Below are 144,179 nucleotides of genomic sequence, written 5' to 3'. Positions count from 1 at the left end.
GCCTGCTCGCAAAGCGAGCTTTACGGTAACGCGAGTACCTGCTAAGTGATGGTTTTGAAAACTTTCGTCCAAAGTACCGAATTGGACACATCGCAACCTTTCGAATTTAAAGATAACGATAGAAACTGAGGAATTCTGACTGAAAACGGATGTGTCGACTGGTCACCCGCGTACGCCTATGGAAACCATAATTGGACAGGGAACCAGAATAACGGAAGCTGTGTATAAAAAATGAAAATCGAAGACGCCATTTTGTTTGAAATCTGATAAATAAAAACAATTTTTTTGTTGAATTTTGTGGTGAAAACTATCTAGAATGAAAGAAAATGGTCTAACTAAGAAAATGAATCCGAACACCAATATCTTTTATTCAGTCGTTAACGCTGTACAGACGTTTAAAGTATGGATTTAGCTCAATACAGGATTGGAGCAGTACCTCTAGACGCTTGCAGAAATCATGATCACAAAATAGACAAATATCGTTTTTTTCGCCGATTTTTACATTTTTCCTTGATTATCGTACTTGATTCGGTGTGAAAAGATGAATTAGACCTGTTAAAGTTCATTCCGTTGGGTAAAAAGACAAGATTTTAGCATTTTATCATTCAAGCGCCTTGTCCGGTATATACCGGAATACGGTATTTAGTGTGGTGCTCCAATCCTTTTTTTAGTCACAGCCTTAAAGTATTGTTTACGTGACGTCACAATGTAGCGCCAAACAGCACGTGCAAAACAATCAAATCAAGTACGCTATTTTAATGTCGCAAACGTTTTAAGTTTAACATTTATTTCACTTTTATTAATCTTTATTTCGCTTGAAAAATTATAGAGTGAAATAAAATAAACAAAGTTTTATCAACGTTTTCAAAACTCGATATTCATATAACGACAGGGGCGGAGCCATATTTAACACAGTACGTGTTACGTCACACGCACTCTTCACTGCATTTGAGATTATTTCATACTATTTCACGTTCAAAGTGCATCGTGCTCGCTTTGAGGCTTTGCCTTTTTCATATTAACAGTTTAATGAAGCACGATTTCCCTAGTTGTAAACAATTTATTATACGGGGAAGTCAAAGTCCGGGCCCGCAAAGCGGGCCCGGGCTTTGGCTTGCCCGGCTATAGACTACACGTGTATATTTTAAAGAAAATTCAAATAAAAAACAATTAAAAAATATATAGAATTCTATACCTATCAATGAAATTTTCAGTGTCAGTTCTAGATAGGCGCCGCCATTTACAATGTAAGTCAATGATAAAAGGCGGTGTATTCCGATAACGTTACATATCTCTACTTTTCGGATTAATAATAATCGTCGAGTGTTCCGAGTGAAAACGGAAGTGGGTACATAATATAAAATTAGGCAAAGCCTATGCACGGGGAAGTCGTTAAAAATTCCTTTCATTCTTTCCGTTTTAAAGGTGTCATTCGGTATTACATGCACCGCTTCAAACTCCTCACACTGATTACCTCCCTTGGCAGAATTGTAATAGTATCTCTGTACTGATAAGGGGAGATCACTGCGTAGGAGATTGGCACCGCTTCCGTTTTCACTCGGAACACTCGACGTTTATTATTTATCCGAAAAGTTGAGATTTGTTCCGTTATCGGAATACCCCGCCTATTATCATTGAGTTACATTGTAAATGGCGGCGCCCGACTAGAACTGACACTGAAAATTTCACTAATAGGTATAGAATTTTATATATTTTTAATTGTTTTTTATTTGATTTTCTTTTAAATATACACGTGTAGTCTATAGCCGGGCAAGCCAAAGCCCGGACCCGCTTCGCGGGCCCGGTCTTTGACTTCCCCGTATAATACCGAATGACACCTTTAAAACGGAAAAATGAAAGGATTTTTTACCGACTTCCCCGTTCATAGGCTTTGCCTAATTTCATATTAAATTAATATGCACAATAAAAAAAAGTTGAAAATACAGAATAAAGCAAGCTAATGCTTAAGGAAAATAATAAAAAAGTAAACTTTTAAAAGGGTTGTTTTCCTTCTGATCTAATAATTTTTGATGTTGATTATTTATTGTTTTTAAAACAAGTTACAAAATGTTAAGTAAAATGAACAAATTAATTCTTCCATTAGCAATAAAATACATGTAGAAAGCAATGTTCGATTAAATGCAATTCTTTCCGCGGAACAAGTGCTTTTCCGTTGTTTAATCGATATAAATTTCGGAACAGTTCCTGCTTTTGATTAAAAGTTTCTAGGTAGATAAGATAGCGGCTTTTTGTGATTTCAGAAAAAGCAAAGAGGTTTAACATTTTTTTTTCCAAGGGCCCCGAAAAATTTTTTAAATTAAAAACAATTGAAAATTCTTTTTAGCGCATGTATTCATTTTTTTGGCTTTGTTTTTTTCAAAATTACTTTGGGAAAACTGTATTTTAAAATTTTTTCTTTTAAAGAATCTGAAAGCTTTGTTTTTGGGATTAACTTTTGTAATGTCACAGGGAAAGAACTTTGCAGTGGCCCTGGATCGAATCCGGGCTCGGCCAAAATTTCGGGGAGATAATCCCAATGTGAATGTTTTATGGTCAAAGAGAGATTCTGACCCAGAACAAACATATACATGTATCTCTGAATCTAGCTTTGGCACGTCAGTAAATTTTGACTACTCGCACCTGGGACCCTTGGAACATCATACTGCAGCTATACGGCCGCTTTCACACTGTTTCCGCTGTCACAGGGTGAGATAAAATGGGCAGCCTGACTGGGACTCAAACCCTGGACCCTCAGCATATTGTTCCGTGGTGCTTACACAACTTTTCCCATAATTATGAACAGTTCTGAACCATGACATCCCTAATTAGTAAACAGTTCAATACTGTGACATACATATGCATGTACTCCCCCACTTTTTAAACATGTATGACTATATTGAAATTTGTCCTCAAATTTCTAATTGGTAAAGAGAACAATGAGGAAATTTGACTCAGAGCTTAGTATACCATCACGGCCCCGTGTTTGGTGTCAAATGTCACAGGGTGAGAAAAATGTGCAGCCTGACCAGGACTGAAACCTGGGACTAGGAAACCATTCCTGTGGCTCTAAATGACAGAGGTACCCAAACCGTTTCCCACTCTGCCCTCTCCAAATTAAAGTGAACATAAGTGTTTTCACCAGTTTTAGTGCATGATCACATGATGAAATGCCCAAAAAGAAATTAACCCCATGGTTTTGATTAAATTAGGGCCCCCCCAATGAAAGGGCCCCGGGGCAATAGTTTTTCCCCTTTCCTTTCATTCCGTCTTCTGTCTTCCGTCATAAATAAATTTTCCGTTCAAAATTTTAGAACGGTTGAAAACACTTTTAAAACTAAAATTTGAAATTGGGATTTTGCATAGAAAAAACGGGTCATTTAAAATTTGGTCTGGTTCGATGTTTTTTGGCAGAGTTATCCCCCCTTTTACTTTGAAAAAATATAAAATTTTTTCAGTTTTTTTTCATTATCCCCCCCAAAGGAAAACCCACATTAACTCAAATTTAATTTGGGGGATATGTCCCCAAGAAAAAAACCGGCAAGTTCGAATTTGGTCCAGGTTCGATAAATTTTTGGGCAGACAAATTCCCCCTTTCATTTTAAATTTAAAAATTAAAATTTTCATTTTCCCATTCTTTCCCCCAACAGTAAAACACTTTAAACCAAAACTTGCCCATATGGATCCCAATAAAAGGGGAATGCGCGGGTAAATTTTCAAATTTTGGTTTGGGGTTAAATGTTTTTGGCGATTACCCCCTTTCATTTTGAAAAAAATATAAAATTTTAGTTTTGTTTTTTATCCCCCCAACGTAAAAAAATTTTAAACTAAAATTAGACTATGATATTTTTTTAAAAACCCCCAGGCCAATTTCGTTTGGGTTTCTGGTTCTGATTTTTTGGCAGGAAAAATCCCCTTTTAAAATTTAAAAAATAAATATGAAAAAAAACAGTTTCGTTCATTATCAACCAAAGGGTTTACATTTTAACCTAAAAATTTAAAATAGGGATAGGGTAAAAAGGAAGGGGGGTAAATTTGGGAAATTTGGTTTTTGGTTGGGATGTTTTTTTGGCAGAGTTATGCCTTTTCCCATTTTTGAAAAAAAATTAGTTTAATTTAGGAAAAAGCATTTTTAATTTTTAAAAATTTGGGTTCGGGGTTTTTAAATGATTTTGGAAAAATTATCTTTCTTAAAATTTTTAAAAAAATTTTAAATTTTTCAGTTTCGCACTCAAAATTTTTTGGGGAAAATTTGTACCCTTTTATTTTGGCAAACAAATATAAAAAATATGCTTTTTTTAAAAAAGGACTGAAAAATTTTCGTGCTTTAAAATTGTATAAAAATGGTTTGTAAAAATTTGAAAATTTTTAAGGGTTTTGGGAATGCAATAAAAAAAAATTTGGTGCAAAAAAATTTGGACAAAATTTTATAAACATCTGAAATTTTGGCTGCATGCGGGGGCATCCGTGGCATGATGACACATTTCTAGTTTTCTACATAAACTCCCGAGATTTTTCTGTTTATATCCACTCAAAATTTGCAACGTTCAAGAATTAAATCCTTTCCATATTTCATATCTAGTCATTATTGTGATCTTTTAAATACTTAGTTTTAAAATTGTTTCTTCACTTCATCACTTGAAAGAAATAGAAAAATTAACTACATCAAATTATGACGTCTGTATTATAAAAGTGCTAGAATAAACGGTATCTATATCAACATATTGGATTTCAGGATGTTTTAGGGTTATTTTCTATAGTTAGTGCATCAAAGTGCCACTTTTCACACTTTTATATATATTTTAAATGATGTGTTTTCAAAGATTTGCATGATAGACTGGAGCACCAATTGATGCACCATCAGATACATCAATTGGTGCAGCATACATATATCATATGTCACAGTATTGTTGCACCATGCAGTTATGCACTAATCTGGCGATATCAGAGACCTTATTTAGATTTAAGTTCTGACAAATTTTATCAATTATGAACCCAAAAGTTCAAATATGGCCACATATTTTTGTATGGAGTCATTATTTTTGGTCAAGCCAATGAAAATGTCTCAATACAAGTGGGAGCAATTTGCTTTATGAATGGCTCCTATAATGATTGAGAATTTTGACAATTTAGTAAAAAAGGATTCTTTATAATTTGATATGATGATTTGAACACCTTTGATAACGATCACACAACCCATATATAATTGATAACCATTCGCCCCACTGACGATTCACACCATAACAACTTGCCCCACTTTAGTAACGATACGCCCCAGATAAGAGATGAATCTCCCCTTTTCAAAATACTCATTTAAAACATTCTTGAAGTTATTAAATAATAAAATGATTAGTTTAAATGTGTATTTTTGTTATATAAGTAAAAAATATCATATTTTTATCAATCTTTCTTTGATTACATCCATAGAGGATCATATTAATAATTCTTTGATTAGAAATAATTGATGTCATTTTTTGTCAATTTTAGGAAACATTTGAAAATGGAGCTATCACCACCAGATGGAATGATGCAATCTGAACTTGCCAAGTACCGTACTCCTCTAGTATCTAGGTATGCAAGCCCAGAAATGGCGTATAACTTTAGTGATATGAAGAAATTCACTACATGGAGGAAATTATGGACATGGCTGGCTAAAGCTGAAAAGGTTAGTGAAAAATAACTGTTAAAATGTAGTTTTATTAGAATTAGTTCATAACTTACAAATAGCTAAAAATGAGGTTGCTGACCCCAAATCTATTTATTTTTGCGTTAAGCAAACAAACTAAAACCAAGTAAATATTTTGATTAACAAAAATAATAAGCATTTCTTTTAGATAAACTGACATTCAAAATGCAAGTTGTGTTGAATGTTTAAGTAACAATTGTTGATCTGTTTTAGACACTAGGGTTGAACATAACAGATGAACAGATAAACGAAATGGAGAAAAACTTGACAAATATAGATTTTGAGAGAGCAGCGATAGAAGAGAAGAGGCGTCGTCATGATGTCATGGCACATGTACATACATTTGGTGTTTGTTGTCCGTCTGCTGCACCAATCATTCATCTCGGAGCCACGTCAGCTTTTGTTGGTGATAACACTGTAAGTTACTTATAATATTACAGATTCCTCAGCTACATTTTTAATGGCCCGGGTGCAGCATAGCCTATTAGCTTAGTTATATTTGATTCTTCAGGGAATTAACTGTCAATAATAGTCAATCACATAGGATTGTATTTCCAGCAATAAACAGCAAAATTAGCAATTACAAAAAATGCATAAAAATACAACCAGATATAGTTAGTAATGGTTCACTAGGTGAAGCTATTGCTAATTTAACTTACTATGCTAATAATTATGTAAATTCAAAACAGTTTAAATATTTTTATAACATTGAAAAGCTTTTGTTTTATTTATATTTAAACTGTGTTTAATTTTTAATGACTGTAGAAAGGATTTCAGGATCAATCACAAGGAAAGTGATCTGCACTGTCGGAGAATTTAACCTGGGTAGCCCGATTCACAGTCCAACTCTACCTGTTGAGCTAACTGGATGACCGCCTCTGCGGTGGAGGGGTTAGAGTTGATGACTTCTAATCCAGTTACCTCTCTGGCGTTGGTTCGATCCCCGGGAGATGCTTTGGTAGTTCAGCACGGAGGAAGGTAGTCTAGCACTGGTGTAACTCTTCAGGAACGAAGGTTTGGAAACTACCGGCCTATATGACTGAAATAATGTTGGAAAAAGGCGTAAAATGAAACAAACAAACAAGCTAACTGGACAGCTTCATTTGACCTTTTACAGTGTTCATGTGACTTTAAACCCAACCTACTATAATTATTATCATGTGATTGAATTTGTTTTCAGGATCTGATTGTGATGAGGGATGCATTTGACATCATTCTTCCAAAGGTTTGTTAAGTCTTAATTTTTACAAAGAATTATAAGATTTAAAGATGCAAGTACATTGTCTGTACTTAAAATAGTATTTTGTTAAAATATTATTGTGATAATATATGAATTGAATCAGATTCCTTTTATGAAATTAAGGTGTCATTGGTAAGTTGATTTTGCCTTGACAGAGAAGGTACCAGTTAATCAATTATTATTTATAACATCAATTTTCATTGGACAATGGTGATGCTAATTTTATTCATATTCACAGCTGCATTAATTTCCATTTTAATAATGTATAAAAACAACAGGTTTGCAGTATTACAAATTTGACACGAGTTAGATAAGCCATTGATGCTGGGCCATATACACATTATATAAACAATTCTACTTCCTGTAATTGCAAGAAAGATACCTACAAGTTAAAATATAGGGGCTCCCAAGAAGGGTATACAGTGATTGGAAGTAACATGTGCTTGTACTGGAAAGCCAGGGTACATATTGAATTGAATAGACTCCCATTACAGGGAACAGTGATTTCATTTATGAATGTCAGACATAATCCCCTTCGGACAAAATCCCCTTCACCTACCCGGACAAAATCCCCTTGTTTCATAGGTTTCTAATGTATTATGTCACAGGGTGAGAAAAATGTGCAGCCTGACCAGGACTCGAACTTGGGACCCTCGGAATACCGTTCCGCGGCTCTACCGTCTGAGCTATCCGGCCGCTTACACATCTTCTCCCCGAAATAGTGAACAGTTCTGAACCGTGACATACTTCACCACAATATTGAAATTCGTCCTCGAATTTCACAAAGCTACAGAGCAATGCTAATTGAACTCTGAGCTATAAGCAGTCACGGTCCCCCGTTGGGCGCCAAATGTCACAGGGTGAGAAAAATGTGCAGCCTGACCAGGACTCGAACCCGGGACCCTCGGAATACCGTTCCGCGGCTCTACCGACTGAGCTATCCGGCCGCTTACACATCTTTTCCCCGAAATAGTGAACAGTTCTGAACCGTGACATATTTATTATGCTCCATAAAAAAATTGATGAATAATGTATTATTATACTCCCTAAAAATTGATGAATAATGAACTTTTGTTCTTTTATTTATCATTATGTATCAATAGTTAACATTTATTTAGTTTTGAAGTTTTCATTAAAATTATGGTAAATTATCAACTGCATAACACATATTTGATTAGGCAATTTCTTTAATTGTTTTGAATTGATTAGTATGAAAAACATTTTTATTAGCCAATAATTGTTTCATTGATTGTATAAGTTGATGATTCTACTGATACCGGTATATACTGTCCATTGTTACAATTTCTATTGATGAAAGAGTGATAATTTAATCAAACCAAGATCACTGCCCTACTTGATTGATTGTTATGAATGCTTTAACAAAGCAATTTTAATGTGATTTAAATGTTGCTGATTGAATGTTCTTTTCTGCTGAAATATTTTCTACTTATTTATACATTAAGATATTTACCATACAGCATAATGCAGTATGTCACTCTTATACCCACTTTATAAACCGAAAATTCCTCTGAGGGGGATTTTGTCCAAGGTAATAATTTTATGAAGGGGATTTTGTCCACTTCAAAATTTCACACATGAAGGGGATTATGTCCACCCATGAAGGGCTTTATGTCTGGATATACAAAAATACATGAAGGGGATTTGTCCAAAGGGGATTATGTCCGTACACCTTCATTTATATACTGACTGTGATATAACATGTCAGTCTTTAAGACTAATTTTTACTGTTTCAGTTAGCAAGATGTGTGCAAAGGTTATCCCTGTTTGCTGAAAATAACAAAGCCTTGCCATGTTTAGCTTATACACATTTACAGTAAGTTTTTTACAGGAGCCATTTCATATTAAACTTTAGATTGAATTTCTTGAAAACTGCCTGATTGTCAAGTATCCAAATTTACACTATATTAGGGCTGGGAACGAATAAGGTATTTCATGTTTGAATATTCGTTTTCCATATTCAAATTTATTTGAATATTCCTTTTTACAACATTTGTTCCAATATTGCTCTTTGACGTACACGTATCCGAAATTGATTGCGTCGAATACTATACTACTTTAATATGCTTGGAATAATCGACGATTAAAAATACCTTTATTACTACGTTAAAGTTTTTTATTTTATATATTGTAAATCGACAAATAAGTTTATTTTTGAAATAAATTCATAATTTGATTGCCTTTGGTTCAGTTAATCCGACTTCTGATCATTTGTCTTATTAACGGGAGGTAACTCACGTGATTTAGTTGACAGTAATATGAATCACCGTAGCCTCTTAGCCCCGATAACACATAATTATATTGAAACTTAACTTGTATTAAATATTTTTTTTATTTATTTATAATTTTAGATAAGGTTTAATATATTCTGCAGTTAAATTTAGCTATAACGCATAAATATCACACGGAGTCTAATTTCTACGGAATAAATATATTCTGACGGAATATAGACACTTACAGGTCGGAGACCATCAACCGGACACTTTTGGAACATTTTTCTGTAAAGATCTCATATTTTTTAACCTAGAGACCAAAAAAATTTGACACAGTTCAGCTAGGTTCTTCTCCTAACTAACAAACTAGTTTGTTTATTTCTGATTGTATTGACACTTATATCTGATGCTCGACAAGGAGGGTATCAAAATTACCTAAATTGTCTACACTACAGTACCATGTGGCCGGACAGATATGTCGTGATGTAATTTAATTCAGATAAAAGCTTGGGTGTTTTGATTTTTGATTTTTAACATAATATACAATATGTCAGCAACAAATGCTGAAGTTTTGGATATTCTATTATTCACTCTGCAAATGATTATAGCTGGTATATGAGGTCAGGCATTGCTTTCTTGACCCCCAAATTTCAACATCAACATTCTTGAAATAGATATTAAAATATTACCATTTACGGAGATTGAAATAAATTTATTTATTTAATTTTAAAAGAAACATGCACTTATTGTTGATAAAAAAGTGACTGACAACCACTGAATAAAGAAAATACTAAATTAAGCATTTTCTGGGCCGTCCGGGTTTGGTGGTTGTCCGGTTTTGGTTGTCCCCAACCAGTACCATGCTTTCATAAGCACCGATTAATGCGTGTCGATTTTTTCGTCTTCACAAATTTTAAGACAATTATTGATTATTCGCAAAGATTATAGCACAGAAAACAATAAATAAGATTAATAAAATCGGAAAGAATTACATTATAAACTGTTTAACAGGTAAATTGCAAACTGTGAAACGGGTGCCCTTTTGATCAACTAGACCCCAAAGTTTTCACAGTTAATTGGCGATAATCGTTGACACACGTCATACAAACGTGTAAACACCTGGTCAAGTAAAGGTCAATGGTTTAATTTACGATCTTAATTGAAATTTGAAAGTAATAACAAAAAAAAATTCTTTTCTTTCGAATATTCATATTCGTTTTTCAATGTTCGAATATTCGGTAGTGTTTCGAATATTCGAAAAAAATTCCCGGCCCTACACTATATAAATGTGTATGAATATAGCCCACATAAGAGAATGTCAATCTGTATAATTCTTGCATACTATTTAGTTAAATATATTTTAAATCCTCCCTGCCCCACCCCCATATATTTTAAAACCTTCTTGCCCAACCCCCATGCATTTGCTGCCCCACCTACCCCCTCCCCTTTCATTTCAGTGTTCTCATTTTCCATCAGGGCTGAGACTGGAAAATATACTTATCCATTTAGCCATTTATTTACTATAGTTACAGCTTTTTACAAATTATTTTATAAAATTTTTCAATTCCAATCGAGTCTCAAGTGTTATAAAGTTTATGAAATTTATTCAGTTTGTTAGTTGTTTGGTTGTATGGTGCACCAACACAGTAAAGGTAATATGGCGCCGAACCAGGTAAGATGATTTTGGCTTACCTCAGGTGTTACAAAATCAAAGCAACTCCAGGAGTGAAAAACACCTCACCTGCTTCTAGATGCTTATACAGAACTGCAGTGAAGTTAAAACATTTAGGAACTTTACCATAATTTAAGTTTAAAGTCCAAAGCTGATAAAGTGATTTGTTTTAAAGATCGAGAATTATAATATAGAAATGTGTGTTATTTATACTTCAGGCCAGCCCAGTTGACCACAGTTGGTAAGAGAGCTTGTATTTGGATCCAAGATTTACTGATGGACATTAGAAATATAGAGAGAGCTAGAGATGACCTCAAGTTTCGAGGTGTTAAAGGAACAACAGGAACCCAAGCCAGCTTTCTTGCCCTGTTTGAAGGAGAAGAAGATAAGGTATGTCTTTCATTATAGGATGATTTATCATTTATTAAGGAAAATTCTAACACGACTGGCATTTTTTCCTATTGAACATAGAAGTGGCATTTTTCCCTATTGAACATAGAAGATCCAAAAGCGTGTGTTATTATGCAATAACATCACTGTTGACATTCTATATTTAGACATGTGACATAATCATTAAATATATGCGACGTAACCACTAAAAATGCGACTTGCTGAAATAAGTACAGAAACAAATTAGATGCAATTTAGCTAAATATCAGGTATGGCAGCATTCATTCAGGATGCTTTTTGATACAGGATGATTTATCTTATTTGATGATCCATCTTATAGGATGATTTATCACATAAACCATGGCACAGAAGTGTAATAAAGCCATTTAATAAGAATGATATTACACAAGTGTAATAACTTTGACGTGACATCATTTGTGTTGTATACAAACATATCACACTGTAGGCTCATCAAAGAAAAATTATTCTTTAACAGTTTATCGTTCTTATTTTAAATATGTGATAAACAGAATATTATATTTGTGTAGATTCAATACTAAATTTATTGAACTGGTTGAATAAAACAATATTATACTTGCCAGAGGCTTGTATAATATTTATTCAACTCATTCACTAAATTTAGTATTAACCCTAAACTCATTCAATATTCTCTATTTATTATAATAAAAACAATGATCATACCATATAAGTTGGGATTGTTCTGCAAACTCCAAATTCTACGATTTTGTTAAATTTCATTGGTGTTTGTAATTTTGCATACATCAAATCCTTTTGATAAGTAGAAAGTTGAAGAAAGAACAAGAAGTTAAAAGCAAAAATGCCCAGTTTGAATGGTAATAGATTGCCTTATATCATTGTTTTGGCCACATGCAGATGGCAATAGAGTTTGATACCATCAGTAAACTATAAATTTTAATGATCATATCACAATGTATAATGAATTTAACATTTTGAAAATTTAGTGATTTACAATTTGTTCAATGATTTTGTTAATGAATGATAAGATATATTATATTGACTTTTACAGGTTGAAATCCTGGACAAACTAGTTACAGATATGGCAGGATTTAAACAGTAAGATAATTTCAACATTTTATCAATTAAGTAAATTTACAATCATAGAAAATGTTTCTGTGAAACAACATGTGAGATGATATGAAAGTTTCATTAAAAACTTGGGCATTAGTTTGATATATGTTCAGGTCAGTAAGGAGCAATGTAATTTTGCTTTGTGTAAGACATTTTAAATTCATCAAATTTTTGTGGGTTTACATTAGGGTGGACTTAAAATACAAACAAAAATTCATCTTACACAAATCACTTAAATTAGCTGAAGTTATTAAATAAGTTTGCCCCAATTTAAGTTTGGAACAGTGCATTAAAAGTTTAAGGGGATTTCAATATGGATGTACAAAGAAGAGCTACACTCCAGCAGTTAAGCACCATAAGTCTCTATTCTAGTGGCAAAGGTTAATCACTTTTAGTTCTTGCATGTGCAATAGTAAATCTAAAGACGGTTAATTGTGAATGTGTTGGACTAACATCATGAACACTTGCCAAACTTAACTGGGGCATAATTGTTAATATTTTGTGTTTTTGCTAATTGTATGAGGAACTACAAATGAAATATGCTTCTTCATTTCAGACATTTTCTGATATGTGGACAGACTTACTCTAGGAAAGTTGACATAGACTGTTTAAGTACATTGTCTAGTCTAGGAGCATCTGTACATAAGGTAATTAAGATGTTAGTAGAGTCTCTCATATTAGTTATTTATTTGTGGTTATTTAAACCATCTCATTATACAGTTTTATCTGTATCCAATTTGACTTAAACCACATGCCTGGATTTATGAGTATATTATGCAGTGCACATCTTTGAATTATTAGCTAAGTAAAGGAATTAATATGAAAGAAAGTGGGGCTGTTCATGTCGAGCGGTTACGGTGGTTGACTTCAAATCAGTTGTCTCTCACTGCTGTTGGTTTGAATCCTGCTAGGGACTTTGGATTCTTTCATGTGACAAAGCTCGATTACAAAACGTCAGTGGTTCTACTCGGGTGCCTGTTCATGCCTGAAATAATGCAAGGATTGGTACCTGGGGTCTTTCTCCAGCAGTAAAGCTGGTAAATTGCCAAATGACATGTACAGTGTTGGTGCGATGTAAAACTCAACCAAAAAAAAGAATTTAAAAGATAATGAAATACAAAGACAGCAAGAAGATTGCTTAGCTTGCTTAATTTGTGAAATTGATTTGAGCCGCGTCACAACAAAACCAACATAGTGCGTTTGCGACCAGCATGGATCCAGACCAGCCTGCGCATCCGCGCAGTCTGATCAGGATCCATGCTGTTCGCTTACAAACCCTATAACAAGTAGAGAAACTGATAGCGAACAGCATGGATCCTGATCAGACTGCGCGGATGCAGTAACAGCCATGAGCTTAGTCGACCATGAACAGCACTACTTTCTTTCATATTAATTCCTTTACTAAGCTCATTTGTCCAGCTTTCAATATGGAAAAGTCCATTCAAAGTTAAGGGATTTCAATATCATTATACAAAAGTTGAGTTTCCAACAGTATAGAGCCTGGTTAGTCTGCATGTTTGTGCTGACTGTCCTGGCTCTATACTTGGGGCAAAGAATGATCCCTTTCGGTTCCAGCAGGTTAAGGGTCAAAAGAATTTTATATCATTTAAAGAATTGTTTAAGCTATTTATTTTTCCCAATTTTAATTTCTACCAATATTGATACTTATATATACATGGGTGACTTTTTTTATCAGATTTGCACAGATATCCGTCTTCTTGCAAGTTTCAAAGAATTAGAAGAACCTTTTGAAAAAGAACAAATTGGTAAGTATAAGTTTTACTTAGACCCAAAAATGGTTCTCAACAAAAAAAAGAGTTATTGTTCAGGAAACAGTAAATTTATTCACATTTTCTCGTAGAAATGTATTAGAATTATTTGTTTGTATAACTAATTGTTTTTGTCATAACTCTCAATAACTGCACATTATTTCTTTTCGTTGATACATTGAAAGATTTTATCTTTATAATTCTATTGATATAGATAAATAATGCAAGTTAATAAAAGATTGTATTTGTGATACTTCTCTTAGCTCATTGTAGACATTATTATGCTAATTTCCAGTGTATTTCTCAAAACAACATCATATTTATCTAACATTGTACTTTGCACGTTTCCCTATGCCATACAAGAGATATTCTATGTAACATTGTCCTTTTTGCAGGTTCAAGTGAAATGCCGTACATGAAATATCCTATGTAATATTGTACTTTTTGCAGGTTCAAGTGCTATGCCATACAAGAGAAATCCTATGAGAAGTGAACGCTGCTGTGCCCTGGCTCGTCACCTTATGTGTCTGATACAGAACCCATTAATGACAGCATCTACACAATGGATGGAGAGAACATTAGATGATAGTGCTAATAGGTACCTTGTCTTTTTGTAGTGGGGATGTGGGAAGGGGGGTGGGGGGGGGGGGGAAAGTATATGCTGTACTCATAGTTGACTGTTAGTCCTTCCTCCTCTCTATGTCACAATTTCATTTTCTTATAGCTGCTGCTTCATTCAGTGACAGACTTATTTCAGGTTTAGTAGTAAGATATCTTTCATGTACCTTTACTTTTTGGTAGTATTGAATTGTTGATAGGGTCCTACATTAAGAAAAGATTTGTAAGTGATAAGCTATTGTTTGTTATGTCATTGTCAGATATGCAGATTATTATAAAATTTCGCAGAAATTTGCATTCTGTTACTTTTATATATAACTGCAAGATTTCATGGTTCATATGTTGGTTTTAAGACTGGAGAAGGAAATAAAAATGACACAAAGACAAAGTGTGTGTCAGAAACCAGCTTGTGCAATTGTGGGAGAATACTGATGCTAATAAATAACCTCAATTTTGAATATTTTTTGCCACATGATATGCATGTTTTTGTTGGAATTGTTTGCAAACCATTGGAAACATTGCTCTAACTTAAACCATATAAAGTAAAAAAGAAAAGATTATAGTGCATACCATGTACATTTTCATATTTATATCTTGCTTACATGTATTTTATACGGTTCGTAATTAGAAACATAGTAAATCACGTTTTAGAAGTTATCCCTATAGCCCTTTATCATAGACTTGTTTTCAAATATGCTTTCTATGGAATATGTTTTATTTCAGGAGAATAAGTCTAGCAGAGGCATTTCTTACAGCTGATATAATACTTAGTACATTACAGAACATTTCAGAGGGACTTGTTGTTTATCCTAAGGTAGGTTATATAGCACTTTACTGAACATTTCAGAGGGACTTGTTGTTTATCCTAAGGTATGTCATATTTAGGAAATAGAAATTAATTTTGAGCTTATGCACGGTCGATGCCTCCAAATTAAATAATTAAGGTTGGTAGGTCTGAGTTTCTGCAAGGTAAATCTTTAACGCAAGACAAAATACTTTTTCCAATAAGCTCTGTAATTAGAATATCAGAAAGTGATTTGATAAAAATATATCAAGCTACAATGAGTGGATATTCATGACAATATTTCATTTGTCAACGTCAGATCTGATGTCATAGGACAATAATGGTAATGCTCTTGACAACTCATGATATGAATCAACATATTCATTCTTTATCTCATGTTCAAAATGAATTATACAGATACAAATATATATTGACTCAGAGATGTTTGACATTTCAGCCTTTTTAACAATAATATTCATAAATCTGAATTGATTTTTGCAGGTGATAGAGAGAAGGCTAAAATTAGAACTTCCTTTCATGGCCTCGGAGAATATCATCATGGCTATGGTGAAAGCTGGTGCTGACAGACAGGTAACCTTTATTGTAGATGTCTCAGATTACTTGATGCTCATTGTTGATGGGTTGTATCCCACTAATGGGGATATTAATTATATCTCATTGGACAGTGTTATCCAGCTTATTCATTGTGGTGAAGGTAGTTTTCACTCCGAATCATGGCAGTAAGCCACATTGAATTTACTAGAGCACAGTTCAACCACTGCATCATTTCTAGTTTCCTTCGCTTTCACAAAGAACTGATAACTTCTGTACATGCCAGAACGGAGGTACAGTGTGAATGACCTATTTTGATCACTTGTTAATTTATACTGAAATCTTTACTGTTATTATTTATAACCAATAACCAAAATATACCATACTGTGCTCTTCTTTATAAAGTACTATCAATAAAATCTTTTTTATTTCAAGAATGTCAGAATATGTAACATTATATATTCTAGAATTGTAAAGAACAAGTAAATTGCATCATTATGGATAACAAACCCTAATGGAAATTAAGGCAAAAATGCAAAGAAGGGATGTGGCACTAAAAAAGTAATAATAATAGAATTGGACTGTGAATTTTTATGTCATATACTGTATAGAAAAGAATAAAAGTTATGAAAAGCTGATTCCTATTTGTGACTTAGGGTCTGTAATCCTTAATGTCATGAACAAAATAAACATGTTACATCAAATCATATACATGCTATATTTTTTCAGGAGTGTCATGAGCAGATCCGTGTATTATCTCAGGAAGCTGGAAATGTTGTAAAACAAGAGGGAGGAGACAATGATCTCGTAGAGAGGATAAAACGGTCATCTTACTTTATACCCATACACAGCCAGCTCAATAAAATACTGGACCCTTCTACATTTACTGGTCGGGCACCAGACCAGGTATGTTACATTTTATATTATTCTGTATCAGTTCTGGTATTAATTGGTATATTTAATTAATAATCTGTATTGATTGTCATACTTATCCTTGGTTACCACCTTAAAATACAAAATAAAAATCTAAATCATGACTGTTTATACAATACCATAGAAACCACAGATGCCTCATTATTCTGAACATGTGCAAATTGCATACACAGAAGCACTTATAAAGATGGCAAATTGACCTACATGTTATTATCAATATCAATGACTTAAACTTTGATAGCTATGTGTACTTTAAATTAAAGAATAACAGTTAATACCAGTAAAATACAGTAATAAAACTTGATTTTTTTCTTTAAAAGAAAGTAACACAGTACCTGCTAGGACTATGCTTGTAGAGTTATTTAAAAATTCTGGTGAATTTTGCAGTGTACATTGGCGCATATATGAAGCTTTTACAATTGAACCTTTATAACTGTTTTCTTGCATTTTTGCAAAAGTTATTCAAACCATTTCAATGTATGATAAATGTCAGACAATTTGTTATTATATAAATTATGCAAGTCATTGTTTAGAATCAAATAGGTATAATAAAATGCACATTTTAATGTTTCAGGTAAAGAGGTTCTTAGAGGTTGAGGTGAAACCAGCTATTAAACCATATTCCAATAAACTAGATGAAATATCAGAATTGAACTTGTAACAAGACGTTATCATATTAGCTCATACAGAGATTTCTCCTCTTACTATTACCTCTATATGATAACTCCCTACTGGTGTTTGGACAATTGAGTTACAATATATGTTAAGAGTGCAATCAAGACATTTGAGTTACAATATATGTTAAGAGTGCCATCAAGACATCATTTACGAGAAATGCTAGATTGAACTTATTGGATGTGCTATAAATGCTAGTTTGAAATTCAAGGACATGTGTAAAGAAATACTAGTTTAAAACTCTTGGATGTGTAATAGGAAATGCTAGTTTGAAATTCAAGAAAATATAAGAAGATATGCGTGTTTGAAATCTAAGGATATGTATGAAGAATTGCTAGTTTCAGTAATAGTTTGAGATTAAGGGACATGTAAACGTTTGATATACACAAAAGTGTAAAAAAAATCAAGCTGTTTTTAAAAATGCTATAATGAACTTTGATCAAAAGCAATTCCTTATTATTTTTTGTTCAAGACTGTTGAAGTGGCACAGTATAACTTGGCAGCTTTTTGAACAGTTCTACAGTGTCAAATTTGACCAATTGTCTCTGATATATTGTTAAGTTTATATAGATCTGACAGAAACTGATGTGTTCAATTTATGCTAGAAATGTATATACAATGTACTTGCTATACAATGAAGCAAAAATATAATTATTACCTCTCTAAAGAGTCCTGTTTCATTTCGAATTTTTTTACAGCTCACCTGAGCATAAAATGAGTTTTTTAACTCACCTGAGCACACAATAGTTGTTAATGGGTTCTGGATCAACTTTGTTAAAAAAATTTGCTCCTTAGTGAAGTGAGATGTGGTGGGGGGGGGGGGGGGTTTATCTACATGCATGTACATGTAGTATCATATAAATATCTTCTTGTTTTTTATGCTTCTCTTTATATATGATTATAGTAAAGTATTTTGCATAGCCACAAAGTTTTTATATGGTATTGTCTTTCGGTTCTCTGTCAAAATTTTTCTAATAATTCCCAAAGGATCTATAATAGGGGTCACCAGTTTTGTCTCATATCGCAAAAGTCATAAAATATCTTCTTGACAGAAACTGTAAGATATAGAGGCTATTTCTGTTAAGAAGCAATGCCAAGTGGTCTTTTAATTTGTTCAAATTATGCCCTTTAGTGGAACGTTGTCCCACGAGAGGGATTATAAATCTTCTATATATGTGAAATTGTACATGTAGTCTTTAATCATGATACCAAGGTCTAGACTATGCAGGTTGTTCGAGTGTAGCTATACTTTTTAGCTCGACTATTTGAAAAGAATAAGGAGAGCTATCCTAGTTTGCCTGTGTGTTGGTGTAACCACTTGTATTAAAGTTTTTGTAACACCTCAAATATTTTCAAGTTCCATTCACATATGGCTTTGAATGTGCACACATTTTCACCATCATGACCCCAACCTGTAGACAGGAAGTTACTCTACCACCCCAGATATTTTCACATTTCATTGACATCTTGCTTTGAAACAAGTTGAAATTTTCTACATTTCTTTGAGAGCATAATGTGACTCTCTCCAAGGCTTATAAATGTAACATGGATTTGAAAATAAAAAATTGGCCCTTTTGTGAACTTAAAAAATTTACATTATCATGGCTCTTTTACTATCAAGCACTAAGAACAGTCGAGTGTGCCATCATACTGACAGATCTTGCTTGTCAACTTGTTCCCCACTGCTGTTTCAACAATGTAGTTACTTGCAGAAAAATAAAAAAGAATGTAGTTCCTGGAACATATGTTAGGCAACTGCCAGTTGGCATATCATTGAAGTATGTATACAGTGACACAAACTATATGCAACAAAAAAAAAACAAGATAAAACACTGTAGTTAACTTCTGTAGTTAAACATAGCCTTAATTTCTTATTATACCCCCGCACAACAAAGTTGTAAGGGGGGTATACTGGAATCAGCTCGTCCGTCCAGCTGTCTGGCCGTCCGTCGGTTTTTTCTTGTCCGCCCAATAACTTAAGATATCTTTGACCCTTAGTCTTCATATTTGGCATGGAGGTTAGTCATGATTAGTAGATGACCCCTATTGATTTTGAGGTCATCAGGTCAAAGGTCAAGGTCACAGGGGCCTTGACTTCAAAAAGCTTGTCCGCCCAATAACTTAAGATTCCTTTGACCTACAGTCGTCATATTTGGCATGGAGGTTAGTCATGATTAGTAGATGACCCCTATTGATTTTGAGGTCACCAGGTCAAAGGTCAAGGTCACAGGGGCCTTGACTTCAAAAAGCTTGTCCGCCCAATAACTTAAGATTCCTTTGACCTACAGTCGTCATATTTGGCATGGAGGTTAGTCATGATTAGTAGATGACCCCTATTGATTTTGAGGTCATCAGGTGAAAGGTCAAGGTCACAGGGGCCTTGACTTCAAAAAGCTTGTCCGCCCAATAACTTAAGATTCCTTTGACCCATAGTCTTCATATTTGGCATGGAGGTTAGTCATGATTTGTAGATGACCCCTATTAATTTTGAGGTCAAAGGTCAAGGTCACAGGGGCCTTGACTTCAAAAAGTTTGTCCGCCCAATAACTGAAGATTCCTTTGACCCATAGTCTTCATATTTGGCATGGAGGTTAGTCATGATTAGGAGATGACCCCTATTGACTTTGAGGTCACCAGGTCAAAGGTCACAGGGGCCTTGATCATGATTTGTAGATGACCCCTATTAATTTTGAGGTCAAAGGTCAAGGTCACAGGGGCCTTGACTTCAAAAAGTTTGTCCGCCCAATAACTTAAGATTCCTTTGACCCATAGTCTTCATATTTGGCATGGAGGTTAGTCATGATTAGTAGATGACCCCTATTGACTTTGAGGTCACCAGGTCAAAGGTCACAGGGGCCTTGACTTCAAAAAGCTTGTCCGCCAAATAACTTAAGATTCCTTTGACCCACAGTCTTCATATTTGGCATGGAGGTTAGTCATGATTAGTAGATGACCCCTATTGATTTTGAGGTCACCAGGTCAAAGGTCAAGGTCACAGGGGCCTTGATTTCGAAAAGCTTGTCCGCCCAATCACTTAAGATTCCTTTGACCTACAGTCGTCATATTTGGCATGGAGGTTAGTCATGATTAGTAGATGACCCCTATTGATTTTGAGGTCATCAGGTGAAAGGTCAAGGTCACAGGGGCCTTGACTTCAAAAAGCTTGTCCGCCCAATAACTTAAGATTCCTTTGACCCATAGTCTTCATATTTGGCATGGAGGTTAGTCATGATTTGTAGATGACCCCTATTAATTTTGAGGTCAAAGGTCAAGGTCACAGGGGCCTTGACTTCAAAAAGTTTGTCCGCCCAATAACTTAAGATTCCTTTGACCCATAGTCTTCATATTTGGCATGGAGGTTAGTCATGATTATTAGATGACCCCTATTGACTTTGAGGTCACCAGGTCAAAGGTCACAGGGGCCTTGACTTCAAAAAGCTTGTCCGCCAAATAACTTAAGATTCCTTTGACCCACAGTCTTCATATTTGGCATGGAGGTTAGTCATGATTAGTAGATGACCCCTATTGATTTTGAGGTCACCAGGTCAAAGGTCAAGGTCACAGGGGCCTTGACTTCAAAAAGCTTGTCCGCCCTATAACTTAAGATTCCTTTGACCCACAGTCTTCATGTTTGGCATGGAGGTTAGTCATGATTAGTAGATGACCCCTATTGATTTTGTGGTCACCAGGTCAAAGGTCAAGGTCACAGGGACTTTGACTTCAAAAAGTTTGTCTGCCCAATAACTTTTGATTCCTTTGACCCACAGTCTTCATATTTGGCATGGATGTTGATCATGATAAGTAGATGACCCCTTGTGATTTTGAGGTCACTGGATCAAAGGTCAAGGTCATAGGGACTTTGACTTCAAAAAGTTTGTCCACCCATTTACTTAAGATTCCTTTGACCCACAGTCTTCATATTTGGCATGGATGTTGATCATCACTATAAGGTGACCCCTATTGACTTTGAGGTCACTGGGTCAAAGGTCAAGGTCACAGGGACCTTGACAAAAAAAACTTTTCTTCTCAATTGCTAAAGAATGTCCTGTCCGCAATGTATTGATTTTGACATTTTCACATTTGAAGCTTGTAGAATACATAACTTAGCAATGCACTGGCTTAGTAACCTCAGATTTGGCAGGGAGGTTGTCCTTGAGCCTAAATGGCCACTGTTGATTCTGACAAAGTGGTATGCGGGGGTATTCACGCCAAGATAGTGGCAGTTCTAGTTTTATCAAAGCTAAAATATTTTTTTTATAAAATAACCTGCCACATGTTATGAGTTTTTATCTATCAAATTCAAGCGATACCGTAAATATATCTGTGTAAAGAGAAAGCAAAACCCAAAAACTTCCAAGCTTCACTTTACTGATTCTTTATTTTTGATTTCATGAAATTATAAGGAAAAAATACTTCTAAGAAGTTACTAACAATTCCTTTTGAAAATGGTCTATATTTTGAACTGACATTTTTTGAAATGGTATCGACTTTAGAAGCCTTTTTCTTGCTATGTGAACTATTTATGTCATCAGTGACGGTGTCATCAGTGACGGTGTCATCAGTGACGGTGTCGTCTGCATGTTGCAGCAGAAGATCCTGTAGTTTATATCTCTCATTTGTAGTCTGGTTTGTGAAGATAAGGTACAGATGATGTGACAGGAAAATACCTACTAATACTGACAATACAACACAGGCAATGATGAGGAAGACTAGACGAGGCAGGGCCATGAATAAATGCTGAAAGAAATTACAATATAAATGAATATGTATGTTTATAAAAAGTCAAATTATTCGAACAAGCTTCACACTATTAGCCCTTGATGTTTATATTCTTACACTAAACTAGAACTGTGCATTATTCTACAACAACGCACTCAAAACTGACATCTATTTCCTTCTAATATCATTTAAGTCAGTAAGAGTCTAAAAAAAAAAAGAAGAAATTATAAAAATTAATCATAATAAGAGATCAAATGATCTAGGATATATTTTACTATTATACATGTGGATTGTATGGTGACTGATTGGTATCAAAATACCAAAGTTAAGAAGAAGCCATAAGTGAAGACTGATATAGTCTGACTGCATAGATGTACTTACATACACAAGTCACTGTTGTAGCTAATATTTAAAGAGTTAAAAGAAAAGAAGAAGACATCAATTATGGATCCACGAAGAAAAATTATTAATATTCACCTGAAATGCTACATAAACTGTCATGGATTTAACGGTGCCGTCATCATCTACATACGAAGCTTTGTACAGTTTAATGTCGTCTGCATATTGTAGTACACACCCAGTACCTACATATATACCTTGTAGAAACATGGCCAGTAACGTGACCATGAACATAATAAAGTAACGCTGATTCAGACCACCTACACAATTATTGGTCCAGATACAATGGTGGTCAAATCTATGTACACATCTGTTACATATGGCTGTAAGAAATAATAATGCAACTGTTAAATGGTGTAAAATGTTATAATAGGCCTTGGCTGTTTGATGGCAAAATATTTGTATCTTTATTAAACTTATACAAAAGTATGCAATTGAAAGAATAATGTCTGTTAATTTCTGCTGAAGCTGTAAGTGCATAAGTAAAATCATTCCTTTACCTACTGCAATCATTTGAACATATGAATTTGTTTAGGAAAATTATATTCAGTTTGGATCTTTAATTTGTGCGCCAAACTTTTTTGCTTAAACTCAATGTATGACCACAAGAAAATTAAAACAACAGTACGTTATGACAGTACAGTCCTTCATTTTTTCAAAGAAAATTTTTCAGTTTTAGCTTTTAGCTACAATTTTGTCATAATGTTCTTGATGTAGACAAAATATTAATTTTATCATACAACTGCTATGGTAACTGACCGATAACACTTGCCTGATAATTATTTTTGATATCAGGTCAGTAACCTGATATCAAAAATAGGCCCCGCCCATTTTAACGGACTTTTTCAATTGCTTATACACGTATTCTCATTTTCATCAGCATGTGAATTCTATAATGTAATCTCATACCCTTACAAGTCTTGCATCAATATGCGATTTTTATACATTTATTATTTCGATTTCAATTTCAATTACGAATAAATTAGATAGCGAATAGTTAAGCACCAACTCAATGAAGTGACGTCATAATTTATATTGCAAATGACATCATCGATGTCCACGTCACACTATACATGTAAACAAGACGATTTTTTTTGAGAACTTGTATATGTTAACTTTATTTCTCCGGATTATTCTTTAATAAGTGAATAAATTGTTTCGTTCAAAACATAAGAGGCATGTTTGTGTAGCTTGTGTTTGGTTGTCGATTTGACTTTTGTTTGATTGAAATTATCGTGAACTTTTGAATTTGACAATTCAAGGCAGAAACTGAGAAAGTGCAGTAAAGATTATGTAATTCTTAAGGATTTTTTGGATCGATGTTTAAAGGTAAGAATCTTATCGTCTTACATTATTTTGTATCTTTTATCACAGGAAATAATCTCGAGTCGAAAGAAAAAATGGCCGCCATGTACAAATTCTAAGTTTCAGGGGCGGAGGAATTTGTTTTCAAAAATTATTTCTTTGAACAAAAATGCCCCTTTCTAAGAAATTCGCTATTTAAAAGTAGATTATTTTGAAATTTTGACAGTTTTTATGTGTTACATGATAAATAGAAAAACATGCTACTGTCTTTTGATATCAATTTTATCAGACTCGGCTGATATGGGCAGAAAGGGCTCGGCAAGCCTCGCCCTTTCTAGCCCATATCAGCCTCGCCTGATAAAATTGATATCAAAAGACAGTAGCATGTTATTCTCTATACATTTGTAGTATCATATAACAGTGATATTTGGTCCATGCATGTATATTTCAAGGCCATATAAAACTAGATATGTAACACTGACTTTTTACAGTGTTAAAATGTTTTACTTTTCTTGGACAGAATACTTGGCAAACAAGTGCTTCTAAATACAGTGAATGTGTAATGAACTAAATCTTGTCCTTTAGGTTTTGCCCTTTCATTATCAAAATTCAGCATTCAACAGCCAATGACACGGCTGTGCAGACTGGTCACCTGTATATACTGGCAGTATAGTTCTCTCATTGAAGAAAGTGTATACAAAGTTTGATACACAGATATTACTTACCACAGTGTTTGGATCTGACTGGTTTCTTAAAATTGCAGGTGGAGCAAACTTTGTTGCCTTCATATAACATACCATCGGGTTTATATATCTGCATATACTCATTAACATTATTTGGTTTGATCTCCCCTGGATCACCTGTGAAATATCATGGAATTCAAAAATATGACAATTGTATGAAATACAATAAATGTAAAGAAAATCTTAATAGTATACAACAACGTGCATCTGCTACTTAATATGAACTTGTAAATTAAACAAAGAATTATAATTTGATTAAGTCATTATATTTACTAAAATTAATGTTCTTTTCAAGGTTTCCCATTTTTGAACTAATTCACAATTTATTTACAAGGTCTTTGTGCTGAGAGCATGCATTTCTGATTTTAAATGTTGCATATCAACTAAATATCCGATCTGGGCAGGACCTTACAAAAAGTTTCATAACTCAAATCCCATAGTCCCTTGAAAAAACAGACAACTGGTACATGAATGTTAAAACATAAATAAAGAAATAAAAGACCTGTTACCTGTCCATGCCATATGCCAGCAGAAATAATTGCTGAACAGAGCCACAAACGGCCAAAGGGTATGGTTGTAATTCGGGTAATGATGATACAGTATTGGAATCATGTCCACCAGCCATACTAGATGGGCTAATACACATAACACAAGAAATATCAACTGAAATGCACAGTTCCTGAAAAATAAAGAAAACCAATACTAACAAAATCATCTCAAGAATCCCCAACATGTATTTGTCCAGGAAAAATAATGATGCAACAATTACAAGTGTAGTAGAAATCAATTATTTATGATAATTAATACAATGTAAACAGACATTATAGCTAATTCAAAAGTCTTTTGATACTCATTTAACAAGTTAATATCCTGGACTGATGTATCTATTAACTGAAACTTTGTTTGTATTGAGTGAGGTAAAAAAAAAACGCTCAATCTCAATTCTTATCCAATTGTTTATACATTTTCATGATGATTTCAGCAATTTTTTTTTTAAATGTTAAAAATGTAAGAATCTGCATTCATGGAAATTGTGTTACCTTGTATACAACAGGTAAGTGCAAAGTCTGTGAAGTAAATTCTGAATACTTCTAGGAACTAGTCTCTCCACACTCTGAAAGTACCGGTAAACTAGCAATTATCAAAGTATTGCAAGCAATACAAAAGTCCCCTACTGGTTAGAACCCCAGCAGCATTCTGAAGGGCAATGAACTTAAATCTTTTCAGTTCTTAGTTTTGTCTGTATCATAGTAATGTTTAAAGTTTCCCTGCCTAATAAGGAAACTATATTTATACAACAGATAATCAAAATATCCAATTTTCTCAAAGTGAAAATGTAAAAACTTTTAGATAATCAAAAAATCCAATTTTCTCAAAGTGAATATGTAAAAACTTTTCTCTATTTTAAGTAAATTTGTTGGAAAATTCCAAGTTCTTTAAAAGTCATCTTAGGAAATGGACAGATATGATGTAAGTGTTGATAATAAATGTATATTTTAAATTTGAAGTAAATCCATGAAGAAATAAGAAAGTTAAGAATAGATAAGAAAAATTTAAAGTTTAAGGAGGAGAAAATTCTGAAAATATATGAACGCTAGATTTTTAAACCTTGCCATATTAATGATATTATTATAGTGTTGAGTTTGAAGTAAATCCTATAAAAAATGAAGAAGTTTGAGTAAAAAATAATAATTCTAGGAAAAAAGCAAAGTTCAAGGAGGACATAATTCTGGAAATAATCAAGTTAGAGTATTGAATCTTCTCAGATATGTTTTGAGTAATAATAAGAAACATATATATGAAGTTTGAAGTAGATACATTAAGAATTAAAGAAGTTATAAAGAAATCCAACTCTTATTTCATGAAAATTCTATATCATCATGCAACACTGTTCTTTGTATCTTAAATGATTATCTTACCTCTGTTAAACTTTGTCTCAGAACACCAATAGGTCCTGAAGATAAGACTGCCGAATCTCTGTACAGTAAACACAATGAGCCCACAATAAATAGAGCACAGTATACCACCAGAAGAGATAACAGTTCCATCTTCCTTCAACTATTTAACTTCTAGTTTAACTTCTAGTTTCCACTTTTTAACTTCTGTATTGTCAAACTATCATTCTGCAAAGTTTATAACAATATAACAAAATACAACTGTTTTTGCCTGGTAAAAATTAGTTATACAGTCTTCTTTTGAAGGTATACAATTTATAAATCAAATTGAAATTTCAATGCCAAAATTAACTCAGTGGGAAACGCCACCACAACTACAGTTCAATCATGAATTTGTCAATTCTACATTCTCTTGAATCTTTAATCAACTCTACAAGGTATAGAATTTTCAATTGTCGAGATTTGTAATTTGATGCAGAACTTACAGAAAATATACTAATATAATACAGGGAAGTCAGAGGCCGGGACTGCGAAGTGGGCCTAGGCTTTGACTTGCCCGGCTATAGACTACATGTGTATATTTAAAAGAAAATCAAATAAAAACAATTAAAAAATATATAGAATTCTATACCTATCAATGAATGTCAGTTCTAGTCGGGCGCTGCCATTTTCAATGTTACTCAATGATAATTGGCGGGGTATTCCAATAATGAACAAACCCAACTTTTTGGATTAATTACAATCGTCAAGTATTTCGAGTTAAAATTGATCCGGAAGCAGTGCATGAAATGAATGATACCTTTAAAACGGAAACATGAATGATTTTTTAACCGACTTCCCTGTTCATAGGCTTTGCCTTATTTCATATTAAAACAACACTATACCTTAATTGACACTAAAAATCAGCAACATTCACGAGGTTGGAAGTATTGATAAAATCATTTTACAATATACCTCCTAAAGAGATAGCTCAAGATATGTTGTTTACAAGACATGATAAAATAACTTTGCTTAAATGTGTTGTTACATTTTCAGAAAATGTGGAGAATTTGGTTCCAGCTCAATGGTCAAGATCACACTTATAATTTTGACATTTATATGTGACCTTGACCTTAGAGCTACGTGATTCCTGTGTGTGACATGTTTTTCTTATTTCAAACACATATATCATTATTTTAAAATTCATTCTGGAATGACAGAATATTGACTGGACATGAATGATGAACATCATACGTGCCATAACGTCCCGGATGTCCGGGAAAGTCCCGGAAATAAGGTGCCTGTCCCGGAGGTGTCCCGGAGATGATTTATGTCCCGGTAAAAAAAAAAATCTAAAATAATCTACTTTGTAGCCAGAAATTTTACATTTTTATATAATCTTATTGACAAGTTTTTATAAACTATTCTAGAACACTAATATCGAACGATTATCCCCTTAGAGCATTACAATAGTGACACTTATCCTTTGATTGGTATATCTATGTGCCCCTTCCAACAATTATCGGCAATAATTTTGATCAATTAAAAGATTAATTGTTTACCCCCTGTGGCTTCCTGAGCGAAGGTGTCATACACTGTAATTAACAACTGGGCAGTATAAATTTAATTCGCCTGCAAGCAGCTATTAGTGGTCAAACACCGTGAAATTTACCGCTAAATGAGGTTATGAAATCTACAGGATTCAGTGATTGTTTCAGGTAAACAACATGGCTTAGTGTCCTTACTTAACAAAGCTTTATTCTATTCTGTGACTGATTGAATTGACAATGCCTAAATACTTAAAAAAAGATAGAATAACTGTTAATAATTATAAACATTTTGTTTTATTTATGGTGTCATTAATTTTGCAAGTTGTAAATACCGGTAATAGAGGTTGTATGCCACTAAGTTAATTAAAAAAAAATCATTTGCTGATCAATGCCCCACCTCCAAATGAAAAGTGTCCCGGAAATTAATCTAAAAATTATGGCATGTATGTGAACATCAATACAATTTTATGAACATTTCAATTTGAAATCATTGTGTGACATTGACCTCTGAGCCAAGGACCTGTCTCTTGCACCTCGTCTCAATGTGCTTCTCATTTATGAAAAATTATTTCAAAATTCATCCATAAATGACAGTAATAATGTATTGGACAGAAGGACTGACAGGCAAATTGACGCACAAACGGATGGACGCTGCAAAAATTTAATGTCAAAATGTACTAAATGATACCAAAGATTACAAAGATTATGCAAATAACTAACCCAACTCGATGCACGGATTTTATCACATCAAAACCGTGCTGGATGTAACCAAAATTGATTATCCGCGTTCCATTACACTTACACAAAAATAACCGGGACCTATATTTACTAAAAATGTAAATTTAAATTCACATGTAAAGATATATCACAAAGATGTTTTGAGTCATAAAGGAATTAAAATTAGATTGTGACAACAAACCTGGTAAAAATTAGGATGAAAAATTTAAAGAACATATTTGCTCTTGTTGTTGTTGTTGTTGTAACTATAAGTGTGTTACGATACTGATGTTGTATCGCTGTCATCATTTTTTTTTTTTAATTAGATGATCTATATTCTACCCGACCAACTTCATTTAACAGACGAGCAGCTTTACAACTACAAAAAGATAAGTCTCCTGATGATGATTCCAAATCATTTAAATAATATTAATGATATTTCAACCATCAAATTATCAAGTACTACTAAAGCTACAGTAGCTGGTGCTAATGAGTTCTGTGCAATATATGTGGAAGTCCTGTGGATTGCGCATTAAAAACAGCCGTCCGTGAAAAGACTTAGATACTAGTACCATATATAATTTTACTTGTGTTGGGCGACTTTGAAATTCAGTTTGTTCTTCTGAAATGTATATTTACGTACGTGTACAGCATATTGATCAATATTAGACATGCCAATTAACTTTATTATATAAAAATTCATGTAGCTTCGTCGGAGAATAATTGCCCAGATATGTTGTAAATTTAGCACTTAACTTTTGTCTAATTAAATCATATTAAGCATTAATTAAGTTCCACACGTCACAAGTCCTCAAGGCGGGAAAATTAAAAAAAACATGTGTATTTTAAAAGTAAGACGTACATATGGTGCCAGAAATTTTTATTAAAGTAATATCAAGATCCTTGATGGTGTGATACAGGGTCTATTTGAAAGACCCTGTGTGATACGATATTTAAAGTGTTAATTTAAAAATATACTATGCTCATCCTTGAGTAAAATATTTTAATCACGAAAATTCATTGAAATCTACGAAATTCTTACTGAATATGTCTAATGTGAATAAAAGAATAAATAAACTATGTTTTGGAAGCAACTGTTATATTGAGATATTATTTTATACGTTGAAAAAGATGCTAGATGCAGTACAGTATGGTCAAAGTTGGCATATTTGAGTACACATTATTTAATTTTAAGTCCGCGTAGCGGAAAGGGGATTATAGGAATGGCCTCTGTCTGTCAGTCCGTCTGTCTGGCATATTTGAGTACACATTATTTAAGTCCGCGTAGCGGAAAGGGGATTATAGGAATGGCCTCTGTCTGTCAGTCCGTCCGTCTGTCCGTCCGTCTGTCCGTCGTAACACTTTCTTGTCCACTCCATAACTTTTAAACCGCTGATTTTTTTCGAAATAACTTGGCACAAGTGATCACCATAATAAGACGATGTGCAGAGTGCAATAAATGGGTTGCTTCCCCCAAGTTCAAGGTCACACTTACAGGTCAAATGTTAGAAAGTCTAAATTTCCTGTCTGCTCCATAACATTTAAACCGGTTCAATGCTTTTAAGATAACTTGGCAGAAATGATCACAATTATGGCACCATTGGTAGAACACAATAATCCAGGTCAACCCTTAAGTTCAGAGTCACACTCAAAGGTCCAATGTAAAAACATCTACTTTTCCTGTCTCACAACCTTCACCATTCTGACATTCTGAGACCCAAACAAATTCAGCGCCTTCTGTGCTTTGATTTTTGTTCCAAATAAACCTTCTAGCTTGTAACCATAGATCACTTTAAACAAAATCATCATATTATTTTTTATTATTATCACTTTTATACTTCTTTATTATATCTTAACATCTATGCTAACTAACTTTAAAAAAAAAACAATTATATAAAATACCAGTACATGTAATTTTAAACAGTTTTAGTGCTCATTGTGATTAAGTTTCTAGCTTGTTGTAGTCATAATGTTGGGGCCCATAATGTTATCTGTGATTTTTCATAATCTTAACCTTTAGATACATTTATGTCTTAACTTATAATGTATATATCAAAGTCCTTTATTTAGAGTATTTTCGATTTATCTAAAATCTATTAATTACCGATACAATACAGAAATTTTTATTGGTTAACGTTCGTTAGTTCGTTCGTTCGTTCGTTAATGCTTCCATCCGCCCGTAAGGGCACAAAAGCAGCTTTCGCTGTCGAGTACGGACCCCGGACATGTCACCAGTCATGCCCTTAAAGTATGTTATAGTTCTAAAGTGGTGACCTATTTGATTGAAATTCAGTAATTCACTGAATGAGCCAAAATAGAATGCAAATGTTTTTAGAGTTATTAATGAGATAATACACGGGAGGCCAATGAGACCATTGTGTGCATTATGTTGTTTAGTAAAAGAATGTGTTGCTGCCTAAAATGAAGGATCAAGAAGCGGACGGGTAAGGTTTTCCTGACATATATAGACGCACGGACAAGCAATGGTGCTTCGGACCGGTGTTTTTTGGTTCGGTGCCACAGACAAGCAAAACGGACAGACAAGTTCACTCCATCCAGTTTTCAGCTCTGCCATGGACCATGGACTGCTTCCCTCATCTGGTGGGTCTAGAAGAACTCTTCCACTTCTTCGGTCTTCGAAGATGTCTTCTTTGACCTCCCCCTTAATGCCTACTTTGAGAGTGCGACATTTTTGGGGCTTGGTCATGGTCTTCTCATCCCCTCAGAGTGGTCTTCTTCATCTCGTCATGTAGTTCTTCCAGATGTCTCAGATATATCGAGATAACCGCCTCATATGTTACCATCACTCGCATATCGATCCGGCTGCCGGTAAGCCACAGACAATTTATTAATTTTGAAAATATGAAATGTTTTCCGAAAGATATATTCTGCCTATTTCGGTCCAATTTAGAATTTTGTTTTGTTAACTTATTGGTTAACCTGTTGTGTCATTCTTTATGTATTTGTATTTTTCGTGTCACTGATTTAGTTGTATTCCTACGCGTTGTTATAAATTCAGTATTTTTTTCACGGTCTTGACAGTTCTTAGACACGTATTGGTTGATACAGATCTTTATTCGCCTCTCCCTCCCAACCCATTTTATTTTTTGTTTGCTTGTTTTTATAAAGTCAGTAAGACTTCTTATTTTTGTTTAATTTTTTTTAATTAAAGTCAGTTCGACTTTTATTTAATGTTATTTTCTGTTATGGGCGATTTCTGATCTGTGTTCATTTTATGGCGGTTTTTACCTCCCAGTTTGGTTATTTCGATACAAATATGTGCATGCCATGTTTGTTATTATGTAACATTTGTCATTTATGGCATTTAATAAATGCCCTATTTCATTCGACCTAAGTGTTGTGTTTTATCTCATACCAAACAAGTTCGTCTTGCCAGTTATATTTGCTTGACCTGGACAATACATAAAATTCTATATTTTCATTGGTCTGAAATAAATCATAATTATATCTGTTCAAGTTGATGATTTGTCTTACCTTTAGACTGATTGCATAGTATATTTCATTGTTTATTCAGACATCACTTTAGTGTTCATTTGATATATATTATATATGTGTGTGTCTAAGCTCTGATTAAATCTATATTTATTTTATCTGTGTTTTTTCTGTGTTTGAGATAATTTAATTTATTTTATTAATTTTATGATTTTATGAATTTAATGATATTATTATCTGTTAGACCATTATTTTATTTATGTATATTTATGTTCATGTAACTTTATTCTATGATTGATAGATGTTGCAAAAAATAAATAAGATAAAAAATATTCCTTACATATATCCTATAGCGTCGCCTAATCTAAATGGTTAGCAGTTTAGTTCTGCCCAACAACAACAATCGATGGAACCAGTCTAAGTTATACATGTGCAGAAAAAATGGCTCGAAAAGGGCTACAAACATTCAATGTTTTCGTTGGTAATTTGCCAACGGATGCAAATGAGGTAGTTGTCAGGCATTTTATTTTTTGTTCAAATAGACGTTAATGCATGTAATTGATGATATTAAAGCTCTGTTAATGATAGTTCTGCAATACGAAACTAAAGTAGTGAAGGGATTTCGGACTGACGGTCATTCGTCTTTATCTGATTAAAGCTACTCTCCCACACAAAACGGGTCTAAAAATTATCAACATATTTGTCTGGAAAAAAGGGTGAGACATGTTCAATGCAAGATATAAGGAGTAGGCCAACTGCAGGGGGTAGGTGGTTCCAGTAGTATACAGTCCTAGGAGTAGGAGGGAAGGAGAATCGATAATAATTATACTTTATTGACCTTTTCGAAAACCTAGCTAAACTCTGTTTTCCGGTACGTTACCGTTTTAGCTCTGGGGAATTACACCGAATGAAGTACATAACACAGTTACGAGAAATGTCTATTTTTCTATCATTATTTAACCGTTTAAGGTGAAATAAATTAATGTTTTTGAAAATTATCAATATTCGTTTAATATCTATTGCAAATTATTCAAAAAAATAAATTGTTTATAATGAAAATCAATAAAATTCAAACAGACGTAGTCGAATCTTCGATATTAAATAAGGTTATTTTCTGCGTAAACCTGTGTATTTACTTTATTTTTTTATGGAATTATTCATACAATGATATTTAATTATTTTCTTATAAAGAAATAAGTGTTTTAAATCAGTTTAATTTTTAAAAAAAGGCCGAAAACATTGACTTCGCTATTACACTCCATTACGTGAATTCCCCAGAGCTATGTACAGAAAGTACCGGAAAACGGCGTTTAGCTAGGTTTTCGAATTCGTGAATAGTCAGATGTTGCTGTGAATCACCTGTGTCCACAGGAACTTGATTTTTAATCAATAAATCACAAAATATACTTAATGTTAAAGATATAGCCTTCATGTCTTTATATCGAGATAGATAAGAACGATATCTTTTAACATATATATGTACATTTTGTGATTTATTAATTAAATATCAAGTTCCGGTGCTATAAGTATAGCACAGGGGATGACCATGGCATGATGTTCAGGACATAAGAGGGTTTCGACAGACAAATATTTTTGTGTTGCCTCTATAAGGGATCACTTCTCTGTAGTCTGTCTGTCTGTCTGACTGTCATAAAACTTGTCTGGACTACTCAAAAACTACTGGTGCAATTTCATTCAAACTTTACAGGAATGATCAGTACCAAGTCTAGTTGTGCATATCGTTGGCATTTTTCGATTCAATGATTATTGTCGAGAGTTACGTCCCTTTTATAACGTTTATTTTTAAAAGTTGTCCAGACTACTCCTCTTATACCACTAATGCAATTTCAATGAACTTTACAGGATAAATTGATAGTTCAAGTTCTTGTGCATGATACACAAGTTTTCTGCTTGAATGAGTTATGGCCCTTGAGTAAAAATGTTTTGCCAGCTACACAGAAGCATTGTTGCCAGCTTCACAGAAGTTTGTCTTGACTAATCCTCAGAAACTACTGGTGCAATTTTTTTCAAAACTGTACAGGAATGATCAATACCATGTCTAGTTGTGCATCTCGTGGACATTTTTGGTTCATTGATTTTTGTCAGTTATGGCCCTTTAATGATTTTAATTTTTAAAATTTGTCCTCTTATACCACTTATGAAATTTCAATGAAACTTAGCTCAAGTTTTTATGGCTATCATGAGGCAACACTTACAGGGCTCGACAAATTTTTTGGGAGCAACTCGTCCTGCAGGGCTAGTTGCTTAGAATTTTTACTCGTCCTGCTGCAAATTGCAATATGTACAGTCTTCGACTTAACCCACTCGACCGACGACCGAGTCGAGTAAATTTGCGGGTGGTCGAGTGAAAATTCCAAGCTGGTAGCCCGTCTGGTCGAGGGCTTTTTTCATATCCAAATTAAGAAAATGTTGGAAATATGCAGAGCTCCAGATAGCAATGTTTTGGCTTTATGAAAATACAAAATATTTCTGCTTAATTGGATGGAAAACTAAAAGTACTATTGTCAACACTGCTGTAAGTAGAAAACGAAAGTAGCAGGAAGTGACATCGAGTAAAAAGGGAAGGTAACTCTTGGGAGTTTCTGAAATGAAATTATTGATAAAGTTAAATTTGGTGTAATCATCGTAGGACTTAACCTAATATTCAATGGGTTTAGACATATATTATAATGTTTTTGCTACAAAATAAAGAAAAATGTTGTACTTGCCACTTTAGTTATTGGAAAACATATTTCTCCCTTGCCATCTGCAGTTTTGTACTCAATATTTTCGTACCAAGTTTACAGTTACGGACAATTTCCTCAAAGACTAATTCTTTGTGTATACAATGTAAAAGTTTTTATTTTATTATATTTATTTTTCATTAATTCTAATTTCAATTATAAATAATCAAAACCAAAGAACGGCACTAAAATGTAGTCTGTAGAAATAGAGTATGAATAAAGCCTCATGCTGACCATGTACCTGATTGTAAAAGAATGTGACACATTCAAACAACAACATGTCAGCAACAAAAAAATGAGTCTTGTCATTAATTTGCTGTGTAACCTAAACAAACCCTAGTCTAGGGAAGCCTGTCTTAACAGAGCAAGTTTTGTATTATTTAACATTGAATCAATATTTTATTATATAAGTCAGTCTGATTTATGTAAAGAAAGGAACTTTTTAGAAGGCAATGAAATTTGATAACAAAACAATGCAAATTCTTTTTATAAATTTTACCCCAGAATTTTCATTTTACTCTAGATGTTGATGGGTAAACCACCTTGGCCTTAAAAATTATTTGCAGCTTTATTGAACTTAAAACGCTTATGAAATATTATTGATTGTTAGACATTTATTAGGCGTCATCTCATGCTTCACAATATGTCTTTTCTCTTGTATTTTGAAGGCACTAAGCCAAAAAGGAACACACCAAAAAAAATAAAAGTTATACGAAAAGGAATATAAATATGTTGTCAATGCATGCATCAGCCGACATGGTTACAGTAAACGAGGAGAAGAGTATTTTCAGTTTTTAAACAATTTTTTTCAGTGTCTGTGGACAATGCCACAGAAATATTTAAATATATCTTCTTTTCATATGTAGTTTAAACTCTTCTTATTTAAATAATGAAAGGAAGAAAAGTTGATTAGTTGATATTTTAATCATGTTAAATGGTATATAAAACATATAGAAAGTGTTATTTTTGTACAAAATGTATGCAAAAAATACCATTTTGGTTCGGGCTAGTTAAAATGTGTTCGGGCTAGTGAAATTTGTAAGCTGCTAGCCCGACTGGGCTAGTGCTGATAAAAAATTAAGGTGAAGACTGTATGTACTCATCCTATAGTTCACTAAAAGAAAAAAATCGGCGATATCCCTTCCTAGCCCACCCACTCCAAAGACCAAAAGATAAATTGAACAAGACTCTACAGAATGGATAGAAAAGGGAGAAGATCACATTTTGAACTACAAATGAACTTTCCATTCTGGTAAACAGATAGATCATTCAAATGAAAATAACCTACCTTTCAATAATGTCCTTATCAGGGATTGAAAAACAACAACAACATTGCTTAAAAATATAGATTTTTTACATGTTCTGACTCATTTTTCTTTTTTGAAGACACTGTTTAACTTTCTCCTCCCTGGCCAAACATTTGCCGAATATCGCATTGTGACATTTAAAATATTCTGTGAACAAATTTTTGTATTATCTAAAGATCATTGTTTGCGGAACATACCGGAATCGCCACACAAACTTTTAGTATATTTCACAAATTAAGCATTCATGATTGCATTCAACAAATCATCATCAGTTTTGCCCATCAAACACACGGGAATTATTTCGTGCTCTGTTTTACTAGTGAAACTTGAAAAATGGTTTCAAAAGAATTGAATTGAAATTTGAGACAAGCATTTCCAAGAGATTTACTCGTCCCGTGTCAATTTTTACTTGTATTTACGAGCGGACAAGTGAATTGTTGAGCCCTGACTTGTGATCAATGATTACTGATTGCTCTTGTTATAAAAAACATTCATTGTGACTAAACTTTCAGACAATTACAGACAAAATACAGAATCTATATGCTGATAACTTGTTTAATAGTGGGTCAAGTTGACCTGTGCAGAGTTGGTTTAGGGCTAAGCTAACTCTTTGCACATCATGTGATTGTTCAATATTAAGTATTTTATATTAATATTCCTTTAAGAAGTTCCAACTTCAATGCAAGCAAAGTCTATTACAAAAATTCAGTAGGATAAGGAGAAATAGTTGATCACAAGTTTATAAAAATTATTTGTGTATCCAGGCCTATATTCAAAATTATGGGAATGCTTCCAACTGAACAACATTAGAATGGGGGGGGGTTGTAAGAATTAGAGAGCTTTTAACATAAAAGTAATAAAAGAATAGCTTTTTAAAAAATATTTTCTGTTGTAAGTTATTTCATGGGTTTCCCTTAAGTTTTTATACAAAAATACTTTTTTTCAAAGAAAATCAAAAAGAACGTTAATGCAGCATTAAGAATTGGAAATTTAATCTCTTTTGCCATTGTTTACCTGTGTAACCATGTAGGGAAAAATAGGCCTTGTATCACAAAACATGAAGTATTATTGTTTAAATGTGTTTTCTTTGTTTTAGCGCAATGTAGGAAAAATGTTCACACCGTATGGTGAGATTTCTGGAATAATTGTGAAGGAGACGACTAAAGTGCAGCCACCTTACAATAAATATGCGTATGTTCAATTTCTAATGTTCACTGTAAACATGAGATGAATCTCTTAAAGAAGCATATTTCCTTTATTACCTCACTTGAAATAGCATGTTGTCTGTCTTTAAGGTCATTGTTTACCACACATTGTTATCCACAGTGTCTTTAAACGACATTGTCTTTATCACAGATTTTTACCCAACTTTACAGAAATGGATCCTAAGTGGCCATCTACAAAAGTTTTATAAATAGTTTTTTCAGTCTGATGCATAAATTATAAATACATGGAGGTAAACATTTAAGTTTGCCAGAGGTTTTTCTTTCATGCTCTAGAGGGAATCATATAGTAGCCAGAATTATTATCATGCATATATCTGTGAATCTGTTCTAGGATTATTATCCTAGCTGTTTTACAACCTGTATAATGCTCTTTTTTTCAGATTTGTTAAGTTTTTCTGTGAGCCTGATGCAGAGAAAGCTGTGCTAGAATTAGACAAGACAAATGTACAGGGTTCACAGATTGTAGTAAAGAGAGCTGAAGATAGGAAAGACAAGAAAAAGTAATATTTTTGATATTGTGAAAATATCTGACTTCCTAAATCGACTTATCCCACTTTCAGTTTTTGGGGATATCAAGATGAAAATTTTAAGTTGGTCAGGCAATAGTATAAAGTCTGGTCAGACTGCAGTGATTTACACAGGTGGTAAAGGCTAACCATGATTCTAGGAGTGTAATGGTAAAGGTTTAAAGCTTTAAGGTTATTATCAATACCTTGTACCAGATATTTTTTCTGCAAGAAAACTTACTCAAGATGGATTGTGGTCCAGAATTTCACATAATGAAAACACCTGACCAGAAATTGGTAATGCTTTCTTTTAAAATATATCATGCATGAGAAATATTTTGCAATTTTTTGTTTCATTTTGCTAAGTTTGTGATTGAATAAGTTCTATGTCATCCAAATATACATTGACACAAGATCTCACTCAGTTATCGGTAATTATGTTACTGTATTTCAGACCATTTGGTGAAGGAGGTGGAAGGCGGGGTCCTAGAGAAATGGGTATGTATTAAATATTAACTGCGTAATTTAACCTCGGTGGAGCTGTGCTCATGACCCTCATGTTGGCATTGGTCAACCTTTTAATTAAGAACCCTTTCTCAAAAACTATCATTAGTGTTCAATTAAAACTTGGAATACATGATGACTAACAAAATTGGAATGCATTTCCGAGCAAATGAATAATTCATTTTTGCAAAGTTATGACCATTTTTCAAATTTCTTGGTCACACATTGTAATAGCTGTATAAAAAAAATATTTCCATGTACATTTTAACTTGGTTTTTCAAGATATTCTAATTGTTTGGAATTAATTTCTAAACTTACTATTTGGATCTGAATGCAGAATGTGGGGTCAGTCAGACTGATTGGATATGTATTGTACCCGAATGTAGAAACAGCAACTTCGCCTGGCGTTTAACATGTAACAAGTGTAATGCTCCAAAACCAGAAATTCCTACATCCAATGGTATGTGAAAGTTTAATCCTCATCCTTTTGGAACAGGCTTTGATGTCAGTATAAGTCTGGTTAGACTCTGTACTGTTGCTGACTTTCATTAGCTCACCTCTCTCAAAGTGAGATGGTGAGCTTTCGTGATCGCTTTTCGTCCAGCGTCCATCTGGCGTCTGTCCATAAACTTTTTATTTTAAACGACATCTCCTGATAAACCACTTAGTCAAATTCATCCAAACTTCACAGGAATTTTCCTTTGGTAGTCAACTTTAAAAAATGTTCAAAGAATTTAATTCCAAGCAGAACTCATGGCAACAGACTGTTAAAAAACCCAAAAAGCTAGAATTTAGATGTAAAGCACGAATTATCTTCCAGTGTACCAAGTTTGTTCAAATAAAAGTCCTGGGGACAAAATTTGCTCCGCCCAGAGGGGGGATCATTGTTTTTCCCTATATATATTATATGTTTATAAGAATCTTCTTAGAGCTAGAGCATAGATATTTATCATGAAACATCTTCAAATGGGTGTCTACCAAGTTTGTTCAAATAAAAAAACCTGGGTTAAAATAAGCCCCGCCCCGGGGGCCTATATACAGGTGAGCGATTTCAGGGCCATCATGGCCCTCTTGTTGAATTTTGATATTAAAATCCCTTTTATTTCTAATGGACTGTACCAAATTCAAAGTAGGGCAAAGCCATTACACAAATTAAGCAAGTTAGTGTTTAGAACAGATAGAATGGTTCTAAGAACAGTTAGTGTAATTCTTTCTGGCCAATATAGCCCAGAATGTGTAGTGTTTTATTTATGTGTAAATGAGATGTGAAGACTTCAACAAGAAAATAATACTCAAAAGATAAAATTAATTCTCCTTTGGTATATATCTGAAATTATGTTAGTTATAAACATTTTAAAATGGCATTATTCAAGTATAAACTTAAAAGGAATATTCATGTATTTCAGACACAGTAGAGACTGGTAGTAATAGAAGTGGACCAACATTTCCATCAATGGGTGCTGCAGTAGAACAAGACAATCAGGGTGTAAGTTAATTAGACAATCTTCTTTTTTTCAGTTGTTGTGTTATAGAGAAAACAAAAGTGGGGGTGGGGGAGAGCGGCCTTGTAGCTAAATAGATAGGTTGCTGTAGGAATAATTTGCTTTTCACAGCTTTGGATTTGAAATCCTTAATATTGCTAGTGACAAAATTACATAGTTGTTGGATTGTGTTACTCATACCTACCTCAGATCATGCTATAAAGATGCCATGTAATATTAATAGTGTCTAAGAGACAAAACACAATGTTCATAAAAATTTCTTTAAGTGTTTAAATTGTCAGTATAAAGTTACATACATGTAACACTACAGGGTTCGTACAGTTTTAAAAAATGCTTAAATTTGATCTCTTTCTTAAAAAGTGCTTAAAAATGTAAAAAAAAGTGCTTAAAAGTCCTTGAATTTGATTACTCTCTTGAAAAGTGCTTAAAAGGTGCTTAAATTTGCTAAAAATGTGCTTGAAAATGTTTGAATCACAGAATGACATAGTTTTGATAAAAATCAACAGTTAACAAAATATAAAAAAAAAGATCCAATTTAGTATCAAAATCAATGAAATGTTTACTCAAATTGCAGTTGTTTTGAACTAATCTGTACTTGATGCACCCTAAGTTGTTCTTCTATAATGTTAGAAAATGTGTATTTAACAAAAAATGGTGAACAAACTATCCATCATAGGTTGAAGATTGTGTCGGTATATGTGCAACAAATGTGCTTGAAAAATGGGAAAACGTGCTTAAATAGTGCTTAAAAAGTCCTTTAATTTTGGCATTGGATGTCTTTATGAACCCTGCACTATTATATCTATACTGTTATTTCTTAAGTTATTTTGTGTACAGAATCTTATATGTCATGAGTTGTCATTTCAGACAGAAATGTTTTAACAGAGTTTAGGAAATATAAAAATGTAACCGGTGGCCAGCCTTATTTCAGAAATTAGTTAAAGAATGAGTTTAATGTAACTATTTAAAATTGACTTTCAGTTTTATTTGAAGCATTTCTTTACTCGTCTGTATGATATCTATAAAGTAAATTCTGGGAAAGTTTCACTTGTCTGCACAGGCTGTGGGACAACCTACACAATACAGGCAATTGAATTTGCGGCCCCTGATGGTTATGCCTAAGTGGTTTATTAAATCGAGGATTAAAGTATTTTTTGTATATATTACAGCAACGAGAGGCTGTAATGATTACCTTTGTAGAAAACCCTATATCCCTGTGGGTGCAGATCGTTAGTGATGAAAACACACAGAAAATCTTCAGTATAACAGAACAGTTGGCACAGCTATGCCCTATAGCCCAGCATGTCTCAGGTCAGCCTGATCTTGGAAAGGTAAGTTTAGAATTATGTTTCTCTTTCCATAAGACATAGGCAATACTAACAGTGACAGTTTTAAACAGCGAAATTATCAATTTGATAATTTCACTGTTTTGAATTTAAGCCCCTTACATTGTCTCAGTGAATAACCAGAGTGCACAGTACTGGAAGCCAACTTAATGACTTGACCTCATAAATGACTTCACGTTGTATGATTATTTGGCGCGCTTTTCATTTAGTATTAGGTTAAATGTCTTTTTATGCCCCCGCCATGTAATGGCCGGGGCATATAGTGTTACCCTGTTCCGTCATTCTGTCATTCCGTCATCATCAGTTTCCGTTCATTATCTTAGTAACCGTTGCACATATTCAACTCAAACTTGACATATGGATATGTCATGAGAAAATACAGGTCAAGTTCGAATTTGGTCATGGTTCGATGATTTTTGGCAGAGTTATGCCCCTTTTACTTTGAAAATAATATGAAATTTTCAGTTTCCGTTCATTATCTCCCCAACGGTACAACACATTCAACTCAAATTTGACATATGGATATGTCATGAGAAAATACAGGTCAAGTTCCAATTTGGTCATGGTTCGATGATTTTTGGCAGAGTTATGCCCCTTTTACTTTGAAAATAATATGAAATTTTCAGTTTCCGTTCATTATCTCCCCAACGGTACAACACATTCAACTCAAATTTGACATATGGATATGTCATGAGAAAATGCAGGTCAAGTTTGAATTTGGTCATGGTTCAACGATTTTTGGCAGAGTTATGCCCCTTTTACTTTGAAAATTATATGAAATTTTCAGTTTCCGTTCATTATCTCCCCAACCGTACAACACATTCAACTCAAATTTGACATATGGATATGTCATGAGAAAATACAGGTCAAGTTCGAATTTGGTCATGGTTCGATGATTTTTGGCAGAGTTATGCCCCTTTTACTTTGAAAATAATATGAAATTTTCAGTTTCCGTTCATTATCTCCCCAACGGTACAACACATTCAACTCAAATTTGACATATGGATATGTCATGAGAAAATACAGGTCAAGTTTGAATTTGGTCATGGTTCGATGATTTTTGGCAGAGTTATGCTCCTTTTACTTTGAAAATAATATGAAATTTTCAGTTTCTGTTTATTATCTCCCCAACAGTACAACACATTCAACTCAAATTTGACATATGGATATTTTTTTGGAATGCCAAGGTCAAGTTCGAATTTGGTGATGGTTCAATAATTTTTGGCAGAGTAATGCCCTTTTCACTTTGAAAAAAATATGAAATTTACAGTTTCTGTTCATTATCTACCCAACAGTGTTACATATTCAACTCAAATTTGACATATGGATATGTCAAATGAATGGGCAGGTCAAGTTGGAATTTGGTCATGGTTCAATGATTTTTTGGCAGAGTTATGTCCCTTTCACTTTGAAAATAATATAGATACATCTTAGGAATAGGCAGTTTAAGTTTGAATTTTGTCGTGGTTCAATGATTTTGGACAAACTTATCTTTCTTGAATATTGGAAAAAATTTTGAACATTCAGATTCAGCACTCATACTTTTGTGGAAATGTATGTAGCCATTATTTTGGCTACAAATATGAAATATGCTATTTTCAAAAGGTTAAGACTGAATAATTTCAGTGCTTTGAACATTGTATGAAAATGGTTTGTGTTAACATTGAAAAGTTTTAAGGGCTTTGAACTTGAAATGAAAACAATAATTTGTGCAAACAAATTTGGAACTAAATATAATAACATCTGAAATTTTGGCTGCATGCGGGGGCATCCGTGGCATGATGACACATTTCTAGTTAAAACGTTTCTTTGCATAAAATTAAAAGAAAATTTGTTTAGTTTAGTGTAAGATCGAAATATATTTCACCTTGTGTGAACACTAAAAGTTCATATTTCACTCATAGCTGCGCCACTCGTGAAATGTACCTTTTTGGTGCTCAATCGGTGAAATATATTCCGATCTTACACTGAACTAAACAAATATCCTCTATATAATCTGTTTAAAGACTTTAAAACAAATTTATTATACTGAACAATGCTGTAAAGATAATATAAACATCAAATTGTTGGTTGAAAATCAACATTACAAACTTGCAGTATAATGATATGTAATGTGTTTGAAATGCCATTTTAAAGAGCATGAAGCTATATAAGACTTACAGAAATTGACTGACCGATTGATTAAATAGTGATTACAATTATACCTAATAAATATAAAGTATACCTTAATGTCTCAGTGTTTAAAGTCTGAATCATCTTTAAACCCTGTTTACAATAGATATGAAATATTTTATTAGAAGGCATTTAATGCTGTTAACTTAAGTTATCTATTGTATTTATTTAGATAACAAAATAATACAATGTTTCTTTTTAATAATATAAAATGACAATAATGGTATAAAAACAAGATAAGTATTCAGGTTTTTGAATATATGAGCCGTGTCATGTCAAAACCAACATAATGGGTTTGCGACCAGCATGGATCCAGACCAGCCTGCGCATCCGCGCAGTCTGATCAGGATCCATGCTGTTCGCTTATCAACTCTATTACAAGTAGATCAACTGATAGCTAACAGCATGGATCCTGATCAGACTGCGGGGATGCGCAGGCTGGTCTGGATCCATGCTGTTCGCAAACCCAAATTATGTTGGTTTTGTCGTGACACGGCTTATATATGTTTTGACATAGCTGTACACATTGTTATATGTTTCAGATATATGGCTGCTGTTTTGCTGAAGATGGCATGTGGTACAGGTGTCAAGTTAAACAATTTCTAGGCACAGATAAGGTAACACCTATTCATAAATGTACTTCGCTTTAAAAATATAGATGGTTGTATATTTATTAATAGCTAGTTTCATTATTCTATTTAGTTCATACAGATTAGTATCATCAATTATTTTTTGAAGCTTGAAGTTCAAGTAGGAAAAAAATTATATGATAGATCTAACTTTGTCTGGCAGTTGATAGTACTCGTAAATCAGTGGAAGACATTCAATCGTCTTGGACTTAATCAGACATTCAAATAGACATTTTTCACATAAACTATTTCACAAATTGTGTTACTCCTTTAATAATTTTACTATATTTAGAGCATGTTTATATTTTGCCAGCAATTAAGTTAGCTTTTGGAATGTCTGTGGTTCCACTCAGAGGCCCATTTGTACCTTAAATAATATATAAAGAGGGGCATCTGAGGTGTTCCTTCACCAGGAAAGCTGGAAAGTCGCCATATGACCTATACTGTGTGGGTGCAACGTAAAACCTTACCAAAAAAATAATATAAAAAATTCTATTTTAGAAAAATGGCAGTTTAACATAGTACTGGCTCAGATTCCAGAAAACACTAGTTATGAAAGTGCTGCTGGATTATGACTGAACTACTCAATGGTTTGCACTAAACTGATGGTAACATATTTATATATTATATATTGTTTCATTTCAGTACAAGATACAGTATATAGATTATGGTAACACGGAGGAAGTTTCCTCCAGCAGTCTAGTGGAGCTCGCACCCAGTGTTGCCAGCGTGAAGGGTCTGGCATTCAAGGTTCAACTAAATAACACAAGAGCGAAAGATTTGAGTGATAAACTGGTATATCCCCATTTTGTGTTTTTACATCCTTATTTCATGCTTTTATCTCCAAAATTTTCCTTTGCTGAAATAATTATTTACTGACCAGGAAAATTATGATATTTAAAATATCTATAGTCTAACAGAGTTTCTTTTCATAAATTAACAAAAGAGAAATAACACAAGAATAATTATGTTGCATTAATGCAATATGACATGCTAGTAATGAAAGGAAGTGTGTCACAATATGATGTCTTTTGACATTATTAAATAATTTTTTCTCAATTCATGACTGTTCAAAGGATAGTGGGGCTTTCCTACTCACATGTTGTTGGTGTAGTTAAGATTTTGCATTGGACATTAACTTAGACACATAACCTAAAAGTTGTATTTTTATTACTCAATATAATGTTTATTCCCTTTTTACATACTATGTCTTGTATCAAGGGGTCAAAGGTCAAGGTCACATTGATCTTGTAAGTAAAAACGGTTTCTGATCAATAACTAAAGAACGCTTCGGCCTAGGAACTTCAAACTTGGTATGGTGATTGGTCATGACCAGTAGATGACCCCTATTGATTTTGGGGTCAAGGGGTCAAAGGTCAAGGTCACATTGACCTTGTAAGCAAAAACAGTTTCCGATCAATCACTAAAGAACCTTAAGGCCTAGGAACTTCAAACTTGGTATGGTGATTGGTCATGATCAGTAGATGACCCCTATTGATTTTGGGGTCAAGGTCACATTGACCTTGTAGGTAAAAACGGTTTCCGATCAATTAACTAAAAACCCTTAGGCCTAGGAACTTCAAACTTTGTATGATGATTGGTCGTGACCAGCAGATGACCCCTATTGAGTTTTGGGTCAAAGGTCACGGTCACATTGACCTTGTAAGTAAAAACGGTTTCTGATCAATAACTAAGGAACGCTTAGGCCTAGGAACTTCAAACTTGGTATGGTGATTGGTCAAGACCAGCAGATGACCCTATTGATTTTGGGATCAAGGGGTCAAAGGTCAAGGTTACATTGATCTTGTAAGTAAAAACGGTTTCTGATCAATAACTAAAGAACGCTTCGGCCTAGGAACTTCAAACTTGGCATGGTGATTGGTCATGACCAGCAGATGACCCCTATTGATTTTGGGTCAAGGGGTTAATGTCATATTGACCTTGTACTTAATGACGGTTTTTGACCAATAACTCAACAACTCAAGTTGCCTTAGTTGATATGTTTATATTAAACTAAAAATGCTTTTGGTATACACATTTGAAGGTCTTATGTAATATAACAACTTGGCTGTCATTAATAAGGGCTACATGATTCATAAAATTTACGCATATATTATTTGGTAAGATTTGTAATAACTTAAATTGCTGCACACAACCTACGGGGTCACAATAATTATTACCTTGTGACTAGTCATGACCAGTAGATACTAGATAACCCTTATTAATTGTTTGTTCACTGGGTCAGAAGTCATGCATAATAACCTGATCACATGACTAATTGGCTGCCTATAGGGGGCATACATGTTTTACAAACATGTCTTGTTTTAAAAAAGTTGCACCTGCACAACAATTATCAAACATGCATACAAAGATGCTTGTGCATTTGTTGAATAAATTCAATATCTAAAAGTTCAAAAACTTTTAATTACTTCTTGAAACAACCCTTCAAAGAACATGTCAACCATGACTGTCTTTCTCAGTTGGACCCTTACCCATCAATTTGTTAAATCTGATTCACCATGTGATGTCATCAAGATATAGGTGTTCACAACACTAAATGTTAGCTTGGTTATTTTTCGTCTGATCTGATAAATATATGTTTCAAATCTTGAGATAAGAGTAATACTTTTTGCTTGATTGTGTGTTTGTAAAATTTATTATATCAATATTCAATATTTTAAAATAAATGTAATTAGATCATTAAATGGACTGTAGGGTAAGCACATTTACACCTGCTCAATTACGCATTTTGATGGGATAAAACTGTCTATTCGAGTGTCGGCTTGTGTAGTTTTTGGATGACACATATCTTTGCATGAGTGTTTATACCAGACACAAATTGATGTGAAGTGACAAATGTATGAGAATAAGGCATATTTATAAAGTATTCCATTGGTTTGCATAGAAAATAAGGTTATGTTCAAGCCCTCTTTCCTTATCTATTTACAGGGAAAACAGTTTCTGAAAGCATTGACTGATAATCAGATGGGTCAATTAGTGCGAACCCGTGCACTAGCTGATGGAAGTGGTTATTATGGACATTTATATATAGACAATATATCAGTAGGTGACAGTATGATCTCAGCTGGTTACTGTACTACTCGACCAACAATGGGTAAAACCCCTCGACAACAAAATGAGACTGGAATGTTTCCTGAACCCCCCGGACCACAGCTGATGGGGCCACCACCATATGCTGCTGGAATGAAACCTCAGAGGGATCGAAATACTGTATCCCCGTTGGGTCAGCCACCTCCGTTGATGGGACTTCCAATGATGGGAATGCCACCAGTTGGACAGCAACACATGCCAAATATGGGTTACCCTCCCATGCAAATGGCGTAAGTTTTTATCCAATTTCTTGACTGGATTTTAGTAACAAACTTGTCTTTGAATGAAGAATTACTTGTTGTTAGGTAAAGGACCTTTATACAGTTTGCAATGTAATCTTTACTACCAAATTTGAAAATTTGCTTCTTGCTAAAGAAAGTTTTGATACATTATGGCAACTCTGTACATTATTGTTTGATCTGACAATACCAGTGTTTGTTCAAACTTTACGCATCCTGTTGATGTGTTCAGTATTTCTCTCTGTTCACTAAACAATAGCCAGAAGAATAAGAGTTAGGTGAATTTCAACCTTCTGACCTTCATGCAGTGAGTGATACAGTTGCCAAAAATAGCAGTATTGTTTATTTGGGCTTGTAAGATACTGATGGACATTAAATGATTTATCATTATATCTTTTCATGACATAAATAGATGTATATTAATGTTTTTTAACTTTTAACAAAACCACTGTGGGTTGGAGTCCCATTAGGGATTCTTTCATGTGAAGAAGCTATCTAGCTAGCTTACACAACTTTAGAGACAGTGGTTGTCCTTAAGAACTGGCTCATTCCTGAAATCATGTAAGAAGGGTCATGTGAGGTCACTAAAGCTGGAATTTTAACCTTTTGACCTTTACAGTGTTGTCAGTATGAGACCAAAATCATGCATGATTTTTTGCCCCAGGATTATCTTCAAGCATTTTATAACATTTCTTTACAGACAACAAGATCTTGCTAGAGATAAAAAGTTACAAAGTAAGCTGACGAAGAAGAATCAGGAAAACGAGAAGTTGCGTACGGAAAAAGATGCTGCCAATATGCAGGCAGAATATATGCGCTCAAAGGTCAAGGTAAGCTATTATACAAATTGTATGCTATAAGTTTTGAATATACAGTATTGTGCTCTTAGGCAAAAGCAGTCTCTAGGTAAAGGGAAGAACATGACCTTATGGCTCATGTTTTGGCCCACAGCTCAGTCATGTGTAAAAAATGTAAAGAAGGTCAATATTATTCATTTTAGTGTTCAAACTTTATCATTCATGTAGATATTAAAAACATTGGTTTACTTGATTGACTTGCAAAGTATTACTAAAAAAATGGGATTTAACTTTGAAAATTAATTTTTGGCATTGATTTTGTTGTAAAAGGAAGACTCTGAGAAAAAGACATATAATAAATGTAATAATGACCTATATATTGTCACAAAATTACAGACATTACAAGAGGAGTTTGCGGCATCTGCAGCCAAGCTACGGGAAGACACAATATCTAAACGTATAAATACAGTAGTAGCCTTGTCAGCTGTTGTTAGACATCTCAGGTATATAGTACTACAAGATTTAAATAACAAAATTAAACAAATACAATATATTTGTTATGATATGACTTAGTGACTTTTTATGCCCCCTTCGTAGAAGAGGGGGGTATATTGATGTCTGATGTCTGTCTTGCTGATGTCTGTCTGTCGGTAGACCACATGGTTTCTGCTGATTATCTTGAAAACAATTTATCACAAAGTCTTCATATTTCACGTAGTGATTGGTCATAACTAGTAGATAACCCCTATTAATTTTGAGGTCACTAAATCAAAGGTCAAGGTCACAGGGACCTTAAATGTCAGAAAGGTTTCCGCTCATTATCTTGAAAAGTATTTATCACAAAGTCTTGATTATTTTTCTATTTTCTATAATTGAACACTTCCATGTACCCATTTATGGCAAGTTTCTATATAAAAATTGACACTAATGTGAGTCAAGCGCTAGAAAAGGGGGCATATGTGTTGTTCGACATTTCTTGTTCAATTAAATTGTTGTGTTTTAGATTATATGCAGTAGAATACACAAAAGTCAACATTGGCCAATTAGTTTAGCCTTAACCTGCTGAATTTATGTAATGATTTTGCCCTGCCTTTAATTTGGAACAGTCAATTTAAAGTTCAAGGGATTCTAATATGAATCTGTCTCGGGGCTAGTCAAACTGCCAGCTGGCCTGTCTCTATGCTTGTGACAAAAGCTGATCACTTTCAGTTTCAGCATGTTTAAGATTGTTGGTGTGGCAAAAAGGTCAACCAGATATACATAAAAGCAGCAAAGAAGTTAAAGATTTCCTAGTTAATAAATGATAATTTGTGAGATAATGAGAAAAAACAATTGAACAGTTAACAATAAAGATGTATCTTAGTGTATACATCAGTTATGTTGGTAATATAATCATGTGTTATATTTCTCGTGTAGAGAGCAATTTCCCACAAGTAAATCAACATGTTTACTAGAGGAGGCTATGGCGTTATGTACAGAATGCGAGAGAGTAGATAATAGCAAATGTAAGTCATTAGGGGAAGTGTCTACATCATTAGCTCGATACAAGGCTGCCCAAGATGAGATTAAAAAATGCAAAGAGCAGGTACATGTTTCCTCAATTAAGAACATTTTGCTTTATTAAGTTATTTCAGATAATTTGATTTTAAGGCATAAAATTTGAAAAATTGTTAAAGTATCATTAACTTTGGAGCCATCATTTTATTTTAATGGCATTTAACTTGCCATATATTTTAAAGACCATAGAGTTTATGTTCTTTCTCACAAAGGAAATTTTCCAGATTTTATCAAATTATGGATAAAGAAATGGAAGAATTACAGATTCTGTATAGTAATATCATTGCTGAAATATATTTTAACAACCATCTTAAAATGTTGCAATGAATTATTTTTGTTTAATGGTAATTTTCACCCAAACTTTAAAATTGTGAGTTACGTGTAGCAGAAATAATGTTTTTTTTGTCAGAAGAATCTTAAATGACGGAAATGTAAGACGTAAAATGTATAAGAATTGTAACAAATTACAGGGAGAGTTACAGGATTTGATTGGCACAAGAGATGAGTGTCGTAAAGGTTTACACAAGAGTCTTTGTGTATGTCTTGAAGAGATGGAAAATCTACCGTTAGAAACAAGATATAAACAAGTACAGGTCTGTTTATAACTATTAGCTAATTCCAGTGTGAAATAAATGATAAAGACACTGAAAAATAATGTTCTTGATTGGTCAGCTTAACTGTTAAGCCATTATTGAATGGTTCCTTAAAGTAGACGGTTAAAATGGAATCGAAGGCTGAAAAATAGTTAAATAACTTCTGTGTTTTCTGTTCACTAAGGGCTTGCTTGTATGAAAAAGGAAAAAAGACAACTTTGGAATAATTACTAAATGAAGAATTTTATTTGGTAATTTAATAAAACAGTTATTGTATAAAGGTTTCAGGAACGTCAAAGTCAATGGACCTAATGTTATATTCATCTCACATAAGCAAGGTCTATGACTTGCATATTCACCTCATCACCATACAGTGATTGTATAATATATCCTAATTGAAATACATAAAGAGGTATATAGATCTAAGAAGGATGTATTCTCCTGCCAGCCAATGAAAAGACATTTATATGCATAATTATACCAGTAATTATATACATGTAATTATTATATTAAATTTTGATTGTGTTACAATTTGAAATGTGATTATTTCAGGAAACTCAGTTAAGATTAATGAACACCTATAGCGAGTACTTGAAAATACAAGTCCAGGATGTACCCAGTCTAGAAAATGTGGCTCCAGGATTTATTTCCTGGAAGGTGAGACTTCATATTAAGTTTTATAAAAGGGCATGATGTACTAGCCTAACTTTTATGCTGAAACTGTGCATCAATGGAAAATTGTTACTAAGTGATGTTTGCATGATATAAGTTGCGCCGTTTAGTGTGCTTCTGTGTCCAGATCAAAATTTACACATTGAACATAGTTTAACATTTTTTTGTGTTTACACGCTTATTTGACTTTGAATGCAAATTTCTTTTGTGCATGCAGTGCGCAAACAATCATAAGTTTTGTTTGACAAGTTACAATTGTTACTCGTACTATTGTTAATGGGATTTCAGTGTCAAAATACTAGAAATATGCAACAATTAGCTGACTCGGACCAGACTGCATGGAGGTGGATGCTGGCTGGGTTTCTTACTGGTGGTTATGGGAAATTGGGGGTATTTTGTATATTGACAGAAACAAATGGAAATTCATGTTTATCTTTGACTTAAAATGATCCTAGCTTCAGATTGCACCTTGTTAGATTAAAATGATTGACTGTTACTATTGAAATTCTGCTGAACATTAATCACAGTCGGAAAAAAATTTGATGAAATTCAGAAAACTTCAGACAATGCGGTATACAATGATTATAATCATTCAAGAAAATTTTGTTTGTTACAAAATCAGGCATATGCCTTAATACCTTAGTAAAATAAGGAAATTTATGCTTTTATATGAGTAAGTCATGCCAGTAAATGTTGTGGTCTTGTACTTTTTCAGACGAAGAAAGACACTGAGTTTAAAGATGTGCGGACGGCTACAGATTTCTGTGAGGGAGCCTTACAAACTGCTCTTAATCAAGTGAAACAGGTAATGCAGCTTTACTGTAGAAAGAATATTTGGGCCATCCTTACCCTGACATTGTTTAGGGGTTCGTGGTCGAGTGGTTAAGTCGTTAATTCAAACAACTTCACCCCTCACCACTGTGGTTCAAGTTCCGACAGGGATTTTGGATTTCTTCATGTGAGGCAGCTATCCAAGTATCATACGTAAGATCGGTGGTTCTACTTAGGTGCCAGTTTGTGTCTAAAAAATACACGGAGAGGCACCTGAGGTCTTCTTCCGCCAGTAAAGCTGAAAAGTAGCCATTTGGCCTCTACTGTGTTGGTGTGACATAAAATGCAACTAAAAGCAAAAACAAAACAAAAACCCTAACATTGGTGTTGATTTTGAGGTGATGTTTTGTTAAGGTTTTGGGTGTTATTTTATATCATAACCACTAAAGTTTTTTGTTCAATACATTTCTCTTGTTTTTGTAAATATTGTTTACTATCTAAAACCCATAAACTGTTGTTGTATTATACTTCTTTATAGAATTCCATGCATTTGTATTCATGCTCTAACTTTCAAGAACATAGTAGAGTTATTTTAGCCACTTTTCTTACAATTGAACTAGGAGACATTGACATACACATTTAACACAAATTAATTCTGGACTTTACTGATCTATATAAACTTGTTTGTAGCTGATCAGTGTAGAGACTAATCCAGAGATAGAGAAATCTGATGTTGACATTGACGACTTGTTCAAGACATATTCACACGCACTTCAGAGAGAGGTCAACGTAACTGACTTGGTAGGTATTCCATTATCTTGTCAACTTCAGGAATAGGCACTCGATTTGTAAAAACCTAGGTAGAACAGGTAGTTATAGGTAAATCTGTTATGGGCAATGTGTAAATGAAAATAATCTAGGAAACAAAGTGTATGAATTTGTGTTGTGTATTCCTCTTTATCTTTTATCAAAAGCGGCTTCCCTAGCTGAGTGGTTTCAATCGACTTGCCTCATCCCGTTGTGGGGTCAAGACATGTCAGGGGCAATGGAGTATATCATGTGAGTTGCGTATAATGGGTGGTTCTACTCTGGATGCTCACACTCTTACCTGAAATAATTCATAGAGGGGCACGTGAGGCCTTCCTTCAGCAGTAAAGTAGCAAAGTCACCATATGATCTTTACAGTGTTTGTGCGACTTAGAACCAATTTAAAAAAACAAAGAATTGTTATGTGAATTGTATGTCACTGCCCAATATAAATAAAGAGAATGATGTCTTGGTGGTAAAGGTGTAAGCCTCTAAAACCTAGGGATCATATGTTCAAGCCTTACTTGCATGAGGATCATGTTTCCTTGTAACCTCAGTACTGGTCAGTCCCAGGAAGTGGACTCAAGAGTGTAGAAGTTCCATCATAATCAAATTTCAATTAATGTTTAGTAAATCATAATTAGCTTTGACTGTAAGTAATATATTTATACCCTCCTATTATAGGTGCACGGGAAGGATTCCAATCTAATTGCCATAGTAATTGCTTCGGTGAGAAAAGAGCTAAATCAGGAGGCTGCCACCCTTGAGAATATTGCCACACTACATAGAGAATTCAATACTCGTAAACTCTCCATTGAGCCATGGCTAGATAAACCACCAACATTTTCACATGTCCAGGAGAATAGAAAACAAGTGAAAAGTTTAAGATCGAAATTGAGGCATCTACAGGCAGATAAACAGGACCTTGAGGAGGTGCTTATATTGATTTTCACCTATACTTTATACCATTTTAAAGCAAAATTTGCCGGTTGCATTGTTCCTGTGTAGTTTTAAGCTCTCCTGAGCACAAAGTGTACATCTTTTGACTTAATTGGCTACTGAATATTCTTTGTTTACATTGGGCTTTATTATACAAAATATTTTTTTGCTCATATAAGATACAATCTTTTGGCACTAAGCCAATGCTGCGGATTATGAAAGGTTAACAATATGTGTACTATCTAGTGGAACTAGACTTAGAATCTTGACTAGACTAAATCTTGAATTAAAGTATACTGTTATAACATGTTTTATAGAGTGGGGATGAGGAAGAGTTGGCAGGTGTGAAGAAAGAGGAGGATAAGATACGCGCACAGTTACAGGATGCCCTCGTACAGTCAGATTCACTATCAGTACGTACTTAATCTTATTTTGATATTCAGTTTATATTGTCATTGATCTTCACTCTAGACTTGTCCAACTAGCAGAGGGTGATAGGTCAAAAGTTCATAAGTTTATGTGAAGATTAATTTAAAGGCAATATTTCAATAGTTTTGACATGTAATTAAGTAAGTTGATACATGTATTTCCTTACTGAAATTTTTGGTATTTCTGTTGTTACGATGTGAATTAGCTAAGCAATAGATAAGTTTGACATAGCATTTATATTTTACATTTTTTCTTTTAATGGTTTGTTCATTTCGTTGAATGTAAGTTGGTCTTCACTGCCGACATGTATCATTATGTACACTTATTTGAGAATGCTTGTTATTTTACCATTAAGACAAGTTTGTGAGAAATTGTGCCCGTAGTGCAGTATTGGGTTAATTCCTTATATGAGCCGCGTCACGACAAAACCAACGTAATGCGTTTGCAACCAGCATGGATCCAGACCAGCTTTCACATCCGCGCAGTCTGATCAAGATCCATGCTGTTTGCTATCAGTTTCTCTACTTGTAATAGGGTTTGTAAGCGAACAGCATGGATCCTGATCAGACTGCGCATCTGGATCCATGCTGGTTGCAAACGCATTGCGTTTTGGTTTTGCCGTGACGCGGCTCATATGATTTAAAGAGAGTTAGCCCATTACTGCTTTATAATGACAAAATATGGAATTAATGCTGTGAACAGATTTAAGAACATCTTTTAAAGCAAACAGACTATGATGTTATATCAAGAAATTGACTTGCATTGATGATGAGTTACCAAATAGGTATTTCAACATAAATTTTTGTTGAGATATTTTTTATCTGGATGTTTGATTGCTACATGTTCAACTCCCATCTTTGTTACTGTTATACTCTGATTTGAATTTCATGAAAATATCTCAAGCATTTATGGTTTGAATTTTATAAAATATTCTTCTTCCGCCAGTTATAAAACTCAGAAATATACATATTAAGCATAGATATAGAGGATATTGAATGAGTGTATGTTCAATACTGAATTTATTGAACAAGTTGAATAAAAGTGTATTTTGCGAATCTGTGGTGAGCAAAATATTATTTTCTTCCATGAGTTCAATAAATTCAGTAATGAACCTACACGAATATAATATTCTATTTATCACATACCTTAAATAAAGACTGTTTAAAGTGAAAAAGAATCTTTTTCATTGATGTGCCTAAAGTGTAACTGTAATATTTTATGTGTCTATGTTTGTATAACACAAATGGCGTCGCATCAACACATATGCATGGCCGTGCAATACCATATTTATATGAATCGTATGGGTATGTGATAAAAATTATTTATATACTTTCTTTAAAGTTCCAATTAAACTTGTTTTACAGACAGAGGTAGCAACATTGGCTGAATCCAATTTTCCAGAGTTGATTCTACAATATCCCGATCTTGGTATAGATAGTTATTTGGTAAGTTGGTTCTACTAAAACAACTAATATATACAATAGGTAATTCATTTTTAATCTGCTGGAACTCGAGGTGATCAGCCTTTCTAGTTATACTGGTAAATGAAAATCTTGGGTGTCATGTTGTAGATTATTAAGAAGGCTTGTGAGTTCAACAACTAAGCTACAATTAGCTTACAATTACATGAAAGAATAAAAACTCCTGGAACCAACAGTCAGTAGCGGGGAAGTGATTTTACACTGGCAATCTTAATGTCTCAGGCATCGAGTCCCCTTTAATGAATGTAAAAACCTAATAAGCAAAGTGAGTGAGAGATACACACAGACTGTCAGTAGAAATCAAAGATCAAAATCTAGTTTCTATGATATGTTAGTATTTTCAATGCATGAAATGAAGAGAGATATGTTTTGTATTATTTCAGTTGTACAAAGGCCTTGTGAAGGCAAACAGGGACATTGACTATTATAGTCTGAAGCCTGGTTTCCGGCCTGGTATATACACCTCAGTATTCAGTGGGCAGCCGGTCTTACTACAGGTAACCATATTTAATTTATTTGTGTTTAAGTGTAGAAATTTGATGTATTCTACCTTCTTTAGATAGGTGTATTGACTTAGCATCCCAGTTACTAAAACTTCCTATTATTTTCTGAAAAGTTGTTGAAATTGCAAGTTTATTCGTGATGGGTGCAAGCTCTGATACAGTGGTATACATTAAGTGTTTTGAATAATTGTAGCATTGCAAACGCAACCAATACAATATATTTGCATAGAAATATATGTGCCACTTGTTCTACTGACAGGAATTCCATATTGAAGATACAGAACAGTTTATGAAGCAACTAGTCAGTTACAACGGTGATTCAAACCAAATACAAGCAGTTTTCTTCTCCAAGGTATGTAATTCATTCATAACAGCTATACCAGATAAAGATATGATGACTTAATATAGTTTGTAGGACCCATCCGACCCATAAGGTATTGTCTTTGAGTAAATTAAGATGTTATGATCTACTGGGTTTGAATTTGTTTGTATCTTACAATGAACATCAAAATTGTGGCATATATATACTGTTACATGATGCATCATTTATAGAGGATATAATTATTTCTCACATTTCCTGATAATCAACATGATACAGTGACAGAAAATGGTTTATTGATACATAGATGGCGGGTTCAATACCTGGCTAGATTCCTTCAATACACTTATAGTAATTTGGTACTTATATCTTTCTCACTTGACACTTGCAGTTGAAGTGGTAGTTTTTCAAATTGTTCAGTTGGGGCCTCATTACAAAAAGTTCTCAATAAATCAGCCCTTAGATACAAAAGGGTGAAGAAAAACATTGCAATATATGGTATGATCGGGTAGATAGCGATATTTCAGTGAATTAGATTTACACAATAATCTCCCTGTTTTATTACTAAAGTAGAAGACTATTTTACCAATACAGCTGAAAGATTGCTGAAAGTAATGTTTAAGTGGAACATCATCCAGGGCCCTCGATCAACCAAATCTGCGGCCGATATTCGGCCGCAGTCCCCCACCAAAATAGTATGTTTTTTTCCCCCTAACAGAGGTAAAAATTCCCCCTCAAAACATATAAAGTGTTAAAGAGAAAAAATGAAAACTAATGTTGTTTTTGAAAATTAAAATCCATCTATTTGACGTCTATTTGTACATGGAATATCTACAGTACATGTCCTGCACGTTTCCGTTTGTTTTTTTCCCAAAATCTACCGTCAACATATTGGCTTTCATCCTGTAAAAATGCTAAAATTTCAACAAAAATATGCAGAAAAAAATCACAATTCCCATCAACCAATTTGATTTAAAATTGTTTATTCATGAAATCTTTTTTTTTTGTCTTCAAATGTTACATCAACCACGGTAAATTTTGCCGTAAATTACAAACTTGTAAGTTTTGTTTTCATGATACTTTATTAAATAACTGATGAAAAATGATCTTATAATAAACAATCAATTTAATTTTATATAATTTACATCAGAAACAACTAGAAATTGTGGATGTGTAAACAAAAACAAAAACAAATTTTCATTTGTCCACATATTTTCGCGATGCCGATTTTTACGAATGTTTACAAAGTCAAGAAAAGGAAGCTTTGTCTTATAAAAGGGGTGTAAGAACACTAGAAATGTAGTTTATGAATAGAATTTACTTAAGGTCCATGTATTCGTTCATATTTCTGGAAATGGAGACATTTGTCTGAATGTGTTTCTAAATGTTTATTTTTTTTTTTTTTTTTTTTTGGGGGGGGGGGGGGGGGGGGTGAATCATAAAGAAAGCTAAGCAGCATAAAGATCTGATGGTTTAAGGTGTTAAAAACTTTTCTTCAAATCTTATCAATCACTTCTGAACAGTTTAGTGTTACCTATTTGGGATTTTTTTTTTTTAAATAATATGCATGTAAATAAAAAACAGCAGAAGTTTATTTGATATTTGACCATAAAAGAAAAAGAGGAAAATTTCCCCCATACACCAAAATTCCCCCTGCTGAGGGTAGCGACCCGCTTCCCCCAAATTGGATTGAGGGCCCTGTCATCATCTTATTATCTTTAAAAAAGATGCCAAATTATGTTGTTTTCTTTTTTTTCAGTCGGATAGACTTGCGTATGTACAAACAGCCTGGGATGGTGGACATTTGTTGGATAAAGCCATGAAAATGAAGAAACTAAGTGCCGAGGAGGCACATAATGTTTGTGTTAGTTTAGCAGAACAATTAGTGCAGATTCATGCTCGTGATTGTATACATGGAGAGATAACTCCACAAGCTGTCATCATGAGGGAAGATAACTCTGTCACACTTATGTATCCAGATTTCTCAAAATCACCCGTAAGTTTACAATGTAATTGCCTTTTTTCTTGTACTTGTGATAGTGTTGTTTTTATTACTTTGTACATTTTATTTTCATTGAATGCTTAATTATTCTAAAGTATTAGGAAATAGGAGATAATTGTTTTGCATGTGTCTTGATTGGCCGTTTTGGCCTACTTTTTAAACCAAAAGGCATTTGTCTACAATGGTGGAAGGGGGGGGGGGGGCTAGTCATGACTGGTAGATAACCTCTTTGTGATTTTGAGGTCAAGCAGATTGAAGAAATTTATTTTAGACCCTGCATTGAAATTATAGGCAAATGAATAGCCATTTAGACATGCATGTCAGTGTTTTGAAATAATAACATTAATGTGACTGTTATTCCAAATATTTGCTCTATATTACAGGGTGAGCGTGTCAGTAAACGTTATGCAGCAGAAGGGGGTTTTGTATTTCAGACCCCAGAATTACAGTACACCTCTCCGGAAGTTCTGGGTAATGCAGCAGACGTCTATAACTTAGTTCTTCTCATTTTCTGGGTGAGTGTTTTAAGTTTGACTCCTGATGTGAACGGTTTGATGTTACTCTTCTGCTTTATTAACCAGGTTTTCCGAAGGAAAAAACTGGTTATTAGATTGAGGTATGTCGGCGGGCGGGCGGGCGAAAACAATTTCTTCTGTGCGCAACTCCTCCTACATTTCTCAACGGATTTTGACCAAACTTTCACAGAAGCTTTGTCATCAAGTGCCCTGGCGCATATTGTCGGGGTTTTGCGATTAGATAATATTTGACATAATTGTGGCCCTTTGTTTTTTTTCCTTATATAAAATATATAGTGAACAATTTTTCTGTGCGCAACTCCTCCTACATTTCTCAACGGATTTTGACCAAACTTTCTCAGAAGCTTTGTCATTCAAAAGTGCCCTGACACATATATTGCCAGGGTTTTGCAATTGGTATATATATTTGACCTAATTATGGCCCTTTGTTTTTTTCTTATATAGAATATATAGTGAACAATTTCTTTCTGTGCGCAACTCCTCCTACAATTTCTCAACGGATTTTGACCAAGCTTTCTTAGAAGCTTTGTTATCAAGTGCCTGGCACATATTGTTGGGTTTTGTGGATTGGATAATATATTGACCGAATTATGGCCCTTTGTATATTTTTTCCTTATACAGAATATTATAGAAGACCAATTTTCTTCTGTGCTCTCAACTCCTCCTACATCTTCAACGGATTTTGACCAAGCTTTCTTTCTTAGAAGCTTTGTTTTCAAGTGCCTGGCACATATTGTCGGGGTTTTGTGATTGGATAATATTTGACCGAATTATGGCCCTTTGTATATTTTTTCCTTTATACAAGAATATATAGTGAACAATTTCTAACAGTGCGCAACTTCTCCTACATTTTCTCAATGGATTTTGACCAAAATACTTTCACAGAAGCTTTGTCATCAAGTGCCCTGGGCGCTCACTAAATTCCCATGTTTTCTTTCCAAGACATCATTCAAGTATTTTTATACAATTGTGAACATACTTTTCTTATATCGCACAAAAACCCACAACGCCAATATTTGTTGACAAAAAGAAAATGACAAGAGACGCAAAAAATGCAAAAAATTAAGCAAAAATAAAGTACTGTTTACCTTTCTAAAACATTTGGGGAAAAAAGGCGAATAGACAACATAAAATTTCTCAATCATTTTTGTTTGAGGAATATTAAAAAAGCCATAATTCCTCCTAAAAGTTCAATTAAAAACAAATGCCCCTTCATGACAAAGCTTCTGTGAAATATTTTGCTGAAAACCTGGTTGCATCGCATTGCGATGTTCCTTGTTACAAGTTGTAATGGTTCAAAGATTAATATCTCATTTTTTTATTTATTTTTTTTTAAATAGAATAGAAATCTATTTGATGTATACATTTATTGTTTAGTGCAATCTAAGAAGAGCGGCCCATTTAAAAGAGAGATCACAATATATTTTATCTGTTGAGAAAAAACAGCTCTCAGCAAGAACCGAAATCTTTACCTCCCAATGGTTGGTGCTGTGACATCAATTTGGCTCAAATCTTTGATCCTTCAGTCAAAGACAGACACCTTAACATCTATACTACCTCACCAAGCAATTTTACACTTCTTTTGCTTTGTTTATAAGTTAGAAAATATTTTGTTGATATTTTACATGTACAAGCACTTGGGATAGTTGTACATATAATGGATTGTTTAGGTAAATATTTTATATTTGTTTTGTTTTTTCCATTGCAGTTAATATGTCCAAACCATGAAGCCCCATCTTTATCAAATGGCAGCCTTGATACCAAGCAGTTTGTAAGTATTTCTGTTTATTTTTGTCATGAAAATTTTCAAGATTTTACCTATAAATAAGTATATTGTATATTATACAGTGCTAAATTTTGTTTTGTCAAAAAGCTTTCCTAGTTTAAGTTGAACCGGTTGATTGTTTGTTGTAGGGGTTATTTCATGTGTAGACTGAATTGATAAAAAAACTAATTTGTAGATGGCATTTTGCTTTGTATGATTTTTTTATTGATTTTTTTTGACAGTGTTCATTTTGTATTATAGAGTCCAACCATGCAGCAACTGTTTGATGGGGTGTTAAGTGGGAAAGCAGCTAAAAGGGTTCACGCTAAACAAGTCTTTCAAATGTTACAAGAAGCCAAGCCCACAGAGGTGTGCCAACAGGAGCCAGTGCCAGTATCTAAGCCCGCCCAAACAGCACCAGCACCAGTCATGTCCACCCCTGTCATCAAGAGCACAAATGAACCGATGGAGATAGGAGTGTTTAGAGCAGAAGATTACATGTAAGATGACAAGTTGTTTAACAATAACTTGTTCACCCTTTTACCTGCTGGAATTGAAAGAAATTAGACTTTACCACCAGTATAGAGCCAGGCCAGCATGCCGTACGTGTAGTCTGACCGGGCTATATACTGATGGTAGCTTGATTTTATGTGTTTGATGTTGAAATCCGATGAACTGTGATCAGTGGTCTATCTGAAATTTAAAGTTTGTCAAATTCATAACACAAATTCAGCAGGTTAAGGGTTAAACTGGTTTCTTTGTGCAACCCCATAGACATTGCCCGAGGGATTTCAACCAAATGTTCACAGAAAGATTGTCTGCATCAAGGACTCTGGCACATGTTGTCAGAATTTTATGATCTGATCAATTTTGGAAAAAGTATTGCCCTTGATTTTCGTATAATATGTAACATTGGTTGAAATTTTGGTTTAATGAAAAATTTCTTCAACATCACTTGTTTCAAAAAAGATCTTTAAATTTGATTTGTCACAAGAAGTTTTTTTTGGGTGTTTTTGCTGTATAAATTGAAACTTACTATTTAAGTGACAATATGTTTTAATTGTATGCTCGATTATGATTCTACCAATTTATTGATTCTTTTGACCCACAGTCTTCATATTTGGCATGGAGGTTAGTCATGATTAGTAGATAACCCCTATTGACTTTGAGGTCACCAGGTCAAAGGTCAAGGTAACAGGGGCCTTGACTTTAAAAAGCTTGTCCGCCCAATAACTTAAGATTCCTTTGACCCACAGTCTTTATATTTGGCATGGAGGTTAGTCATGATTAGTAGATGACCCCTATTCACTTTGAGGTCACCAGGTCAAAGGTCAAGGTCGAAGGGGCCTTGACTTCAAAAAGCTTGTCCGCCCTATAACTTAAGATTCCTTTGACCCACAGTCTTCATGTTTGGCATGGAGGTTAGTCATGATTAGTAGATGACCCCTATTGATTTTGAGGTCACCAGGTAAAAGGTCAATGTCACAGGGACTTTGACTTTAAAAAGTTTGCCTGCCCAATAACTTTAGATTCCTTTGACCCACAGTCTTCATATTTGGCATGGAGGTTAGTCATGATTAGTAGATGACCCCTATTGATTTTGAGGTCACCAGGTAAAAGGTCAAGGTCACAGGGACTTTGACTTTAAAAAGTTTGCCTGCCCAATAACTTTAGATTCCTTTGACCCACAGTCTTCATATTTGGCATGGATGTTGATCATGATTAGTAGATGACCCCTTTTGATTTTGAGGTCACTAGATCAAAGGTCAAGGTCATAGGGACTTTGACTTCAAAAAGGTTGTCTGCCCAATAACTTTAGATTCCTTTGACCCACAGTCTTCATATTTAGCATGGATGTTTATCATGACTATAAGGTGACCCCTATTGATTTTAAGGTCACTGGGTCAAAGGTAAAGGTCACAGGGACCTTGACAAAAAAAAAGCTTTTCTTCTCAATTGCTAAAGAATGTCCTGTCCGCAATGTATTGATTTTGACATTTTCACATTTGAAGCATGTAGAATACATAACTTAGCAATGCACTGGCTTAGTAACCTCAGATTTGGCAGGGAGGTTGTCCTTGAGCTCTAAATGGCCACTGTTGATTCTGACAAAGTGGTATGCGGGGGTATTCACGCCATGATAGTGGCAGTTCTAGTATAGTATGAAAAATAATACTGAAAACTGTAAATAATTGTTTTTGTCAAGCATGATTAAATTTTCATGAAATAAGTTTTAAAATTTGAACATAAGTCTTATATTAATTCAGGACTGAGACGAACATACTACCAGTTCAACCAGAGCCTGTGTATAACGCTGGAGCAGACACAGATAATTCATGGACAACGGAAAGCTTGTCAGCAACTAGCAGCAGTCGTGGTGGCTCACCACTTGACAACACTGTGTTAGAGACTGCTAAATCTGATATTCCAGAATCAGTATCTAATCATACCATTGATGGTACAGACTTTCAAGAAGAAATCTCAGGGAACATGGATGATACTGGATCAGAAGGTGTCGCAGAGGTTACAAAGTCAGAAGGAAACACAAAGGTATCAGGATCTGGAGACATTACAGATGTAACTCTATCTGGAGGAGTCACAGAGGTTAAAGAATCTGAGGAGACAACAAATAAAACAGAATCAGAAGAGGTTGTGGAGGTTACACAGTCTGAGGTAACACCTTCTGAAAGGGCCATAGAGGTTACACCATCTGGAGGGACCACAGAGGTAACACCGTCTGGAGGGACCACAGAGGTAACACCGTCTGGAGGGACCACAGAGGTAACACCTACTGAGGGAGTCTCCGATGTTTCAGGATCAGAAGAAATCGCAGAGATTACAGAGAAAGGGGCAGCTTGTGAGAAGACAGTAGCTGATAATTCATGTTAGTGACAGGCTGTTCCTGTTTGTGCAATAATGGTTATCTTATCAGTTCTTTGTTCAGATTTGCATCCCTAAAAACAGTTGCTTGAGTTAATTGTTACTGAATGTTTGGCTTTCAGACAAGCTTGTTCATTGTTACTCCCTCTCTGACTTTCAGGTGGAGGTTTTCATCACAATTAACAAAAGTTTGGCTGCATTGGATGCTTGATCAGTTACTGAAAGCTTTGACTTCCAAGTAGAAGCTTGAACAAAGTTATTGAAAGCTTGGCTTTGAAATGGAGATTTGATCAGTGTTACTGAAAGCTTTGGTCTCAAATGGAAGCTTAGTTTACTCACTGAATGTCCAGATTCGAAAGCCAGGATTTCTAAATGTTAAAGAGTGATGGCAAAATGTAAGTGCTTTTTTTGGCTGGAAAATAATACAGTATACATATTTTCTAAAAAGTATTATTTCATACAAACACAATTTTACATTACTGAATGGTGCTGTTGGTCGACTTTTGACCAAGGAAACTATCTGGCTAACACATGGAAGGTCAATTGTTTGCTCTTGTCTGAAATAATGCATGGAAGGAAGGGCACAGCTTACCATTACAGTATTGGGCTTTCTAGACAAGATTTTCTGTATTTTATAAACTTTATGTCCTGAAATGTCTTTAAATTAAAAGTTTACTGTAATTTTATGTTAGCCAAAATGAGCATTTACATTTTGCCAGCCGGACTGAGGAGAGGTGATACATGTATATATATGTACCAGTTGTGTTCAGCATTTATATTTACACATTTAATTGTTCATTATTTCATGTTGCTGTAATCTGTTATAGCTTTGTTCACTTCTGTTTTATGTTAATAATTTTCAAATCAAGCAAATTTCACATATTTTGTCAAATGTTTAGAAATTAGTTCTTATTTTTTGTTGTTAAGATTTTAACTTTTTTGAAGAAGAAAAAAACGAAATTAGAGAACATTTGTACTTAATATGTGAGATATGACGTGTGTATATTTTTATTACAATATGTAACTTACTTTTATTAGTTTTAATGATTCATTTAGAGGTGTAGAATACAAATAATGATGTGAATTTATTCTCATTTATTGGTTATTTTAAAGTAACTTTCCAGTAGATTGAACAATTTAGAGAAAGATACAGTCTTAGACCCAGCTAACTACATTAAAAATTTATATGATATTAAGAGAAGTCCAAAATATCATGCAAATGATTACTGAATACATTCTGCAGGATTTGAACCCATTACAGCCTACGGCCCAAGATTGATGGCCAGTAGCATAGAACGAGCAACCTGCCCTTCCCTTACTGTCTGGAGCTATAATGCCTCAATAATGGACAGGTCTAGTGTCAAAGATTGACATGTCTTTATTACAGGTTCAAGTGTACTATGACTCAGTCCTGTATGTTATTTATGATTGAACAAATATATTGACTTTCAGAGATAAAGCAGGGACTATAGGTTAAACTGTACTTTTAGTCGGTCCTGTACTTTATATTTGATTGAATAAATTTTAAAAAAGTCATAATTTGGACAGCAATTTGTATGAATAAATTCATGAAGCATTAGTATTTTGCCAGTTACTTGTATGAATAAATTCATGAAGTGTAAGTATTTTGACAGTAACTTGTATGAATAAATTCAGGAAGTGAAAGTATTTTAAGTTACTTGTATGAGTAAATTCAAGAAGCCTTAGTATTTTGACAGTAACTTGTATGAATAAATTTAGGAAGCATAAAAATTTGACAGTAAGTTGTATGAATAAATCCAAAAAGTGTCATTTTGAAAGAAAGTTGTATGAATAAAATTATGAAGCATCAGTATTTCGACAGTAATTTTATTGATTAAATTTAGAAAGTGTAAGTATTTTGACTGTAACTTGTATTGTCATTGCCTTAAAAAAGTTATTGACAATATGTTAATGTAGAAATGGATACATATTTCAGTGAAGATGTTGCTACTAAAGCAGGAAGATATTCCTCATATTAATGGACCATCTCGAAGCCAGTCCCCTCTGTCAAATCTGTTGAATATGATGATCAAGAAAAGTACAAAAAGTGACTAGGACATGTTGATAATGGATACGGAATAAAACACCTTATTTTAGTTGTAATTCAGTTTTATAAACCTTACATCACAATTATTGTTTAAGAGTAGTAAGGAACTCTTTTATTTTTGTATAAATGCTTATATTGACAGTAACATGCACAAATGATTTTTATTTTTTTTTCGTTGATAAAATTTTTATGAAGTTTTCATGACATGCCTACAAGCATAATAGCTTGTGAGAATTGTTAGGTTTCCAGAACCCGCTGAATTTGTGGAATGGATTTGCCCTGCTTTGAATTTGGAACCATCCAGTTGAATTTTTAAGTGATTTCAATAAAAAAAATGAAAATTTTAAGCTACTTACAGTATAGAGCCTGGTCAGATTGCACAGATGTCCAGGCTGGCCGGACTATATATTGTTGGCAAAGGTTAATTATTTCCAGTTTTAGCAGGGTAAGGGTTCTATGTAAGTGACTGTAACATTTGACTGTCATCAGCAAGCTGAATATCTTCATAATGATAAAAAATCAAACCAAATTGAAGAAAACAACAAAACATGTTTTTATTAAATTTTGTACAAGAATATATTAAAGTATTGTTTTATTTTTTTTGTTTAAACAAATTGTATGCTCTTACATTGAAACATAGAATATTTCTTATCTTATGATCAAATTTTGTTCATATAGAATATTGTTTATCTTATGACCAAATTTTGTTCCTAAATCATTTGACCAAGTTTACTTTCATCAACTGAACAAATTGTATTTCTTATCTTGTGAACAGATTTTATGTATTTCTCAATCATTTGAACTGATTATATTTCTTTTTCCCCCCCGAGCATCTGAACAGATTATATTCCTTATAATCAATCTGAACATAGGGTATTTCTTATCATCTGAACATAATTGAATACTTATTACCAAATGAAAAGACAATTTCTAGATTTTTCAATGAATGAAAATTATTGTATAAACATTTTGATTGATGGTCAGCATGATTTTTGCTTATTGTTAATTAATTTGTATGTTTTATATAATAAGATTTTATTACTGAGCATAATTAACAAATTTTCAGATTTTTTTTTATAAAGCTTTGATGTTGTTATGTTCTATTTTATGCCTGTTAAAACATTAAACTGAAGGGGTGAATGTGTTCTGTGGTAATTATGCACAATCCATTTGTTTTCATGGCAGTGTTCTGATATAAACTAGTAATCGTACAAAGGTTTTTACAAGGGCATTATTTTGTAAGCATGAATACATTTCAAAAACAATTAGCTTTATTTGCAGTTTAGTTTGATGTTTATGTATATAACAATTTTTCATAATTTCAAAACTATATAATACTATAATTGTAACCCTTTCCATCTATTTGCAAATGTTATGTGTACCAAACAAGGAACAACATATTGGGCTTTTGGTTTTATATAATTATTTTGTTGGGATTTTGTATTTGCACACATAGTCCAAGAAATGTAGAAATAGTGATCATGGTAAAATGTGATCATACAAATTACACACAAGAAACACATTCTGACAAAAATAGGCATGATCATACAAGATTCATGATCATACAAATTATAACAAGATGCATGATCATACAAATTACACACAAGAAACACAATCAGACAAAAATAGGCATGATCATAACAAATTACACACTAGGCATGATCATACAAAATATACACAAGAGACATGATCATACAAATAACACAAAAGACAATATAATACAAATTACACACAAAAGGCCTGATCATACAAATTGCACACAAGAGGCATGATCATACAAATTACACACAAGAGGCATGATCATACAAATAACACAATGCATTCATACAAATAACACAAGAGGGTGATCATACAAACAACACAAGAGGCCATGATACATACAAATAACACAAGAGGTGTGATCATACAAATAACACAAGAGGCATGATCATACAAATAACACACAAGAGGCATGATCATACAAATTACACACAAGAGGCATGATCATACAAATTATACACAAGACACATGATCAAACAAATTACATACAAGAGGCATGATCATACAATTTTCACACAAGAGGCAAGATTATACAAATTACTCACACAAAAGACATGACCATACAAATTAATACAAGAGGCATGATTATACAAATTACACACAAGAGGCATGATCTTATAAATGACACACAAGAGGCATGATCATACAAATAACACAAGAGGTGTGATCATACAAATAACTCACAAGAGGCATGATCTTACAAATGACACACAAGAGGCATGATCATACAAATAACACAAGAGGCATGATCATACAAATAACACAAGCGGTGTGATCATACAAATAACACACAAGAGTCATGATCTTACAAATTACATACAAGATGCATAATCATACAAATTACACACACAAGAGGCATGATCATACAAATTACACACACAAGAAGCATGATCTTACAAATTACACACAAGATGCATGATCATACAAATTACACAGAAGAGGCATGACCATACAGTACTAATTAAACACAAGATAAGGACTCTTTTGGCTAATAGTATATAAGTGATAATTATTTGTACTTTGCAGCTTTTAACACACTGGTTTTGTCATTTAAAATTTAGGAAATTAGAAATGTTAGCAGAGCTTGTGTGCATTCATTGTCTGTTGTTTTATTTTCTTAGAGGAATATTTGTAGAACATTACAATATTGATGTTTTTATTTAGTGCTGTAGAACTGTTTTTCATTATATTTTGTTATTTCTTAATTCATTTTTTGTATCATTAAATCATTAGTTTCTGTTATTTTCCACAAGATGTGACAACTGTTGCCATGTTATGACATATTAAAATAAAATCAAATAATGTTTTTAGGATTTCTTTGTTTCTAATCAGAAAATAAACACTTTTATCAAATGACGAAAGATAAACACCCTTATCAAATTAAGACAGAGAAACATCCTTATCAAAAGAGGAAAACATTAACAAGTTGTACTGTAAATATTTCCCTATGTTCGAGTTTATTTAATTAATTTTAAAGAAAATGTTTTTCAGAAAGAAAAAAAGGGGTTGTAATGTGAGGGAGTGGCGTCCAGTTTCGTCCAGAGCATATCTTCCACATGCACGGAGGAATTTAAATATTACTTGACATTAATGTTAACTATCATTAAGTGTTGTGTGCATTACCAAAGTCTCTAAGTCAAGATTGCCATAGAAATGATGGGTTTTTATTGGTGCATATCTTCTACATGCATGGATGGATTTTAGTACTACTTGATACAATAGATATTCATCATCATGAGATGATGTGCTTCACAAATAAACAAAGTTTCTAGGTCAAGGTCAGAAGAAAACCCATGTGTAGAACAAAACTTCTAGTCTACATATTTTTAGGGATTTTGATATAACCTGGCAATGAAAGGTAGAGTGTGCACCCAAAATTCAGGTCCCAGTGCCCAAGATAAAGATCACAGAGGTGAACAGAATATATATTGAGGAAAAAATTACAAGTCTTTGATTTAAGGGATTATATCACATAATGTTCACAATTATGAAATAGTCTTTCTTCAGGTCAATATATGCAAGGACACCAGATGATGAAATTCCAGATTTTGTCTATTTTCTACTTGCTCTTGAAGGTCAGAGTGAAATTAGGAATTGTTGTAGAACTTGGCACAAATGTTCAGCATAATGAGGCTTAGTGTTAGAGGCAAAATAAAGGTCCCTTTGGCCATGCTTATATAAAATGAGCTGTTGGTAAGACATCACTTGACTATTCTCAATGCTTGACAACTGTAAAAAGGCAATCATAAGCTCATTATGTTAGATAATCACACAGAACAGTTGTGCGAAGTTTCAACCCTTTCCCTTCAGTATTTTTAGATTTACCAACTTGCACACAAAAACGTAACTAAAGTGTGACACCACTGCTTGGTGATTTTTTTGAATAGTCGAGTTAAAAATGTGATAATTGACAATTTAGTCATCAAAATTGAGGGATTTTTCTGAAAATGTTCCCTTTAATAAGACTATACATACAGGCATATTTTTGTAACATTGGCACCCATGATCCATGCATTGACTAAAGGAGATTGGAATGGAGGTGTAATGTTATCCAATACAAATGATGAATAACTTCGGGAAAGCAAAAGAACAAAAGTGGAATTTACTTTTATTTAATAATCATATACATGTAAATGTATTTCTCATGGCACATAGTTAATCTGCACATAAATATACATAAAAATCTAACAAAATAAATTTTTAGCTCGACTATTCGAAGAATATGAGAGCTATTGTAGTCGCCCCGGCGTCGGCGTCAGCGTCTGCGTTGGTTAAAGTTTTTTGTAAAGTCAAATATCTCAATTATTACTTGAGATATTCAATTGAAACTTACAATACTTATTTATAGTAACAAGGTACATCAGATTGACAAGTTGGATAACTCTGCCTACAATATTAACAGAATTATGCCCCTTTGGAACTTAGAAATTTTGGTTAAAGTTTTTTTGTAAAGTCAAATATCTCAATTATTGCTTGAGATATTCAATTGAAATTTAAAATACTTTTTTATAGTAACAATGTATATCAGTTTGCAAAATTGCATAACTCTGCCTGCAATATTTGCAGAATTATTCGCCCCTTTGAAACTTAGAAATTTTGGTTAAAGATTAAAGGTCTTCAAAGATATTTACTGGAAACTTTACACATGCACTTAGAGTCATAATTTGAGGGTCATAATTATATGTCACTGATCAAGTTCCATAACTCTAGTCTCATTTAGGCTGATTCATATCCCCTTTTCTACTTAGTCTCTTGGTTAATGTTTACATGCAAGTTTTACATATCTCAATAACTATTAAAGATATTTATTAAAAACTTCACATATGCATTTAGGGTCATAATTGTAGGTCACTGACAAAAATCCATAATTCTATCTTGCATTTAGGCTGATTTTTTCTCCCTTTTTCAACTTAGAAATTCATGCTTAAGTTTTTCTTGTAAGTTGTTATCTCAATAACTACTGAAGGGTTTGTGCCTTTTTCGGGACAATTTTTATGCATTCATAATAATAAAGCAGTGATTTACGTGATAAAACATCCTAATAACAAGCCTTTGTACCTTTTCTGTCAAATTTATTTATTCATAGGTAATTAGTATTATTATACTCAATAAAACACCCTTGTGACATTACCTTCCGAATAGTCAAGCCAATACTGTATAATTAGACTCTCTCTTAGGCCTATAACATGAATTTATAAAAAAAAATTAGCCCTTTTGTGAACTTAAAAAATTAAACAATATAAAGGCTCTTTTACTATCAAGCACTTAGAATAGTCGAGCGTGCTGTCCTACAGACAGCTCTTGTTAAATATTGAAAATATATTAAATTTTTCCTTATATTGAAATTATATTAAATATACCTGTTTCAGAAATAATCCATATGGTTATACCATAGTCTGTTATGTGCTAAGAGATCGCTTCATCTTGTCAAAACAAAGTGCTAGTTATGATCAATGATAAAATAATCTCTTAAACTAAATGTGATAACTGGGCTGTTTAAAGGGATAAATTAAGTGATATCTAAAGATTAAATACATAAAATTATAGTAAAAATTTCAAAAGATCTTTATAAAAGAATAAACAACTTAATTTTAATGAAACACAACTTCCCAATATTCTGACCTGAAAATTAACATCCAAATAATTACTGGTAAATATTGATGCTAAGGTTTTTTTAGTCACATGGTTATTTGTACCTTTCTTTTACCAATATATTTCCTTTTTGCAACATTGAGGAGATAACTATAGTGAGTATAGTCACAATTTTTGTCACTTGGGGTTTTGTATTCCTATCACCATATTCCTATAATCTCAAAACATCCGATGCATGTATGGACAATCTTTTTATATTACAACAAAATTGAGTAGGTTTTACTTCTAGAACTCGAGAGTGTTTATTTCTTTCCCTGAGTGATCATTTTAAGCATCTTCAGTGCGATATCGCCATTATCTGACGGCACCTGTAAATAAACATACACACAATATTATATATCATTATTTTAAGTGTTTTTGTTCTTTGTGGTGGAGATTTTAGACCATAAATCTGCTGGGCGCTAAATAATCTGCATGTATGACGAGTGTAGACCAAGATCAGCCAATACATCCATGCTATCTGATAGACATGGTCTGCACTATTTGCTATTAAGTCAGTTATATTTTTCTATATACATGTACAAATTATGAATGGTCATGTTCTGGTTGACAGATGGAAAAGTCCACTCAGATATTTAGCTGTAAAAGGATTAAGTGAGTTAGAATGAAAATAAAAGAAAAAAAATTAAGTTTTTAAAGCACTTCATTTATATTATTAGTTATAAAGATTGTTGACAGGTTATATGGCCCTATATAAACGGCTATTTGTAAATATAACCCTAGCTGCTAGGCGAGGGTTATATTGCAAATAGCCGTTTATATACGGCCATATAACCTTTCAGCAATCTTTATAACTAATTTATAATACAGCAAGCATAATTTTTTAGAGAAAAAAAATAAGATTTATTTATGAATTGACAACAGCCGTGTATATAAAACTATATAAATGTCACGATTATCCAATGAAAAGCGACGATACAAATGTGCAGTATTATAAAATTCACTATATACTCACTTATGACAGTGTTTATGTAACTATTAGGAAAAAAAACATAACAATAATGTTTCAAAAAACATTTATTTAATTTCTTTTTTTTTAATATTTAACTTAGTCTTTGACCTACTTTTCTTTGGCATGCATGATGTTATCCAAAGACAAATTATAGGAACATTTAAATGCAGGGCTAAATAAAAGCTATGAGAAAAAAAAGACAGAAAATAGTCCTCATTAGTCCAAAAGGCAAATATTTATGAAATTGTATTTATCTTAAATATAATAGATAAAACAAGATTGCATGTGAGAAAAATGCTATGCCACCGCATTAATACAACACTAAATAGTAGTGTAGGAACAGATTTTTTTTTTGTTTCTATACAATTTTGAAGATTGTCATAATGCATAGATCCCTGACCTATCTAATTCTTATTATCAGATTAGTGGTTAAATCTGTTGTTAACTCAATAAAAGATCAGAGTAGGAATATATAAATGCACTGGAGTCTAGTGAATTTGGTGGTGAAGGTCATATTTCACACAGCCTAAATTTCATGACTACATCAAAGGACAACACAATAAGACACTTTGTCAAAATCTAAGTCAGCTGATATCAATGTTCACTTTACATCTTAATCTGTACACATGGTTCAAATTTCATAGCTGTACATCAAAGGACAAGAATGTAGGTCACATCATCAAAATCTAGGTCACCTGATATCAAAGTTCAATTTTACAACTTAAACTGTGCACATGGTCAAAATTTCATTGCTGTACATCAAAGGACAAGAAAGTAGGTCACTGTCCCCTTTGGCAAGGCAAAATTTTGGACCCATGGGTTTAATTCAAAACAATCTTTATACAGGTCCACCATACAACATTTCAAGTCAAATATCTAAGCTGTAGCTTTCTCCCATTCAGAAAACATTTGTTTTATTTTGTGTACATAATGAGAATCACTGCCCCCGGGTAGGGCCAATTTTGACACCAGGGTAAAAATTTGAACAACTTTGGTAGAGGACCTATAGATGATATTATATAGCAAACATCAAAGCTCTATGCCGTGTACCTTCAGACAAAAAATATTTTTTATTTTTTTACCAAATGTACAAAATGAAAATCAATGACCCCCGGGGCGGAACCAATTTTAACCCCAGGGCTATAATTTGAACAATCTTGGTAAAGGTTCACTTCGCAAAGTCTCATGCCATATATTTAACCTCTAGCCTTTGTCAATTCAGAGAAGAAGATTTTTCAATTCAGAGAAGAAGATTTTTCAAGTTTTTACTTTATACATATAAGGAAAACTATGGCCTCTGGGGCAGTGCAATTTTAACACTAGGGGCATAAATAAACAACTTTAGTAGAGGACCCATAGATGATATTATATACCAAATATAAAAGCTCTAAGCCTTGTACCTTCAGACAGAACGATTTTTTTAAATTTTTTACTATATGTACATAGTGAAAATCAATGACCCCTGGGGGTGGGGCCAATTTTGACCCCAGGGCTATAATTTGTACAATCTTGCTAGAGGTTCACTACATAATATTTCATGCAAAATATCTAAACTCTAGCCTTTGTAAATTTAGAGAAGATGATTTTTTAAGTTTTTACTATTTACATATAAGGAAAACCTATGACCCCCCGGGGCGGGGCTAATTTTGACACTAGAGGCAAAATTTGAACAACTTTGGTAGAGTACCTATAGATGATATCATTTAACAAATATTAAAGCTCTAAGCCTTGTACCTTCAGACAATAAGATTTTTTGATGTTTTACTATATGTATATATTGAAAATCAATGACCACCGGGGCGGGGGCAATTTTCACCCCAGGGCTATAATTTGAACAATCTTGCTAGAAGTTCACTTCACAATGTTTCATGCAAAATATCTAACCTCTAGCATTTGTCAATTGCTAGAAGAAATTTTTTTTTTAAAGTTTTTACTGTAAGTATATACATATAAGGAAAACCAATGACCCCTGGGGCGGGGCCGATTTTGACCCCAGGGCTATAATTTGAACAATCTGGGTAGAGGTCTACCAGACAATGCCTTGTGCAAAATATCTAAGCTCTAGGCCTTTTGGGTCTTTACAAGAAGGTATTTTAAGTTTTTACTATATGTACATATAAGGAAAACCCATGACCCCCCGGGGCGGGGTCGATTTTGACCCAAGGGCTATAATTTGTTCAATCTTGGTCGAGGTCTACCAGACAATGCCTTATGCAAAATATCTAAGCTCTAGGCCTTTTGGGTCTTTACAAGAAGATTTTTTAAATTTATTCTTATTATTCCTTTTGGTTGCCATGGCAACCAGATTTCTGCATGGAATGAAATTCTTTGAACAACTTTGGAAGCCCTTCACCCAAGGATCAATCCTGCCAAGTTTGGTAGAAATTGGACTAGTGGTTTTTCACAAGAAGATTTTTTAAGTTCACTATATAATCTATATAACACACACACAAACAAACAAACACACAAACAGGTGAATCGCTATATGCCACCGCATTGCAGATGCTGCGGTGGCATAATAAATGAAATATTTACCATATGACCGGCATCAAGAATCCAGTAAAATGAGAAATTCTTCGCTTTTTTAACATAGCCAGATGTTAATCGTGTCAATGGATCTAGTATCGGGGAACGTTTAGCATCTCTGAATTCCTGTGCGATTTCAAGTCTATGAACCCACTCTTCTGTTCCTAAAATAGGTAGTATAAAAAGATTAAAGGTGTATGGTAAGGTAACATATTGCAGATTGAAAATTACAAAATAAAAATTTAGTATACTTTGCATGATCTTAAAATATGATAAATATGACCTTGACTTCAAAATTTCAGGATAATTTTACCCTAACTTAGTTCATCCCTTATTTAGTTACTGAGATCAGAGTCTTACAAATATTTGTTTGTTTGATTGGGTTTTACGTCACACCAACAAAGTATAGGTCATATGGCGACATTCCAGCTTTACTGGTGGAGGAAGACCTCGGATGCCCTTCCATACATTATTTCAGGCACGAACGGGCATCTGAGTAGAACCACCGACGTTCCGTAAGCTAGCTGGATAGCTTCCTCATATGAAAGAATCCAAAGTCAGGATTCGAACCCACAGCGGTGAGGGGCAAGTGGTTTAAGTCAACGACCTTTTCCACTCGGCTACGGGCGCCCCTACAAATATTTGAAAGATCCTGTTGAGACACATACTAATCGATTTTCAAAGGTGATTTTCTATTTGTAGCTTTATAAATGAAAAACAGTAAGTTTTAACAAGTCGTAGTAATATTTAGTGAGTTTTATAATTTACTTAAAGTGTTAAAAGAATTGGCATAAAAAAAAGATAAATCATTGAAGGCTTAACTTACCTATCGTGTCCACAATAAGATCAAGTTGACCACTGTAAACAACCACTTCTAAATCTGTGTTCTGTATTAGGTCATCAACTTGAAACAATATTTCAATTAGTTAATATAACCAGTATTATCAGAGTTTTCAATCAATATATCAGTATTATATTTATTATACATGTATGTTATCAAGGAACACAGTTACATAGGACAGGCCTAGAGGTTTTAAAACTTTTTTTCTGACATCAGTCTAAGATCTCAGGATATTCATTGGTCATCAATGTACATTCTGTGCCAGTTTTTGACCAATCACATACCTGAGATCTAAGTTTGGGCATGGAAAATGTATTTATAACCTCTACCACTCGATAATATTCCACTTTTGTAACATTGCTTGTCACTTGATAATAAAGACATTTATGTATAATCTACACGGCTGCAGACAAGTATTTTATTTATGAAGTATTTTATTTTTTCCTCGAAGTATTGTGCTGCACAATAAAATTATTATAGTGTTGACATACTATATGGCTGTATATCAAAATTTGTTTGCAATATAAACCTTGTCTAGCAGCCTGTGTTTTTATGCAAACATCTGTACATATTTGCCATATAACCCGTTACAAAAATCTTTATAACTAATAATATATATATTTTGTATAGGTTTTAAATTTTAAAGGAACAATGAAATTGTTAAAGTAGTAACTTTATATATATAATAGAATAAATACGTTATTACCAACAGAATAAAGTTATTTACCTATATCTACAACAGGTTTCATGAAGTCACCACTTTGTGTAGCAAATACTTCACTAGACTGACCTGAAAATCAGTAAGTATATGTTGTATCGTATGGTATCATATTATATCAATATCATATTAAAAAAGGTATAGGTCTTGTTTATTTTAGTGTCAACCCTACTGAAAGGGCCAGCCATTTCTGGCTTATGAGACACCTTTTGCTTGCATACCATGTACCTCCCAACTCCTATCACTATGCTAGGCGCTAGGCGGATAGAAATCGGTAACCATTCATTTAAACTACCTCGCGGCACACAAAGCGGCCATTTTGGAACGAGTCCCACGATAAACATTCATCCTTCAATTAACGCTACCCGCATGGCTCGAACCTTTGACCTCCCATTCCGAAGGCCGATGCCTTAACCACTAGGCCAACGGTACTGGTATTATTATATTAAATTACTTCACAGTAATAATTATACATGTTAAGATTTCATAGATGTTTCAGTCACACAGAAAAGTGCACATCTTATCATTTCATTGGGTTTTAAAAAAACAAGAATAAGAATATTGTCACCACAACAAGAATATGTCAAAAGGTTTTTAGTCACAGAAATAGAAATATCAAGTGGCAATAAGAGCAAGTCTATTAATTCCAGTTTACTAAAAATGCTTTTCCTTTCCTTTGATTTCATGCCTTAATAAAGTATTTTAAAAATTTCTTAACATATATATAACTTGGTTTTGTTTGAGACAATTACAAAATATACAGATTTTTTTTTAAAAAAGTATATCTAATTAGATTAAACTGAGCTTACCACCCCATACGACTTTGTCTGGAATGATACCAAGCTTTTGCTTAATCTTGCCATTCATCAACTCAGCCAGGTCATCTTGGTGCAGACGTGACAGCATACGACTTGATAGACTATCCTGACCTAGAAGATAAAATACATGTGTGTCCGTATACATTATCCTGACATAGGACACAAAATACACGTAGGTGTAAAAAAAGATTTTCTTGCATATCAGACTTGTTTTTTTAATTAGTTTTACCTATCTGAAATGGGGGTGACAGAAAAGTTGCGTGCTCCAAAATGGCATCATATTGGCGCATTTTAGAATTACATTTCCTTCTAAATATGACGGCATTTAGCCATGCTGAATGAAGTTGTAAATTCATAGGCTACTGTATGAAAATCATTATGGATGAAATGAACAATAATGTCCATGAAAAATTAATTAATTGTGATTAACCATTAAAAAAAATATCGATAAAATATGCAAGCATTGTTACAGCCTTATGGGCAGGTACCCTCTGGATGGATGATATGATCCAAACCACAACATATGACAGATATTATTAATCCTGAATTGTTTCATTCTTATATTGAAATTAAAGCAATGCATGCTAATTTAATATATTGTTGAGTTTTGTCCCTATGGCATTAACCTATATAATATTTTTATTAGCGTCAGTATTGTTACTGCAAGTTAACGGGATCACCCCTCCTTACTGCAAGTTAACATGATCACCCCATTCATTAAGTTTACTATATTGTTCTTAATGAAAACAATTATTATTAAAGAAATCATCTATAAAAAGAAATAAATAACTTCTTTTAACTAAAGATAATATGTAATAAATACCTTTAAAAAGCCTGCATGTTTCATCCTGACCCCACTTGAGTATGTTGTAAAAATTGACACCATTGGTTGTCAAGGCAACAATAGTTTGTGTGGCTCCCCAGTTACTAGTTGCGTCTTCCCATTTACCGTCATGAATGTTTTGCTCGATTATGATCACTGACTTATTGATTGAGTTTAATCCAGCTCTATCTATCAGTGACTGTAAAATAACATAATCATATCATTTAAAGCCAAATCCACTGTACGACCAATATCACAAACTAAATACAAACAGGACTTGAATATAACTCCTATGAAATACTAGTATAACTAGAACTGTGTCCAAAGGACATGGATGCCCCCACCGACAACATTTATATGGTATATAGTGAAATAATCAACAAAGGGCCATAATTCTGTTAAATTTGGTCGCAGCAAAAATTCCTTCCTTCACTACCATCTACACATTAAGGTTGTTCATCCCTGGAAGTTTAAGCAAAAATCTGCCATCCGGTTTAAGAGGAGTTGCGTTCACAAAATTTCTATATAGTATATAGTGAAAAAATCAACAAAGGGCCATAATTCTGTTAAATTTGGTCGCAGCAAAAATTCCTTCCTTCACTACCATCTACACATTAAGGTTGTTCATCCCTGGAAGTTTAAGCAAAATCTGCCATCCGGTTTAAGAGGAGTTGCGTTCACAAAATTTCTATATGGTACAAAATGTATATAGTGAAAAAATCAACAAAGGGCCATAATTCTGTTAAATTTGGTCACAGCAAAAATTCCTTCCATTACTACCATCTACACATTAAGGTTGTTCATCCCTGAAAGTTTAAGCAAAATCTGCCATCCGGTTTAAGAGGAGTTGCGTTCACAAGATTTCGGGACGTACAGACAGACGGACGGACAGACAGACGTACATGCGGACGGACGGACAAGTGCAACGCTATATGCTCCCACTCTGTGGGGGCATAATAACTATAAAGTTTGTGGTTTTATGATGTAATTATTTCATGAATATTGTAAAGATGTTTCAAAATAATTGAACTTTGAAATTTAATCAGTCATTTGAAGGAAGGTTACTATGTATATATATATATACATTTATATATATATACATTTATATATATATATATATATATATATATATATATATATATATATATATATATATATATATATATATATATATATATATATTTTTTTTTTTTTTTTATGAAAATTAATCAGTATGCTTTGCAAAGGCTTGCTGACAATCAACATGTTTTCGTATAAAATGGACCATTTAAATTGAGTGACTGAATAAACCTATTATCTTGGTTAATGAAATGATTGACAAAGATCAAGCAAAAGTAAAAAGATTAATGAATCATGGATCTCTAAAATGAGACTAATAAAACTAGTATTACTCACATTAGTATAAAGGTAGGGAGCCCAGGTGACTGTGGAATCTATTGGTGAAATCCAGGAATCTCCCATCGCCAGACCTTTAAAGTTACATTTGATATCTCCAGCTTGTATTGCCTATACAATTAAATTATCATGTTTAAAATATAAAATTTGTGACATACCATTGTACATTTGTATATTTATTGTTTTTCTTTGGATAACTCTTATATTTAAAATGATATGATATTTAAATAATATTTTGTATTAGCTTTAAAATTTGTATCACTCGCATGCAGGTGCCCTTGTTAATATTGTGTGATTAAAGTTTTTTAAAGATACTGGTCGGAGAGATAACTCCGATGCATAGATAACCCCGACACTTGATAAACATAATTTTAATAACTTTGTTTTTTTTAACAAAAAAGCATATGGTCACCTAGTAGTATAGGAGCAGGACAGAATGTGATGATTTTTTGTAAGTTGGTAAACTTTTTTAATATTTTTCAAATAACCAAAACTTTTCGTTCAAAACATTCTTCTTACTAAATTACAATGAGGTAGTTAGAAATGTATTGACCAAAGGCCACTGACTTGGGAAAGACTTTTGAAAAAATGTTTTTACATCAACAAACAAGAGGGCCATGATGGCCCTGAAGTCGCTCACCTGTATATAGGCCCCCGGAGCGGGGCCAGTTAAAGTCCAGGGCTTTTATTTGAACAAACTTGGTAGACACCCATTAGAAGATGTTACATGCTAAACATCTAAGGTCTAGCTGGTCAAGTTTTTTCTTTACACATATAGTTAAAAACAATGACACACCTGGGGCAGGGCCAGTTTTGACCCAAGGGCTTTTATTTGAACAATCTCTGTAGACACTTACTAGAAAATGTTTCATGCTTAATATCTAAACTCTAGCTATTCGGGTTTTTTCAAAGAAGATTTTTAAGTTTTTGCTATACACATATAAGGAAAATCAATGTCCCCCGGGGCGGGGCCAATTTTGACCCCAGGGCTTTCATTTGAACAAACTTTGTAGACACTCACTAGAAGATGCTTCATGCTTAATATCTAAACTCTAGCTATTTGAGTTTTTTCAAAGAAGATTTTTTAAGTTTTTGTTATACACATATAAGGAAAATAAATGACCCCCGAGGCAGGGCCAATTTTGACCCCAGGGCTTTTATAAGAACAAACTTGGTAGACACTCACTAGAAGATGTTTCATGCTTAGTATCTAAACTCTAGCTCTTTGGGTTCTTTTTAAGAAGATTTTTTAAGTTTTTACTATATGCATATAGGGAAAATCAATGACCCCCTGGTGCGGGGCCAATTTTGACCCCAGGGCTTTTATTTGAACAAACTTGGTAGACACCCATTAGAGGATGTTTCATGCTAAATATCTTAGCTCTAGCTTTTTGGGTTTTTTCGAAGAAGATATTTAAAGTTTTTTCTTTTGGTTGCCATGGCAACCAGAGTTCTGCATGGAATTAAATTCTTTGAACAATTTTCAAAGGTGACCACCGAAGGAACATTCCTGTAAAGTTTGGATGAAATTGGCTTAGTGGTTTATGAGAAGATGTCATTTAAAGTAAAAGTTTACGGACGACGGACGGACGAAAAGCGATCACAAAAGCTCACCCTGTCACTTTGTGACAGGTGAGCTAAAAATAGTTAAAACATATAAGGTGTAAAAATAAATTAATGATGCTGATTTTCCTGTCATTTTTTACTTAAAAATTTAAGAGTCGACTTTATCTACTGTTGTGGGGTAAAAAAGACCATGTTTTGTATACCTCATTCAGGACCTTAAAGAAGTACCAATTCTCATTTTCATACATAATTTTTGTAGTGTAATGTAAAGTCTTTGAACTGAGCTTTATTTATGTGGTTCAAAATTTAAAATATACAGGAAGATAATGAAGATATTACAAAAAATATGTGATTTAGTGTCGGAGTTATCTCTCCAACCAGTAATAATACTTTGTTCAAATTTGATAGTAGAAAATATTGGTAATTGCTACACAGTCTCTTAGTAAATTAAGAAATAATATATCCCAAACTGTGATTCTATCGCTCAATAAAATCAGTTTGTAGTTCGGATGCGAGGAATTATATCACGAGGGCATAGCTTTTACTTCACACAAAGTAGATCAATGTTTTCTTTAAAACTCTACACACTAAAGGTGGCCACAATATGAATATACAAGTACAGTGTCATTAAAAAAACTGGCCACTATATATACCTGATACAAAGCTTGACTGATAGCTGCTGTCATTTTTCCACCATAAGATTCTGAGAAGATATAAAATGGTACATCCTGAAATAAAAATGTTTTGATTAACATGAACACTCCAACATCTATATCTTATGAATTGAAAAGTTTTGATTTAAAAACAAGAAAAAGAAACAAGAAAATGTTTATATCTGGATATTGTTATATCTGTGAGGCAACCAATCTGAAAACTTAGAGTCGGGACTGGGACAACAGCATCGTTATAAACAGTATATTGCTATAAGCGATGAGGTTATATGTGGAATTTACTATATTATCATATCTTGAAGTTGAATTGTAAAGCAGAACACAGCAGATATTCCTTGTTTGTGTTATGTCTTTAGACTTGTCAGGTCAGCAATTTTTTTGTTAACATTCATGCCCTGTAAGCCTTGTTCTGGTGATAGATTGCATTGTATGCATATCTTTAGAGAAAGGCCTGTATCAGTCATCAATCTTTATTTACAACAACCAAGAATCTAAAATTCATTTTAACAAAATAAACCGTTTTTGTAAATTTTTGATTTAAAACAAAGACTGAATTAACTTAGCATTGAACTACACACACTTAAAGAAAAGAAGAGCTTAACAAGCTATGATTATGTAAAAAAAATTTTCTGAAGTATTAGAGAATACCTGAAACTGAGGAGATTTTGTCATGAAGAATGTTGTCAAGGTAACCATCATATCAGCTGCAATACCGGCTACATCATGAGTGTAAGCGTCCTTGTTATCAACATAACTGTAACCAGTTCCTACTGGGTTATCAACAAACAATAAGCTTGCTACTTGTAACTGAAAACAAAAAATCTTGGTTTTCATTTTAAGTCATATAAACAATGTAAAGATCATTGAATGATTTTCCTTGTGTTGCCTCTTCATGCATCATTCCTAACACCAAATAAGTAAGAGCTGTCAGGACAGCGAGCTTAAAATTTCTCAGTGAGTGATAGAAGAGCAAGAGCCAGGTTTATGTAAAATTTTCTAAGTTTAAAAAGGAACTTAATATCCATATAAGAGTTATGGGCCTTGGAAAATTACCTCCTATTATGCTCTCAAACAACTGTGAAGTTTCAATCTATTCCCTTTAGTAGTTATGTAGATATCAACTTGTACGCAAAAACTTAACCGAAGTGTTATGAAAACAGCAAAGCAGACGCATGAGTAAGTACATTTTAGCTTTATACATTAACAGCTCAGTTTTAGATCATTACATTATTTGGATATTATGTGCACCACTTATCCTCTAAGCTAGCTGGTTAGAACACAGCCAATGGCATTACACAGTTTTGATGATAGAAAGCATACCCATGTTGTATTTCGTGAATTTTGCTGCACATCTAAGGGTCCAATCTCCTCAAAGTTTCCAAATCCTGTACCTGACCCTCCTGGTCCACCCTGTAAACAGTAAAAATTTTATATATAGAATCTTTTTTTTTTAAACTCAATACTGAATAAAGATGATAATGCTTATTCATGAAAATCTATATTTAAGGAGTACTGAATCATCGGCAAAAGCTGAAAGTGTTGACAGGAAACAATTAAAGAGAAATGAAAAAAACAACAACATTGTTTCTCTTCATTGGGTAATCTCTACTGTATAGTATAATAATTACATGTCTGAACTGTTAAGTAGGTATTAGCTGTTAAATGTTTAAAGCTGTTAGGAAATATGTGTACCTGTAACCACATAACAAGTGGAGCTTGTTTAAATCCTTCAGGTGCTGTGGTATAGTACAACCAGTAGAACATGTGTGCCCCTTCATGTACATCAACGTAACTCCATTCCTGTTGTGGTTCAGCATGGTAACGTACATACTTTAATGGTTCTATATAATCCAAATAAAATATATTTATTAATTTCTCCATAAAGCATTATTGCACAAAAATTAAATTTAAACAAAATATTACCAAAATCTGTATCTATAGGGAGCTAATTACACTGTAAACGTGTCACGGTTCAGAACTATTCACTATTTAGAGGAGAAGATGTGAAAGCAGCCGAATAGCTCAGCCCTAGAGCCACGGAACGGTATTCCGAGGGTTTCGTGTTTGAGTCGAAAGTTAGGCTCCCATCCTGTGACATTTGGCTGCCAACATGGAAGCAGATATAGATCAGAGTTTAATTCACATTGCTCTGTAAACTTGAGAATTTGACGACGAATTTCAATACAGCAGAGTACTAAGTCACAGTTCAGAACTGTTGATTATTTAGGGGAGAAGATATTAGCTGCTGTAAAGCTCAGAACTTAGAGCCGCAGAACAGTATTCCAACATCCCAGGTTCGGGTCCCAGTAAGGCTGCACATTTTTCTTACCCTGTGACACATAATATCAAATGTCTTATTATTTCTATCCTATGATATGTACACACAAATGCTATTCTATTTTAGTAAAAATTTAAACAAAATAACTTCTCCTTGAAACTTACTTCATATATTACACTACTATTACAGTTCATGTATAGTAAATGAAAAAATGCACAACAAATAACTTGAGTTTTATAAATGGTTCAATAGTCTCAACTGAATTTTGAAAATTGCTAATTGTATCAATAATCATTGCATTTTTCAGTTTAGTAGATCTACATATCAGTTCAGGCTTCTTTAAAAGTAGATATTTTCAATTCATTAAAAACTAAATAAGTAGGTAAACCACTTACCAGCTGTTATACTGACCAGAGCAACAAATAGTGTTAATAAAATCACTAACTCCTTCATATTCTCTGCCGGTTTCACTGTTTGTGTACTGTTTCAATAGAAGTGTCACATGACTATCATGTGATGTCCTAGATTATAAAGTTTATTAGAAGACAGTGTTTATTAATCTCATGTCCTTTATCTTCCATAAAAATCTTTCTAGTTTTAAAACACACAAGTCACAGGTATTCAAGATAATAGATTTATCACAGTGCTTTTCACAAATAATACAAAATATCTTCTGTAAATTGTTAATTATAAAACACACAAATTACTTATTAATTCTAATTCCCTGTTAATTAAAGGGACTGCACTGATTTTGACATAACACCACTGGAGAGAAACTAATTTTTGTTTCAAAAACATGAGATTACTGAACCATTATCCATAAAAAATGTTTCATTACAACCATGATATTAGGAAAGTTTTGGCTTTTTTGTTGTTGTTCTTGCTGTTTTTTGTGTAATTTTTTTTCTTCTTTTTTGGTGTGTGTGTGTGAAGGGGGGGGGGGGGGGGAGACTTTCCATTGCAATCTTGCAGGAACATCATGTTATATTGATGAATAGCATTTTCAGAATATCAACACACCCAGTTTCATAGTTTGCTTTCTTAAAGTTTTGGCCATAATTATTATTTAACCATTCATTTAATGTTGCATCTATCTGGATGAACGCCTGCCTATGAAAAGTTTTATTTTTTCTTATTAGTATCAAACTACATGTATAACATATCCTTTGGTACTGCATAATGATGTTAAATAGTATATTTATTAAAATCGTAATTTCAGTATGAACACATCTATACAATATGTAATTGGAAGGCAGTAACAAACTAAAGGTCAGGGGCAATTAAGTTGTTATTTCCTTAAGCAAGAAACTCTATATACTCATTGCTCAGTATTGGTAAGTTACACCAGGAATGGTTTATGTGTACATATAAGCTTATAGCTTCCAACACAATCAGACTAAAATAAATTCTGTATCAAAACTTTATTTAACTGTATATCTGCTTTTCTTTTTTTTCCATTTGAAAAATATACTATGGTTTTGAAATACAAAAGATAAGCATGACAAGTTTAAACTTAAGAAACATTATAATTACAAGATTTCACCAGTAATTACCTAAAAACAATGTAATATCATGTATAACAAGAATACAGCTTATGCGTATTATCTAATTAGTTTATCTAAAGTTTATTTTCCCAGCATTTATAACAAAATGTGGTAGCAAGCATGTCATGGGTGATCAAATTAGATTTGTCGTAACCACTGCAGAAAACGAATCAAATTTTATGTAATTTTCTAATTATTAGTCAGAAAATACATTTTTGATTATTTATGTTTTTTGTTTTACTTTAAAAATCTTATTTTCTATACATTTGTTGTATATATATATAATTTCTTTTATAATTTATTACCTTTTTAGTCAGGAGGAACAAATTGTATTTAGCAGTTAATTGCAAGAAAAAATTATCTGAAAATTATCATACAATATTGGTTCATCAATGTCATATGGAAAAAATATAAATAGTGAATTGAAACTATGGGAAAAGTGGAAAATTTGTAATTAGTAATTTCATTTGGAATTAATGATGAAAAGATTAAAAAAAATCTAAATTTGTCAAGACATGTTTCACTTTTATTTAGCTTCTTCAGAAAGGAAATAACATGAACACACTGAAACAGACAGATACATTTTTTTTGGTTGGGTTTCACGTCACACCAACACAATAAATGTCAATTGGAGACTTTCCAGATTTACTGGTGGAAGACCTTAGGCGCCCATCTATGCATTTTTACAGGCACAAACGGAACCGGAGTAGAACCACCGACATTCCGTAAGCTAGCAGGATAGCTTCCTCATGTGAAAGAATTCAAAGTCCCTGATGAGATTCCAACTCACAACAGTTAGAGGCAAGTGGTTTGAAGTCATCAACCTTACTCACTCAGCCACAGATGACCCGTAAATAAACATTATTAAATAAAAGGTTGATTTCAATTATTTATAAATAATTTGCGTATTTTGGAATAAACTAATTTTGGTTCTTTTTAAATAAATGATGATCTGGATCAGGTTGTACAAGAACTTGTTCTATTCTATATGTAACTGTCTCATCCCAGCAACTCTGTTTACATGTATACACCAATACTGTACCAAACTCTATAACGGATTCTGAAATAAACAGTTGTAGGCAAGTGTGAGATTCATGATCCGATATGACATAAATTTACATAGCAGATAAATATATTATTATTCATTATATAAATGTTCATACTAAATCAATTTGCACTTTACCAATATTTTTTTCAAGCAATATTTTATAAGAATATCCAAATGATACATTTCTATTGATTTTATCAATATTTGAAATACAAATGGAAAATTTGCTATTGTACACGTTCATAGACCTACAGCAATACAACACATCATTTCTTTATTTGGTATAAAACAGAACAGAACACATCTTAAATTGGCAAATAAGCAAAATTTAAAAAGTACAGTAAAGAAATCTTAATCATGAATGATAGTTCTACTGTAATTAGTAACATATATCTTCAAGCATCCTAGACCTGTTTGATGTGGGAATTTCAGATGGTTTATTAAAGCTGGAGTTAGCTGTAGCTCAAACACAACTTCTCCTCCACAATGACAACATGCATTTGGTAACTTGCTGGTTGGGGACCTATTAAACAATGCTGAACCATTCCACTGGTACCTACAACAATAATGATTTCCATTGTATTTTGTTTCTTTTTAAAGTTAGTTATAATATCCATCATACATTTTTTAGAGTCACCAACAGAAACTCATACCTGCAACACACTCCACAAGACCGTTCGGTTTTTTCTTCTATTAATTTATTTTTGAGCGTGCTGAAACTCCATTGCAAGTGAAACTACTTGTTCTTTAATGTGCAGTCTGGTTTGGTTTAATTGGTTGGCTTTAAATTCATTGGGGGAACAGTGTTACCTATGGGCCACTTAGCGTGCTTTTTATTCACAAGCCACTTGATAAACAGTTTGTTATTGTAAATGCTTAATCATGGAAGCATTTAGCACAGATATGTTTGATATTTCAACATTATTGATATGTCAAAAATTAAATTATCATATAATCAAGCAAGCCATGAACATTAAGTGATTATTAAATGTGTCAATTTTTTATTATATCTAAAATTATCATAATAATGAAAGTTTCAAAGTCTATTAAGGTTCAGCACGTACCAAGTTACAGAATTAAAATTACCTCCCTTTTTCTATTTGGACAGGGAAAACATGACAAACTTCTAAAAGAATGATTTTATTCTTAATCAAAATGTAAAAAATTACATACACAATCAGTGTCACGAAGTTATAAAACAATATTTAAAATCATAGAAATTCCATATACATCTTCAAAACCTATGCAATATTATACCATACCTGATACATTGTTCAGGACAAAGTGACAGCCTCTTCATGAACTTATGGAACATGAAATCTCTGTGAAGTAAGCTTGTTTTCTCGTACTGTTCAGATTTACCACCCCCTTCACTGCTGCAATGATGAAAAAAATAACCTCTTTCTATCATCTAACATTTGTATTCTTTAGTTAAGAAAAAAACTGATACAGTATTAAGGAATCAAGCATATTTTGATTGAAACCAAAGTTAAGTCAGGTGACATGGCCAAGTGGTTAACATGTCAGATTATTAATCTAAGGATGTGGATTCAAACCACATCAGGGGCAAGTTGCTGTTTTCTTGAGCAAGGAACTTTACACTTATTGCTCAGTACTGGTTGGTTCCAAGAATGGATTATAGACTTTGTTGATGTTAAGCTTATTTTGGGAATTTTAACATATTTACACTAAGCTTATTACCTTACACCCTCCATCATATCTTTCACATTACAACCTTCTCTTTTCTGGTAGTCTTTTAATAACTTTGCCACATGGTAATTATCATCTGCCTGACTAGACGGCTCTTCAAACACATTTATAAAATATGATTCTAACACTTTGTCATCAACATTTACACATGAACTAGATGCCTGACATGTGTTTAGAAAGTTAGATTTTTCCTGCTCAGACAACGATGGCATATCTTCGGAAAGAACATGATAAGCACTATCTGGTTTCTCTCCACCATTGCCACATGTCACATCATCTTGATGTCATCTATGACATCATCAACCTGGGTTGATAAATCTCATCTGTGACATTAAATCAATACATAAATTTTGCTTCATGCCTAATACAGCCTCCATCCCAGCTACACTGCTGTAAACCAAAAAGAAAATGGTTTGAATAATTTTCATGCCTAAAATCATGAAAATATCCTCCATCTCATTCATTCTAAAATTTTCATCAAATTATTTGAACAACACTAATAATTGGAAGCTTTAGAAATAATCAATTTCAAGACAATCACAGACAAGTTTTTATGAACTTATATATATTTATTAATCAATTTCATGACAATCATGAACTTAATAGTTTTCTTCTAATTAACTGAAACCATATTCTATAAAATGACATTTGTTATTACTGCTTCTTAGAATTTTAAAGCAGACAAGTAAAAGATTTTAATAAAAAATATACATGCATGAAGAGAAAAATTAGGAATATTGCTTGTCCTTTGCTTTTTTAAAAATTTAGGGAAACAAGAATCTGTGTTTGATAAACACAAATGCCCCCCGCGCTCACTGTTGTCAATAATTTAACTTTAGAGAGTGAAGTAGCTAATTTGTATGGAAGAAAACCAATCATGTGTAGAAATCTGTAATTGGCACCCTTGACCTTGACCAACTGACCCCTACCTCTATCAAAAGGAAGAATATCATGCAAGTTATTTTCCTACCAATTATGAAATAAATCTGTCAATAAATAAAGGCTGTATGGGCAAAAGTGTAAAAAATCTATTTTTAGCACTGTAGACCTTGACCCAACTGACCCCTAACTCCCTCCAAAGGAAGAATATCATGCAACTTATTTTCCTACCAAATATGAAATAAATCTGTCGATATATAAAGGCTGTATGAGCAAAAGTGTAAAAATCTATTTTTAGCACTGTTGACCTTGACCTAACTGACCCCTAACACCATCCAAAGGAAGAATACCATGTAAGTTATCTTCCTACCAATTATAATACAAATCTGCAAATAAATAAAGGCTGTATGAGCAAAAGTATAAAAATCTATTTTTAGCACTGGTGACCTTGACCCAACTGACCCCTAACTCCATCCAAATGAGAATACCTCAATTTTATGTTCCTACAAAATATACAAGACATCTGTCGTTAGAACTAGACCTAGCACTGAAGGTGATTAATACCCCCACCAGCAACTTTGACTTTTGAAAAAAAAGTTGTCTGAAGAAAAAATTGAACTCAACCTACAGTAAATAAAGTATCATCAGCACTGTGTACAAAGAATTATTTCAACTTATCGCAATCCCAACCAGGATATTAATATAAGCTTGCTATATACCAAGTTTGATTACAATATCACATTCCTAACCCTAGTAATTGTCCGGAAACCATTTTTCTTTTTTTAGTAACCGTGACCTTGAACCTAGGGGGGTCCAAATGCAATACCAAGCGCTGTCTTCATGTAAGCTTGCTATATACGAAGTTTGATTACAATATCTCATTCCTAACCCTAGTAATTGTCCGGAAACCATTTTTCTTTTTTTAGTAACCGTGACCTTGAACCTAGGGAGGTCCAAATGCAATACCAAGCGCTGTCTTCATGTAAGCTTGCTAAACACCAAGTTTGATTACAATATCTCATTCCTAACTCTGTTAATTGTCCAGAAATCATTTTTCTATTTTTAGTAACGGTGACCTTGACCTATACCCCAGGGGATCAAGATGCAATACCATGCAGGAAATTGATATAAGCTTCCTATATACCAAGTTTGATTACAATATCTCATTCCTAACTTAGTTATTGTTCCGGAAACCATTTTTCTATTTTTAGTAACGGTGACCTTGACCCTGGCCCCTGGGGGTCCAAATGCAATACCAACCGGGGTTTCCACACAAAGCTTGCTACATACCAAGTTTGATTACAATATCTCATTCCTAACTTTAGTAATTGTCCGGAAACCATTTTTCTATTTTTAGTAACGGTGACCTTGACCTTGGCCCCAGGGGGTCCAAATGCAATACCAACTAGGGTATCCACATAAGGTTGCTATATACCAAGTTTGATTACAATACCTCACTCCAAACTCTAGTTATCGTCCGGAAACCATTTTTCTTTTTTTTAGTAACGGTGACCTTGACCTTGGCCCAAGGGGGTCCAAATGCAATACCAACCAGGGTTTCCACATAAGGTTGCTATATACCAAGTTTGATTATAATACCTCACTCCAAACTCTAGTTATCGTCCAGAAACCATGATGTGGACCGACCGACAAGCTGACTCCTATATACCCCCCTAAACTTCGTTTGTGGGGGTATAATAAGGTTAATACACCTGTAAAAGTGTAAAAAATCTATTTTTGACATTGGTGACCTTAATAATTTCTGATCTGCTGTCTGAGACACTCCACATCAACTTTAGGATGGAGGACAGAGCCAAAATTCTTAAATTTTTGTTTTTGGTATGAGAAATTCTATAACAATTCATGACACAGGAGTATTAACATTCCCATTTCCAAAATTTATTACAAGGCATGTTTAGACAAAGCAAAATTAAAGATTTCGCTTTTGAGAGAAACTGATTTGATTGTATGTAAATCAAAGTTTACCACTTCATTATTGTTTACCTTAAAGTCGCCATTATCCTGCGTAGACCTTTCTTTGTTACCAGCAGCAAAATCTGAACTATTTGCTAGATTACTAGTTACATTAGCACTTGTGCTTATGTCACTTGCACCATTTCCCCAATCATCACCTCCATCACCCCAATCATCAGCATCATTGCCCCAATCATTAGCTCCTACTCCCCAATCATCAGCAACTTTGCCCGAGTCAGCAGCAATATTATCAATATGATTATGTTTTGAACTAGAGTTTACAGTATTCTGTGTATTACTATCCAAACTTTGACATCTGTATACTGTCCAGCTAGAACCAAAAATAGAACTCATTTTAAAATGATTTTACTGAATTGTAACAACACAAGTATAATTACATTAGTGGCCATGATGAATAAGATAGCTATCATATTTTTAACTACCGTACCTTGATTATGCATGTATAGCTGAGCTAAAAGTAAACAAATAAAAAACTAATAAAGGCTCTTTGTTGACAAGGCAAATGCAAACAAATAATGATAATGTGTACTTATATTGACAACTTATATCGATGACTTGCGGATCTGCGGATGTTTCAAAATTCAAAATTTTACCAGTTAAATGTTGAATTCTGCTTAGGCTGGTGCTAGGGGGCATGGACGATTGTTTGCACTTGACAGTACCATCCATGAACAGGCTCAATCAAACCGAGCTTGCAACATTTTCAATTTTGCTGTGTTGGGCTTTCTTTAGGGATTCTTATTTTCTTTATTTTTTAGCGTAATCTCACACTCTGAATTTGTTTAATCAATTTGCCTTGTTTTGAAATAGAAACAATAAAGACAATCCATATAAAATTTAAGCAATTTCAATATGGAAAGACAAAAATCTAACTACCAACAGTACAGAGCCTGATCTGACAGATTGCATGGATATGCAGGCTGGCCTAAAGCTATACATGTACATTGTATACTGGCGGAAAAAGGCCAATCATTGTGGGTTTCAGCAGGTTAATAGTTAATGTTTATACCTTTGTTGATGATTCCAGCATGTGGGGTTACTACAAGCAAATACATATAAAGTTCTGTGGTATGCAGATTTTTCTAAACAACAGTACAGCTGGACAACAAGAATCTGAAGCTCTCCACATACTTGACAACTTGGTGTTGACACTTTAACATTAACTGGCCAGTTCTGAAAATATAAATGTAAACTTGAACTCACTTGCATCAAGAAATAATTCAATAACTTACAGAATCAATTGCAAACTGAAGCAGAACATTCTCACTGATCAATTATTAAGTTATTTTTTTATTTATCTAACACATGTATGAATATTTAAATGAACTAATGTCAAAGGCAAAACACCTCAGTTATATTCAGGATTCTACTCTCTTTATGAATATTAACTAACATCAGAATATTAACATCTTTCACATTAAAACACAAAACAGGACAGGGTTTTCATTTGCTACATGTAAATCCTCTGTTTTGTTCTATTGTAAAAGATTTTAATATAAATAAAATGTACACTTTTAAATGTAAATGTTAAAAGTAGCCTATATGTAACTTGTTGAACACCATGTGCTATCTATTACTATCAAAAGGTATCTTAATTTTTATAGGTTTACCGGTATAAGATACTTTTAATATTTCATTTGTAGTGATGAATCAGATTGGTGGAATTTTACTCAGGTTCTCTAAGAGATAAAGATGTTGCAAACAACAGATATAGTCACAAAGTAGCTTGAATTTCTCCTAGTTTCCTAGTCCAAGTTAAATTGTATTATGCATTGATATATTGTGCTATTTCGTGTATAGCAATATGTACCCTAGCTAAAGAGACTTCAGCGAACAGGTTTTATAGTACTGCTAGATCTGTAATGTCAAAATAAAAGCGACATATAAAGTTATAGAAGCCAGAACTATATGTTCCCCCCCCCCCCCCCCCCCCCCCAAATTCTTACCCTGAACAAAAATATCTCAGAATCTAGCTTTGGCATATTTCGACTACAAGCATCCCTATATTTATTTAAATAAAAGCTCATTCCATATACACTGTAAACAGATTAGATTTGTAGGCTGGTAGGTAATTAGTGGTGTTCAACCGTCACTTTTATCCGAAATAAAATTTATCCGGATGCTGTGACACACTTACATACTTAGAATTTCAACAAAATATACCACGAAATAAATTGACAATACCGGTATTCCTCCGATTTTGTTGGTATATGGAGACTGTGTGTAGTTTGGAGATACTTTAGAATCACAAATTCCCAACAAACATGACATGATGTCAATTTAATTATTTTATTGCGCAACCGGCACACTCGTAATAATGACTGCATCGTGAGAACTAAAATACAATGAGTACCCGTGCAAATGTATCACGTGATAAACTGTTTCACATCTGTATGACTGTTTAAATGACAATTAACTTTAATTTTTTATGCAATGCTGCATATGCACAAGAATGAAGTACATCTAATTTCAGAATGAACTTCATTACTAAGTATTTTGTTCAAAAAGTGAAAGTCGCATTCATATGTTAATATTAAAATAATAAAGTCACAGCAATAACACGTATAATAACATTTTTTATTTTTCCAACGTTTCGGCAAATGTATGCCTTTTTCAAGGTAAATAAATAATTTTTTTTTTTTTTATTCATATGTTAAGTTATTTCCACTAGTTATGCAAAGCGTTATTTTTTGTCAAGGAATAACGCAGATAAAAAGGGGGTTGGGTTATTAACCTTTATGCTGCTAGATTTCTTGAAGTGCGTGGGTTATTTTCTTTTTTTTGAAACTTTCCATTATTATCTTTAAAATTACACAAAAAGAGCCTGGTTATACCAGATACCACGGATTTATATTAATATAAATCCGTGCAGAGACATAGATAGCGCGGATGGTTCTATACTGGTCGTATATATGAATACTCAAATATAAACCATACCTGGTTTTTTATCAGATTATTAGCCTGCATGTAAGACGTGATTAAAATTCGGCATAAATCTTGTTTAAATACCCGCACTTCAAATGTTATTATAATTGCATAGAAATTTACCATGAATGATTAACACAAGCTGTGCATGGATTCGTTTGGAAAGAGAAATACTTGATTACATCTGAATGCATAGATTGCACATCTCTTTTATCGTTTTTAACAACTGCGTAGTGTCATCGAATACCGTTTTGCTTATTTAAAACTAAGTGATGCTTAAACGGTATTACATGAAGGTTTTTTTTCTCTTTCTCTTCCTCTCATATAATTGAAAGACCCTGTTTTGTAGGTTATGGTGTTATCTTACATTGGTTTACAAACTTTTATAACAAACTATTCAAATATAGCTCTGTCATTGGTTTTTGAAAGTTAGACGATATGCTATAAAAAATTTCTAACTGATAATACGTGACGTACAATTTTACCATTGGAATTACTCATTTTTTGTCAGAAAATAATGATTTAAGATGCTCGCGAACTCAACAACTAAAATTTACCGAACTCGTGCGGAAAAGGAGAAGCCTTTGTGAAAGGCACAGACGGTGTACATTGTTCAAAGACGACGAATGTAGTGTCCAGAAAATAAAACTCTTAAAAATTTGAAAGAATTTTGTGGCCATTTTAATATTGATCGTCAAAAAATAAATATTTCATCAGTCAAGGTCGCAAGATAATATTTATCATGTTATATAATTGAATATAACTGTAATTAATATATATAATAACAAAATGTGAAATTCTACTGCAATACTAAATATCAACATAATTATGTATTATTTTGATACATATCAGCAATTAAGTACCGTAAACCGGACAGCAGACGCTATCAGGTATTCGGTCCCTATGCTCGTACGTGTACAGCGCACGAGATTTGAGACATAGATATCGAAATGAATCCTATGCCGGTGTGTATTGGAAAACGTTTTTTCTCTAAGATTTGTCGATAATCTTTTTTACCCCAGCCCCCTATATGAAAGAGTATTGGGGAAAGCGGGGAAATTCCAGTTTTTCCCGTGGAAAATTTACTTTCCCGTTTTTCAGGAAAAAAACTCTTTCAACTTGGTTTTGTCCCTATGGATTTTGTGAACCCAGTTAACGAAATTTTTTGGGTTAAAAAGAGCAGTGTTTCGGGGTGCAAATGGTACACCGGTTATAGATTTCTCGTATGGTTAACATTATATTTAGTGTTATAATTATGATAAGTAAGAGAAAATAGTTAACTGTGTGGATATAGAGAGAAAGGAATTATATAACGATGTCGGCTGCTAACTCGACGGTAGAGACATGCGAAGCCGGGAAATGGTACTATTTTCTCTCTTCCAGTTTGATAACATTTGGAGGTGGACTGGTTGTCATTATAGTGTACAGACTGGTACTGTATCTGTGCTGTCAGACGAAAACTGGCCAGAGGAAAAGTTCCATAATAACACCAAATACAGCAATACACGTTGAACCTACAAAGGATTCAAAAGAGAAAAGTCAGGGGTTGTTTAATATAAAGGGTCATGACCCAGAGGTGGGTTGGCTCACAGAAGCCAAGGATTGGGCTGGGGAGTTGATATCTGGACAGACTACCACTGGTAGAATCTTGGTAGGTATCAAAATAAATTAAGACTTACTTAAAGGCACATTATGCTTGAGAAACAAAGATATTTTTTTACTTTTTAAGAAAGGGCAAACATAAATCTTATAATGTTTAAATAAAGGTTTTATAGAATGTTAGAACTGCTCTTTAGAAAGGAGCGATAAATGTAATATAATCTGTCAGAAAAGTAGCAAAATGTAAACAAAGTAGTATTTTTACTACCAAATAAAATACTTATTTACTATAAACTGTATGAATTGCCAAAGAGCAACAGATAAAAAAGATTGTTCAGGTAATTGGCCAATGAGTATCTCTTTGGATACTATAAAAGTACAACAAAATTAAAAAGCCTTCGAGAAATAAAAATAAAAGCATTTCCGAGGCACAATGGGCCTTTAATTGCACTATTTACATCACAATATATACCGCATTACAATATAAAAAAAAGTTTTTGGTACTCCCAACGATTGATTTCGTAAAAACTGTACTTTTATAATATAGCAAAACTTATGTTAAATTGTAGACACAATTATATTCTTCACAATAGATAAAATTTCTTAAAATATTGAATTACTTAAAATCTTTTAAAAACTATTGATTTTTTACGCTCAGTGTATTATTACAATACATGTATATCAAACTAAATTATTATAGAAGTTTACTTTTACTTGATAGTTTACTATATTAAATATATTTTAATCTTGAGGATAAGAATAAATCAGATGAATGTCACTGACCTTTGATTTACTTTTAATAATAGTGATTAAAAGTTTAGTGAATTGTAAGGTATTTAACATTATAAAATACAATAAACACAAAGAAACATTTACCTGACTTTAAAACCATAGGATTGTAAGTCTTTAGCCATGTAGTTTTAGCCATGAGACTACATCATTCCAGTTAAAGTTTATTTTAAGCCCATGAAAAAATCAAATATGATAAAGTTCACAATCATTTAGTATCATTCAAATTAACTGAACATTAACATAATGCAGTTATCCGAAGTTATAAGTTTCTTAGTTGGTATTGACAAAATTAAATTGGTCAGGCGCTGCAAATTAAAAGTTAAAAAACAAATTACAAATTAAAACAGAAATTAAGAAAAAACACAACAAAAACAACAGCAGCAAAACAAGCAACAAAAAACAACTAAAGACTATGTATGTACAGCTATTAGTGCAAAAGGTATAATAAATGACATATGCATACAATGGTTTAGTAGAACTGTGAGAAAGTATGTCAGTTATTTTCTTGTATCAGTTACTTTCTTGTATCTACATATACCTATGCATTACTATTCTGTATTGTTCTTTGCTTAAACTAGTAGTCACACCAAAAACACAAGTTCAGTTACAATCCTAAATACTATAATTAGAAATCATTATTTTTTAATTATGCTATCAATTTTTTAATTATGTTCTCTATAATTATCATAAATATTACATCATCAAAATTGTATGTCCTTAATTAAAAAATGACAATTGCGTTCCAGTGACTGAAGCTTGCATAAGATTCAAGTTTGAATATTGCAAAAATGATCTGACTACTGCATAAAATATACATATTTGTTAATATATTTTCACTGAAAAACCATAGGCGAGAATTGTTTGCAGAAAATACTTTCAAGTAGAATTTAAGTCCTGTCTTTCAGGTATTTCTGAAAAAAATTAAACAACTCAGAATTTTAGACATGGATTACTTAGCATTTAAATTTTTAATGCTTTCCCAGTAAACTGTTTATCCTTATGAAATATAAATGCTATCTCTTGTGTCTTCTTTGTGAGAGATTTCATGGTAACAGGTTGTAATCATATACTTTCATTATAATCTTAAAACAATTGTGAGAGATTGATTCCAACAGATTACGAACTGTTTGAAATCCCTATAGAAATCTGATTAAATCTAACTCTTTTATTACTTTCTGTATATTGTCTGACCTTTGTGGTAATAAGTTGTAAGATTGGGATAAAAGCAGCTTTTTTTAGCTGTTACATGCCTGGCTACAAGGTTATATACATGTACAGTATACAAAGTAGCAGCTGTTTATCTTTCATGCTATCTACATCATCAATTTACCTATATTATTGTTACTTCACAACAATTATCCACATTGTTACTGAACTCTATTGATCCCCTGTATAGAATCTGTGGAATTAATCACCATTTATTAATTGTCTTTAATTGAATTTTATCATAAGGAATTTATTAGGGCTGTAACTTAAGCTTGATTTTCCTTAGATCTATAGATCTATATATAATAATTTCACTAATGTAAATACAAATCTTGTTCAAGTATCAAATTTTCTGATCACTTGATCAGAGTATTAAAGTGTTAGTATTAAATATTTAAATTGTACAAGTATTCATTAATATGAATTCATTTTCTGTCCAATTTTAAATTTTACTTCATATACAAAGAAAAATCAAACATAAAGCAGCATGCCTCCAATTCATGCTAAATTTCATGAAAGTTTAAACAAATTTATTAAAACATATATTAATAAAATGTAAATGTAAAATATTGTGAAGTGAACAAAGAAAGTAATTTGCACATTGCATTTTCTAAAGTGCTCTTTTATTTTGTTCAGACATAGTCATGCAGAATGATGATGATGATGATAATCACTATCATCATCATAACCACCATCATCATCTTCATCATCATCATAACTACTATTACCTATCCGCTATACGCCAAATACTAATTTACATGCACTATATAATATTATGATAATCAGCAACTTTTTAGGAAGGAAAACATTAAATAAATTAATCAAATTAAATTTGGAGAGTCAAATCATCTAATTTTCCCTGGTTGAAAACAGGAATTATTCCTTACAAAGTTATCATTAAATTTTCTTCAATGATTCAATAAAAATTGCACTGGAACATTGACTTAGCCATGAATGAAAACAGTAACTATGTCTTACGAAATAATCTCTTCAGATGATTTAAATGATTTAAACTTTAAAGATTAAACAAAGGATACACTTGGTAATTGTCTTAATAATAATGGTTGCTATTAAATTGCCTACATTCAAATTAAAATATTATTCTTGGCAAACTAAATATTGAGAAACTCTCAGGCTGAATTACAGATTTTGTTAAGTATTTTATTTACAATTTGATTAAAAGTTAATTTTGCCTTTTCCCTTATATATTATAAATAACTATGGTAAACTTTTTTTTTACATACACTGTATTATAACTCAAATTTTGATATTGGAATCCCTTATACTTCGAATGGACTGTTCCAAATTCAAATCTGGGCAAGTCCATTATACAAATTAGGCAGGTAATTTGGGTTATTTTGTCAGCCTCAGAATACAATATACCTTGACATATGCTATATTGGAGAGAACCTTCCCTGTTGTAAAAAGTAAGACCAAACATTGATTTTTACCCAGGCAGATGTAGATCTATATATGAGTGACATAAATATTTTGTAGAATAATTCATAGCATACAAAATGGCTGTGTTAATGTCTACAGGGATATATAAAACTCTAGTTGAATAATTATTCACAAAGCTCTTTTTAAACTTTAATTATTCAATATTCATGGGTGATGGGATTCACAATGTAATATTTCTCTGGCTGAATCTACATTTGGAGGCAATATATGGCTCAGCATCAAAGTAATTATTAGAGCAGGTCTCGACACTAACTTTTTCAGCAGGTGGTATGCCGGACCACTGGATCCAAAATTCAGGTGGTCCTTTCTGAACACAGGTGGTCCATCTTTTTTTTACTCATTTGTTTTAAGGAAACTCCAGATTTAGAACATATTTATTATTAGATTTATAACAACTGAAGAAAACATGTATATTTTAATCTCAATTTTAGATCAGATAGTAAGTCATTGTAATCCTATTAAGTATTTATTATCTCATTGAAAAATACATCACAGTACTCATACTTCGGTTAAGTGATTTCTTCCGCAACTCAAGTTAATGAGAATAGTGAAACCATTTGTGTATGACTTATTTCCTTACTGTTATTCAAATACTCATTGCTGTTCCCTGGTACATCTGATAAAAATAATAATTGCTTTTTATAGATTAACATTTTTAGCTCGACTATACGAAGTATATGGAGAGCTGTCCTACTCGCCCCGGCGTCGGCGTCGGCGTCCGCGTCCGCGTCCAGATTTTAGATTAAAGTTTTGGTGCAGTAAAATATTTTTTACTATAACTTTGTCATTTCTTAAGGTATCAACTTCAAACTTCAAATATATGTTCCTTATCATCAACCACATCTTATGTGACAAGGTTCATAACTCTAGCACCAATATTTTCAGATTTATCTCCCCTTGAACTTAGAATTTTCCTTAAAAAATACTATTTTTATACTGATATTTCTTTATTTCTTAAGGGATCAACCTCATACTTCAAATATATGTACCTTATCATCATCCCCATCTTATGTGACAAGGTTCATAACTCTAGCACCAATATTTTCAGATTTATCTCCCCTTGAACTTAGAATTTTCCTCAAAAAATACTATTTCTTACTGTTTCTTCTTTGTTTCCTAAGGGATCAACCTCATACTTCAAATATATGTACCTTATCATCATCTCCATCTTATGTGACAAGGTTCATAACTCTAGCACCAATATTTTCAGATTTATCTCCCCTTGAACTTAGAATTTTCCTCAAAAAATACTATTTCTTACTGTTTCTTCTTTGTTTCTTAAGGGATCGACCTCATACTTCAAATATATTTACGTTATCATCATCCCCATCTTATGTGACAAGGTTCATAACTCTAGCACCAATATTTTCAGATTTATCTCCCTTTGAACTTAGAATTTTCCATAAAAAATATTATTTTTTACTGTAACTTATTTATTTCTAAAGGGATCAACTTCATACTTCAAATATATTTACGTAATCATCATCCACATCTTATGTGACAAGGTTCATAACTCTAGCACCAATATTGCAAGAATTATCTCCCCATAAACTTAGATTTATTTACTAGAAAAATGTTATTTTTTATTTTAACTTTTTTATTTTTAAAGGTATCTACCTCAAACTTCAAATACTTATACCTTATCATTAATTACATTTTATGTGACAATGTTCATTACTCTTGAAGCAATATTTACAGATTTATCTCTCTTTGAACTTAGGATTTTCTTTAAGAAATATAATTACTTCTTTACTTTTTAAGGTATCTATAGCTAAAATACTTCAAACTTCAAATATATATTTCTTATCATTACACAAATGTTGTGTGGCAAGATCCATAACTCTAGCATGACTATTTCTATAATTATTCCCCTTGATCTTGGAATTTATGTTAACAAATGTTATTTTTTTACTATAACTTAAGACGTAATTATACATAATTGATTTTTCTTTCATAGTTTTGTCCTCCTTACTGCGTCCAGTATTTTATTAGTCGAGCTTCGCTGTCTCCTGTGACAGCTCTTGTTAATTAAACTATTAATTAAGTTATTATTTTCTTGTCTTTGAAACAATGAAATATTATTGATAAACAGAAAAATTCCAACATTATAATTGTCTTTTAATTATCTTCCTCACAGATTTATTATACATGCTTGTTTGTTAGAATTTATTTATTTTTGACAAAGTATTTATAACCTTTTAAAGTACTTTAAATAAGAAAAAATGGATCTCTGATCGTGTAAAAAAGTAGCCAAAGATTACTAGATATTTAATTTTTCCTTTGCCTTTGTTTGCACCATTATTCATGTGGTTATCCGATATCCCATAGTGATACAATGTTATAAATTCAATGCAGTACAAGAGACATTTGAATGAATTTTATACTTTAATTATTAAAATAATTTTCTACTTTTTTAACTACACTTTTAGCGAGTTAACAAAAGGTTATGGATGTCTTAAGATCTTTTTGAACTTATGAGATGAATGAACATATACCTGTACATCGGAGAAATGGTTTAAAACGACAATTATAGAACACGTTTTTCAACCAAATAACCATTCTCCTAGATAAGCCCTGCACCCTTTGGAAAATTCAAGTGGTCTAACGGACCAGTTGCCTGTAAAATTAGGTGGTCCTTGAAAAAATCAGGTGGTCTCGGACCAATGGACCACCGCTAATGTCGAGGCCTGTTAGAGGGAACAAATTTCTGGGTGATCTATATGTTATTAAGGGACAATTTGCAGATATTTTCCTCCCCAAAAAAATTTTTCAGCCTTTTTTCCCGAAAATGTCAACCCAAAAAATATTATTTTTCCTTTTTGATGGGAAATTTTTCAATATGCTATTTCAAGGGTTTAATGAACTAATTTTCATGTCTTTGCTATTGCCTGCTACAAAGGGAAGGGAACACATTAAACGGGAAAAAAAAGAATTTTTGTTTAAATTTGGGTTTTTAAAACTATCTTCCCAAAAAGTCTTAAATTTTTCTTATTTAAAAAGAAAAAAACCCGAAATGGGTGCATTTTCAGAAAATAGGGAAAACCCGTTCTTTTTTCAAAAAACTGTGCATTTATTTACATTTTTTAAGACCCGTACCCTTTCCCCAATGAAAAAACTTAGGCCCAAAATGTTCCCAACTTTTTTCCGGCCCCTTTTTATTATGCAATTTCAAGGGGACCACTTGTGATTTTATTTGATGCCTTTAAACCGAAAAATTATAAGCCCTTGCCATTATACATATGTAAAGGACTATTAGTTAGTCTGCCATTCCATTCAGTTGTTTGACAAACTTTAAATTTTAATATTGAATTGTGCCATATAAATATCAGACAGTTCCTAAAATGGATGCTGGAATAAAAACGATTTTTAGAAATTCAGAAGTTTATGCCTATTGGATAACAAACTGATAAATAGCATGTTACTCTATTTATTTTCAGGTATGTCTGGTGTTTGTCCTCAGTATTGCATCATTAATAATCTACTTCATTGACGCCTCAACGTAAGTATTCAATGTTTCTTTTCTTCTCTTTCTTATTGTCTGTCTGACTGTCTGTCTGTCCCAATGACCAAATAAGGATAGGGGGCATTTCGACTGTAAACAGAACAAAAGAGAACAATAGCGTGCATTCCTTTAAGGGGGCAATGACCCTTTTAATTTTTAAATCAAAAGAAAAGAACAAGAAATGGCTACATATATTATTTCCGCCAGATTACCATCCCTCATACTGTCTGTGCCCTTCTCAATTTGATCAAATCATGTCTTTTATATAAATTGTTTTCTCTAAATCCTCCTACATTTTGTAGCATTTAATTTGATTCAATGTGGTTTCACAACCAAATAAATTGCTTTAATTTGAAAAAAAAAAAAAAAAAAAAAATGTCGCTGTTATAATGAGACGTTGAATTAACTAATTTAAAAAAAACAATGTACAATGTAGTTTGTTCTTAATAACTTGGTATTCAGTCACTCATCATTGCATGTATGTGAATGGTTTTACAACGCGTTCAATCCACAAAGACAGGCAAAATCTTTTGAAATAGTCATTGTATCTGAGATTTTTGCATCATATCAGCCTCTGTCATACTAAGCTTTGCCCATTTCATTAGTCAAGTAATGTTATAAACCAGGCAAATTATATACATGTATTAGTATTAACCGGAAATGTAATAATCAAGAAAAGCTTTATCATTCACAATTGCTCATTCCCTGGATAGTTAAATTTTAATATAATTATAAATATAAAATAATTTGTTATCAGCATCAAATTACTTATCTTTTCCCATTTACAATTGATTGAATTACTGTTTATCTCCCTTTGTTATGGAAAAGCCAACAAAAACCCATGAAACCTGCGGGGAAATTTATTTATATATACATGTACAGAGAAAAACAAAGTACTGAATAAAAGAGAATCTATTTCAGTGCTTTAATTTTTCATCTGTCTTAACATTTGAAATTATATGCCAGCTCTGTAATTAACTGCCACTTATACTTATCTCTCTTCCTGCATCTCTCCAAAATGGATGTATCATCCAAATTTACTCACCAAATTTACCTTGTATTTTGGCAATATTTTAAATAAATGTCATGAATCATTTACCTATAGAAAGGATATTGCAGGTCAAATCAGCATAATAAAGTGCATATCTGATTAGCTTAGTAACCTATTTATCTGTGACTTCCGTGAAGTTTTGAGTTTTGGATAGTCTTTACATAGCTTGTGATATTGCGATTACCAGTTAATATTGCTTGTCCAAATAGTCCAATAAGAAGCTTGTAATGTATATCTCTAGAATATGTGAGTTTCGAGCACTTAGAAGGGCAAAGGGTTTTTTTGGTGACCATTTTGGTGGTGACAATGCATGAAAAATGTGTCATTGAAGTGACGGCATGGCCGAGTGGTTAACGCGTTTGACTATAGTAATTTAATTATTGCTAGTTGCATGGGATCAAACCCTGTTAGGGGCAAGTTGTTTCCTTGAGCAAGAAATATTGCACTTATTGCTCGGTTCTGGTTGATTCCTGAGGAACAGATTCGAAAGTGTGTCTATAAGCTTACATGTATAGATTCCTTCACAATCAAACTTAAAACAATTCTGTATAAACCAAAAATGTGTCAATTAAATGTTTGTTGACAACTACAGCAGTGTTTCAAATAACTTTTGTGAAGAAGTTGCAATAACTTGTGGAGAAACTGATTAGTACAGTTTTACAGACTATATGAACACTTGGTATAGATATATGCACACCTGTATATAACTTAAAAGGACTGATAAACTGGTGCAAAGTTCAGCAATCAATCACGAACAAAAAGCAATATACATGTAGGTAAATTCAAACAGAATAAATGATTTTATTGAGAATATTCAACCAATGAACAAACATAGTTAAAAGTACATGGCTGAATATAGAACTCCAATGATCTATTGGAATAAATATGTTTTAAGTATTTATAGAAATATTGTCCTTTCGTATGCATTTTCTAGCAATTAAAATGTTAATTGTGTGCATTTTACCAGTCCAAACATTAATCTCATGCAGTTGATGTGTATTTTATGTATCATCAAATTGTTCAACAAATTCTCTATTTGTCGCATTGTATAAAACAGTATTTAACTGGTGTTGTCATTTTTTGCATTGGAGACAGCTGTTATTTACATGAAATGTTGATTTTACAAAATGAAATAAATAATAACAACAAAAATGCTTGTGGATGATGGTATTAGCTCTATAGTTACAAATATTATTTATTATTGTATTATTTAGAATTTCAAAAAGAAAAACTGATGATGACTCTTTTTATATATGGCTTGTTTTTCCCTTCCTTCCTTCCTTCCTTCCTTCCTTCCTTCCTTCCTTCCTTCCTTCCTTCCTTCCTTCCTTCCCTCCCCTCCCTCCCTCCTCCCTCCCTCCCTCCCCTCCCTCCTCCCTTCCTTCCTTCCTTCCTTCCTTCCTTCCTTCCTTCCTTCCTTCCTTCCTTCCTTCCTTCCTTCCTTCCTTCCTTCCTTCCTTCCTTCCTTCCTTTCCTTTCCTTCCTTCTTCCTTCCTTCCTTCCTTCCTTCCTTCCTTCCTTCCTTTCCTTCCTTCCTTCCTTCCTTCCTTCCTTCCTTCCTTCCTTCCTTCCTTCCCTTCCTTCCTTCCTTCCTTCCTTCCTTCCTTCCTTCCTTCCTTCCTTCCTTCCTTCCTTCCTTCCTTCCTTCCTTCCTTCCTTCCTTCCTTCCTTCCTTCCTTTCCTTCCTTCCTTCCTTCCTTCCTTCTTCCTTCCTTCCTTCCTTCCTTCCTTCCTTCCTTCCTTCCTTCCTTCCTTCCTTCCTTCCTTCCTTCCTTCCTTCCTTCCTTCGTCTTCCTTCCTTCCTTCCTTCCTTCCTTCCTTCCTTCCTTCCTTCCTCCTTCCTTCCTTCCTCCTTCCTTCCTTCCTTCCTTCCTTCCTTCCTTCCTTCCTTCCTTCCTTCCTTCCTTCCTTCCTTTCCTTCCTTCCTTCCTTCCTTCCTTCCTTCCTTTCCTTCCTTCCTTCCTTCCTTCCTTCCTTCCTTCCTTCCTTCTCCCTTTCTCCCTCCGCTATGTTCCACCAGTTTGTGTCCTGTGTGACAGAATGTTGATCTTTAGTCTCCTTTGCTTAAGTTGGAGGCAAAAAGCCTCTGTCAAGCAATAAAATGTTTACTGAGCCAAATTTAGACAGTCACATTGGTTTGTGTATTTTACTGGCTAATGATTTTTGTGAAATGCATTTTCAGTTATGCAATCAATAGCATGAATGAATCCAGAATTAATTTATTTCTGTTTTTAACATGCATAGTTGTCAATTTATTTTACATGCATGTTGAAATAAACTTAATAAATGCAAACTGTATGTAAATTTAAGATTTAGTATGGTTGTATAAATTCCATATTGATTTCTGGTACGTGCAATAACCATCCATGAGGGAATCTTGTTTCTACTTCAATTTCTGCACTTACCTTGCATTTTAATCTTTTATGAAAGTAGTTTATGAATCCAAAAAGAACAACCACACGCGTACATTCAGTTATTTTTTTAAATATTCAAATCGATTTCGAACAAATATGTTCTTCGTCAGTGAATAAACAGGAAGTGAATAAACAGGAAGAGACGTCACATGACGTCAACGTCCGAGATGGCGGGAAACATACATTGTTACGTTACGTTATATTAAATTTCATTTAAAAATTAATAAAGTTAATAAAGATTTCGATATATATATATATATATATATAAAAACATTCACGGATTATTAAATACAAGTATTTCCTATATAAAATATATAAAAAACAATAATAGGAAACAACGTGAATGTTACGTAACGTGTATACATGCATAAAACAGATGAAATATTATATTGGAAAAAGTATATAACCATTTATAATGGAATGTCTACGCAAAAGAACTTACGGAAATAATTAAATGTCGTATATAATTTTTGCATTTAATCCAGCTGGTGAAAACGTCTTGAGCTTATGAATCCAGTAGGTTTCTCTACATAGACGCTCCATTGTGTCGCTTACAATTCTTCAAACGGTAAAAATGAAAAGTCATTAAATGAATGATCAATTGAATTAAAATGCGTTGCAACAAGAGTTGAAAATGCTGGATCTTTGAAAATTTGTAATATCAAATTTATGACTATTCATTCTACGTGAAAACCGGTTGAGATGTCTGGCCAACATATTGCATATTGCATTTTTGACAGGAGATTAAATAAATAACATTATTTGTAGAACAGTTTGTAGGGTTTCTCAGTGTATATTTTTCGCCTGTGACCACTGCTTGCAAAAGATACATCCGAAGTAATTCGATTACAATGAGAACATCTACTTCTGCTACAAGGAGAAGATGAATGAATTGACATTTGCTTTGAAAAGCTAGAATGCACAATATGATCACGGATATTTTTGGGTCTCTTAAACGCAACAATAGGTTTGTAAGTCTCATAAACATATTTTACAGTTTCACTTTTTGCCAACTTTAGTAAGTCCCAATATTTGTTTAAAACGTGACCAATGTTAGGAAGATGAGGATTATAAGTAACAACAAATGGTATGACAAAATTAGATTGGCTACTTTCTGTGAGTCGCAGTGCCTCATTTTGACTCATAGAATTAATTTTCTCAAATGCATTGTCAATTTTTTTTTTTTTTTTTTTTTTTATGAAAGTAGTTTGAAATTTTTACTTGTCTGTTTCGTGACCATTGCTTAACTCAGAAACAAATAAATTTTTTTCTTCTTTAGAAAGGACACATATTAGTTTTCTTACATTTGAATACTGGTAATGGTTTTAGCAAATGTTAGATACTTACCACCTGAAGAAAGTAGAACTAGATCATAAAAGTAGGAAAATGTAAACAAAATAGTATTTTGACTTCCATGAATAAAAAATAAATTGGTATATCTGCACTAATTGGCAAAAAGCAACAAAAGCAAAAGATGGCCAATGAGTAACATTTTGGAAAATATAACACAGCACCAAAAATAAAAACTTTTGAGAATTGAAAATAAAGCATTCTTTGGACATAATGGGCCTTTAATTTTAGATAACTGTAATGAGTCTGTATTACTATATGTGAAAATTGAACACTTCCTTTCCCTTGTGTTTAATTTTGTCACTTTGTCTTAATTTGTTCTCTTTCAAATTTATCTCAAGATTGCAATAACATGTTTTGAAATGAGCCAAAAGTTAAATAAATAAGTCAATAAATAACAACAATACAAAATGACTTTTCTGTACTTATTGATCACCTTTTTTAATGTCTTGAGTGGTTTGGAAAAGCTTCAGAAACCTAAACTAGGTAGCGCTGGGAGCTTGCTTGTATCAGGTGTATTTTTTTAATAACAAGAATTGAACTTTCTGCCAAGATTATTGATCTTAAACGGTATTAAACTGGAAGATAACAAACACTGGAGAATTGTTCAATTAAATTATATAGGTTACAATGTTTTGCCAATAACGAGTGCGAATATTTATCCAGGAATTCTCACAGAAAGCACATTTTTCTGATGTGTGATACTGGTTGCAATTTCATGGTAATTCCAGGGAATATTAAATGGCAATAAAATTTCATTGATGAAGTTTGGAATAGAGTCATAATAATGTAATATTTAAAACTGCACATTCAAACACCATACAAAATGAATGGTGTAGTGGTTACACATAACAATTTTATGATTTACTATAGAAACCTGTCATTAAAAAGGCAAAATGTTACAAACTACAATCCATATAAAGTAGACCATATATAATTGTAGTTCATTCTAATTGGAAGCAGAGTTTACCTCTTAATTATGATGCCTCTCCATTATTTCATTGTTAAGTGGCACCAGATGGAATCACCAGCCTTCTCTAAGTTTGCTGGAAGGCGAAACGAAGGGAGTAGTGGTCTAGTGGTCTAGGCATTTTCCTCTCAACTCAGATATTATGGGTTCAATTTTTACTCGGGTCAGGATCATGATTCCCATTCATTTCACACTAGAACTGCTTAGTTCCAGCTGTGAGACTTGAAACTGACAGATATAAGATGCAGGAATTTGTTCCAAAAACAAGCTTAAATAAATGAGCAAGTCTACAAGTTTTCACTGACCATCTGATCACTGAACCACACCATGTCATTTTTTTGATATAGATTTTTTTTTTTAAAAAAGCCTTGTACAAATTGAGATATCCATGCATCAACAGGGTTTTACATATTTGTCTGAGGCAACAGCTTTGCCAACGAAAATAACCAATTTGGTCAAGGGTCAAAGGGGCTATTTTAATCCACAGACTGAAAATACAACCGATTTTAACAGCATGTCAACTGATGATATGAATCGCCAATGCTGTTGATATAATAATGAAAACCCTGCATCAATTTCAAACTTTGCTTTGGCTTTGAATCTCACTATGTCACATGACATGATGACTGACAAAAGGTTGATGGTTGTATTAACTGTGTTGGTGTGACTGAACAAATTGTAACCATATATCATAATTATCAACATTTTCTTTTTCTTTTATTTTTCCATACAGGAGTGCTGTAGAGACATGTGTGCCCTGGGCAGAGAGTACAACACAACAAGTGGACCTGGCTTTCAATGTTTTCTTCATGATATATTTCTTTATAAGGGTAAGAAATAACCTCAGGTGACTATTACATTTTTTGGCTTGACCTGAACTCCGAAACATGAAAATGAAGGATTTAGACTCACACTGGCCATCTATGACAACTTGAATTTACCCTAGAATTAATCGTTCTCATCAGTAAAGTGTCTGCATAATTATGCTATTGCAGTATTGAAACAACATAAAATTTTTGTGATCAGTTAAAATGTAGTTATTGATGCTTTTCAGCAAGCTCAAGATTCTCTACAAATTTCTGTAGAAATTATTCACTTAAAATTTCAAAATGTAAAAATATATATATTTATATTGAAATAAGTACTCTGTTTTTATACTTTGACTTCCATGAACTTATGAATTAAAGTGTCTATATAGCTATAACATTATGCCTTTTGAAAATGTGAAGTTGACGTAGAAGGAGCTAGAATAAAGGAAAGATGTTTTTTGTCTTAGTTTTACATTCTTGCTATGACATAATGCTGCAATAGAGATAATTGGTAAATGACATGCAGCAGATGGTATATACCATCAAAATCTGGCTTTATTCCCATAATACAGTGTGCTTGCCTCAATGTCTTGTCATACAATATACTAGGTGTATTGTGCACTAGGGTAGGAAGCCACTAAATCTTTCATGAGAATTCAATATTATGATAATTCACTATAAAAGTATTGTGAACTCTTTTCTGTTCAAAATAAAGAAACAATTTAAAAAATTCCCACATTAACAGATTGATGGTTGTAATAAACACTGTTGTCTGGTGATCTGATGAGGGTCAGCCCAAACTGGCTTACCAGTAATAAGAAAGTTAACTAATCAATTAACAACTTGGCAATCTTTGTCGGATAATGTGTACTGATATTGTACCTAATTACTCCAAGTGCTTGAAATAATACACTATATTGTTACACAAAAATAACAACAATTTTCCTGTGTTGTTTATTTGTTATGTCTTTGTGACATATGGTAGAAAATTATGTAATAATTTCAAATTGCCATATTTCAGACAGTAAACATGTTGTGTTTTAAAAAAGATAAACAAATATAATTTTGTAATTACCAAAAAAGGTAAAATGTCAGATTTAAAGTACATGTATATGAATGTTGTTCAGCATAATAGTATAATTATATAGGAGTACTTTATCTGGAACTTTTTTGACTTGACTGGAATTTACTAGAATTAAGGATCTGGCAACAGTACTAACTGTTGACTTTGATTATAAATAGTCCCTGAACACCTCCTTATTGAAGAATTCTTAAAACCTCCATTGAAGAGTTACAAACTTCTTTAACGTAAGTGTATGAAAAAAGTTACGAACGTTTTATGAAACGTCAGCCTAAAGTTACGATGATATTTACGAAAAGTTTACAAAATGTTAGTACATGTAATACGGGCCCCTGATACATGTACGGTGGTCAAATTAAACATATGAGTATTATGCTAGCTACATCTTTCACACTCACTGATGATAAGAGATATTATTCTGTTCGTGTTGTATTTGTGCATGTGATCAATGCATAAATATAGTAAAAATATAGTTAGGTATATAATAAGATTTAATATATTTAGATCAAGATGTTTTCCTTTGATTATTCATGCATCGTAAAAGGTCTTGAAGCCTCTCTTGACTCATCATTAACCCTTCCTGCTAAATTTATGTAATGAACTTGACATTCTTTGAATTTGGAACAGTCCATTCTTCATGTGAGGGATTTTCATATCAAATTGTGACAAGTTAGTAGCCCACATTAATGAGTTTGGTAATATTAGTACATTTCATAGTCAAGTGATAAATAAATATAATCTATACAAAAATACATATAACCTATAAAAATATATATAACCTATAAAAATACATGTAACCTATGAAAATACATATACCTTTAAAAATACATATAATCTATAAAAATACATATAACCTATAAAAGTACATATAACCTATATAGATTAGAAGTAGCTTGACCAAGTTATCATCAAGTCATACTAGAAGAAGTTCTTGTAGAGAAAATAAAATATTGAATTTATCAGTATAATATTACTGTTTTATATTTTCAGTTTGTTGCAGCTAATGACAAGCTATGGTTCTGGTTAGACGTATTCTCCATTGTAGACTACTTCACCATTCCGCCATCTTTTGTTGCAATATATCTAGACCACAACTGGTTAGGTATGTCTGTTCTTATTATAGGTATTCAAGGGTCGGAAATTATAAGCGACCTGCCCATTTTGCATACATTATCTGATGGCTGGTTGTGGTATTTTTAGCTAAATCAACAAAGCATGGAAATCGTCTTTACCACCATGGGAATCCATTTCCAATTACATTGTATTGAAAGTATTTAAGTATCTTTTTACCATGGCCAAATAACAAGGCCAAATAGCACAGCCAGGGGCGTAGCTAGGGCAATTTAAAATATACGCACAAATGTACACGCAGGAGGTCAAGGGGGCCTTGCAGGTCCAGGGCAGAGCCCTGGTGGGGGTTCAGGGGGCGAAGCCCCCGAAAGCTCCGCGGATTTAGTCATTTGAGGATGATTCGATTATACAATTTCACGTGCATTTAATGTCACATAAATGTGGTTTAATCCTAAAAAAGGGCAATTTTATTAGACTTAAGATTACGAAAGAGTAGGAATAATACGTACCCAATGACCAAAAAAGCAAATCAAATAATCTAGATTAAAGACACTCTTTTTGAAAAACATTCTACATCTAGTAAACAATTTAAAATTACATTGAAATTTGCTCTTGAAAGTCATCTAATTAGTGATAAAAAGTTTTTAAAAATAGCACACTTTATAGATGTATAGCGACCTAGTACACTACTACTTGGATACTGAAGAAACTATTCATTTGGAAATTATGTTTTAGTATATGCATGACTAATAATCGGCATAATTCCACAATTTCGACACTTATTGAATGGTTCTGTTGGCTCCGTCACATTTGCGAGGGCTCTTTTGCATTGCCTATGACACCCGTACCGTGTCAATTCCTCGCATTTGAATAAATGTTAATACTTTGTTTATTTAATCAATATCTGTGAACAAAATTTTGTATTCAGCCAAAGGGGAGGTTAGGATCATTTTCCATCCACGATAAAATTGGCAGATATTTACGGAAAGAAATCACACAAGTTAATATTTGGTAAACGTACTAGCAACGTAATTTCCATCTTTACTATTTTCGTTGTTTTTTTTTCTTCAAATTGTTAAAAAATGGTATGAGTCATTTCACTTCAATTATGTTTGCAAGAAAAATATAATCCTTCCAAAATTCATTGTGAAACAATTTGCAACAGACTGATTTTCAGACGCCCACTTGATGCGACATATTGAACTTGCACGTCTCGTATCCCTTGCATACATATTTTGTTATATTAATCACATTTAAATTCAGTCAAATCAATTTGTTTTAATATCAAGAACAAGCCATATTCCGCTCAAAATAATACTTAAAAGTCACTTATAAGATATTACATTTTATAATACATAAAATTTAAGAAATTTTGTTTCGACATATTGTCTTACATGTTTTTGTGACATCTATGACATGTGTCGATATTATCAAAATGTGTGCATTATTTTATTTTATTAATAAAATTAAAAAGAATTGAAACTTTTTCAAAAGCTAATGTATTATTTCTTAATATTTTACGGAAAGAGCTCGTATTCAAGCTACATGTGAGACGATTAATTAATCACTTTTAAAAACGAAACGGGGGTACCTATATCTAGGTTTGAATATAAAAATCAAATAATTAATTTTATTTATTACATGCTTTTCGGTGGTTTATAGAAATATATCAGTGATATAAAATTGGTAAATTCACTGTTTGAAACAGTGAAATTACCACTTTGATAATTTCACTGTTTTGAATTTAAGCCCCTGACGTTGTTTCAGTGAAATACCAGCGTGCACAGTACTGGGTACCAACTTAATGACGTGACGTCGTAAATGACGTCACGTTGTATTATTATTTGGCGCGCTTTTCATTCAGTATTAGTTTAACATCTTTTTAAAACGTTTCTTTGCATGTAATAAAAAGAAAATTTGTTTAGGTTAGTGTAAGATCGAAATATATTTCACCTTGTGAACACCAAAAGTTCATATTTCACTCGTGGCTGCGCCACTCGTGAACTATACCTTTTGGTGCTCACTCGGTGAAATATATTCCGATCTTACACTGAACTAAATAAATATCCTCTATATCTTACTTGATCTATGTAAAAAATAAAATCTAGTACATTCTTATTAGGATCTTTCCATTTGAAAGACCATGTTATGATAAAATACAATAAATAAGGTCTTTTTCATACACTGCGTAAGTTGACCGCAGGCCGGATAGCACTAGTTTTTAAGCCATTTTTCGCATTGAATGTTTTTCTAATTTTTCACCTCCCAAAATAAATTGTACGCACGTGCGTATTTGGCGTATAGGCAGCTACGCCACTGACAGCGGTAAAGTCCAGCGTTCACACGCTAAAGGTTATTTAAGTGGTTTACGCCAAACTAGCTTCTAATTTTTGCACCAGTTTCCCCACTTTCAATGACACCGTCATGGCGAGTTAAACCGAATTGCTTTCATGTTTGAAATGGTTTTGTATTTATGAAATATTTCAAAGTAAATAGAAGGACATGAACTCGGCAAATATATTTTTTATTTGGCTATTGTTCATCATTCTTACCAGCTGTATTATAGACACATGTGAAGTAGTATACACTTACAAGACAATGAAAATTAATAGATAAAAAATAGCAGTGATATCCTAGTTCAGCCATCAGAAAATGTATGCAAAGATGACGGTTAGTATTGTCAGACAATATTTAACATGTTTAGATGGCAATAGTTTGGTATTATGTCATGTAACTTACCACAAATCGTTTGAAATGTCTGCTCTATTAATAGGTATATAAACTTTTTTGGGTGTTATGTAACTGACCACAAATGTTAAGCCAAGTTTTTCCCATTCTATACATAGAATATACTTGGTTAAGAATAACTCTATTTAGTCTGCCTATATATGCAATTGAACTCAATTTGTAAGGTTACTGTTTCCATATAAACCTAGGTTTCCATATATATCTAGGCCACAACTTAAATGGCCAAGGTACATTCATTTCCAATATATGAAGGACAGTTCATATGAGGTGTCTGGCTAATTTATATACATAACAAGAGCTGTTGATAGGATAACTTGTTCGACTATTCTCAGTGCTTGATAGTAAAACAAAAGCCTGGATAATGTTTACTTATACCAATATTTTACCAATTGTTTGACTTTTTACCTGCTTTTGACTACTTACCAACATTTGACTACATTATTTGACTTCTTACCTACTATTTGACTACTTACCAATGTTTGACTTATATTATTTGACATCATACTTTCTATTTACTTAACTTACATATTTGACTACAGAGTTTAACTTCTTACCCATTATTTTAATATGGTTATTTTGTGGCCATGAAATTTTGTTGTTTTATCACAAACATTTAATTTGGTTCTAAAATTTGAGGATTGTTAATTTTTTTCCAAAATGTAATGTGCAAATAATGTAAAGCAGATGAAATGATATTTAGCCGGAACTTGACCTATCCACGAGAACCACAAAAAAGTGTCCAAAGAATAAGAATGATTTTGCAGTATGTGATATTTGACTACAAATAAGACTTAACTTTTCTAACATTTGACCAAAGGCGGCTAATACAAATGTGTTTGACTACATACAAAATAGAACTTGTTACCTAACATTTAAAACCTATCAAAGGTCAACAGCATATATCTGTCTATTTTTGTAATTTATTTGACTATATTGCATAATGGTTACATTTTATTTTATCGGAAAGTGTGAATTACCTTGTATGGCATAACAAGAATTTATATTTTTTACAAATACCATGTTTGGCTATAGCTACTATTGATTCATTTATTTTCCCCTCTTTATTTTCTCTTAATAAATACCAATTTCTTCTTTATATCTAGGTCATATGTGCCAGGGATGAGAATAGTTTTCACTGATTACATTAAATCTAGATTTATAGAACTTTCTTTCTGTATCATTAATTATCAATAAAGCAGAGCTTTGGTATATTTATTTGCTATATATTGCTAGAGTGTTGTAGGGGTTATATAAGAATAATGCCTTAGTTGTATTAGAATTAGGCTATGGAAGTAACATATAAGGATGTAGAAGAAGCATTAGAATTAGGATATGGAAGTAGTATTAGAATTAGGATATGGAAGTAGCATTAGCTAGAATTAGGATATGGAAGTAGCATTAGAATTTGGATATGAAAGTACAATTAGAATTACTCTATGGAAGTAGCATTAGAATTTACGGACGTAGCATTAGAATTTATGGAAGTAGCATTAGAATCAGGATAGTTATGGAAGTACATGTAGCATTTGAATCAGAATATGGAAGTAGCATAAGACAAATGATAACGCAGAAAACATCCCTAACCATTTATTATCCTTCTAAACTTGTTATGCTTTGACATTGAAACAGTCCATTTGTAGTTCAAGGGATTCTTTTTATAAAATATAAACATTGAGCTACCAACAGTACAGAAAGGGCATCATGTGCTTAATTACAAATTAAGTCCAGGTTGACCTAGCTCTTTTACCGTGGCATAATTAAGTCAGTGTTTATTGCCATAATATTTAAAAAAAATAATACTTAAGTGTATCAATTGAAATTACACAATTTATTGGTGTTAATTTTGTTCAGGCACAAGAAAAGAAACTTGAACATTCTAATAGCAGGTCTTTTGAATTCATTTACCGTTTTAACTATTCATGAACAGCGCGTTTTGTTTTGCAAAATTTAGTGGCTTGCTGTAAATGATAATCAATTCTGCCTTTGTTTGGTTTTATACAAGAACAATATGTCCCTATGATACCACCAGCCTAACAGTATATCTCTTTAACAACATAAAAACAATGAGATTCCAGGGATAATCAAATAATGTCATAACAAACGAGGCTATTGGTAATGCTGTAAGAATACAAGGGTTATATTACTGTCATGGGCATACTGGGAAATGTTCTCACTTATATGTTTGTATGCATGCCATAGTCCAACAGTCTGAAATAAAAGACAGTTCATAGTAAAAATTAAAGGAGATACAGGTCATCTCATATTTTACCTTAATTCAACTTGTTTTGCAATAGAGAACCATTTTACAGTAAATTAGACCTGGGACAAATAAACAACAAATAAGTTGTTTTCAAATTGTTATCAAATTGGCAGCCAATTTATCTATAAGTCATATAATTAATTATACGAGCTTTTTTATCAAAAATCAAATAGATAAATTTTCGTAAAATATTCTGACCATTACGAGACAAAAGGACTGTTAAAACCTTATGCAAGTTGACTTATATTTCTCTTATTTGCATTATTTATGATGAACGTGACAAAATGACAGTGTTTGCAATTGATTGGACAAAAATATAAAACAGCGCCTATCCCCCATTATTTAGCATGTATATTATGTCCCAGATCAAACTTTACAAGCATTTTCATATTTGTTATTAATACAATTTTATTATAACATACTTTAAGTGAACCCATAATATAATTGCTATACATGTATATTGATTTTTTGTGCGTTATTGCATAATAAATAATTTATAATATATTTCTATATCTGTTTTTCAGGACTGAGGTTTTTAAGAGCACTGAGGTTGATGTCTATCCCGGACATCTTAACATACCTCAATATCCTCAACTCTAATACTGTGATACGTCTTTCCTATCTCGTCTCCTTCGCCCTCAGTTTGTGGCTGTCAGCGGGCGGATTTCTCCATCTTGTAAGTTGTCTTCCGTTACAGCGTACATTTCACGTTGATTGACAGAATCTTTATTAAATATGGATATTGTTTTCTACAATATTATGATAACCTTTTGATCACCTTCGATCACATGGTATAATTGTTGATCAGGCTTGACGTGTCTACTTTATTATGCCAAATGAAGTTAACTGTAACTTCATGAAAATAGAGATTGATGTCAGTGATGTTAATAATGTGTGATAAAGAATTTGCCCTTGTGGAAACTTTTGGTCAGTAACTTGAAATGAGTATAGGAAACCTTTGGTCAGTAACTTCAAATGAGTTCAAGAAGCCTTTGGTCAATAAATTAAAATGAGTGCAGAAAACCTTTGGTCAGTAACTTAAAATGAGTTTGGGAAGCCTTTGGTCAGTTAGTTAAAATTTGTTCAAGAAGCCTTTGGTCAATAACTTAAAATAAGTGCTGGAGGCCTTTTGGTCAATAACTTAAAATAAATGCTGGAAACCTTTGGTCAATATCTTAAAGTAAGTGCTGGAAGCTATTGGTCAATAACTTAAAATAAGTGCAGGAATCTTTTGGTCAATAACTTAAAATGTGTGCTGGAAGCCTTTGGTCAATAACTTAAAATGAGTGCAGGAAGCCTTTAGTCAGTGAATTGAAATGATTGCAGGAAGCCTTTGGTCAGTGAATTAAAATGAGTGCAGGAAGCCTTTGGTCAGTAACTTAAAATGAGTGCAGGAAGCCTTAAGTCAGTTATAAAATGTGAGCGCAGTTTGCCAGCTACAGTGTATGTGGATCATGATCTTGAATTGTTTTTGTAAGATTGCTATCCATTGGAAGTCAAAGTCATAGGGCCTTAAGGATCATAATTATAAGATATAATTGCATACCTTGACTTTAGAGTATTCTTCACTAATGTAGGGGATGATATTGATGTTGTATTTATAATAGTGATATTGCATGACATCATAGCATACAAATAAAGGTGTATAATCATTAATGATTAATCAATATTCATAAGAGCTGTCAATTCTTTTATCAGTCAGGGGTTCATGTAAGAATATTTACCAGGTTTTGTAGAATTATTGTCATCAAGATAAACTTGTCTGACCTACTAACTTATTAATTACTTACTAATTACCATTTAGGTTCCATATACATGTACTCCTATCTAAACATAGAATGTCTTGTAAAGCCAGGAGCAATATTTTAACATGTGTTTTTAAAACCAACAAGTGACACAGTAGCCAGTTACTTAAGGAGAAATTGGTAATTACTAGTTAGGAAATCCAGTTAGGTTGACTGACCACCCTAGATGTGACCAAAAGTGTGTTGAATTTTGTGTAAAAACCAGACAAACAAACAAACGAAGCAACACAAAAGTAATAAAGCCCTTCTGAGTTTAAATTGGTGAAATTTAAGGATTTTCTTATTTCATTGTCATTAGCTATAATTAGGGGGTTAACAGAGTAAAGTCTGTCATGGCCACCAGCACTCACCCACTTATACACTTTCCTGGTACATTTTTAGCATTGACATGAATTTATTGAATACATTGATTTGATGACATAAGAACAATTCAACAAAAGACTGATAATTGCCATGAAGACTCTTGTTTGTTTACTTGAATGTTATTTATATTGGAAATAATCGCAAAACAACAAAGGGTGGCCAAAAACTTCATTTGTTTTACTAGAGAAATTAAAAATATAGCTTTTGTTGTGTATCAAAGAGCATACATTGGCCCATAGAGCACATGGCACTCGATCAACTGTTCAGATGATAATGCTTTGTATCTTGTATATCTATATGTAGGCCAATAAATTAAGGTTATGAACATGTCAAATATATCCCCAAATGCTTCTGTTTGCTTCATAATCCAACACTTGCATGTCCTGAACTATGATAAGTGAAAGATCATTTCTCTCTATGAAGTTTTTATTGTAGGCATTCAGCTTATCTGTGTTGGCGTAATTGCCATCTGTAGCATTTTCTATTCATAACATATGTTATAAAATGTATATTTTATAATAAATAGCATCTTTAATTGATCACATAAACGAGTAAAATGCTTGTTATTCTTGATTATTCTGATCGCGATTTTCATAACTTAGCCCTTGATTTTCAGAGTTTTAAATTAAGAAGTTTGCGTTTAATTTGATTGTACATTTGTATTAATCAAGGCAAATGATAGTAAAAAATAAATTTTAAGAGGTTAACTGCTAAATTTATGTAATTTTTATACTTCTTTTGCAGCAGAAAATAATATTTGGTAATTGTAAATATATAATTTGTAATACTTTTATTAAATGTATTTTCTTATAATTCTTTTGTTTGCAGCTGGAAAATTCTGGAGATTTCTTTTTTGATTTTAACAACAAGCACGATCTTACATACTGGGAATGTTTGTATTTCCTTGTGGTTACCATGTCAACAGTGGGATATGGAGACATAAACGCTGAGACAGTTATGGGCAGAACATTTTTGGCAATCTTCATCATTGCCAGCATTGTGAGTACATTTGTATTAAGATGCTATCGTCTCAACTTCTCTGTATTAACATGCCATTCTCTCGACTTCCTTATATTAATATGCCATCCTGTCAACTTTGTACATGTATTTAAATGCCATCCTCTCAAATTCCTTGTATTTAGGTGCCTTCCTGTCAACTTCCTTGTATTAAAATGCCATCCTCTCAAATTCCTTGTATTTAGATGCCATCCTGTATCCTATCATCTCTCTTGTAGGAAGATACCATCCTCTTAACTTGTAATAACATGCCATTCTCCTTTTTTTTTCATTTCTTGTATTTAGATGCCATCCTTACAGTTACATGTACTTGTTTAAGTATTACAATGCAGCCTTCTCAATTTTCTTGTATTAAGATGCTGTGATCTATATAGCCTCACATTATGATGCCATCCTCTCAACATTCTGCTATCAATAAAGATGTTGTCCTCTCAAATTCCTTGTATTAAGATGACATCCTCTCAAAATCCTGACATTAAGATGATGTCTTTTCAACATGCTGACATTAAGATAAAGCTTTCTCAACATTCTCACATTAAGATTTTTACCTCTTAATGTCCTCATAATAAGATGCCTTCCTCTCAACAATTGGGAGAATAATTGTTTGTCATATCAGTTATAAATTACTGTACATAACAATTATTTAACTTATTTTTCATCAGTATACTGAAAGGCATAATAAATGATTTTGCATGTTTACAATTAAGTGCAGTTAAGTCATGCCAGTTAAGTTCAGATGAGAAGGTCATAAATTGGTAAATCAGGTTTACCAATAATCTGGATTTCTGTTTTTTATACCATGCCATAACATAGTCTTTGTTTAGCATAAAATAGCATTAATATACATATAGCCAATATAATATGATTATATTTTAATATGTTTTGATCCTTGGAGTAGGCATAATTTCTCTGTGACAATTGATCTCCGACATTAAGTCTAATGGTCATTTGTCTCTCGGTACTAATTCAGAAATCATGTTGAATTACTAGCAAGTTACTTGTGGAGAAATTGGTAATAACTGGTTAGGTATCCAGGAAAGTCATTAGTTGGATCGACCACCAAGATATGACCAAAAATGTGTGTTAAAATCATTGTATTAAAACCCAGAAGAAACAAACAAATACACAAACAAACAATCAAAAAAAGTAGGGAGATGTCAAGGTCATTAGAACATGGGATTGTAAACAGAGAAATATTCACATTCCTGTATACATGTGTATATTTTATGTCATAGGTATTAATAACTGGTAAGAATTTATGGACAACAATTCCCATGTGTGATCAAACTAGTTCAATTAATGTTTTTATAATGTTATAATATAATTATTTCTTGGATATTAATCTTGGATTTTTAATAGGAATGACCTGGCATAACTGTCATAAAATTGTATGGGATTGTAAAGCTTTTATTTTAACCTTTAACCAGCTGCAACCGAAAGTGAAAAGCCTTTGATACCAGTATAGAGCCAGGCCAGCCTGTACTTCAATGTAGTCTGATCAGGCTCTATACTGTTTAAATCTCAATGTTTCTATTTTGTTAATGAAATTCCTTAAACTTTGAATGGACTGTTCCAAATTCGAAGCAGGGCAAATACATTACATAAATTCAGCAGATTAAGTTACAACTATGAACTGTTGCATAATTCATCCAGGCTGCCAATTATTTGACATGCCAGGGATGTATGCAAGAGTTATGTTATGAGATAAAGACTAGGGTTTGTTTGTATTGTCTATACCAATCTTCTCTCATCAATCAAAGAAGGTAAATATGTGAGCTGACATATAATTACTGGTGCATGTTTCTAAGAAAACTTATCATGTGCTAATTGCATGGTCTTACAAACTACATGTATCAAGATACGATGATAAGTAAAAAGAAAAGAACACATATGTAAGAAGTACTTTTAAACTGGGTTGTATACCTCAACCAGAAGACAGGGGCATTCCCACATCCTTAAATAATGTTTTTTCCACAATTGGGATGTGAAAGAGTTCCCAATTTAATATCTTTATATCAAAGTTGCTTATTATTTCATTTGACTACAAAATTACAAATATATTAGAAGTAGACAAAATATCTTCAAATATATTTTCATCTGAATACATGTATCTTACAAAACAATAATGTAACATCTTAGAATTTTACTTTCCAAACATGTTAGCCTATCAGATTGTGTCCAATTTCACCATTGTCAGAGGTGTTAAAAAGGCTCTTGTTTAGGTTTTAGTTTAAACATATATATTTTAGTAACATTAGGTTGAAAACTTTAGGCTTATTTGAGTAACTCTTGAATCAGCTGCCTGGAACTTACAAGTTCTGGGTCTGAGGTTAGGAAGAAATTCTCAAAGCTCAAACTCAAATCTCAGTCATTTGATTGGCCATATACTGCCACAGAATGTAAACTGACCAATGAAAATCATAAGATTTGAGATAGAACTTGGAAAATCATTTTATAACCTTCAGAGGCCTCGTGTCACATGACAATCATGGTCATGATCCAAGCAGGTTTCAAACACACAATTCCTGGGTTGAGAATTATAATCACTAGGCCACAGCTGCCCTTTAAATTTTGAACCAGGGCATAGTGAATTTGACTTTGATTACATTTACATTTTTATTAAACAAGCAAGCAAAAAGACTCTTTTCAACCAAAATATCAAAGGTCAAGGTCACAATGACCTCAGAACTTTAAATAACCATTTTTGCAGATGCCATGTTTTGATGTGAAATTTGTTATTAGATATTAAGTTTGAAGAGTTTTTACAGCATCAATATTTTTTGCGCAGATTGTGAAAAGATAAGCAGTTGTTACAGCTTTAAAATTCAGGAGCTTGTTATATAGAAATATTTACATTATTGTAGGGTTTGTTTGCCAGTTGGATTCCTGAAATTGCTGATATTATAGGCAGACAACAAAAATATGGAGGTACTTACAAGAAGGAAAGAGGCAAAAAGTAAGGCTATTGCTCATTGTTTTTATCATTCATACTTCATAAAAAGTAATATGTAGTATCAAATGTACTTTTAACATGACCATTTATATAATTATTCAATTGTTTAAAAAGAATATTCATTAAAAAAAAAGATCCGAAGAAGCCATATAATTATATTAGGAATAAGTTAAGAAAATATATAATCGAGCAGGCTTGCAGAGAGCTTGGCATAGTTGTCACAATGCCGGTTGGGTGTATGTGCATCCATCTGGATTATGCTTGTCGGGGCTTAACTCTGTCATTAGTGGGCATAATTTCAAATAACGTAGCACAAATGTTCACAATAATGAGATGGTGTGTCATGTGCAAGAACCGTGTGGCTAGGTCAAAAGTCAAGGTCATACTTTAAGGTCAAAAGAAAAAAAATGGTTTCAAACAGCTTGTCAGCACCATAACTCTATCACTAGCTGGTGGAATTTCAAATAACCTGGAACAAATGTTCAACATTATAAAACGGCATGTCACAAGCAAGAATTGTTTGACTTTGTCAAAGCTTAAGGTCTGATGTGACAATCGGCTCTAACTGTTGCCATTGGGCATCTTGTTAATTTTTATATGCCTGAAAGAATTTCGGGCATATTATGTTATACCCCCTGGCGTTCGTCTGACTGTCCGTCAGCAATTTGGTTTCCAAAGCATAACTTAAGTTCCATTTGGCCCACAATATTCAAACTTCATAGGATGATTGTCCATATTGGGTAGAAGACCCCTATTGATTTTGGGGTCACAAGGTCAAAGGTCAAGGTTGTTACTACTTTTAAACTGAAAACAGTTTCCGATGCATAACTTAAGTTCCATTTGGCCCACAGTGTTTAAACTTCATTGGATGATTGTCTGTATTAAGTAGAAGACCCCTATTGATTTTGGGGTCACAAGGTCAAAGGTCAAGGTAACTTTTACCTTAAAACTGAAAACAGTTTCAGGAACATAACTTAAGTTCCATTTGTCCCACAGTGTTCAAACTTCATAGGATGATTGTCCATATTAGGTAGAATTAGGTAATTCTTACAGATGCTTCATCCTTACTTAAAAAAAAAAAGCACTTTCAGGCATATAATGCTCCGCCTAGCGGTGCTCTTGTTAGATATATTTTTTTTCTGTTTTACTGTATGAGCAACATTTTAAATGTTTGTTAATTTTAGACATATTGTTGTGTGTGGTCACATCACCTACGATTCAGTGTCAAACTTCCTCAAAGACTTTCTACATAAAGACAGGGAGGATGTTGATGTGGAAATCATTTTCCTTCATAAGTAAGTGGTCGATATTTTTTATAACAGATCTTCATCAAATTTAGAATGCAAGTGGCATTATACCAGGCTTTTACAACAAATATTTGATTTTTTTTTTTCAGCTGAAATCTAAAGTATTATGGCCTTTTCTGAAAAATCTGAAATGGTTACCACTTGTAAAGCTTATTAGGTCCTAAATGGCCTGTGTTTCAATGTTGAAAACAAGAAGAGGTCAACATTTTTTACAAGAACAGTTCAATATTGATTATGAGAAATGTTCAATGTTGATAAAAAAAGAACTTAATGTTGATTGTTGATTACAAGAAAGGCTCATTAATGATTACAAGTCAGGTCAATGTTGATTACAAGAAAGGTTTAATGTTGATTACAAGAAAGATTCAATGTTGATTACAAGAAAGGTTCAATGTTGATTACAAGAAAAGGTTCAATGTTGATTACAAGAAAGGTTCAATGTTGATTACAAGAAAGGTTCAATGTTGATTACAAAAAAAGGTTCAATGTTGATTACAAGAAAAGGTTCAATGTTGATTACAAAAAAAGGTTCAATGTTGATTACAAGAAAGGCTCAATGTTGATTACAAGAAAAGGTTCAATATTAATAACAAGAAAGTCTCATTATTAATGACAAGAAAGCTCAATGTTGATTACAAGAAAGACTCATTTTCATTATCAGAAAGTTCAGTGTCATTTTCAAGAAAGTGTCAATGTTAATAAATTACAAGAAATGTTCAAGGTGAATTACAAGAAAGCTCAATGTGGATTAGATTACAAGAAATGTTAAATGTCAATTACAACAATGGTTCATTGCAAATTTAAAGAAAAGCTAAGATTTGCACAAAAGCACTTCATGAAAATTGTCCCATTGAAATCATGCTGTACAAACTGACACTGAGATCAGTTTCAGTGTAGAAATATGCCATTGATTTTCATTCATTTGATCTTTTAAATCAATATATAAATATTGTAAGCTGGCAACTATCAACAGGTATATAATTTTATTGTTGACTATATTCTAACAACATATTGGCTTTCCTCGTACAGATCAATAAGCATTAAGAATTATGTCAGACAATATGGTTAATTACTGTGTACAATTTATGATGGTTTTTTCCTGTAATATTTATATATATTTAATATATTTATTATTTACCCTTTTCTGTTTTCTGTCTTATTTCTTGGTTGTTTTTTTTTTTTTTGGAGAGGGGGAGGAGAAAAGGGGCAGGGGTCTACATCTATGTTTTATTTTATCTTTTTCTGTCATATTTTTGTGGTGCATTAGGGGGGAGGGGGTTTTTGATGTAGGTAGGGAAAGGGGCAAATTATTTCCTGTATTTCATAATCTTATCCACATTTGATGTTTTGTTGATATGGCAGTTATATTTTTATATCTTTATTTTATGAGTTGAACTTCCAAGAACAGATTCTGTTACGAAAATATGAAATTGATTAAACATTCAGGCATGATGTATACATTTACATTTCGTTGTTATTACAAAATTTAAAAAAAATTATGTGATCTATTGAAGTTTGTGACAGTATTTCAGTGTTATAATATCTGCCAATGTTATTTTAGTTTATGTTTGACATATTTGCCTTGCCTTTCTGCATGTGACTGCAAACTTTAAAATTCTCAAGAATCAATGATAAAGGACTGAGCCTGTTGTGTTATAACCTTAGTAAACATCTGTGAAAGTAACCTGTCCATGCCACCAGATTAGATCCAGGCTAGCCTGAACATCAAGCCAATCGACCAGAATCTATGCTGATAAATGCTCATTTTTTTTGAAGACCCCTTAAACTTAAAATGGATTGTTCCAAATTTATAGCAGGGCAAGTCCATTAAAATCATTCAGTATGATCAGGGTTAAATAGTTGTCACTGAATAATTTATGGGTGTTTCATTCCAGATTCAAACATTGAACATCAAGATCAATAAATTTATAAGCACATTCACACCTGGATTCAAAATAAAAAAGTCATTGATTTGATTAATATCATTCTTAGTCATTTGATGATTTGTTTATTACTTAATTTTATTCAATCAAACGGGATGTGATTTTTTGCTACCATCATAAATTAGACTAACTGCTGTGAGAATTTTTAGCTTAACTATTCCAAGAGAGCTATTGTACTAACCTTGATGTTGTTGTTGTCGGTGTCACTGTCACCCCTAGCTGTCACACTTTGATTCAGTTTTTGCATGCAAGTTGTTTGTTTCTTAAACTACTGAAAGGAATTTTTTCAAATTTCACACACTTATTTGACAGCATAAAAAGAAGGTCACTGTCCAAGACCAATAACTCTTTCTTTGATTTTGACAGAATTATGGCACTTTTTTGAATTTAGAAATTGCACATAATCCAGGCTCTTGTTTTATTATATAGTAAAACAGACTGCCCTACTGATAGCTGTTGTATTGCTAATGTTGAATGTTTTTGCAGAATGTTCTGACAGACTGGTTGCAGATGTGGGGATTTTAACATTGATGCATTCAATATTGTTTGTTTTACATTTGAAATTTTCACATTATAATTGTGTTTTCTTTCAGACAGTTGCCTGACCTTGAACTTGAAGGATTATTCAAAAGGCATTTTACACAAGTAGAATTTTTCCAGGGAACTGTCATGGATGCCAATGACCTAGAAAGGGTTAAGGTAAGTTAAATTATATTGTATGCACTATAGTTAGGGTCAAAGTGTTCTGGTCTTAATAAAAAATTTTAGTTAACAAAATTTTTCTTTCATATTTTTATAAATATTTTGAAATCCAACAGTTTTGGGATTTTGAAAGTTTAGATTGTGATGTAAATTAAGTTTTGAGTGTCATAAAAAGTTTGAAATGATAATTTGAAATATAAGTTAAGCACAATATTATACTAATTTGCTGATGTTTCCTACAAGGTATGGAGTTTTTATGCTTCACTCAACCAGGAAGAAGTCTCAAGCGTTTGATAAAAATACAATAATTGACCCGATCATTTTACTTTAATAATTAATTTTTATCAGTTTCTTGTTACAAAGATTTGTCGCACATGAACGAAACAGGACTATTCTCGAGAGATTTTCGTAACAAAATTTAAATTGCATATCAGCCAGCAACACGAGATGGAATCAATAAATGATTAAATAGCATGGTTACAAAGATCAAAGTGGCCTTATAAAGATTGTTTGTATACAAGGGTCTGTATCAGCATTGTGTTCCCCCCCCCCCACCAATTACCTGGTGATGTGAATTAGACTTTATGAACTGTACATTGTAGTAGTTTTGGGAATTTAATATCAAGATATGAAGCGGGTACCAATCAAGGGTTGACCACAAGACTGTTGTAAGTCCTCCTTTATTTCATATAAGTTACTGCAGTTTTGCAGTCAGCCCTAGCATTATGTCCCTATAGGCTACATAAATGAGCCATCTATGGTTGCTCGATATTTAGATTGCTAAAGTCTGATATATTAGTTGCTCAAATTTCTGAGTGACATTAGCTAATGTATCAGAATATTCAGTTTCAAATCACAGAGGGAATACCTGTATTGATTTTTTAATAATATATGTATATAATATACAAGAATTGGAGAGACAGGTAACATATATTCCTGAACAAATTTCTATAACACTCGCTCATTTGAGCATTGAGGAATAATGCCCCGCTGCATAATTGGGAGGGGATCCTAAGAATGAATAGTTTTCATTTATTCATTTGTCTGTCAGTAACATTATCACATATCGTAATGTATTTTATGAAACAGGCTATATTTTCTATTTCAAATAAATAATTTATCTTGATTACAAAGTTTGTACTTTATTGCGCTGTCTGAGATTGCCCATTTAACGAGTCACACCATATTGTGTTTTATTACTTTAACAGCCGAGCATTAAATAATATCTTTATAAATTCTCCCCTGAAATGCTATGAAATATACTATTTCATGAGGGAATAAATCAAGATTACCTGCAGCAATTCATATCCACATGGTTTTTACATAGATTTATTCTTCATATTAAATAAATAACACTTTTTGCTCTTTTGTGAATTGTTTACCGTATTTGGGGATTTGGCAAGGTGGGACAATATTTTCTGAGAGTAAAAGATGATAGAATTATTTTTGGGAATAATTTATGAAAATACCTTATAAAATTATAAATTTTAAAATTGACCGGTGAAAATAAGTTTTAGCTAGTGAAATTTTGTTTTACTATTTAAAGTGTTTCAATGACAGGTAACAAGACTCCTTTGAAATAATTGATTGTGTGGTGGTGTTAACACGTTGGTCAAGTAATCTAACTTAAGGATTCCTGGCTGTGTTACGTCAAACTCCGTCAGGGGCAATCTGTTGTTTCCTTAAGCAAGAAACTTTGCACTCATTGCTTAGAGCTGGTTGGCTCCAGGAACGGACTCAGAGTGTTTCAATAAGCTTATAGCTTCCAACACTAAAATAAAATTAATCAAACTTAAATACATTTGTATAAACTAATAATTGATTGCTAAGGGTTATCACTTTCAGTTCCAGCTGGTTAAAAGTTGAAGCTTGGTCAGACAGTTAGTTTGAGCTTTTGGTACTGAAACCCCTTTTCATTAAAATGAACTGTTCTGAATCCATTTTGCATATTTATCTACTGATCCTAGCTCTACAGATGTATGGTAAAATCTAAATCAGATTAACATCCAGTTTCTGTATCTTTATACATGTATACAGTATACCTATAAAATTATGTGGATCAATATATTCTGATAAAGATAGAAATGACTGCCTTAAATTTCCCTAATGATTTTAATGTCACATTCTCTTCCTATTCTAAAAATAGAAATGACTTTTTCAAATCTCCATAGGAAACATAGGCTGATGAATTACATTTAGATTGTTTTAGCATCTTGTGTTATTAGCTTGTCTGTTTCGAAGAAAAAGTCAAGCTTTTATGATCCATCTAGCTTAACGAATGTCAGTTGTTCTACTCGGGTGTCCGTTCGTGCCTGTATAATGCACTGAAGTGCACCTGAGATCTTCCTCCACCAGTAAAGGTGGAAAGTGGCCATATAACTTATACCATGTTGGTGCCATGTAAAACCCAACAAAAACTGTCAAGCTCTGAGAAGTTTAGAGTACGCTGTCTTATGAACAGCTCTTGTAATTTCAGAAAGAGGAATAAAACTGTTTGTTTAATGTCTGTATTACAGAAGTAACAAAACTCTGCATAATGTTGTTAGGGACCCATATTGTTCATCATGAACTAATCTTACGTAATGTCATTTGTAAATTACTCTGTCAGTACAGATGGGTTCATGTCCTAGGTATTTGAAAGGCTTCAATGCCCTAGGGTTAAGTAAAACATACGTTAGCCATTAAAGCATAAGTTAGTCATGAATAATTTACATCACAGATATGTTTTAAAGCATTTGAAATAATTTGATTTAGACATGGAATAAGCCAGAGTTAATGCAGGCAAAAAATTGTTGAAGCATACTCATTGATTATTCATATAATTGGATAAAAGGCGTCTAGCGGAGGACATGCTGCAACAATGGTAGTCTATGATACGGGATGATAAACAGAAAACATTGCCACGACTGTGTTCTGGTAACAACGGAACCGAAGTAATTCCTAACTGACACCAGTCATTGACAATGATGGCTAAAATAAACAGAATCTTTTACAGTTGGAAAATTCAAAAGAAAAATAAAAAATTTAGTATAGAATTTAAATATTTGAGCTGTCAATGTAAATAGACAGTTCTATAGAACTTACTTTGCTTTGTTTAATGCTATAGATTATAATAAATCAGTTTAGTCAATCGAGATCCTGTTTAGTTAAACAAAAGGAAAATAGGCTTTTTGTCCTCTTTGAAAATGTTTCTTTGTATTAGACTTCTATACAGCAGTAACCTCTGGTTGGATGTTCTGATTTTTACCCAACTTGTGCTTTTAGTACAATATTTTTTTAAGTTAATAAACGTTTTTTTTTTCAAATTGCAAAACAAGATCAAGAGGACAAGAAGTCTTTAAACAGTCAGAGTATAAAATGTTGTTGTGTTTTTTTTTTTTGGGGGGAGGGGGGGGGGCAAAGGCTCCTGCAAGGTTATTTGTTGTATAGAATTAGTTTCATGCACCAATCAATGTGAAATGATTTTCTAAGCCTGTTTTTCAAAAACTTTGTATTCAGACTTTGTTAATGAACGTCTTTTTTTCTAATTGCAAAGGCTGAACAATCTTCTAGATTTTATTCTTTTGTAGTCATATAAATGTAACATTACATTGAGTTCAGATACTTATACTGCATAACAGGTGCTCTCTGCTTTGACGTTTTACAAAAAAGGACTTACAAAAGTAAGCACTAGCATTTTGCCTATTTGCAAGCTGATTTTCATACAATCACAGATGACTTGATCCACTACATAATATATATATAATATATATAATTTATATTATATATTTATAATTTTATACAGAAGAAACTGTATTATCCTGGATGCTGGACGATATTCCAAGTTTGATAATTGTACTTACAATTTATTTGAATAAAGAGACACATTTATACTATCTATAGATTGACTGTATGCAAATATTTAAGCAGCCTTTAGCTTAAGTTCATCAGTATTTGCTTTATGATGGTTTGCATTATATTGTTCTTGACAGTGTTTTGATTTCTAATTCTACAAATGTTTAAACAATTGTATTAATGTCCTTTTGAACAAAGGGAATTTGTTTTATTTGAACTATTGTCCTACTCTTAATGTGCTATTTATTTTGCCTAGTAAGTTGGCACTTATATATTTTGACTACATGTATGTTGACAACATGTGGTTCTTTTCTGCTGGAGTGGCTTCTGAGGTCTTCCTCCTCCTGGATAAAGCTAGAATGTCACCATATGACCTTTATAGTATTGGTGCATGGTAAAACTTCAAACAAAACAACACAACATAATTGCTCAGCTGTCTTCCTCTTTCTCTTTTTGTTTAGAAACATTATAACCCTAAAACTGCTAAAATTCTTAAGATGATTTGTCAAGCTTCTATTTTTGGAAGTGTCCAGTTATTTGTTTTAAGGATATTAAGAGGAAGTCACCCAACACTATATAGAGCCTGATCAGATTGCATGGATAACTTGACTCTGCATGTTACGGTGGTGGTGTTGGTACATGTAGTTTTCACTCCAGATTATGGCTGTAAGCCACATTGAATTTGCCAGAGACCAGTTCAGCCACCTCATCACTCCTGGGCGTACTGTCAAGCAGTGTACCAGCTAGTACCAGTTGCCTTCACTTTTACAGTGAGAATGTCAGTAGAAAGGATCTCATGATCAGTCACAACGAAAGCTGCTCCGTCCAGGAATCGAACCCAGGTCGCACGATTCACAGTCCCCCTGTTGAGCTTACTGGATGGCTTCTTGAGTCCTGTTATTCTTGATAACCAAGTATATAATTATACAGAAAGTGAGGGGGTGGAGTTATGCTTCATTTTCTTTGAGGCTATTTTTGGCATATTGGCCAAGTGCATATAATTATGTCTACTTTAATGATGTTGTGCATGCACTTTTATCTACAAGAAATACCTGTTAAAAATGTTCTCTGGAAAAGAGATCTATGTATAACTTGCTTTCTAACAGATTTTTATCTTCTTTTTTTTCCATCTGATGTAATTACACCTCTGAAAACAAATGCGGAAGAGAGAAATATGTTAGAGCAATTAAATCCTTGCATTATATGTTTCTCTCTATTACAGCCTCTCATCTCATCAATTACAGGGGGAAATGGTTATTTCTGTAGAATTGGAAATTTTATGATAAAAAAATGGTGTTTCCAGATATAATCCAACCATAAATCTTACATAATTGCAAACAAATAAGGATTACCTTGGTGAAGTGAACTTATTTAGAAGGAAAATGCATCAATTGTAAAAAATAAAATGGCTGAAAAAAGTCAATATTTATTATGAATTGAAGGAAAAAAGATAATATTTTAAATGTCAAAAACATTGTTTGATTTTTAGCTCGACTTTTCTATGAAAAGGGGAGCTATCCTACTCGCCCCGGCGTCGGCGTTAGCGTCGGCGTTAGCGTCGGCGTTGGCGTCACACCTTGGTTAAGTTTTTCGTACCACCCCACTTTATTTCAGAAGTATTACAAGTATGGCTTTGAAACTTACCATACTTGTTCACCATCATAACCTCCATCTACAGACAAGAGTACATAACTCTGTCAAGGTTTTTGACAGAATTATGGCCCTTTTTTGACTTAGAAAGTGTATTGAGCTTGGTTAAGTTTTTTGTACCACCTCACTTTATTTCAAAACCATTGGAGATATTGCTTTGAAACTGACCATACTTGTTTACCATCACGACCTTCATCAACAGACAAGAGGACATAACTCTGTCAAGGTTTTTGACAGAATTATGCCCCTTTTTGACTTAGAAAATACATTGAATATGGGTAAAATCCACTTATTGCCTTAACCCTTTGAGATATTGCTTTGAAACTTTTAATGCTATTTCACATCATTACCCCATCTGTACGCAAGAGAAGGTAACTCTGTCAAGGATTTGTTTTAAAAAATTAAGGCCTTTTATCGACTTAGAATCTTGGTTAAGTTTTTTAGTACCAGTCCACTTTTTGACTGAACTGTTTGAGATATTAATTTGAAAGTTGGAATACTTGTTTACCATCATGGTCCCAAAACATGGGCAGGAGAAGGTAATTCTGTTAAGGATTTTATTTGAATTATGGCCCTTTTTGACTTAGAAACTCAGTTAAGATTTTCATTCTTGTCCACTTGTTGACTTAACCATTTGAGATATTACTTTGGAAGTTGGAGTTCTTATGTGCCATCATGAGACCTATCTGTAAGCAAGAGAAGATAACTCTGTGAAAATGTTTCTTGATTTGTACTTAGAAATTCCTAGTTAAAGTCTTGTGTGCCCTTAACTGTCAAAGTTTTGTTTTATAGGCAAGCACTAAAAAAGTCGAGCGCGCTGTCCTTCTGACAGCTCTTGTTGTATTAGCCTTCTTAGTTTACATAAATATCCAGGGAATAAAGTTCATCTTAGTTTACATAAATACCCAAGGGAAAAAAGTCATCAAAAACCAAAAATTAATGTACTGGCAAATTTCTTTTATTTTTGTTTATGTTAAAGCATCTGGAGATTGAGAGAAAATAACCATCTTGTTACAAAAATACGAATATTTATGTATTGTGCAATTGAAAGGAAATTAAAAAATTCAAATACATGTATTTCTAAAATATTCTAATATTCTACACAATTGACTTTATACATTGTTGCCTCACAAGGTAATCCACCTGGATATTCTGTATATAATATATAGGTACCTTTCCTGATAAATTGTTTATAAGGATGTCTCACCTTTGATTTTGTATATAAGTTTCACCTTCTCCCCCCCCCCCCCCAACTCCCTCTGATATTTTTTGTAAGGTTACCTCCCCTTATTTAATTTATGTAAGATTACTTCCCCAGACTATCCTTATACAAGATTACCATATCTGCGCTTTTTGAGGCTTTTTCAAAACTTGTTATCCTTTAACTATCCAACTGTTTTAATACTAAGTAAGATCATTAGTTGTAGTCACAGTTATAAATTACCCTTTTATGCCAGAAATAATGCAGAGATTGACACTTAAATTAATAGTTTTGTGCCATTATGGAGCATCAACTTCATTTACACTGTCATCATAAATAACTCATCCAAAAAATATATTCAATATGTTCTCTTCAAATATTTTGAAAAAGTTCTTAAGAATAAAAAAATTGCTGATGTATAAGGCAAAATGGGAATACATGATGTACTTATGCAAGAACTATGCAAATTGAAAATAGTAAGTAAGTAAGTAAGTAAGTAACGACTTTATTTCACGAGACTCACACATTCAGTTTCCCGATCATTATAGAAGTCAGTTGGGTCCAATTTGTAAAGTGTCAAAGATTAAATACTTCCCAAATTGGTACTTTTTAGGGAACATGAGACATGTTGAAATTTTAATTATCTCACATGAACTCACAATCAAACTTACAATTTTCATACAAAATTTTTGTTGTTTTCATTGCTTATTTGGGCTCTTGTGTTCAGAACATTTTTTGGGGGTTGAGTTTTACATTGCACTAACACAGTGTAGGTCATATGGATTTACTGGTGGGGAGACCTCAGGTGCTCCTCTGTACAGTAGAACCACCAATGTTCCATAAGCTAGCTAGATAGTTTTCTCACTTATAGTATCCGATGATGTTTATTCGGCTCGAACCTACTGTGGTGAGAGACAAGTGGTTTGAAGTGAAAGATTTTAACCACTCTGCCATGTCACGATTATTATAATGAGTTTGTTTTGTTTCAGATCAAAGACGCTCATGCATGTCTTGTGTTAGCAAACAAATATTGTGATGACCCTGACCAAGAGGATGCATCTAACATCATGCGTGTAATATCCATCAAGAACTATCATGCTGATATTAAAGTTATCGTTCAGCTTCTGCAATACCATAATAAGGTAAATATACTTCAATAAAGAAAAGAAAATGAATGAGGTAGATATTTAACCCAGGTAAGAGTAGAAAAAAGAAATGGAATAAGATAAATGTAGACCAGCTAGGATTAGAGAAAAGAAAAGGAATAAGATAATGTAGGCCAGCTAAGAGAAGAGAAAAGAAAAGGAAGAAGATAAATTTAGGCCAGCTAAAAGTTGAGAAAAGAAATGGAATAAGATAAATGTAAGCCAGCTAGGATTAGAGAAAAGAAAAGGAATAAGATATATTTAGGCCAGCTAAGAGTACATGTAATATTTAGGCCAGCTAAGAGTAAAGAAGAGAAATAGAATAAGATAGATATAGGCCAGCTAAGAGTAAAGAAGAGAAAAGAATTAAGATAAATATAGGTCAGCTAAGAGTAAAGAAAAGAATAGGAATAAGATAAATGTAGGCCAGCTAATGGTAAAGAAAAGAAAAGAAATAAGATAAATATAGATCTGCTTAGAGTAAAGTAAAGAATATAGGTCATGATAGACCAAAGATAAGGTATTAACAATTTAACTTTCTAGACTTGTGATCTTGAAGTGATATTGACCTTGTCACTACATTTACTTTCACAATATCAATAACATAAAAGTGAAGTAGATCAATTGATTAAGGTTAATGTTAGTGCATGCATTGCTGATATATTTTCTGTCAGGCAATCTTGTGGTGTGCTTAACATAAGTCATTGCCCTTTCAATACCACAATATGATTTCATTAATACCATGATATGATTTTGTTTAATTTGATACAATGTTATAAAGTTCATGTTGGCACACTTTAATGTCATAAAGCAATGATTTTTTAATTCAAGATATTATTTCTATCTAATATGATGCTATCTAGTCTATGTTAATACATTTTGTCATGCAAACTTTCAGGTAACCTAGATTTGTAACCATTCATAGCATTGAAGCAAATGTTACAGTATGTGCATACATCCATATGTATTGTTAAATTTTTGGTACTCTTAAAATAGTAAACATTCGAAATAATTGTTTGCACAAATTAAGTAGTATCAGAATGTGTTGTGACATATGCAAAAAATGTGAAAATCTTGAAATAACTATGATAATTGGCATTATATATCTGTAACATTAAAATTGATATAAAAATCATTTGATTTGAATCCAAACTCGATCACATATTTTATAATGTGCCAATTTCCATTTACGGAATAATGATAACATTTTATGTATTTTCTGCATTTTTGGACAATAAAAACCATTTTTGTACAAGATTGAAATGAAAATTTTCTGGTAATCAAACTTTTGGCAGCACATGAATATAAAAACCCTTACAGCCTGGAAATTGATTGAAAAAAGAAAAAAGTGAAACATATTCATGATTATTTTTAGTTGTGCAAATGTCATATAGACTCTTATTTCAGCTGTCTACAATTTGTTCTAGAAATACGAGCTGTATAGAGAAATATTTGTATATAAGAGAGATATAAAATATTATGTGTGATATTACAGGCTTATTTATTGAACATTCCAAGCTGGGATTGGAAACGAGGAGATGACGCTGTATGTATAGCTGAACTCAAGCTGGGTTTTATAGCTCAAAGTTGTCTGGCACCCGGCTTCTCTACGCTGATGGCTAACCTGTTTACCATGAGGTCATACAAACCAGTAAGACATACATTTATAATATTGTCCTCTTTTTATATTGTAACTGTGTGATATTTAAGTGTTATACACCACATGGTAAATCCCTTAAATCCGGTAATATTGTACCAGTATTCTGGGTTTTTTTTAAGAAAAAAATAAAGACAACATTCTCTAAGATAAGTCATGCAAACTTTTAGTTAACTAAGAAAAACATGTGCATTATGTTGTTAAAAACATGTTATTCCACAGAGTCAATACTTTTGACAGAATCTGATACTTTGATCAACAACTATTGTAAGAGCAAACGAAAACCTTTTTAATTAGCAAGTGTGTTTTTCTAATGTGAATTTTTACAGCAGACAGCATTCACTTTACAGACTCTGCTCTTTGACTTGTAAGAGAAATGTCCGCTTAAAAAGGAAATAAAAACTGTCTATCAGATTGATTACATGTTACGCTAAATAAAGATCGAGATTTTCCAAATGTGAACTATGCAATGAAGATTAGCTTAATGAATATTTATGACTGAATATTTTGTTCTTACCTTTTATGAGCATTATATCTGCATTTATTGTAGTAACAAGGAAATTTGACATTTTCTGTTTTTCTAAAACTTTTCCTATATTGACCATAATCTGCCAGGAATACTGTCCTCTCTTTCAAAATGTTTAAAATGTTTTCCCATAAAAGTAAAGTCCTTTTGCACTTATCTATTATGCCTTTATAAAAACCAAGCATAGCAGGTAGTGACGACTGTAATGTACATGTAAATAAATTCTATTTTTACACATTTTCGTTTTGTCCAGACTATTTTTAGAAATACAAGTATATATATGCACTGAAAGGGTTCAAGACAGAACAATAGTCAGTAAGAAAAAAATGATATGTACCACAGTAGGAAATGTTGTTTCTTCCTTTAGGTTTTACAATTTTCCTTTTGTCTTGTTTGACCATATTATCAATTTCCTATGTAATAGTGAAAGCTGCAGGGGCTTTGTCTGACACTCAGACAGTTTGTTCTCTAGTTACAAATACAGATTTCTTGTATACAAGATGACCTTGGACACAGAAGAGCAATTTTCGTTCAAATTAGTTTTCTCAGAATGCAATTTTGGCAATGCCAGACTAGCTGTTATTTGATTATATATCAAATAACCAATGATCCCCGACTGATTTCAAATCTTCAAACTACAGTGGATTTATTTTAATCAAATATCAACATTGCAGAGCCTGGTTGCCCAGTTAGATTACTTTGGTAAACATATTGTCTGGTTATACATAGGCCTGCAAAATTTTAATATGTAATGATCTTAGCTTGACAATGGACTCATATAAGTTTAGTTCATGTCTAATGTAAAATGTCTTAAATTATGATTAAGATATTAACTGTCTGAAAAGAAAGGAAAGTTAAGGCTGTGATAAGGCGTTAACAGTTTTTTCGAGACACAACTCCTACATTTATCAAGGGATTTCAACCAAAATTTTCACAGAATGATTGCTATCAAGGGCCCTTGTGAATAATATTGTGTAATAATTTTGATTTGATTATTTTTGATATCGTTGGGTTTTTTTTCTCACATAATGTGATATGTTGGTAGAAAACCTGGTTTTGTGGTAATTTCTTGTCACTTGTTTTCTTGTGTAATGCTAAGGTCACAAATTTAAATAGTATATTATGCTGTGAAGAATAATCTATTAGCCATACTAATGTATCTGACACTATGTTTGTGTTAAAACCACAGGTGGCAGTATCAGTGTTTGGACACCCCTGCCCCTGGACCCCTACTACAACCCTGAAAAAAAATTCAACACTCTAAAGCTTACTATAAGGTACCAAATACAAAACCACCGATGAAATTATATAAAAAAAAATTTTTTCCACTATCAAACTTATAGTTATAGAAAGGTGAAAAGCCTACTATATGTTCATTTGCCAAACAATGTGGAACACGGGAAATCGTCGTTTCGGCTACTGAGACGCATTCCGGCGGGATTTCGCTGCATCATTCATTAACATCAATAAAAAGAACTAGAATTCCACAGCTTATCTAATTCAAGTCCAACGAATATCACTATCATTCCGATTTTTTCTGTTTCACGGTATTTTTTGAATTGTCGTAGCCATTTTGCAGTCTGATACCTGGGTTGAAATACGCGATCTGATTGGACGAGCCACATTGGACGTCCAATCAGATCGCGTATAACACACAGGTATCAGAATCCAAAATGGCAACGACAAGTAAAAAAAATACCGTGAAATAGAAAAAATCGATAGAATATTGATATTCGTTGGACTTGAATTAGATAAGCTGTGGAATTCAAGTTCTTTTTATTGATGTTAATGAATGATGCAACGAAATCCCGCCGGAATGCGTCTCAGTAGCCGAAACGACGATTTCCCGTGTTCCACATTGTTTGGCAAATGAACATATATTAGGCTTTTCACCTTTCTATAACTATAATTTTGATAGTGGAAATTTGTTTTTTTTATATAATTTCATCGGTGGTTTTGTATTTGGTACCATATAGTAAGCCTTAGAGTGTTGAATTATTTTTTTTTCAGGGTTGTAGTAGGGGTCCAGGGGCAGATAGGGGTGGGGTGTCCAAACACTGATACTGCCACCTGTGGTTAAAACCACAGATGTTTGTGTTGTACATGAAGCTAATTGTTCAATGCATTTCTGAGCAAGTGTTTTTTCCACTTAATTAGGAAGAGGCCTAAGCTTCTTGATTTTGAGAAAAATAATCTGCTATAAATTGCAAATTTGGAAATTAAAAAAGCTGGTGTAAGTTAAGATTTTGGGAAAGCTGCACGATTTAAAGAAAAATTTGTTTGGGAAGAGGTCTTTTATATGCCTCTACTATATAAGATGAAAAAAATCACTGAGTATAATTACTCTTTTGGAGCAATTAAAAGATTAATTCTTGAACTTAAATGTTTCACAATAAACATAATGTAAACAATGCAACAATTTAATGATAATACAGTATTGTTTCTGGGGGGGGGGGGGAAAGAAGCTAGAAAGGCTAACTGTACACTGATTATATTTCTGTTACAGTCAGTGGAAATGCCACAGTGGCAGAATGATTACATGAGGGGAACAGCAATGGAGATGTATACAGAATTTTTATCCAGCTCATTTAATGGCCTTACATTTCCAGAAGCAGCAGAGTGAGTTGTTTTTGTTTGTTTGTTTGTTTTTTGTGTGCGTTTTTTTTTTTTAATTTTTAATAATTTTGAACTATAATTGCCTTATGATAATTGGAAGATCTATGGCAATACATGTATCTTGCCAGTTGGAAAAAATTTGGCTTGATGTCTGAGAACTTTAAAAGAAAATCATGAAATACATATTTAACACTGTTGGAAGTAAGACTTGCTGTTATTGGCTGTTATTTAAGAGTTAGAATTGCTGTTATTGTCTGTTATTTTAGAGTAATAATTGCTGTTTCTGTCTGTTATTTCAGTTATTATTGCTGTTACTGTCTGTTATTTAAGAGTTATTATTGCTGTTACTGGCTGTTATTTAAAACTTATTATTGCTGTTACTGGCTGTTATTTAAGAGTTATTATTGCTGTTACTGGCTGTTTTTAGCTCACCTGTCACAAAGTGACAGGGTGAGCTTTTGTGATCGCTTTTCGTCCGGCTTCCGTCCATCGTCCGTCCGTCCGTCCGTAAACTTTTACTTTAAATGACATCTCCTCATAAACCACCAAGCCAATTTCATCCAAACTTCACAGGAATGTTCCTTTGGTGGTCACCTTTAAAAATTGTTTTAAGAATTTAATTCCATGCAGAACTCTGGTTGCCATGGCAACCGAAAGAAAAAACTTTAAATATCTTCTTTTAAAAAAAACCAAAGAGCTAGAGCTTAGATATTTGGCATAAAACATCTTCTAGTGAGTGTCTACCAAGTTTGTTCAAATAAATGCCCTGGGGTCAAAATTGGCCCCGCCCCAGGGGGTCATTTATTTTCCCTATATGCATATAGTAAAAACTTAAAATATCTTCTTTTAAAGAACCCAAAGAGCTAGAGCTAAGATATTTAGCATGAAACATCTTCTCATGAGTGTCTACCAAGTTTGTTCAAATAAAAGCCCTGGGATTAAAATTGGCCCCGCCCCAGGGGGTCATTGATATTCCCTATATGCATATAGTAAAAACTTAAAAAATCTTCTTTTAAAGAACTCAAAGAGCTAGAGCTAAGATATTTAGCATGAAACATCTTCTCATGAGTGTCTACCAAGTTTGTTCAAATAAAAGCCCTGGGGTCAAAATTGGCCCCGCCCCAGGGGGTCATTTATTTTCCCTATATGCATATAGTAAAAACTTTAAAAAATCTTCTTTTAAAGAACTCAAAGAGCTAGAGCTAAGATATTTAGCATGAAACATGTTCTAATGGGTGTCTACCAAGTTTGTTCAAATAAAAGCCCTGGGGTCAATATTGGCCCCGCCCCGGGGGTCATTGATTTTCCTTATATGTGTATAGCAAAAACTTAAAAAATCTTCTTTAAAAAAACAAAAATAGCTACAGTTTAGATATTAAGCATGAAACATCTTCTAGTGAGTGTCTACAAAGTTTGTTCAAATAAAAGCCCTAGGGTCAAAATTGGCCCCGCCCCGGGGGTCATTGATATTCCTTATATGTGTGTAGCAAAAACTTTAAAAATCTTCTTTGAAAAAACCCAAATAGCTACTGTTTAGATTATTAAGCATGAAACATCTTCTACTAAGTGTCTACAAAGTTTGTTCAAATAAAAGCCCTGGGGTCAAAACTGGCCCCGCCCCAGGGGTGTTATTGTTTTTAACTATATGTGTATAGTAAAACATTAAAAAATCTTCTTTTAAAAAACCCAATGAGCTAGAGCTTAGATGTTAAGCATGAAACATCTTCTTAAAGGTGTCTACCAAGTTTGTTCAAATAAAAGCCCTTGGGTTAAAATTAGCCCTGCCAGGGGGGGGGGTCATTGTTTTTCATTATATATGTATAGTAAAAACTTAACATCATGAAACATCTTCTAATGGGTGTCTTCCAAGTTTGTTCAAATAAAAGCCCTTGGGTTTAAACTGGCCTCGCTCCGGGGGCCTATATACAGGTGAGCGACCTCAGGGCCATCATGGCCCTCTTGTTTAAGAGTTATTATTGCTGTTACTGACTGTTATTTAAGAGTTAAAATTGCTGAAACTGGCTGTTATTTAAGACTTATAATTGTTGTTACTGGCTGTTATTTTAGAGTAATAATTGCTGTTTCTGTCACTCTGTTATTTCAGTTATTATTGCTGTTACTGTCTGTTATTTAAGAGTTATTATTGCTGCTACTGGCTGTTATTTAAAACTTATTATTGCTGTTACTGGCTGTTATTTAAGACTTATAATTGCTGTTACTGGCTGTTATTTAAGAGTTAAAATTGCTGAAACTGGCTGTTATTTAAGACTTATAATTGTTGTTACTGGCTGTTATTTAAGAGTTATAATTGCTGTAACTGGCTGTTATTTAAGAGTTATAAATGCTGTTTTTGGCTGTTATATAAGAGTAATAATTGTTGTTATTGGCTGTTATTTAAGAGTTAGAATTGCTGTTAATGGCTCTTATTTAAGAGTAATTGCTGTTATTGGCTGTTATTTAAGAGTTATTATTGCTGTTATTGGGTGTTATTTTAGAGTAATAATTGCTGTTATTGGCTGTTATTTAAGAGTTAGAATTGCTGTTAATGGCTCTTATTTAAGAGTAATAATTGCTGTTATTGGCTGTTATTTAAGAGTTAGAATTGCTGTTTATGGCTGTTATTTAAGAGTAATAATTGCTGTTATTGGCTGTTATTTAAGAGTTAGAATTACTGTTAATGGCTGTTATTTAAGAGTACAAATTGCTCTTATTGGCTGTTATTTAAGAGCTATAATTGCAGAAACCAGCCGTTATTTAAGAGTTATAATTGCTGTTTTTGGTTGTTATTTAGGAGTAATAATTGCTGTTATTGGCTGTTATTTAAGAGTTAGAATTGCTGTTATTGGCTGTTATTTAAGAGTTAGAATTGCTGTTATTGGTTGTTATTTAGGAGTAATAATTGCTGTTATTGGCTGTTATTTAAGAGTTAGAATTGCTGTTATTGGTTGTTATTTAGGAGTAATAATTGCTGTTATTGGCTGTTATTTAAGAGTAATAATTGCTGTTATTGACTGATATTTAAGAGTTAGAATTGCTGTTATTGACTGTTACATTAGACTTTGATTTTGCCAGTTAGAATTTCTTCTATTTGGCTTTTGTTAAAGAATGTATTTTGTCAAGCACTTGTAAGCTGCTATGTTTTAAATACAAATGTTACAATTTATATTTTGCCAACTTACAGTTACTATCTTGTGTTTTGCCAAGTTTAAATGCTGTTACTGGTCATTATTTCAGACTGTGTTTTGCAAAGTTAAAGCTTCTGTTACTGGCAATAGAAGTTCGGTCAGAAGAAGGCAAGGAGAGCACACTAGCAATCAACCCAGGACCAAAAGTGAAACTAGAGACGGCAACGCAAGGATTCTTCATAGCAGAGTCGGCAGAGGAAGTTAAAAGGTAAACACGGTCTTTTTGTTTCTTATTTATAGGCTTTGGTCCATTAAATATTTGCAAGCTGACTGATCAGTTTTGATAATGCTAGGAGGCTCTCAGTGTTGGATAATATTTCTGTTTTACTATGAAAATTTATAACAGTTATTTTTGGCCGGGATGCACAGGTTCGAACCCGGGTTGTAAAATGATGAATGTTGGGTGGCGGGCGGGTATATTGGCGAGCGGGCGGGGAAAATATATTCGTAACAGTTTCTCAGCAACTACTTATCACAGTCTCTTGATATTTGGCATACAGCATCAACACGTGGTCCCATACTGTTGGATTCGATTTCAGGTCTGTCGCTCATCCACTTCAGTAAACTGACTTAGTTAAATTTTTGACATTATTGGTCAATGGTAGGAAATTTTCGTAACAGTTTTTTCAACAACTACTTGCCACAGTCTCTTGATATTTGGCATACAGCATTAACATGTGGTCCTTTACTGTGGGATTTTATTTCAGGTCTTTCTCTCATCCACTTCCTGTTTACCAAGTTAAATTATGGCCATAATTTGTCAATGATAGGAAATTTTAGTAACAGTTTTCTCAGCAACTACTTATCACAGCCTCTTGATATTTGACATACGTCATTAACTAGTGGTCTAATACTGCAGGATTCAATTTCAGGTCTGTAGCTCATCCACTGCCATTTTACCGACTTAGTTAAATTTTCGACATTTATGGTCAATGGTAAACATTTTTTTGTAACATCACAGCCTTATGATATTTGGTATACAAATGCAACCTGGCCTTTTCTGTCTTTGACCCATTTTAGTATTCTTTAACAATATTTGATGCTTTTACTATCATTTATTTAGATCACCTTTCACAACTGTAAGATTGTATAATTTACTTTCAGGGCCTATTATTACTGTAAGAGTTGCCATAGTGAAATATCTGATATTAGAATGATCAAGAAATGCAGATGTAGACCATGTAAGTATTACAGATATACCAGCAAACTACCTTAGCATCATGTATATATAAATCACTGGTCAGTTATTAAAAAAAACATAGCATGGGATAATATAACAATCCTAGTAACGTAAGATATATTGAAATCAATGCTAGACTCACTTATGTCACATTAAGTTTGTAAGAAAATCACAAAATTTTAGTCTGGAATTGAAACACCAGACTTAAAAATGAGACAATCACGAGATCGATTTTTGCACTTTATTTTTTGTTTACAATTGTAAAGGGATGTGTATTTTTATTTCGATTATAAATGTGAACAGATGTTTTATATACATTAAAGAATGACAGGTTTTATAAAGTTGTAACATCTTGTGAAGTTCATTTAACTAGTACCAAAATAGAAAATTTTATAGTCTTGTACAAACAATATATAAATTTGAAACAGTTGTGACAAATTTAAAAACTGAATACCAACTTATCTTTATTCTGTATAACACTGTAAATGTGAATATTATACATTGAATTGCAGATTCAAACTATATATCTTTTTTTTATGATGCAATATAATAGAATTTGTACTACCTTATCCCTTTATT

At 32.9% G+C, this 144,179-nt stretch overlaps 6 protein-coding genes across 8 annotated transcripts; 3 read left to right on the top strand and 3 right to left on the bottom strand.

Annotated features, from left to right (window-relative positions):
• Positions 1–2,217: 2,217 nt before the first annotated feature.
• On the top strand, positions 2,218–18,069 carry LOC132741881 (adenylosuccinate lyase-like). The gene is made up of 15 exons (XM_060730146.1): positions 2,218–2,229; positions 5,485–5,662; positions 5,897–6,100; positions 6,864–6,908; positions 8,678–8,757; positions 11,045–11,216; positions 12,265–12,311; positions 12,883–12,973; positions 14,023–14,092; positions 14,546–14,693; positions 15,437–15,527; positions 15,999–16,088; positions 16,779–16,955; positions 17,557–17,755; positions 17,794–18,069. Exons 2-14 carry the CDS (start codon positions 5,498–5,500, stop codon positions 17,641–17,643), a joined length of 1,467 nt encoding a protein of 488 aa, XP_060586129.1. The 5' UTR covers positions 2,218–2,229; positions 5,485–5,497; the 3' UTR covers positions 17,644–17,755; positions 17,794–18,069.
• A 3,947-nt stretch (positions 18,070–22,016) lies between these two features.
• Positions 22,017–29,241, bottom strand: LOC132741879 (palmitoyltransferase ZDHHC4-like). Its single transcript, XM_060730145.1, has 7 exons — positions 29,167–29,241; positions 26,743–26,946; positions 25,864–25,937; positions 25,333–25,502; positions 24,806–24,940; positions 22,854–23,098; positions 22,017–22,394 (listed from the first exon to the last, which is right to left on the bottom strand). The coding sequence occupies exons 2-7, from the start codon at positions 26,869–26,871 to the stop codon at positions 22,023–22,025; spliced, it is 1,125 nt and encodes a 374-aa protein (XP_060586128.1). The 5' UTR covers positions 26,872–26,946; positions 29,167–29,241; the 3' UTR covers positions 22,017–22,022.
• Positions 29,242–32,775: 3,534 nt separating this feature from the next.
• On the top strand, positions 32,776–65,849 carry LOC132741878 (serine/threonine-protein kinase 31-like). 3 transcript variants are annotated; one of them, XM_060730144.1, is made up of 29 exons: positions 32,776–32,924; positions 37,565–37,659; positions 38,075–38,194; positions 38,655–38,698; positions 39,042–39,164; positions 40,111–40,190; positions 41,376–41,537; positions 44,267–44,341; positions 44,999–45,148; positions 47,303–47,694; positions 48,404–48,533; positions 48,897–49,003; positions 49,917–50,085; positions 50,528–50,650; positions 51,203–51,307; positions 52,038–52,127; positions 52,784–52,894; positions 53,585–53,833; positions 54,157–54,252; positions 55,633–55,713; positions 56,133–56,246; positions 56,512–56,604; positions 58,331–58,567; positions 58,957–59,088; positions 60,818–60,880; positions 61,136–61,374; positions 63,142–63,601; positions 63,656–63,758; positions 65,712–65,849. In XM_060730144.1, exons 1-29 carry the CDS (start codon positions 32,859–32,861, stop codon positions 65,828–65,830), a joined length of 4,128 nt encoding a protein of 1,375 aa, XP_060586127.1. In that variant the 5' UTR covers positions 32,776–32,858; the 3' UTR covers positions 65,831–65,849. The 3 variants fall into 3 exon arrangements, with proteins under 3 accessions (XP_060586127.1, XP_060586126.1, XP_060586125.1); XM_060730143.1 differs by having other exon boundaries at positions 38,655–38,683; positions 63,142–63,758; XM_060730142.1 differs by having other exon boundaries at positions 63,142–63,758.
• Positions 65,850–70,891: 5,042 nt separating this feature from the next.
• Positions 70,892–84,645, bottom strand: LOC132741877 (retinoid-inducible serine carboxypeptidase-like). The gene is made up of 12 exons (XM_060730141.1): positions 84,497–84,645; positions 83,516–83,664; positions 83,144–83,233; positions 82,472–82,630; positions 81,806–81,880; positions 79,587–79,697; positions 78,192–78,390; positions 77,360–77,479; positions 76,560–76,622; positions 75,818–75,895; positions 75,001–75,155; positions 70,892–71,821 (listed from the first exon to the last, which is right to left on the bottom strand). The coding sequence occupies exons 1-12, from the start codon at positions 84,552–84,554 to the stop codon at positions 71,756–71,758; spliced, it is 1,323 nt and encodes a 440-aa protein (XP_060586124.1). The 5' UTR covers positions 84,555–84,645; the 3' UTR covers positions 70,892–71,755.
• A 1,513-nt stretch (positions 84,646–86,158) lies between these two features.
• LOC132741875 (programmed cell death protein 2-like) lies at positions 86,159–93,622 on the bottom strand. Its single transcript, XM_060730139.1, has 8 exons — positions 93,462–93,622; positions 92,287–92,450; positions 91,189–91,587; positions 88,747–88,793; positions 88,395–88,680; positions 87,956–88,069; positions 87,104–87,249; positions 86,159–86,705 (listed from the first exon to the last, which is right to left on the bottom strand). Exons 1-8 carry the CDS (start codon positions 93,546–93,548, stop codon positions 86,566–86,568), a joined length of 1,383 nt encoding a protein of 460 aa, XP_060586122.1. The 5' UTR covers positions 93,549–93,622; the 3' UTR covers positions 86,159–86,565.
• A 1,778-nt stretch (positions 93,623–95,400) lies between these two features.
• LOC132741876 (calcium-activated potassium channel slowpoke-like) lies at positions 95,401–143,681 on the top strand. The gene is made up of 14 exons (XM_060730140.1): positions 95,401–95,853; positions 102,698–102,759; positions 109,281–109,377; positions 111,428–111,539; positions 117,041–117,192; positions 119,513–119,683; positions 122,566–122,657; positions 123,839–123,949; positions 126,498–126,603; positions 134,281–134,433; positions 135,932–136,087; positions 139,126–139,238; positions 142,470–142,628; positions 143,525–143,681. The coding sequence occupies exons 1-14, from the start codon at positions 95,518–95,520 to the stop codon at positions 143,634–143,636; spliced, it is 1,932 nt and encodes a 643-aa protein (XP_060586123.1). The 5' UTR covers positions 95,401–95,517; the 3' UTR covers positions 143,637–143,681.
• Positions 143,682–144,179: the final 498 nt, after the last annotated feature.

The sequence above is a fragment of the Ruditapes philippinarum genome, unplaced genomic scaffold (assembly GCF_026571515.1).
Source record: "Ruditapes philippinarum isolate M1 unplaced genomic scaffold, ASM2657151v2 ctg2614_1_1_1_1, whole genome shotgun sequence".
Taxonomy (NCBI): Eukaryota; Metazoa; Mollusca; class Bivalvia; order Venerida; family Veneridae; genus Ruditapes; species Ruditapes philippinarum.
Note: the sequence above shows the minus strand (reverse complement) of the source record. Positions and strands in the feature narration are given on the sequence as shown.

Excerpts from the sequence above, each read along its gene's own strand:
- LOC132741879 (XM_060730145.1), bottom strand. The coding sequence starts at position 26,871 with ATGGAACTGTTATCTCTTCTGGTGGTATACTGTGCTCTATTTATTGTG. Across the intron at positions 25,503-25,863 it reads ACTTACCTGTTGTATACAAG|GAACTGTGCATTTCAGTTGA; the intron begins GTAACACAATTT and ends TTTATTTTTCAG. Across the intron at positions 24,941-25,332 it reads CTGGCATATGGCATGGACAG|GTGATCCAGGGGAGATCAAA; the intron begins GTAACAGGTCTT and ends GATATTTCACAG.
- LOC132741876 (XM_060730140.1), top strand. The coding sequence starts at position 95,518 with ATGTCGGCTGCTAACTCGACGGTAGAGACATGCGAAGCCGGGAAATGG. Across the intron at positions 126,604-134,280 it reads ATGACCTAGAAAGGGTTAAG|ATCAAAGACGCTCATGCATG; the intron begins GTAAGTTAAATT and ends GTTTTGTTTCAG. Across the intron at positions 136,088-139,125 it reads CCATGAGGTCATACAAACCA|TCAGTGGAAATGCCACAGTG; the intron begins GTAAGACATACA and ends TTTCTGTTACAG.
- LOC132741877 (XM_060730141.1), bottom strand. The coding sequence starts at position 84,554 with ATGAAGGAGTTAGTGATTTTATTAACACTATTTGTTGCTCTGGTCAGT. Across the intron at positions 77,480-78,191 it reads AACATGCAGGCTTTTTAAAG|GTCAGGATAGTCTATCAAGT; the intron begins GTATTTATTACA and ends TTTATCTTCTAG. Across the intron at positions 75,156-75,817 it reads TCTTATTGTGGACACGATAG|GAACAGAAGAGTGGGTTCAT; the intron begins GTAAGTTAAGCC and ends TACCTATTTTAG.
- LOC132741878 (XM_060730142.1), top strand. The coding sequence starts at position 32,859 with ATGGCTCGAAAAGGGCTACAAACATTCAATGTTTTCGTTGGTAATTTG. Across the intron at positions 44,342-44,998 it reads AATTTCTAGGCACAGATAAG|TACAAGATACAGTATATAGA; the intron begins GTAACACCTATT and ends GTTTCATTTCAG. Across the intron at positions 54,253-55,632 it reads TACAGTCAGATTCACTATCA|ACAGAGGTAGCAACATTGGC; the intron begins GTACGTACTTAA and ends CTTGTTTTACAG.
- LOC132741875 (XM_060730139.1), bottom strand. The coding sequence starts at position 93,548 with ATGTCATGTTTGTTGGGAATTTGTGATTCTAAAGTATCTCCAAACTAC. Across the intron at positions 88,794-91,188 it reads GCTTTGTCTAAACATGCCTT|CAGTGTAGCTGGGATGGAGG; the intron begins GTAATAAATTTT and ends TTTGGTTTACAG. Across the intron at positions 87,250-87,955 it reads TGTCCTGAACAATGTATCAG|GTACCAGTGGAATGGTTCAG; the intron begins GTATGGTATAAT and ends TTATTGTTGTAG.
- LOC132741881 (XM_060730146.1), top strand. The coding sequence starts at position 5,498 with ATGGAGCTATCACCACCAGATGGAATGATGCAATCTGAACTTGCCAAG. Across the intron at positions 14,694-15,436 it reads TTAGATGATAGTGCTAATAG|GAGAATAAGTCTAGCAGAGG; the intron begins GTACCTTGTCTT and ends GTTTTATTTCAG. Across the intron at positions 15,528-15,998 it reads GACTTGTTGTTTATCCTAAG|GTGATAGAGAGAAGGCTAAA; the intron begins GTAGGTTATATA and ends TGATTTTTGCAG.